Source organism: Dendropsophus ebraccatus, chromosome 14, assembly GCF_027789765.1.
Source record: "Dendropsophus ebraccatus isolate aDenEbr1 chromosome 14, aDenEbr1.pat, whole genome shotgun sequence".
Lineage (NCBI taxonomy): Eukaryota > Metazoa > Chordata > Amphibia > Anura > Hylidae > Dendropsophus > Dendropsophus ebraccatus.
This window is the reverse complement of record NC_091467.1, coordinates 62412580-62556758: the sequence shown is the minus strand read 5'-3', so window position 1 is coordinate 62556758 and position 144179 is coordinate 62412580. Positions and strand designations below refer to the sequence as shown.

At 49.2% G+C, this 144179-nt stretch overlaps 5 protein-coding genes, 1 long non-coding RNA gene and 1 other non-coding gene across 11 annotated transcripts in view; 3 read left to right on the top strand and 4 right to left on the bottom strand.

Annotated features, from left to right (window-relative positions):
* Positions 1 to 446, bottom strand: part of LOC138772557 (sterile alpha motif domain-containing protein 9-like) — a 14120-nt gene extending 13674 nt beyond the window's left edge. Inside the window, exon 1 of the mRNA XM_069953039.1 lies at positions 429 to 446. The gene's annotated coding sequence lies outside the window, so the exon portion shown is untranslated. The remainder of the gene's footprint in view (positions 1 to 428) is intronic.
* A 28659-nt stretch (positions 447 to 29105) lies between these two features.
* Positions 29106 to 40701, bottom strand: ERN1 (endoplasmic reticulum to nucleus signaling 1). 2 transcript variants are annotated; one of them, XM_069952076.1, is made up of 22 exons: positions 40297 to 40701; positions 37939 to 38059; positions 37809 to 37842; positions 37654 to 37726; positions 35948 to 36035; positions 35718 to 35843; positions 35540 to 35641; positions 35131 to 35392; positions 34795 to 34873; positions 34526 to 34691; positions 34303 to 34421; positions 34011 to 34199; positions 33617 to 33872; positions 33454 to 33541; positions 32816 to 33005; positions 32628 to 32727; positions 31206 to 31405; positions 30974 to 31121; positions 30350 to 30477; positions 29946 to 30069; positions 29802 to 29869; positions 29106 to 29666 (listed from the first exon to the last, which is right to left on the bottom strand). In XM_069952076.1, the coding sequence occupies exons 1-22, from the start codon at positions 40357 to 40359 to the stop codon at positions 29451 to 29453; spliced, it is 2940 nt and encodes a 979-aa protein (XP_069808177.1). In that variant the 5' UTR covers positions 40360 to 40701; the 3' UTR covers positions 29106 to 29450. The 2 variants fall into 2 exon arrangements, with proteins under 2 accessions (XP_069808177.1, XP_069808178.1); XM_069952077.1 differs by having other exon boundaries at positions 35948 to 36020; positions 40297 to 40699.
* A 165-nt stretch (positions 40702 to 40866) lies between these two features.
* Positions 40867 to 41759, top strand: LOC138772009 (uncharacterized). The gene is made up of 2 exons (XR_011359694.1): positions 40867 to 41013; positions 41304 to 41759. It is a non-coding gene; the product is annotated as an uncharacterized lncRNA (long non-coding RNA).
* Positions 41760 to 41781: 22 nt separating this feature from the next.
* Positions 41782 to 41916, top strand: LOC138773192 (small nucleolar RNA SNORA50). Its single transcript, XR_011359903.1, has one exon. It is a non-coding gene; the product is annotated as a small nucleolar RNA SNORA50 (small nucleolar RNA).
* A 3009-nt stretch (positions 41917 to 44925) lies between these two features.
* On the bottom strand, positions 44926 to 63706 carry TEX2 (testis expressed 2). The gene is made up of 12 exons (XM_069952142.1): positions 63515 to 63706; positions 54807 to 56364; positions 54474 to 54674; positions 53954 to 54284; positions 53626 to 53873; positions 53392 to 53535; positions 52993 to 53092; positions 52750 to 52882; positions 48399 to 48521; positions 47191 to 47400; positions 46743 to 46863; positions 44926 to 46630 (listed from the first exon to the last, which is right to left on the bottom strand). The coding sequence occupies exons 2-12, from the start codon at positions 56337 to 56339 to the stop codon at positions 46526 to 46528; spliced, it is 3249 nt and encodes a 1082-aa protein (XP_069808243.1). The 5' UTR covers positions 56340 to 56364; positions 63515 to 63706; the 3' UTR covers positions 44926 to 46525.
* Positions 63707 to 78361: 14655 nt separating this feature from the next.
* GNA13 (G protein subunit alpha 13) lies at positions 78362 to 89345 on the bottom strand. The gene is made up of 4 exons (XM_069952805.1): positions 88988 to 89345; positions 84277 to 84503; positions 83726 to 83776; positions 78362 to 83408 (listed from the first exon to the last, which is right to left on the bottom strand). The coding sequence occupies exons 1-4, from the start codon at positions 89268 to 89270 to the stop codon at positions 82836 to 82838; spliced, it is 1134 nt and encodes a 377-aa protein (XP_069808906.1). The 5' UTR covers positions 89271 to 89345; the 3' UTR covers positions 78362 to 82835.
* RGS9 (regulator of G protein signaling 9) lies at positions 88936 to 136551 on the top strand. 4 transcript variants are annotated; one of them, XR_011359766.1, is made up of 21 exons: positions 98333 to 98597; positions 107650 to 107746; positions 109125 to 109175; positions 110428 to 110534; positions 110924 to 110975; positions 111250 to 111308; positions 111443 to 111519; positions 111647 to 111728; positions 112679 to 112741; positions 114380 to 114409; positions 119213 to 119274; positions 120882 to 120995; positions 123893 to 124008; positions 124428 to 124515; positions 124722 to 124860; positions 124950 to 125032; positions 125460 to 125574; positions 126256 to 126408; positions 126509 to 126957; positions 131705 to 131906; positions 134936 to 135014. XR_011359766.1 is itself a non-coding variant. In XM_069952803.1 (20 exons), exons 2-20 carry the CDS (start codon positions 107671 to 107673, stop codon positions 135087 to 135089), a joined length of 2070 nt encoding a protein of 689 aa, XP_069808904.1. In that variant the 5' UTR covers positions 88936 to 89952; positions 107650 to 107670; the 3' UTR covers positions 135090 to 136551. The 4 variants fall into 4 exon arrangements, 3 of the variants coding, with proteins under 3 accessions (XP_069808904.1, XP_069808903.1, XP_069808905.1); XM_069952803.1 differs by lacking the exons at positions 98333 to 98597; positions 131705 to 131906 and adding an exon at positions 88936 to 89952 and having other exon boundaries at positions 134936 to 136551; XM_069952802.1 differs by lacking the exon at positions 131705 to 131906 and having other exon boundaries at positions 98335 to 98597; positions 134936 to 136551.
* The last annotated feature ends 7628 nt before the right edge of the window (positions 136552 to 144179 follow it).

Genomic DNA, 144179 nt, shown 5'->3' with positions numbered 1-144179 from the left:
CTAATATAACTGCCATAGAGTGACCGCCACATGATGACTCTATATACACTATAAACAGACCAATATTACCGCCATAGACTGACCACTGTATAATAACTCTATATACACACTATATACAGACCAATATTACCGCCATAGACTGACCACTGTATAATAACTCTATATACACACACACTATATACAGACCAATATTATGTGGCGGTCACTCTATGGCAGTAATATTGGTCTGTATATAGTGTATATATAGAGTCATTATGTGGTGGTCACTCTATGGCAGTAATATTGGTCTGTATATAGTGTGTATATATAGTCATTATGTGGCAGTCAATCTATGGCAGTAATGACTCTATATATACACTATATACAGACCAATATTACTGCCAAAGAGTGACCACTGCATAATGACTCTATATATGTACTAAATTTACCTTGAAATTCGTATTTCCTTGAGTCCGAGGCAGCACACAAATGGGTTAATGGATTCTCATTGATCCGGAGCAGAAGGGTTAATCTAGCAATAGAAACATAAAAATTAATGCACTGCACCTGGTGATCCCCTATAAGAGGCCTTAGGAAGACACAGACCCTTGTATTGTATGCAGCAATAAATTTATTAGGGGGGTAAGTTGTGCTGCCTCGGACTCAAGGAAATACAAATTTCAAGGTAAATTTAGTACTTCCTGATCGTCCTCGGCAGCACACAAATGGGACATTTAAAGCAATGACAAAACAAAGGGAGGGACAGTTAGGTAATAGCTCCTTGAAGTACGCTCAGACCAAAGGCTGACCCCTCAGATGCTGAAAGATCCAAGCGATAATGCTTCACAAATGTGGATGCAGATGACCAGGTTGCAGCTTTGCAAATTTGATCCAGGGGCACATGGTATCTCTCAGCCCATGAGGTAGCAGTGGATCTTGTAGAGTGGGCTCTCACAGAGATTGGTGACTGCAGACCTTCTGCAGAATAGCAATATTGGATAAGATCTTTAATCCATCTGGCCAATGTTGACTTGCTGGCCTTATTACCTTTATTGGGACCCTGGAACTGTAAAAATAGAGCTTCAGATTTTCTAATTCCAGCTGTTGTTTCAAGGTAAGCAGAAATTGCCCTTTTAATATCCAGAATGTGTAGAGCTGGATCTTGCGATTTATCCACCACCGGAAGGATGATTTCTTGATTTAAGTTCACTGTGGATGGCACTTTTGGCATGAATCCTGGCATTGTCCTGAGAACGACTTTGTCTGGAAGCAATCTTAAATAAGGCTCTTTACAGGAGAGAGCATGGAGCTCACTCACTGTCCTGGCGGAGGTAATAGCTATCAGAAACAAAGTTTTCCACGATAACCATTTCAGATCAGATGAGATTGGCTCGAATGGGCTTTCGGAGAGGCATTTTAGGATGATCGACAGGTCCCATGAAGGCACAGGACTATAGAAGGTAGGTCTTAGCTTGGAAACGGCCCTGAATAATCTAGAGATCAACGGTACTCTATTAAAGATGCCATTTAGATGGGCATTGATTGCGGTCAGATGAACTTTAAGCGTATTAAGCTTCAACCCCTTTTGGAAGCCTTCCTGGAGGAACTGAAGGACAGATGGAACTTGTTTCATATCCATATTATTTTGTTCACACCAGGAGCTATATATGTTCCATACTCTAGAATAGACTTTGAGAGTGGAGGGTTTTCTGGAAGCTAATAGAGTCTGAATGACCTCTGCAGACAAACCTTGACCTTCTAGAAACTGTTGTTCAAATTCCATGCTGTTAGATGTAACTTCAGCAGATTGGGATGATGTATTTCTCCTTGCTGTAGAAGATCCGGGTCTAGGGGAAGTTTCCAGAAGTCCCCGTTCGATAAGCTGGACACGAGCGGAAACCAGGCCCTGCAGGGCCAGTACGGGAGCACCACAATTGCTTTCACTTTCTCGTCCCGGATTTTCTTCAGAACCCTCGGGATTAGAGGGATTGGAGGGAAGGCGTATACAAATGTCTCCTTCCAAGAAATTGAGAGGCCGTCTACTGCTGTCGGATGATCCGACTTGGTGAGTGAACAGAAATTCTTGAGTTTGGTGTTGCGGCGAGTAGCCATCACATCCAGCTCTGGCTGACCCCATTTGTTCACTAGCTGATTGAAGATGGATTGTTTCAGTTCCCATTCCCCTGGGTGAACTGACTACCTGCTCAGCCAATCGGCCTTGGTGTTCAGGGTACCTTTGATGTGTACTGCTGTTAAGGAGAGTAGGTTGTCTTCCGCCCATCTCATGAGACGACCGCATTCTTTCTCTAGGACTGGACTCCGAGTCCCGCCCTGTTTGTTTATATAAAATACTGATGTTAGATTGTCCGACTGAACTTGGACTGCCGTTGATCGGAGGAGGTAGGCAAAGTGTAGTAGGGCCAACCGGACTGCTTTCAACTCCTTTATATTGGAAGAAAGATGGCGATCTGTTGGAAACCATTTCTTCTGGACCCAGTGCTCTTGAACATGAGCACCCCAACCGGAGTTTGAGGCATCCGTGGTGAGGATATTCGTCTGAGGAGAGATTAGACTCCTTCCCATCCGTAGACGAGATGGAGTAAGCCACCACTTTAGGTCTATCTTGAGCTGATGACATATTGGCATGGATGATTCCAACTGCTTCGGTGACTTGTTCCAATGTTTCAAGATTTGGCTCTGGAGAACTCTGATATGAGCTTTGGCCCACAGGCCGGCTTCTATGGAAGAGGTCAGCATTCCCAGGACCCTTATGGCATATCGGATAGAACATATGCGTTTGGAGATTAAGGAGGACACTGCTTTTCTGATGTTTGATACTCTCTCTTCTGTCAGAGAAAGACGCATCTTCTGAGAGTCTATGATAAAGCCTAGGTAAGTGATTTTTGTGGAAGGCTGTAATTTGGACTTCTTTTGGTTTATGATAAACCCATGAGTCTCCAGAGCTTGGACTGACACATTTAGATGTTGAAGAAGGAGAGTCTCTGATGGAGCGGAGATTAGCTAGTCGTCTAAGTAAGGGGTTATACATATCCCTTGTAGTCTGAGATAGGCCGTAAGGGTAACTGCGATCTTCGTAAATACCCGAGGTGCCGATGTTATCCCGAAGGGAAGACATGTGAACTGGAGATGACGTACTTCGTGATGATGTGCAACTGCCACTCGGAGATATTTGCGGTGAGTATCTCTGATGGGAACATGAAGGTACGCATCTTGGAGATCTATTGTAGCCATGTAGTCTCCTTTTTGAATATTCAGGATGGCTGATTGTATTGTCTCCATTTTGAATTTTCTTTTCACGAAGAATTGGTTGAGATAAGTCAAATCGATGATTAATCTCCAGCCTCCCCCTGCCTTGGGTACTGGAAAAACGGGTGAGTATACCCCTGTGCCTCTTTCTTGCTCTGGAACGTTTTCTAGAGCACTCTTGTCGATGAATTCTTGGAGGAGAAGATGAATGACCTGATCTTTGTTTTTGTTTAAAACAAATCGGTCTGGGGGATGTTCTTTTAGCTCCATAGAGTAGCCTCTTAGAATTGTGGAGGTGACCCAGGCGTTCGAGGATGTCTGTGACCAGATAGTGGCAAAATTTTTGAGCCTTGCCCCCACCTGAGGAGGATGAGACCTGACGTCATGCCCGATCTTCTTTGGAATTGGGTTTCTTTCTGGTGTTGGAGCGTGATTGTTGCTTGTTTCCCCTGTATTGTCCTCGTCCTCCTGAGGAACGAAAATTATATCGCCTCTTGGGTGACCTTCGGTTCTTATAAGACTTGTAAGGATATTTCTTCAGAGGGAAAACTGGACCCTTGTTTCCATTTAATTTATTCAGTATCTCATCTAATTTTGGACCAAATAATGAAGATGGATCAAATGGCACAAAATGGTTTTTGGAAGGAACATTACCGCTCCATTGCTTCATCCATAGCATGCGACGGTCAGCATTGGATAGAGCCATAGCCTTAGAGGTAAACCTGAGGTTGTCTAGAGGGCTATCACACTGAAAATCTGCGGCAGACTTCATGACTTCCATGTTGTCAAGCAGCTCTTCTCTTTTGACACCATCCTCAATTGGGGGCTAGGTTCACACTATGTAACTGTGCGGCTGTATTTTTTATGCGGCTGTAAATGTGCGGATGAAACTACGGCCGTGGGAAAAAATAGACATGCGGCTCAAAACATACGGTCATGTACTTGGAAATCTGGTTCAACTAAAAATAACAAATAAAATCTTAAGAAAGTGATGCAAACACCTCTGGATGCATCTGGGAAAGCAGGGAACACAGTTTACATGAATTGCTATTACCGGGGTTTGCGATCCTCTGCACTAATGCCGATGTCTCTCATGGTTAATCTATTAAAATAATAAAACACATTTTCTTTGTAATAAAGTCCCTTTCGTTGTTCAATAATTTAATTCTAACGAATCCATCATTTTGCAATTAAATATACTGTTAAAATAAATAGATATATAAATAAATGTATATTTATATATATATTTATTTTTTGACAGTATATTTAATTGCACAATGATGGATTCGTTAGAATTAAATTATTGAACAACGAAACTGAATTTATTTAATCGAAAATGTGTTTTACTAATTAAATATTAATTAGTACAGGAAGCTCCATAAGCCGTTAATTCATATTGCCGGCAATAGAGCTTTCTGTACTAATCATCACTTTACTTTAATGAAAACATCAAATGTTTCTTCTAATTATGTTATCACAATAGCATTATTAGAAGAAACATTTAGAATTATATGTGCGCTCAGCTGATTGGCTGATCGGCTGAGCGCACATATAAAGAGCCGGTCCGCAGTACAGTGACTTCATTGTGCTGCGGACCAGCGAAGAGGACACATCGGGGTAAGTATAGAGCTCTCCCCACCCCCTCCCCGGCACTGCACCCCTCCCAGCAAGGAAGGGGGGGTCAGTTAACCCCTTCCTTGCTGGGATGGGTCCAGTCTGACATCAGTCTGGCCCCCAAGGGGTTAAGGGGGATGCAATACATCCTCCCTTAACCCCTTGGGGGCCAGACTGTAAGCAGCGATCTGTAAAGATGCTGCATACTGTAAGGTGCACAACACCGCTCACAATGATGGGTGTTGTGCTCCTGTTTGTGTGTTTTTTGTGTGTTTCTCCCTTTTTGTTTTTCAGATATCGGTATCCTGGGGATTACGTCGGATTCCGTGGACTACGTCGATGACCAGCGTTTTTTTAATTTTTTTTTTTAATAAAATGGTCAATGAGGGGTGTGGGGGTGTTTTTATTTGAATAAAAAAAATTTTTAACTTGTGTCTTGTCTTTATTTCTTTACTTTATAGACTTAGTAGTGGAAGCCGTCTAATAGACGGAATCCATTACTAAGTTGGGGCCTAGTGTTAGCCGGTATAAAATGGCTAACACTAACCCCCTATTATTACCCCAGTACCCAATGCCACCAGGGGTACTGGGAAGAGCCGGGTGCCAGTGGTCCCGGAGCGTCAAAATTGGCGCTCCTGGACCGGGCGGCAGCAGGCTGGTAAGATTTAGGCTGGGGAGGGCCTAAACCAATGGCTCTTTCCACCCTGGTGTTACCAGGCTGCTGTCGTTTGGTTTTTAACCCGGCTGGTTATAAAAATAGGGGGGACCCTATGCGGTTTTTTTTTTAAATAAATAAATCATTAATAAATCATTGCCGGCTATTTTTGAAGTACTCCGTACGGACCGCCTGTCAATCCACGTCCGCATGTCCAGCCGCAAACAATGGTCTTGTTCATTTTTTACGGGTCCGTTTACGATCGGGCCGTAGATTCATACATAGTGTGCACTGTGCAGCCGTATATCCTATACTTTCCAGCGTACGCATGAACCACCAAAAATACCGCCGCACAATTACAGCCGCAAATACAGCCGCACAGTTACATAGTCTGAACCTGGCCTCATGATGCAATTGGCGAAGCCACAGACGCAGAGCTCTGGCCACAGGGATAGTAGACATACTGATCTTGGAGGAGGAGGCTGCAGCAGCGGTATACACCTTTTTACACAGGGAATCCGCCCTCCTTTCCATAGGATCAGGGTCTGTGTCTTCCTAAGGCCTCTTATGGGGGATCACCAGGTGCAGTGCATTAATCTTTATGTTTCTATTGCTAGATCAACCCTTCTGCTCCGGGTCAATGAGAATCCATTAACCCATTTGTTTGCTGCCGAGGACGATCAAGAAACACTATATACAGACCAATCTGTATATATATGGTCTGTATATAGTGTGTATATATAGAGTCATTATGTGGTGGTCACTCTATGGCAGTAATATTGGTCTGTATATAGTGTGTATATATAGAGTCATTATGTGATGCTCACTCTATGGCAGTAATATTGGTCTGTATATAGTGTGTATATTTAGTCATTATGTGGCAGTCACTCTATGGCAGTCAGGGGTCTAGCTAATGTCTCCTGGGCCCTGGTGCGAGAGGTCAACTTGCCCCCCCCCCCTTTCACGACCAAGTGATGCTACTGGTAGGTGTATGTGTGTGTATGTATATATATATATATATATATATATATATACACATACACACATATATATATATACACACTCCAAGACAGATATTACCAATAACACCAGCATATAGGAAGTGAAAATATTATCACCATATATATTACCGCCATACTGTTACTGTATACTGAGACCAATATTGCCAATAATACCAGTATACAAGGGGCAAATATTAACACCACACCACAACCACTACCATTACCACCACATTGTTACTGACCAAAACCAGTATACTGAGACCAATAAAACACAGTACTGGATAACAAGTAACAAATATTACCACCACATACTGACTAACACCGCCACATACCGACTAACACCGCCACATACCTACTAACACCGCTACATACTGACTAACACCACCCCTGCTACTGAATAAGATCCGGGGGTGCCCCATCCTATCCCCGGCAGCGCGGCGCATCAGTGAGCTCCCTGTACGCCGGGGCTGGGACTTCTGACACAGGAAGCGTCTCTGACGTGTGCTTCCTGTGCCGGAAGTCAGGGCCCCAGGCAGCTCACTGATGCGCCGCGCTGCCGGGGACACCCCCGGCAGCCGCGCATCAGCCGGGGGCCCGGACGAGCACGCTCTTGTGACCGCAAGCAAATCAATGCTTGCGATCACAAGAGTAATTTAAGGGGGAAGCAGTGCAGTGGCAAGGGGGCCCGCTACGAGGGGGGGCCCGCGAGGGCCCCCAGGGGGGGTAGCTACGCCACTGATGGCAGTAATATTGGTCTGTATATAGTGTGTGTATATATAGAGTCATTATGTGGCGGTCACTCTATGGCAGTAATATTGGTCTGTATATAGTGTTTATATATAGTCATTATGTGGCAGTCAATCTATGGCAGTAATGACTCTATATATACACTATATACAGACCAATATCACTGCCAAAGAGTGACCACCGCATAATGACTCTATATATACAGTAATATTGGTCTGTATATGGTGTATATAGAGTCATTACGTGGCGGTCACTCTATGGCCGAAATATTGGTTTGTATATAGTGTATATATATATAGAGTCATTATGTGGCGGTAACTCTTTGGCGGTAATTACTTTATATATACGCTATATACAGACCAATATTGCCGCCATACAGTGACTGCCGCATAATGACTCTATATACACACTATATACTGACCAATATTACTGCTATAGAGTGACCACCATCTAAAAGACTGAATATCACCTTATTCTTTTCTCAATAAAATACACCGTATTTCCTTAGTGACATCATCATACACTATACCAGTTGTACCAGTACCCCATCAACCCCCCCCCCCCCAGCAGGGCCGGGACAAAGAGTAGGCAGGGGTAGGCGATGGCCTAGGCAGGGGCGTAGCTAAAGGCTGATGGGCCCTGGTGCAAAATGTTAGCTTGGGGCCCCCCATCTCACCCGATCAGGCAAAGTCCTATCTAACGTTATATCCAATTACTCTAATGTTCTAATGCACGGCCACTGCCTCCACCTCATGTACTGCACTACTGCCCCCTATAATTAGTGGACTGTACTGTGTCATTGTCTAATGAACTGCCAGTTGGAAACGATGGGGGTTGTAGTGCTGTAACCTGAAGAGCCACATGCTGCAAAACTACAACTCCCATAATAAACAGTCAGCAGGGCACGATGAAGTTTGAACTTCTGCAACCTGGAGAAGTCACCTGATATCACCTGCAGTCCTATGTAACACCACAGATAACAGTGATATCCCTCTGATTTCAGATAATGTAGTAGTCACCTGCAGTCCTATGTAACACCACAGATAACATAGTAATATCCCTCTGAGTACAGATAATGTAGCTGACACCTGCAGTCCTATGTAACACCACAGATAACACAGTGATATCTCTGAGTACAGATAATGTAGTAGATGTCCCCTGCAGTCCTATGTAACACCAAAGATAACACAGTGATATCTCTGAGTACAGATCATGTAGTAGATGTCCCCTGCAGTCCTATGTAACACCACAGATAACACAGTGATATCTCTGAGTACAGATAATGTAGATGTCACCTGCAGTCCTATGTAACACCACAGATAACACAGTGATATCTCTGAGTACAGATAATGTAGTAGCTGTCACCTCGGGGCGCCCCTACTTAATAATGTTCTACAAAATAAGAAAACCGTCATACAGTGACTCACAGGTGACGTCTTCTTTGATCTGAGGCCTCACTTTCCCTTTTCCTCTCCATCCGGCCCAGTCCTCCATGATGATTCCTTCCAGATATGTTTCATCTTTTCAGAACCTGCGAGACAAACAATTTAGGCTCCGCACATTTCTAGCAACTTCCTTCCCTTTCCCCCTCCTGTAGGCTCCCATAGTAACTGCGCTGTCTGGTGTTATGTGCAGTAAAGCGACTAGAAATGTGCGTTACCCCTGTATGTAGGATCCCCTGCTGTGCCCCCTGTATGTAGGATCCCCTGCTGTGCCCCCATGAACTAATAATGCCCCCAGAGGTGCCCCCATGAGCTAATAATGCCCCCAGAGGTGCCCCCATGAGCTAATAATGCCCCCAGAGGTGCCCCCATGAACTAATAATGCCCCCAGAGGTGCCCCCATATACTAAAAATGCCCCCAGAGGTGCGACCATGAGCTTATAATGCCCCCAGAGGTGGCCCCCATTAGCTAATAATGCCCCCAGAGGTGCCCCCATGAGCTTATAATGCCCCCAGAGGTGCCCCCATATACTAATAATGTCCCCAGAGGTGCCCCCATATACTAATAATGCCCCCAGAGGTGCCCCCATATACTAATAATGCCCCCAGAGGTGCCCCCATACAATAATAATGCTCCCAGAGGTGCCCCCATGAACTAATAATGCCCCCAGAGGTGCCCCCATATACTAATAATGCCCCCAGAGGTGCCCCCCATTAGCTAATAATGCCCCCAGAGGTGCCCCCATATACTAATAATGCCCCCAGAGGTGCCCCCATACACTAATAATGCCCCCAGAGGTGCCCCCATATACTAATAATGCCCCCATACCCTAATAATGCCCCCAGAGGTGCCCCCATACACTAATAATGCCCCCAGAGGTGCCCCCTATGAGCTAATAATGCCCCCAGAGGTGCCCCTAAAAAAAACAAACATCCTACTTACCTAATCCGCACTGTGGCTGCAGGCAGCAGCTCTTCCTCCTCTTCTGGCTCCATCTTGTAAGCTGCAGGGATGGGACCTCCGGCAGGCGTGATGACGTCACATCATCATGCCTGCCGGAGAGGTCACGGCCCGGCCTCCCATAGGCTGCTGGTATGAAGTGCCGCGGCCTATGGGAGGGAATACAGGAGGAGGACGCTGACAGGTCCTGCTCCTGTATCCTGATCGCTTTAATGTTCCGCCCGCTCACTGTGCGGGCGGAACATCAAAGCGATCTGTGCATCCCGAGAAGTTGCGCGGCCGCAGCTTCTTGGGAAGCTCAGAGACAAGTGGCAAGGGGGGCCATGCGGGCCCCCCTAGCGTAGGGGCCCGGTCGCCATGGCGACCTCTGCGACCCCTATAGCTACGCCACTGGCCTAGAGCGCAAAACGATAGTAATGTGTATCTGTCCCACAGTACCGAGCAGGGAGGGAGGGGATAGGTAGTTAGATGAACAGGCACCTCTCTCCCTCCCTGCTTGGTGACCTCCATTTGGGGAACTCACCCCAAAATGACGTAATCAGGAAAGCAATTAATCGTCACTGGTTTATTTTGGAAAGCGACCCAGATCTTAAAGAAATAGCTTCCCGCAAGCCAGGTATCACACACAGGCGTAACAAAACTATCGGAGATATGCTTAGTGACAGCAGTGATTGTAAACAGAATACAAACTGGCTATCTTCTTCACTGCCCAAAGGCAACAAGAAGTGCGGCCAATGCAACTACTGTCAGTTTTTCATGAACACAGCGTATATATGCTTAGGGGGAAAGGAATGTTTCATCACTGATTTTATCACATGTAAAACCACATATGTGGTATATGCGATTGTCTGCCCTCTGGCAGAGATACAAAGAGCACATGTACTCTGTCAGGACAGGGAAGGGCTAGCCTCGCTTAATTAAACATATCAGAGAACAGCACGGGGGAGACACTAGAGGTGTCAAGTTCCTAGGCCTGGAAAGGGTTAACCCACAGAAAGGAGGGGCAGACCGGCGCCAAGTATTACTGAGAAAAGAATCTCTGTGGATAGCTGGTCTTGAGGCAACTGGATCCCTAGGTTTAAATGAAAGAAATGACCTAAGCGTCTTTTTGTAAGTTTGTTTTTATATTACACACAATGTATTTGTTTTTATGCAAATAAGGTCACATGCACCTCCCCGGTCCCTATTTCACATCCCTTCCACCTGCAGGGGGCGTACTGTTAGGCCAGAAGATAGGCTGGTATAGCCTGAAACGGTCGTCACCGCAAGAGGCGCGTTGAGCCCCCTGTTCCATCCCCTCCCCGCTATGTGTAAATTCACACAATAAAGATTTGCCTGATTGCATCGGATCCGGTGAGAACTTGTTTTCTCTTACCTCATCATTTAAAAAAATATGTTTTGGCTGGAGTTGTCTTTTAAACCCCTTAACAACCATGGACGTACAGTTACACCCTCGGCGCCTGAGCTTTAATGCAGGAGGGCATAAATGTTACGGGGGTTAAAGCTATGGAGTGAGCTCGGAAGATATGACCCGCCATTAACCCCTTAAATGCCGCTATCGTGCCACAGTGTTTAAGTGTAGGTGACAGGAGACGCTCCTGTCACTTACTGATCACAGAAGATCACAGATATTTACAAATATAGAACGTATCCAATGATCAACTATTTACAAATATAAGCTACACATACTTTAAGTGGTCTTTTTAAATCACATTTATTTTCAATATTTTAGGAGGGGGGGATAAAATAAAATAAAAAAAAGAAATATATATATATATATATATATATATATATATATATATACCTTTTTATTTTTCTATTTTGGATTTTTGTCCCTACTTTTTTTGTTATTCCTTTTGTTGTGTACACCATACTATTTGGGGAATAATATTTTACCTTTTTGTGTGATTAAATACATATTATTTTTAATATAACTATCGCCCATTTCCTTATCTGTCTTTACTTGAGGAGCTTTAGCTGTACTTCTAACACATTTATTCTCTCTATCCCTTTGGGTATAAGGGACATAAGGGTAACTTTGTAAGATAGCTCATAACAGTAGAGCTCGCATGGCTCATTGATTTGAACTATTGTATGTCTGCATTGTTGTTGATCCTGATAAAATCCTCCAGGATCTATACTTGTCTAGTTCCTCCTCCCCCCTTTTTTTTTTTTCCTCTTTCTTTCTGCTACATTACTTTGAACCTTTTATCAACTATCTGTGACTCAATATTTGGCCGCTGTAAGGGTACTATTACACGGAACGATAATCGGCCGAATTGGCCCGATTCAGCCGATTATCGCTCCGTGTAATAAATGCAACGATCAGCCGATGACAACGATCATCGGCTGATCGTTGATATAGGTTAGACCCTATTTTCGTCGGGTGCCGACCGCGCACTGCTGCGTGTAATAGCGGTGCGTGGCCGGCGACTAACGATATACATTACCCATCCACGTTCCAGGGCTGCTCCTGCGGTCCGCTTCTCCCGGGGTCCCGCGTGCGCTCTAGCTTCACAGAGGCCTGTCAGCTGATAGGCCGCTCAGCCAATCACAGGCCGCGGCGGTCCCGGCCTGTGATTGGCTGAGCGGCCTACCAGCTGACAGGCCGCTGTAAAGCTAGAGCGCGCATGGGACCCCGGGAGAAGCGGACGGCAGGAGCAGCTCTGGAACGTGGATGGGTAATGTATGCCAGTTTAGCAAGGGATGCAAGGACATCGGTAACAATGTCCTTGCAGCTCTTGTCAAACGATTATCGGGCCGTGTAATAGGCCCAGTAAACGAGCAACGATCTAGCAGATCGCTGCTCGTTTACAGGTATTATCGGGCCCTGCTCGGCCCGTGTAATACCATCCTAAGTGTTACTCCCTCGGGAGTCCTTTGATGACTCTTATGGTGCCTTTACACAGAGAGATTTATCAGACAGATCTTTGAAGCCAAAGCCAGGAATGGATTTGAAAAGAGGAAAAATCTCAGTCTTTCCTTTATGCCCTGTTCCCTCGTTATAGTCTGTTCCTGGCTTTGGCTTCAAAAATCTGTCAGATAATTCTCTCTGTGTAAAGGCACCCTTACTCTTCTTACTGCCTTAAACTGCCATCATTAGCCTTTAGACCAGGGGTCTCAAACTCAATTTACCCGGGGGCCGCTGGAGGTAGAGTCTGGGTGAGGCTGGGCCGCATCAGGGTTTCCACAAGAAAAGCTCTTACAAAAACATTCCAATGTCATCAAATGTAATTATTATTATTCAGATTCAAATGTCTGTATTGAGAGTTCCTTAACATTTAACTTTCTGAACATGAAAGTTACATCAGGTGACTCACAGGGGACGTCTTCATTGATCGGAGTTCTTCCCTTTTTATCATCTTCTCATTCTCTCCTGGGCCATTGTGAGAACTTCTTCGAGCCATGAATCTACAGAATCTACCAGAGAAACATATTAGGCTCCTCACACTGGCACCATCCTCATCTCTCTACTAACTGCACATCTGTATTGGCCCCTTTACAGCCTCATTTAGTAGGTAGGCTGACTCTATGTGACCCCCCTTATAGTATTTACCTCCCTCTGTGTAGAGATGGCCCCTTGCTCAGTCTTCCATATAGATGGCCCCATGTGCATCTCCTTGGGAGCCCCTCTCTGTGTAGTCCCCCTATAGTAGATGCCCCCATGTAGTCCTCTCCCTATCTTTCCCCCCCATATAGATGCCTCCTTTATGTTGCCCCCTTATCTCCCCCCATATAGAAGCCTCCTTTATGTTGCCCCCCTTATCCCCCCCATATAAATGCCTCCTTTATGTTGCCCCCCTTATCTCCCCCCATATAGATGCCTTCTTTATGTTGCCCCCCTTATCTCCCCCATATAGATGCCTCCTTTATGTTGCCCCCCTTATCTCCCCCCCATAAAGATGCCTCCTTTATGTTGCCCCCCTTATCTCCCCCCCATAAAGATGCCTCCTTTATGTTGCCCCCTTATCTCCCCCCCCATATAGATGCCTTCTTTATGTTGCCCACCTTATCTCTCCCCCATATAGATGCCTCCTTTATGTTGCCCCCCTTATCTCCCCCCCATATAGATGCCTCCTTTATGCTGCCCCCTTATCTCCCCCATATAGATGCCTCCTTTATGTTGCCCCCCTTATCTCCCCCCATATAGATGCCTCCTTTATGTTGCCCCCCTTATCTCCCCCCCCCCCATATATATGCCTCTTTTATGTTGCCCCCTTCTTAACTTTTTCCCCATATAGATGCCTCCCTTATCTTTCCCCCCAAATAGATGTCTCCCTTATAAATGCCCCCCCCCCCCTCTTTGTAGATGTTGTCCCCATATCTTGTCCCCCGCAGAATAGATAAAGAACAAAACAAAAAAACAACTCACCTAACACCTCGATCCTCCGTCGCAGCTCTCTTCTTACGGACGGACCCCCGGCTGATGCTGCCTCCCTGGGGGTGTCCCCGGGATTCCAGGGCAGCACGCGCACCAGGGAGCTGTGTGCGCCAGGCTGTTACTTCCGGGTCAGCGCTCCCTGACCGGGAAGCAACAGCCGCTGCGCACACAGCTCCCTGGTGCACGTGCTGCCCGGGAATCCCGGGGACACCCCCAGTGAGGCAGCTTCAGCCGGGGGCCGTCCAAAACAAACAGTGTTTTGCTTGCGGTCACAAGAGTGATCGATCAATGGGCCGGGCGGCGGAGGCGGGCCGCTGGGCAGTAAAGTGGTGGGGGCCGCAAACTTGTGTCCCGCGGGCCGCAGTTGGCCCGCGGGCCGCGAGTGTGAGACCCCTGCTTTAGACCCTCACAAATTATAACCTGGTGGGTTCCTTCCCCACGTCTCACTCTAGCACTCACTACTTAGCCTTAAGGATAGTCTGTTTGCTGGCTACTTATGTTGTTGGTATATTTTCCTAGTTTAAGTAGCCCACAATGTGTCAATACGTACGCATTTTTCTTTCTGATACGGCTCTGTAACTTGTTGTTCATGACACAGATGTAATCTTTGTCTTTGTCTCTACATTTTTGTACCTCTTTTATAAAACTCTCAATAAAATACCTCCAGGATCTATTTTATGTCTGCGTGGTGGATCCTGATGACACCCTCTGGGATCTATTGTATGTCTGTGTAGTGGTGGATCCTAATGACATCTTTCCACACAACATCAAAACATTAAAGTGTCACTGTCGTTTACATTTTTTTTTGCAGAAATCAATAGTACAGGTGATTTTAAGAAACTTGGTAATTGAGTTTATTAGCCGAAAAATGCATTTTTATCATGAAAAAGCAGTTTGAAGCTCTCCCCCCGTCTTCATTGTTCTCTATGGAGGGGTGGGGGGGGGGTTGGAGGGAGATGAGGCACCAAAACAGGACAATAGGAGTTAATTTACAGCTACATCACCAGGCTATCTCCTCTGAAGTCAGCACTGACCTCTCTGACCTCTGAATATCTGCTTTAACACAGGTCCCGCTGTGTAATCCTTTGTTCTCTGCTCTCTGCTGCCTCCTTCCTCCTCCCCCTGCATAGAACAGACAGGCCCTGACTGATGTAAAAGAGTCGAGATTTCCTGATAATAAGCATTGAACAAGAGAGAGGAGGGGGGACCTGGGGAAAGTCTTTTTGAATTCAGATAATGGAATATTTGCCTAATAAACCCAATTACAACATTTCTTAAAATCGCCTGGACTATTGATTTCTGTAAAAAAAAAATGAAACGACAGTGACACTTTAAGCCTCTTTGTTGCATATGGTCTGTGAGTGTGTGCAGTTGGAGGATTTCTGGAAATGAGTTTTGAAGGTATTCAAACTGTTTACTCTGCAAGTCTTCCCCTGAACCCTAGAGTATGTATCTTAGGGATTCTAGATTTCCTGGACACGGATAAGCGTAGCCTTATAGCAGTACAGAGACTGCTTTATCAGGCCCGCAAAGTTATAGCAGCACATTGAATACAGTCGAGTCAACCCCGGGTGCGAGAATTTATTAATAAAGTGAACAACATCGTATGGTTAGAACTAGGGAGGTTCGGGTTCGTAAGAACCTGAACTCTCAGCAATGATTCCTGCTGTCTGCTCGCTCCATGGAGAGGGTGGATACAGCGGGAGGACCGCCTGAAAAACTGGGATACAGGCTATGGCTGTATCCCAGTTTTCCAGGCAGTCCTCCCGCTGTATCCACCCTCTCCACGGACCGGGCAGACAGCAGGAATCATTGCCGAGAGTTCAGGTTCGGACCATCCCTAGTTAGAACAATCTGTATGCATTAAATGGAAATGTAGCCACTTGCTAGATGGAAGTGTGACGCCACTACTGTGGTGGATGGGCGAGATACAGCCGGACCTTAGGGTTTTGCCACGTGACGCCAGTGCCTGGTGGGCACACAGGTGTGTTGGCATGCCTGCTTTTAGAGTGTAAGGCTGGTTGTACCCTTTTCCCCTGTGGTCTGTGTCCTGTCAGGTTGCTGCAGGGTCCCTTGAATAATGTAGTCACAGGTGGCCAGAGCGGTGTAATGACCCTCCCAAATAGTGGTAGGACCCACCACCCACAGAAATGGGAAATGTCCCAAGGTTGCGGTGCAAGTGCTGTGCAGGTGGAGGTGAATGATCACAGACAGAGTTGATAACGTTGACTTGTTTTACTACTTGTTAATGTGCAGCAGGGAATACAACGATTCTTGAGTTGACACAGTTCCAATAAATTCACGAACATAGAACCACCAGATCTGTATGATCAGTGCTGAGTACAATGTAGTGTAGTTGATAAGGTTGTACTGAGGTAGCGTAGTAGAGAGGAGGATGCCGTGAGAGTCTCAACCCAAGTAGTAATGTGCTCCGCCTGATTTTGTAGTGTAGACAAGAATATTGTAGAAGAAGAAGAAGAAACAACAACCTATGCCCATCTATTGACCTGTTCCTATAGTCTTCGCACCACCTTATGCCCACTAGCTTCAGCTAAACCATACTAATGGGTGACACAGGCCCCAGACCCTGTTACTTGGGATGAGCGGAATGGTCAGAATTTTCTGGTTGCACCCATGCTGCGAGATAGAGTTCATAGACTTTCCGTAACTTTGCTCTGCCCGGATCAGTTCCTAGCTCTTTGGCTCTTTAGTGGATACTGTCCTGCACTGTAGCTACTCCTAGTCCATAGCGTGGGTTGAGATGATCTATTGGCTAGTCCTCTCCTGAAGGGTTTAGCACTGCAATATGTAGGGTTTAGGTAGTTCAAGAAAGATGCTTGTAAGAGGTGACTGTACTGCGTCCTACCCATGCGGGGCACTGACTAAGACTGCCACTTTTTAGGGGGGACCTGGCAGAGGGCCAGGGCCCAGGCAAAACCACTGTGTAGAGCTATCTGAGCTGCATCCTTTCTCCACAGAATCTCAACTAAGACTCCTCCCTCACCCAAGGCACTAACTTCCTAACCAGCGTGTAAAACGCGCTGTGGTTGGGTGGAAAGAGTGCAATAGAAGAGCAGAAAGGGAAGAGGTGATAGGATAGAAGAAAGTAGAGATCCTACTGGTTCACAGAATCTGGTATACACAAACACAATGACCCTTTGAGACACTTCAGCTGCAATAGGACTACACAAAGTACAGACTTTTACGAAGGGTGTGGATAACAGTAACACCCCTAGTGCGACACCACAGCTAGACTTCCCGGGTCTTTCCTTTAGAACACTATTACAGTGCCGCAGACTCCCGCTTCGTCTACTACGCACCCAGATTGTCAGTTAGCCCCATTCCTTGCTAATGCATATATGTATGAGTTGTCATAAAGATGCTATGAAGTTTTGCTATGAACAACTGTACATGTATAACATTTTGTGATCCTCCTTGTGCATTGTTCTTCTGCTTCGATTTGTAAGATTTCTTTCATTCCTTTTCTTGTTTTTTTTTTTTGTTTTTTTTTCCTTTTTGGCACTGTTTCTAAGTGTTTCAGTGGCAGGGATTCATCAACACCACAGCCTATCCCTAAGGAATACAAATCAATGAATATATCCAAAAAAAGGATTACAACAATAAAAAAAAGTAGAAAGTGAAAATACCCCAAGTCAGAAAAAAAAGTTGGAAAAGACAAAATAGATAAACTTTTCATCATAAATCTGGGTAAAATTCAGTTGACAGATAAGCAGACCTCCCATCCTGATAAAGGACTTAAATCCGCTCCAAGTAAAAAACTGAACAAATAATACTAATAATAATACTAATAATACTTACAAGAAGTGTAAAAATCGGAAAACTAAATACCCCAAACAATAGACCCAGTTTTATCTTCAACAAGTGGGAACCGCTATGGGGGCCAGGTTTGCCCCAAGTTATTAGAATCTATTAATTGAATTTTGGGAGCAGCTTTCCATCACCTCGCTTCTTAGGACAAGCTTGGTCCTCTGGAAAAGATATATACGGTAGGCAATATGATCATAATATAGTGTGACACCAGGAAAACATAAGATGAATTCCGATCTACGATCAACAATAATGAATTCAATCTCTAGCAATGTTAAATTTCTGAATCTACAAATCTCAGTTGTAGACAATAAACTGGAATGTCATCTTAATAGCCAACAGCTAGAAACTGTTATATTTTACATTGCAGCTTACACCTACCACAGTGGCTTTTAAATGTACCTGTCAGGATCCTGACATTTTATTATTTGACTACTAGAGGCCGCCATTTAAAGTTTTAAATAATTGTGCTGTACTTCCACATCTTACCATTGGATGCTGCTGTTTTGCCCTTCTACTTCTTCAAGATGGTAACTGTGTACAGTGTGGAGGCCATCTTGCTTCCGGTTTGGGCCTAATTCTGACCATGTGGCAATGTATATATTGCTTAAACATTGTGGCTTGTTTCAGCCTCCTGCTCCTCAGAACTGTCTTCTCCAGACTGTTCATGAACCTTATTGGATTATCCTTATCTACCTTTAAGCTGCTTGGCTTTGGACCAATATAAGAGAATAAAATGCAAAGGAAGAAAAATTTGAACATTAAGCCAATTAATTTACTAAAAAAGAGAAACAATACCCAGAATGGATACTATCTGAAGCCCCCAATAAAGAGGGATCCTGGCAACATCTTTCAAGATCTATTATATGTGTGGTGGTGGATCCTGCCGACATCTTCCGGCATTCACTGTACATCTGTATGATGATAGATCCTGCCGACATCCTCTGGGATCTACTATATATCTTTGTGGTGGTGGATCCTGACAGCATCTTTTGAGATCCTGTATACATCTGTATGGTGATGGGTAGTGCCGAAAACTTCCAGGGCCCACTGAATATCTGTGTGTTGGTGGATCCTGACAATATCTTCGAGGATCTATTATATGTGTGGTGGTGGATCCTGACGACATCCTATGAACCAGTCCACCAACCAGAAACAAGAATTTCTGGACCTGTATTTACCAAGGATAACACAATTATCAAAACCAGCCTATATCATAAGGAAACAGCCACAAATAGTTTTCTGCACTCCCAGGTTTCACCCAGAACATATGCAAGTTGTGCCATAGTGGTGGGACAATTCCAAAGGCTCAAGCGGATTTGTACAGCTATGGATGATTACAAAACGGAGAGTGATCTCTAGGGCACACCAGAAGGGTCCCATCCTTACTGAGGATGGAGTAACAAGATATTTTTTAAATAAATACAATAACCCCCGTGGAATGAATGAGGAGATACTCGTCACTGCTTTTTATAGGACATGATCATGCTATTGTGGGATTGTACCTATTAATATTTATATAAGATTTCCCAGTCCGGATTGGTAGAATTGTATAGATGTTACCAGGGCAGGCTCTAGGTTTTTGGGGGCCCTTGGGTGAGAGAGCCTCAGCGGGCCCCTCATCCATCCACTATGCAGCCATCATCCACACACTATGCAAAATCACATGCAATTCTTTACGGGGTACAAGATGACTTTTTAACCCCGAAAAATCTTCTCAGAAGTTGGGGGTTGTCTTATACGCCGGGTGTGGTCGCCCCATACGGTAAGGGGGGGGCTCGAAAATGGCTGCATCCCCACCGTATGGCGCGACCACTGTAAAAAAACGCCAAACAGTTAACTCACCTGGAGCACGTTCCCGGCACTGCAGGCAGTGTGACGTACACTGACTGCGGCGGGGATCCCCAAAGCTCTCCCGAGCAGCCGAGCGTCTCATCGGAGAAGCTCGGAGACGTTCGGCTGCCAGGAGACCTTTGGAACAATGACAGAGGCTTCAGGTACTTCCGGATCCCCCGAAGCCTCTGTCATTCTTACAAAGCTCTCCCGGCAGATGAGCGTCTCCGGTGAGACGCTCGGCTGCTCGAAAGAGCTTTGGGGATCCCGGCACAGTCAGTGTAGGTGCGCGGAGGCCGGGAACGAGCCCCAAGTGAGTTAACTGTTTGGTTTTTTTTCATTTAGCTGCAGTTAACATTTTCCGGCATATAGGGTGAACCCCTGACAATTATCTTAAAAGTCAGGGGTCGTTTTATACGCCGGAAAATACGGTATGTAAACATTACATGACATAAACCTTTGGATTATGTGAAGAAATCTGAGACACCACTAACATACACAAACACACATTACTGACACAGACACTGACTGACACTGGCTGACCGACACAGACACTGACTGACACACAGCATTTACAGCTTAGTCTTCTCCCTCCTCCTCTCTGTCAGGCTGACCCCACACTGTAAGGTTAAGGACCTTCGGGTCATGTGATCAGGTCCTTCACCCTTCTCTCTCAATGTGCAGGTCCCGCACCTTCTCTGTCTTCTGATGTTCAGTGCTCACCCTGCACTACAGTGAGCGGGCTGAAAATTAGAACACCGGGCCCCTTTTGCTCTCTGGGCCCCTAGGTGCCCAGGTAAGCCCTGTGCTGACACCAGCCCATGAGGTAAAGTAAAGTATTTTTAAGTGTGATGAGTTTTTTGGGGTGGGAGAACTTTTATGTGGATTATTTTGCATGCTTAAAGAGTTTTACTAATTTTTGGGAGGGTAACTGTGCCCCTAGGGTGGTATGCATGGCATGGAAGGGTACAGACTCCTTGGATAAGATTGATGGATGAAACCTTAATTATGTGAAGAAATCTGCAGAGAATATAGAAAATTCTACTTTGAGTATATAGATTTTACTCCTTAATGTACTTAACATAGCTGGTTTAATATATTGGTGTATTTTTTTTATTTTTGTTATTACTCTGAGAATTTTTTTTTACATTTTTTACAATATATATCCCATTACAATACTTACATAATCTTAAAAAGAAGAAATAGTAACAACAATAATCCAAAAAGACACCAAAATAACCATATCATATTTCTTACCTTCACAAAAATACCACCTTACCCCATCCCACCCCCTCCCCACATTGTCCGCCTAGGGGAAAGCAAAAAGGAAATAGGGGTTAGGAAAGAAAAAGAAAAAAAAAAAAACGAACCCTTTTTAATCAATATCTGAGAATTTTATGGGAGTAATATGTATAAAATTCATTATATATTCTTCATCATTATTGTGAATTATTCTTACTTTATATATATAGAGATTTTTGCCCAGTGGATGTCACTGTTGTTGTTTTTTTAATATATATATATATATATAATTTTTTTTTATTTTAATTAATATTCTCTCTATACATAAATTTAGTATTGTGTTTGTATGTATCAATGTTCTTTCTTAAATTTTTTCATCTTAATTGTGTCATTATATGTAATCACTCTTACAGTATGGAATACGATAATTATGAATAGTAATCTCAGGATATGTTTTAGGTGACACATATATGAGCTTTTAATTTTTACCAGGAATTTCATTTCCCACCAGCAGGGGTCATTACTCTCAAAGGGTATGTGCACACTGAGTAATTTTGACGGAAACTCCGTCGTGGAATTCTCAGCCCGCGCCTGCTCGCGGACTGTGGCGGGCGCGCGCGTCTCCACCCATTTCATAGACTTTATTCTATGCACTTGATCATTCTTTGGATGGATGAAAGAATCTGCATAGAATGGAGTCTATGACACGGGCGGAGACACGCGCGCCCGCCACAGTCCGCGAGCAGGCGCGAGCTGAGAATTCCACGACGGAGTTTCCGTCAAAATTACTCAGTGTGCACATACTCTAAAGGAGGACTACACATGCCTTTTTATTTCTTTTTTTTTTTACTCTGTTGCGGAAAGCATGCCATTAGTTATATATTTTCACCACTAGGGGTCATTGCTACTTAAATAACGACCACATATGCCTATCATAATTCTGTTTCTGGAATATGTATCATTCAGCTATTATGTCACCAGTATGGGGTATTCCTTTGGTTGTTTACATTGTTGCGCCAGCAGAGATGTACTTCACCATTTATGCATTGCGCTTGCATATGGAATGTCTGTGATATGACTGAAAACATGAATCACTGTTCTCACGCAAACGTTTTGGGATATTTATGATAGAATTACCGTACATGGACATTGTCATTTATCAAGAATATTCCTAAAATTGGTTGAGCACATGATTTTTTTGATATACTATTGCCTTTTAGAATAAAATTTATATGCAACTTGGAGGATCTGCGCATGCGCCACATAAAGGCTCCATCTTATTCTATTCCTTGGGAACGTCCTTTAAGTGATGTTTGTGAATCTGTGCATGCGCCCTATGTGGACGCCACTTTACTGTGGTCACTTTGGTATGCTCTTGCTTGGATGCAAGCAGGATCTGTATTTTAATTGTTTTTAAATGTTGATGGTAGTCTTTTAGGAAGCTTCTCCCCTTTCTGATTACTCTTGTTAGTATTTTTTGTGTAGGTATTGTGTGTACACGAGGTGTAGCATGTCCTGTGTGTGTTTTTACATGAGGGCAGCATCTTCCTGTGTACATGAGGAGCAGCGCCATCCTGTGTGTGTTTTTACATGAGGAGCGGCTTTTTCCTGTATACATGAGGAGCAGCGCCATCCTGTGGGTGTTTTTACATGAGGGGCAGCATCTTCCTGTGTACATGAGGAGTGGCGCCATCCTGTGGGTGTTTTTACATGAGGGGCAGCATCTTCCTGTGTACATGAGGAGCAGCGCCATCCTGTGTGTGTTTTTACATGAGGAGCGGCTTTTTCCTCTGTACATGAGGAGCAGCGCCATCCTGTGTGTGTTTTTACATGAGGGGCAGCATCTTCCTGTGTACATGAGGAGCAGCGCCATCCTGTGGGTGTTTTTACATGAGGAGCGGCTTTTTCCTCTGTACATGAGGAGCAGCGCCATCCTGTGTGTGTTTTTACATGAGGGGCAGCATCTTCCTGTGTACATGAGGAGCAGCGCCATCCTGTGTGTGTTTTTACATGAGGAGCGGCTTTTTTCTGTGTATATGAGGAGTGGCGCCATCCTGTGGGTGTTTTTACATGAAGAGTGGCATGTTCCTGTGTACATGAGGAGTGGCGCCATCCTGTGTGTGTTTTTACATGAAGAGTGTCATCTTCCTGTGTACATGAGGAGTGGCGCCATCCTGTGTGTGTGTTTTTACATGAAGAGTGTCATCTTCCTGTGTACATGAGGAGTGGCGCCATCCTGTGGGTGTTTTTACATGAGGAGCGGCTTTTTCCTGTGTATATGAGGAGTGGCGCCATCCTGTGGGTGTTTTTACATGAGGAGCGGCTTTTTCCTGTGTATATGAGGAGTAGCGCCATTCTGTGGGTGTTTTTACATGAGGAGCGGCTTTTTCCTGTGTATATGAGGAGTAGCGCCATACTGTGTGGGGGTTTTTACATGAAGAGTGGCATGTTCCTGTGTACATGAGGAGTGGTGCCATCCTGTGGGGGTTTTTACATGAAGAGTGGCATGTTCCTGTGTACATGAGGAGTGGTGCCATCCTGTGTGTGTGTGTTTGTACGGCATTGTCCCGTGTGTGTACAAGAGAGGAATCCACAAAGAAAGTGTTCCGCCCAGAATCACCTCTGGCAGAATTAAGTGCAAATTAATTAAAAAAAAAAAAAAATTAATTCATTTTTTCCAGTTCCGCGAGCATTCCGGACGGAATCCACGCTGATTCAGCGCTGAAAAATTTCAGAGCAGAAACTCACTGCTCAATTCATTTCAATGGGATTCTTCCAGATGTGGCCTAACAAATGACTCTGCTTAGCCAGAGATGAGCAACTACTTCAACCATAACTTTTGTTAATATACAGGGTGGGGGCAGATGCAATGCCGACTGGTATGTGATGGATGTGAAATGTGAGTGATGGAAAATCTTAGGTGTCTGATGGTCCTTGAGAATTGAAATGTGTGAGTAGGCATCTTTGAGGACTGTCGTAGCTAACGTGGCCCCTTTTTGGAACGAGAGTCATGGCAGATTTTTGGGTCTCTATCTTGAACCTCTTGTAAATGATAACCTGATTTAGAGGTTTCACATTTATAATGGTCAGTTTTAGGAACATCCTGGAAATAATGCCCTGAAACAAAGGAGTTGGTTTAGTGTCTGACCCAAGATTAGTAGTACACAATTTAAAGGGAAGGAGACTTGAAAATTCTATTCTATAACCCTTCTCTAAGGTTTCTAAACCTAAGGCCCTATTCACACGTCCCATAAAATTGTATGACAATTTTAGGGCCCATTAAATCCTGTGTGTGTATTCATACCATCCGTGCCGTGATCCTTGCCGCAAAAAAATGGGACAGGTCATAGTGCGGATGGCAGCACGGATGCCTCCCGCTGCTTTTGTCACCTGCTCCCGTCTCTCCTCGCTCCCGCCTTTCTGTGCTCCCATCTCTCACCGCTCTGACCAGCACCAGAGGAGTAGGTGAGTAGTGGTCAGATGCAATGACAGGAGTTCACATTATGCGCTCCTGTCATGTCGGGTGGCAGGAGGGCTGCACTCCTCTTGGGGGATCTGTGCCACAATCCTCCTCTGGCGCGGATCGCGGCATGGAACGTGTGAAGGAGGCCTTAGGGATTGATTTTTTGTGACCTTTTTCCTGCAAAAATGGCAGTCTCCCTCCTACTGGAATGGTGTCACTGTTTTTTATCAAAGGGATTGGGATTGAGCAGGAACTCTCCCCCTTTTCCTTCTTTGAGGTAGCTCCATCTACCAGATTTCCCCTCCCCCTTAAAATCTTTAGACTTTTGTCTGGAGGGGTGAAAACTCTTTTACCTCTAGGGCTCTTTACCTTAGGAAACTCTTTCTTTTTATCGGCCACCTGCTCTAGGATAGTATCTAGTACATGACCGAGCACCAGGTTACCCTGAAAGGGAATAGCACAAAGTTTATTTTGGACACTGTATCACCCTGCCAAATTTTAACCATAGAGTCTGCCTAACCTAGTAATAACTTCTGATTTAGCTATAAAGCTAACAGACTCTGCAAAAACACCTACTAGGAAAGCGATGGCCAATTTTAGCATGGGAATGTATGACAAAATCTTTTCCTAGGAAAAGATAGTCTTACGAAGAGGGACCTAACCACACTATGGTAGTTGGAGCAATATTGGGGGTTAAAAGAGGCCGACGTGGCATCCCAGGCTGTACGTAGTAACCCATCCATCTTCCTATCCATCAGGTGGTACATCCTCTTGAATTTAACACACAGATAGATCGGCGCCATCATGGGGAATTCTTTCCCCTCTATGACGCGACTCCATTAGAATCAATGGAGCCGCATCATAGAGGGGAGGGAATTCCCTCCCACTGGGGGCGGGCTGGCCGACCTCCAGTGGTTCAGCACGGCCCGCTGCATAGAACGGCGCCGTGCACAGGAACCGGGCTGCGGTCCGTTTTTTGAACCGCAGCCTGGTTCCCCATGATGGCGCCAATCTATCGGTGTGTTAAATTCAAGAGGATGTATGTACCTGGTGGTACATCCTCTTTAAAAGGAAAGAAAGTCTTTTTGACTGCTTTGGCTTCCTGTACATCTGTTTTAGGTGGCTCTGTCCAGAGTTTATTATCATCCTTATTAAATTGCTTATCATCCTTATTATTGCTCTAAACTCCTTGACATTTTGTATTTTTTTTTCAGGGTCCTGCCATTTCTCATGGATGAGGGTTTTTTTACATCGTCATGCACAGGGAGGACACGTTTCTACCTAGGTCTAAAGCCTGCAAACATCTCATCTTGCTTGTTTGAGAGTTCCTGAACATCTTTTATATCCATGGTGCTTCTGATAGCAACCAATAATCTATCAGTACCTTCCAAGGATGACAGGATATTGTAGACACCGAAGCCTGGCCCTCTTAAAGGTTATGTCTGGTGAAAATTTTTATTAAAGTTTTGTATTGCCCCCCAAAAGTTTGCCCCTACAAATTACCAGTATACACTTAAGGAAATGCACATAAAGTGTTTTTTTTTCCCTGCACTTACTACCGCATCATCCTCTCTAGCAGCCACAGCCGCACAGCTCTGGGAGTTGGGTCGTGACATCACCATTTTATCCAGGAAGTGACATCACCATGTTATCCAGGAAGTGAAGCCTTGATGCAATAGTAAGTGCAGGGAAAAAAAGCACTTTATAAGCATTTCCCGTAATAAGTGTATATTGGGGATTTGTATAACTTTTTGGGGGAACTACAATACTTTAATAAACATTTTCACTGGACTTCTCCTTTAAATTACCTTATGCAAGTCATCAATTTAGGATGGGGACTCCTGTTGCACTGGTTTAGCTGTACAAGATTTCCATCATGGCTTGGTATATTCCTCAGGCAGCTTAACCTTTTTAATCCTTTTCTGGGCCTCCTTGTCACATTAGGAGGAGAGAAGGAAGACACATAAGAAGGAAATAACACACAGTAAGGGTCCATTTACACAGAAAGATTATCTGACAGATTATCTGCCAAAGATTTTAAGCCAAAGCCAGAAACAGACTATAAACAGAGATCAGGTCATAAAGGAAAGTCTGAGATCTCTCCTCTTTTCAAATCCATTCCTGGCTTTGGCTTCAAATCTTTGGCAGATAATCTGATTAATGCACTCCACAAAGGGCCAGATACTCACTGGGCTGATGGTGGAGCCTTGCTCTGCAGAGTCCGTTCAGGTAACAGGTGTACATGTACCTGACACACCTCCAGTACCCCCACACTCTTTCTACCTTAGTGGTAGGTGGTGTGCATATGGATAGTGCAACCTGTTGTATGTACCAGGGGAACATTTGTCTTTATGCACTGGCTCTGACCATTGTCCTGCCCAATAGCCCTAGAGGACCTAAGGCAGTTGTGTCTGATGTAGGTGGGCCTTCATTATGGTGCAACCCCCCACAGAGGCATGCCTTCCTTCATACAAATATCCACTGTAGACCCATATGCCACTTATCTAAAGGGTCCCATGGTGTTGACTATTTAACAGTGCTGCTTCCCTTCATCGCACAAGCTGATCACTGCAAAGACAGGTTCCCTCTCCAGTCTTCACTATATGGTTTACGGTGACCGCAGAAAATTTCAAGTTAGAAAAATGCTCAGATATCGGCCAAAATTTACTAGCACGAGCCTAAGTATAATATGTAAAAAAAAAAATCAACAAATCTCAGAATTGTATGGATAAGTTAAAATGGCACCAAGATATAACCACCTAAAGTGAGACAAGTCAGAATAGAAAAATCAACCCCGGTCCTTAAAGGGGTATTCCCCCTAAAATAATTTTTGCATCAATAAGTTGCCCCACCCATAGCTTTCCATAGTTCCAATATCAATTTATTATGGATTCTGCCCAGTATTGCTGTGATCAAGGTGCATTCACCCCCACCAAACGCATAGAACGCATAGCTTTTCCACAGGCTCACTATTGGCCTGGAGTTTTGCTGATAATCGGCCCATGTAAAAGTGACAGTGATCAGCTGAGATCGGAAAACATCAGATTCTCTGCTGATGGTGTCTTTAGAGCTTCAAACGCTATGATTATCGTCCGCACTACTTCCTTTGTAAGAAATGTGACAGTAATAAAGGGAAGCTTTACAGATGATCACAAGCAGCAGTGTATACCTGCCATTCATGCTACTTTTGATCTGGCATCCGGCTCTCCAGTTCACCTCCTCCAGAATGATTGACAGCCAGAAGAGGCGGGGCCTGAACATACAGCCAGAGGACAGGAAAGCCGGATGCCAGATCACAAACAGAGCAGGTGGTTAGTATACACTGCTGCTTGTGATCTGGAAACTGACAGCACAGACATATAGATATCCCAGACCCCAATATATACATCTCTATGCTGTCAGGTTCCAGGGACGATACCAGAATCCTTTGTGCAGCCCTGCCGCTCGATTTGCCGTGCTGTGTAAAGGCACTGCTGCCCGTGGCCGACAAATTGCTTAGTGTAAAAGGATCCCAAGACTGGATAAAACCTTTAAACATGCAGCATGAGTTACTTTTACCTGTACTCAACACAGGGGCAATACTGGTGACATAGTGAAGACATAAATGACACACCAGTGACATAGCAATGGCACACCTGATGACAGCAGCGATCTCTCCACTCTTCAATCCGTCCCCTAGATCAGTATGAAGGCCAAGCTCCAGACCAGGGGCCATCTTGGAGGACTCAGCCTCTAATGCTGCTGAGAGGACACCCGCCTCCTCTCAGCTGCAGCATTTTCACAATCAGAATGGACATCCTGTCCGTCCCGTGGCTACGTCCTTGGAGTGTGTATGTTTGTGATCTGATGCCACCGACGCTTATTATCCACTATTGAAACGGGGTCTCAGATCCTCTGAATCTACACTGCTGCATACTACAACTCCCAGTATGCCCCAGTAACACCAGATGGGTGCTCACTAATTCGCCCACTTATTCTTGGGGGGTTTGCTGATACATTGTAATAAACAGGGCAGAAAACCTTACGCTGATGATGTGTTTTTAGGGCAATCATCTACACCAGCTTTAGTTTTGGCTGTCCAGGCATGATGGGAATTGTAGTTTTGTAGCAGCTGCAGGGCCTGTTTTTGACACCTGTGATCTAAACTGATATAGTGTAACAAAGTGTCCAGGAGGCGGGGCTGAGCTGCAGAAGACCCATCTCCACCAATCCAAGCAGTGTGGTTGAGAGAAGAGGGGTGTCTCTTGTAGGCGTGTCTCAGTATCGGAGCTACTCCACCCAGAGACCTCTACCAGATTAAAGGGGGAATCAAGTGGAGGAAAACTAATCCTTTCCCTTACTCCTGGTAGTCCATTTCAACCCCAGTGCCAGGGGGCAATACTGGCAACATGCCACCACTGGACACATCCGGATCTAGCAATGAGCTGTGGGTCAGACGGCAGAGTTGTGTTTGTTTTCTGACCGTTCTCCTCTACCAGTCTCCAGAAAACATTTGGGATATTGCGGGAAATGAGATCCATGGACTCAAGATAAAAACTGAATTTAATCCCACATCAGATGAGATGACAGTTCAACAGTTTTCACATTTTCTATATAAAAAGCATAAAAAAAAAATCACCAAACCGTTCTGGGATCCTGCACTCCCCACCCCTGCACCGCCCAGCCCCCGCCCTGTGTAGCCCCGCCCTCACCCTGTGCAGCCCCACCCCCTGCTACATCCAGTTTTAAAAATATAAAAAGAAACATAAAATAAGTTAATGCTCCAGAAACTTCATGTAGTAACAGCGACCGCTTATAGCGCCACCTGCAGGCTGATCCGCGGCATGGCAGGGGACAGGATCCCGAATACTGAGCTCAGTCCATAAATAAAACCCTTCACTTTGATAAAAAATAAAATCTGTAGAGGATCGTCCAGCGGTCAGCACTGAAGAGTCCATAGTGCAACAGGACACGGCACTGCTACATCCACCCTCCCGTGTAGCAGAGTAGACAGCAGTGTAAGGCACTGTGTGTATGTGCAGTCTCCTCCTCATGGGCTTAGGCCTCAGCCGGCGGTACAGCACTGGGGGAGGGCTCTGTGGGCTCCTGGATGTAATATGGCTGGAAGAGTCTCTCGCGGCTGCACAGCTGCATCGCCAGATACGTGTGCAAGAGAAGAGCCGGAAACCGGGACGTGAAGTAACCAACAAACTCATCAGGGACGCTGCCCAGAGTCTCCTGCACCTCCTCCGGCAGCTCCCGGTAATGGTGCTTCTGTGGAGAGAGGAGGCAGAGACTGAGGACAACAACCCACAGCCGGCAACACTGCAACCCCCACTGTGCACAAGAAGAACGAGACTGAAGGAGTCTGTGACAGACGGACATACAACGTACAGGTTGGTTCCTCACCTTATTCCTGAGCGCTCGCAGTAGATCTCTTACAGACTTCCCTTTGTAACTACGGAACTTCCTTAGATCTGTAACACAATGAACAATGTGATTAATTCCTAGTGATAAGCAGGATCAGCCAGTGACATCACACACAGGGCGTACCTGTCTGCAGCGGCACAGTGATGTGTTCTCTCCAGTCCAGCTTCACCACATCTCGGCCTCCCCTCTCCAGCCTTTTAACAATTGGACCATCCAAAGGCTCCTTCTCTATCCGATCACTGACGTCCTGTAAGGCACAAGCCACATGTACATCCTGTATTATACTCCAGAGCTGTACTCACTATTCTGCTGGTGAGGTCACTGTGTACATACATTACTTCACCTGTAGTGATCCTGAGTTATACATCCTGTATTATACTCCAGAGCTGCACTCACTATTCTGCTGGTGGGATCACTGTGTACATACATTACTTATCCTGTAGTGATCCTGAGTTATACATCCTGTATTATACTCCACAGCTGCACTCACTATTCTGCTGGTGGGGTTTATTGTACATGATAGTGACCTGGAAGAACTGCAGTTGTTTCTCCAGACTCCAGAAGAATGGATGTGTTAGTACAGCTGGTGCTGACGGTCGCCTTTGCGGATCCTTGTCGATCATCTGTTCGATCAGGTGATGTGCAATCAGATCCTCTGTAACAGTAAGAGGCAGGGGCGGATCAGAGCGGGGAGGCAAGACCGTAAGAAAAATCAAACAGCAGAGGAGGCTGGACAGCAGGGGAGGATCAGAGCAAGGAGGCTGGACAGCGGGGGGAAGGGGGGCGACGGGGGGAATCACAGCAAACAGGCTGGACAGCGGGGGAGGATTAGAGCAAGGAGGCTGGACAGCGGGGGGGTTGTGTATCAGAGCAAGGAGGCTGGACAGCGGGGGGTGGAATCAGAGCAAGGAGGCTGGACAGTGGGGGGCGGGATCAGAGCTAGGAGGGTGGAGCAGCGCGGGGGGGGGAGATCAGAGCAAAGAGGCTGGACAGCAGGGGGTGGGTGGAATCAGAGCAAGGAGGCTGGACAGTGGGGGGGGGGCGGGATCAGAGCAAGGAGGGTGGAGCGCGCGGGGGGGGGGGGGGGGTGGGGGGGGGGGAGATCAGAGCAAAGAGGCTGTACAGCAGGCTTCACAGCACCCCCTCCTCACCGTGGCGCTCCTGGCTCACACAGTCCAGGCTGTACTCTCCTAGCAGAATGTTGGCTTGCCGCTGCAGGGACTTGCCAAACGGATGCCTCCCCTCCGACACCACATAATAGAAGAGGCAGCCGGCAGAGAAGATGTCCACGCTGTAGGTCTGGAAGACAAGAGGCTGTCAGTCCGCTGCCTACGGCGCCCCCTTCCCTCGACACCTGTAACATAGGCTCTCTTCATCTCTTACAGGGTTCTCTTTAAAATCTTCACTTAGCATTTCTGGGGCAATCCAGCCTTCTGTACCCGGGACCCCTGACCGCCGGCTGAAGCTGTGCCTGCCCACTGCCAGCTTCTTACACAAACCAAAGTCAGAGATCATGGCCTTCACCCGCCCGTGGGCGTTGGGCATCGAGATCAGGATGTTATGAGGCTTCAGGTCCCTGTGAACTGAGAAAACATCACACATAATCCCGGTCTGTTTGACAGGACAGGGGGGTAGGGTTCTCTTCAGTAAGAGTAGTCACAGCAAAAAGAAGGGGGTTCCCTACAGTAAGGGCCCTATTCCACCGGACGATTATCGTTTGCATAATCGTTAACGATTAACGATCTCAAACGACCGCTATTGCGAAAGACCTGAAAACGTTCACTCATTTCCATTGAACGATAATCGTTACTTATGATCGTAATTGCGATCGTTTTTTCTCCACTATTTATTCACTAATGCGTTCGCATCTATTGCGGACGACTGAACAATGTCTTAGGGCCCTATTCCACCGGACGATTATCGTTCAGATTATCGTTAAATCGTTTGAATCTAAACGATAATCGTTCGCTTGAAATGCAGTTAACGATTAACGACCGAACGAGAAATCGTTGATCGCTTTATAAGACCTGGACCTATTTTTATCGTTGCTCGTTCGCAAAACGTTCGCAAATCGTTCGCATTGAATAAGACATCGTTCGGTCGTCCGCAATACATACGGAACGCAATAGGAATAGCGAATAAAAACAATCGCAATTACGATCATAAGAGACTATTGTTCCATGGAAATGAGTGAACGTTTTCAGGTCTTTCGCAATAGCGGTCGTTTGAGATCGTTAACTAATATGCAAACGATAATCGTCTGGTGGAATAGGGCCCTTATTCAATGCGAACGTTTTGCGAACGAGCATTGATAAAAATAGGTCTAGGTCTTATAAAGCGATCAACGATTTCTCGTTCGGTCGTTAATCGTTAACTGCATTTCAACCGAACGATTATAGTTTAGATTCGAACAATTTAACGATAATCTGAACGATAATCGTCCGGTGGAATAGGGCCCTAAGGGTAGTCACAGCAGGGAGGGGTTTCCTACAGTAAGAGCAGTCACAGATGGAGTCACAATCATTTTTTTGGTATTTTTCTACCATATTTACAGTCAGAGCAGGGGACAGGGTTCTCTACAGGAAGAGCATTGACAGAAGGAAAGGAAGAGGGAGGTTTTCTTTTTTTACAGTAAGAGTGGTTACACTGTAATGCAATTGCCAAATCAGGGATGAGACCTGGTTCCATTACCTCCTATTAGAGTGCGTGGACTACCGAGGAGCCCCCTCTATAGAAAAAAGTGAGGGTGATTGCTGTAGACACAAAGTAACCTCAGTATACTCCAGAGAAAAGACGTCCACTTACCAATACTGAGAGAGTGCAGATACGCCAGCCCTGACATGGTCTGCTCCAGGAGGGCAATGGGCTCCAGGCCGTGACGGTCAAAGTCCTTCTCCTCCACATACTGTCAAACACAAGAGGTGCCAAGTGAGACGGCATGCTGCCCTGTCCCCAGGCACACAAGCCCCGCTGCCCCCTTCCTGACCCCTGACCTCTTGCAGTGTGGCCATACACAGCTCGATGGCGATGTACTGGAACTGCCGGTCCCTCTCCGTGCAGAAGTAGCGAATGACATTGGGGTTTTCATCGGATTCTCTCAGTAGCTGAACCTCCCGATCCGCAAAACTGAAGCATTCTGGGAGAATCCTCTTCACCGCGACATCACGATTGTCAAAGCGCCCCCTGCAGGGAGGAAAAGCAACTACATAGAAGAACCGCCCAAAGTGGACACCCACCAACTGCAACACAGGAAGTAGAAACCTACAGGACCTGCCCACGAGGACTCGACTACAGGGGCTAGGGGATATCATGTGACCAACCGAAACACACACTCACATTAACACTACTGTTACCATCAAGATACTCGTTTCTCTGTACACTACTGCCCCCACCAGGTTACACAACGGCCTCAGTTGCTTACAGGCTCCTTATGCGCTGCATTGGCCGGGCAGGTGTGGGACTGTCGGCCATGGCCACAAAAGGGACCACTGCTGGACTGTGGCCAGGTAAGTATGCAACACCTGTACACTACTATCACCAGCAAGACACACACTTCCCTTTACACTATTATACCCCCCATGTTACATACCCATTTACTATTGTATTGACATATTACACATTCACCACTCACCTGTACACTATTGTCCCCTCTGCACCGTGGCCCAGAACATCCCGGGGGTTGAATGAGATCTTCCCCACCGTCACTATCATCTCTTCATCTATGAGGGGAAAACCGTGATCAGAGACAATAACGGGTGCGGGGCAGCAGAGTGGCAGAAACGTTGGGGCGTTACCTGGGTCTTCCTGCTCGGTGGAGACCACACTGCCGACCTCAGAGGTGGAGAGGTTAGAGTGCACAGAGTGGTTGGAGGCTCGTGGAGACATGTTTGGGGTGCTGTTGGCAGAGCTCTCCCCCCGCAGGTCCTCAACATCTGCAGTGACCTCTATTGGGGGCTGAAAGGTGACGTGCTGCATCTGCAGGAGCTGAATCTTCTCCTCCAGCTGCTTCTGAAACTGCTGGTGCTGGAGCTGCTGCTGCTGGTGCACTGTCTGGAGAGAGGAGAGCAGCAGGGAGTGCCAGGCAGTGACCTCCACATCTACCAGAAAGTGCCAGGCAGCGACCACATCTGCCAGGGAGTGCCCGGCAGTGATCACATCTGCCAGGGACTTGGGGAATGGGTCTCTTACCTTTGGGTAGGTGATAACAAAAGCCACCCATCCCGCCAGGAGGAAGGTGCTGAGGATGATGGTGGCCAGGTCTTTCAGCATGGAGTCCACAGGCGCCTCAGGCTTGGGTAGGAACGGGCGGGAGATGTCGGCGATGTCCTTAGAGGACGGTAGCTCTGTGGATGGCTCCTCTGGCATCTCTATAACCTCCTGCAGGGGGCGAGATCAGGGTGTTACTAAGACGGCGTCCCATTCAGGCTGCACACAACATAAACTGCATATGAACAGTGGGCTTCTCACTGCACGTACGCACCTCCGGGAACAGTGTCTTGTCTGCACCACCTTCTATGACATTCTCTTTTCCCCGTGGCAGTGTGGGGGGGAAGGTGTCAAGGATCTTGGTGGGGGCGGACAGTGGGATCTCGTGGTGGCCTGCGGAGAAAAGCAGAAACTGGCACCTCCTCAGTGCTAAACCTCGTGCCTCAGGCGTAAACACTATGGTGATCCCCAGGCGTAAAACACTAGGGCGGCCTTACCTATCAACAGCCACTGATTCTTCCAGTAATTTAGCTTGTCCTTCCCCTTTAAGCCAGTCGGGATCTTCAGATCTGTGCTGGGGGTAAACTCACATTCCCCATTCTCCTCAATCGTCACCCTGTCCGCCCTGGGGCCATCCAGCAGCGGCATTGCCTTCCCTCGCGGCTATGGAACAAACACAGTAAATACAGCGGAACCAATGCAGGTGTACTGGTGATCACTGTTAATGTCACGTGACACCAACACCAAAATAACGAATGGCACTCACCACCACTGCGACACCCTCGTGAACCAGGGAGGAGGAGGCGTAGAGACTGGTCGAATATTTGCCTACGTAGAGTGTCGGCCTGAAGACAAGACCAGAGGGTCACATGACTGTGTCAACCACCAATGAATGCAGGCAGCAGTGAGGCCTCATTCACCAGGAGGTAATATGACATCTTCTCTACAAAGCTTTCCACCGGAGGATCACATGACACCACCCCAGTATCTCACGTGGCTATTTGTGAGGATCACATGACACAACCCTGTTATCGGACGTGGCTGTGGCTGACACAGCCCCGAAACTGGACGTGGCTATTTGTGAGGATCACATGACACTTACATCAGTTTGCTCTTGGTCTCCGGCTCCTTGGGGAAGGGATACTTCCACTTGGTGATGTGGCCGACCTCCCCAGACATGAAGGTGAGGTAGCGCAGAGTCTCCACCCCCACATTAGTGTGCAGCACCTTCCTCAGGCCTTCCCTCTGCCAGATGTACAGCGCCACCACCGGGGAGCCATAATTCTGAATCCACAGGACGTCCCCAGAGTCGCTGTCCACCGTCACCACCAGACCGTCCCCATTGGACACAAAGTGAGACATTTCTTGAAGAAGAGCAAGATGGTCAGACCTCACCAGGACTACGAACTGCCCACCTCAATACAACCCCTACCCTCCTCCACACAACCAACCTCAACCCCCCCCCCCCCCCAACTACAACCTCCACCCTCCTCTGCACAACCCCCACTCACTGTACTCCGTGCCCTCCTCCGGCAGGGTGGCAGCATAGTCGTAGTAGGTGGCGTTCCAGCGCAGCTCCTTGTTCTTGGTGTCGTACATGGTGATTGTATATTCTGTAAGACAAGAAGAGTCATGTGACGGTGTTGAGGTTGGAGGGGCAATTATGAAGAGCACCAGGAGGGGGCGCACCTGTCCTGCCCAGGTAGAGCAGAGAAGTGGAGGGGCACAGACTGTCTGCGGAGGAGGAAGAGGTGAGGGTCTGCTGCTTCTCCCCGGTCACCAGGTCCACGACGTACCACACGTCCTGCTTCTTCCCTGCCGAGAGAAGCCAGACATGAAGGGAAAAAAAACGTGTGTGGCCACTGGGGGCACTATACCCACATAACCAGCCTACAAGCAGCCTGTGATCACCTACGTACCCATATATAAGATGCCGTCTGAGCTACGACACGGCGACGACGCCACCAGCTCCGGGATGGTAAACGGGAGTTTCTGCAAAACAAAAACCTTAGTGATATGATGAGCAGCAGCGCCCCCTGTGGTCACATAGTCATATTTTCAGTTATATGATAAACAGCAGCGCCCCCCGTGGTCAAATAGTCATGTCCTCAGTGATTTGATGAGCAGCTCTCCCCCGTGGTCACAGTCATGTCTCAGTGATATGATGAGCAGCAGCGCCCCCTGTGGTCACATAGTCATGTCCTCAGTGATTTGATGAGCAGCAGCTCCCCCTGTGGTCACAGTCAGGTCCTCAGTGATATGATGAGCAGCAGCTCCCCCCGTGGTCACATAGTTATGTCCTCAGTGATATGATGAGCAGCAGCGCCCCCTGTGGTCACATAGTCAGGTCTTCAGTGATATGATGAGCAGCAGCGCCCCCTGTGGTCACAGTCAGGTCCTCAGTGATATGATGAGCAGCAGCGCCCCCTGTGGTCACAGTCAGGTCCTCAGTGATATGATGAGCAGCAGCGCCCCCTGTAGTCACATAGTCAGGTCCTCAGTGATATGATAAGCAGCAGCGCCCCTAGTAGTCACATAGTCAGGTCCTCAGTGATATGATGAGCAGCAGCGCCCCCTGTAGTCACATAGTCATGTCCTCAGTAATATGATGAGCAGCAGCGCCCCCTGTGGTCACAGTCAGGTCCTCAGTGATATGATGAGCAGTAGCGCCCCCTGTGGTCACAGTCATGTCTCAGTGATATGATGAGCAGCAGCGCCCCCTGTAGTCACATAGTCAGGTTCTCAGTGATATGATAAGCAGCAGCGCCCCCTGTGGTCACAGTCAGGTCCTCAGTGATATGATAAGCAGCAGCGCCCCCTGTGGTCACAGTCAGGTCCTCAGTGATATGATGAGCAGCAGCGCCCCCTGTAGTCACATAGTCAGGTCCTCAGTGATATGATGAGCAGCAGCGCCCCCTGTGGTCACATAGTTATGTCCTCAGTGATATGATGAGCAGCAGCGCCCCCTGTAGTCACATAGTCAGGTCCTCAGTGATATGATAAGCAGCAGCGCCCCCTGTAGTCACATAGTCAGGTCCTCAGTGATATGATAAGCAGCAGCGCCCCTTGTAGTCACATAGTCAGGTCCTCAGTGATATGATAAGCAGCAGCGCCCCTTGTAGTCACATAGTCAGGTCCTCAGTGATATGATAAGCAGCAGCGCCCCCTGTGGTCACAGTCAGGTCCTCAGTGATATGATGAGCAGCAGCGCCCCCTGTAGTCACATAGTCAGGTCCTCAGTGATATGATGAGCAGCAGCGCCCCCTGTGGTCACATAGTCAGGTCCTCAGTGATATGATAAGCAGCAGCGCCCCCTGTGGTCACATAGTCAGGTCCTCAGTGATATGATGAGCAGGACCCCCTGTAGTCACATAGTCAGGTCCTCAGTGATATGATAAGCAGCAGCGCCCCCTGTGGTCACATAGTCAGGTCCTCAGTGATATGATGAGCAGGACCCCCTGTAGTCACATAGTCAGGTCCTCAGTGATATGATAAGCAGCAGCGCCCCCTGTAGTCACATAGTCAGGTCCTCAGTGATATGATGAGCAGCAGCGCCCCCTGTAGTCACATAGTCAGGTCCTCAGTGATATGATAAGCAGCAGCGCCCCCTATGGTTTCCTCTTACCGTCAGCCCCTCGCTGTGTTTACTGCCCAGCGTGTACAGGCTGCCGTCATTGGGATCAGGGAGAAAGGCCGGCCTGCGGAGAGAACAGACAACATCAGACAAAGACCCATGTCGGCCTGGGGAGGGATCTCATGGGGGATTCCACCAGGACTTACTCTTCCACATGAGTCGGGACCTGAAGAACGGGATCTGCCAAAAGAAAACCCACAAATGAGTTTGCCTGTCATCGCTGCCATCACCCCCTGCCTCTTCCGCCACTGTCACAGGATGGAAAAAAATATTCACCTTCTTTTAACATCCACTTGATGGCGCCGGTCTTCTTGCTGACAGCGTGGAGGCCTCCGTCCAGGGTGGAGACGAACAGCAGCGACTCCGGCAGTGCAACGCTGCTCCCCTGACCGCCGGCCTGGGAAAAGAGCAAAAACGATAGATCACAGGGGCACAAACATAGATCACTCCCATCATCCCTGACCCAGCTCTTCCGTATACGCAGCGTCTCCTCCCCTGTATACTTCTCCTCCCCTGTGTACTCTGCATCTCCTCTCTTGTATAAATCTCCTCCCCTGTACACATCTCCTTCCCAGTATACACTGCGTCTCCTCCTCTGTATACATCTACACCTCCTCCCCAGTATACACTGCTTCTCCTCCCCTGTATACACCATGAGGGACATTCATGAAGACCGGCATATGAGTACGCCAGTCTTAAATAAATCCCTGCCCCCTTTTTCCTGGCGTACCCCTCTTTGTAAACCCGCCGGCCCTGCGCAACAAATCTACACCTGCTTCCAGCAGGAATATATCATGAGGCGAGGGAGAAGGCCACACCTCCCCCCCCCCAATCGGGCGAGAAGGGGATACGGCAGGTGTATGCCCGTCTCCTCTCCTGTATACACTGCATCTCCTCTCCTATATCTCATCATCTGTATACCTGACATCTCCTCTCCTTTCCTGTTTACATATCTCATGATCTGTATACACAGTTCCTCCTCTCCTGTATACACCCCATGATCTGTATACACAGCGTCTCCTCCCCTGTATACACCTCATGATCTGTATACACAGCGTCTTGTCTCTTGTATACTCTGCATCTCCTCCCCTGTACATAGAGCTTCTCCTCTCCTTTATACTCATGATCTGTATACACGGCGTCTCCTCTCCTCCCCTACTGTATACACGGCGTCTCCTCTCCTCCCCTACTGTATACACGGCGTCTCCTCTCCTCCCCTACTGTATACACGGCGTCTCCTCTCCTCCCCTACTGTATACACGGCGTCTCCTCTCCTCCCCTACTGTATACACGGCGTCTCCTCTCCTCCCCTACTGTATACACGGCGTCTCCTCTCCTCCCCTACTGTATACACGGCGTCTCCTCTCCTCCCCTACTGTATACACGGCGTCTCCTCTCCTCCCCTACTGTATACACGGCGTCTCCTCTCCTCCCCTACTGTATACACGGCGTCTCCTCTCCTCCCCTACTGTATACACGGCGTCTCCTCTCCTCCCCTACTGTATACACGGCATCTCCTCTCCTCCCCTACTGTATACACGGCGTCTCCTCTCCTCCCCTACTGTATACACGGCGTCTCCTCTCCTCCCCTACTGTATACACGGCGTCTCCTCTCCTCCCCTACTGTATACATCTCTTCCCCTGTACACACAGGGTCTCCTCCTCTCCTGTATACATCTCTTCCCCTGTACACACAGGGTCTCCTCCTCTCCTGTATACATCTCTTCCCCTGTACACACAGGGTCTCCTCCTCTCCTGTATACATCTCTTCCCCTGTGCCTCCTCTCCTGCTTTCATCTCCCCTCCTGTATACACCACATCTTGTCCCTGTATACATATCTCCTGTATACACCGCGTCTCCTCTCCTGTATGCACCGCGTCTCCTCCCCTGTATGCACCGCGTCTCCTCTCCTGTATGCACCGCGTCTCCTCTCCTGTATACATTGCATCTCCTCCCCTGCATACATCTCCTCCCCTGTATACATTGCGTCTCCTCCCCTGCATACATCTCCTCTCCTGTATACATCTCCTCCCCTGCATACATTGCGTCTCCTCTCCTGCATACATTGCGTCTCCTCTCCTGTATACATTGCGTCTCCTCTCCTGTATACATTGCGTCTCCTCTCCTGTATACATTGCATCTCCTACCCTGTATACATCTCCTCTCCTGTATACATTGCGTCTCCTCTCCTGTATACATTGCGTCTCCTCCCCTGCATACATTGCGTCTCCTCTCCTGTATACATTGCATCTCCTCCCCTGTATACATCTCCTCTCCTGTATACATTGCATCTCCTCCCCTGTATACATCTCCTCTCCTGTATACATTGCATCTCCTCCCCTGTATACATCTCCTCTTCTGTATACATCTCCTCCCCTGCATACATCTCCTCCCCTGTATACATCTCCTCCCCTGTATACATTACGTCTCCTCTCCTGTATACATCTCCTCCCCTGTATACATCTCCTCCCCTGTATACATTACGTCTCCTCTCCTGCATACATCTCCTCTCCAGTATACATTGCGTCTCCTCTATATACACGCAGTAAGGTGAGAGCAGGTGCCCAGGTGTCACACACGCTCCGGTGTTGCGGTACCGCTCGGTGAGGCAGCAGCTGGCAGCCATCACTCACCATCTGGCACAGCAGCACTGTCACTATGAGGCTCCACAGGAGGCTCCGCCGTGTCCCCCCCATGTCTGCTCCTGCGGATGAGTGTGGACCCTGGCCTGTGCCCCGTGCAGTCACGAGCTTCGGTACCGGACCGTCTCCTCCATTACCGACCAATGTGTCCGTCGTACCAGCTTCTTCCTGTAGGAGGAGTCTAATACCACGCCCCCACACACACACCTGACGTCACGGCCCAGGGGAGAATCATCAACACGTGGGGGAGAGAGGTGAGTGAATAGCGGAGCCAATCAGATCGCTGCTACTCTGTGATAGGCGGACACGGAATGAAAGCAGCCACTTGATTGGTTGATATGTGCAGAAGCTCCCGAACGATTCTGCTACATTGTATCCAGTTCTATGGGCGATTATAACAATGTATCAGTCGGGTACCAGCTGGTATCTACCCTCACTCTCCTTATATGTTACACTTGTCCTCGCGGTCTACTGAAGCCCCGCCCCTTCTATTTAACACGCCCCCTCTACATCGCATCAGCGCTGACCGCACATCGACCTCCCGACCACTAGGAGGCAGCCTAAGACGCTGATAATGCAAGGACGGAGCATGCGCAGTTGGTTTCTACTTTCCACGGGCACGCCCCCATTACCGGAAATACGTCAACCGCACTCCCAGCATATAAGAGCACGCAGCGGCGTCCACAGTCTCTTCCAACTCCGGACGCGGTGAGTGTGGGTAGTGGTTGTGGGGCTGATTACTGCGGAGTGATACCTGCCTGTCGTTATAGACGGGGGCTGAAGGGTTACACCAATATTTATTGCTTACAGTAGTTAATGCGATTATTGAAAATTCCTTTAAGTATTGGGCGGGGCTGCAGCAGTGCTGATGATTATGACGCGTTAGACTTCTGAGAGTAATGAAGTTACACTGTGATCTGATGCTGCAATGTGACTGGATGCAGCTTGTGGCCACCATGTTTGAATGACTCTTATATAATTTTTTTTTTTCTTTCCAGGTTATGGCATGGACTCGGCAGTGGTGATGGCGGTCACGGCGTGGGCTCGGCGGTGGATGTAATGTGGCGGGCTCGGCTGTGGATGTAATGTGGCGGTCACGGCGTGGGCTCGGCTGTGGATGTAATGTTTTGGTGGCCACGGCGGTGGATGTAATGTGGCGGGCTCGGCGGTGGATGTGATGTGGCGGTCACGGCGTGGGCTCGGCGGTGGATGTGATGTGGCGGCGTGGGCTCGGAGGTGGATGTGATGTGGCGGCGTGGGCTCGGCGGTGGATGTGATGTGGCGGCGTGGGCTCGGCGGTGGATGTGATGTGGCGGCGTGGGCTCGGCGGTGGATGTGATGTGGCGGCGTGGGCTCGGCGGTGGATGTGATGTGGCGGCGTGGGCTCGGCGGTAACACTTGTGGATTTGTACTTGTCTGTCATGTTGTATATAAATAAAGCTTTATTGATCTGACCCGCCTCTGTCGTCTGTTCCTTGGCACTGGCTTTGAACCGGTGAATGGCCTGTCCGTGGCGTCATCGGCCAGGCTCCAGTGCGACAGTGACTGCTTGTTATAACTGGCGCTGCTTGGCTCTGCCCCATGTTGCGCTTTTAAAACAAAGCTACATGTCTTGGGTCCTGTGTGCTGTAGAGCCCTGTACACACTGCTTCCTCTGCTTAACCCCTTCAGGACCAGAGCACACTTTTTAAAAAAAATCCAACCTGTCTTACTTTGTGGTTGTAGCTATGTGATGTGATGCTATAACTTCTTTCTGACTTTTTTTTTTTTTGCGTCATATTGTACTTTAGGGTATTGGTTAACTGTGGCCGATATGCAAAAATTTTTTAATTTTTTTTTCATAAAAATACTTAATCTCATTTAAAAAAAAAAATTCCCAACACATAATTATATTGGGGGCTATGGGGATTATCATCACTGCAATGTGTCTGTAATAGGCAAATTTGGTTGGATTTGGCAGTAGACTGAGCCTGATCAGCCACTGTAGCTGAGCCACCAGGAGGCTTTGGGGAGGTCTTCTGATGTCACAGTAGCCATTGGGGCTGTGCGATCGGACAGTCCTAATGGGGAACAAAGGGAGAGTTCTTCTCCCTTCATGTAACACTAGAGGTGCTGTGATTGCACTGACTTAGCCGGATCTTGGCAGGAGCCTGGCTATCGCTGACAGCTAGGTTTCCCGTAGATGACACAGGTGCAGCTCCTGCCCTCTTGTCACATCCATCTACCGGAGCGGTATGTAGAATTAGATGTGTCTCTATGTGGTGGGAAAGGGTTTGTTTTCATGTTAACGGTTGCCAGGAGTTTGTAATTACTTATCAGCTGCTGTATATCCTGCATGAAGTGTATTCTTTCCAATCTGAAGAGCAAAAGAGGTTTTCTATGGGGATTTGCTACTGGTCTGTACAGTCCTTGATGGGCACAGAGGTGGCAGCAGAGAGCACTGTCAGACTGGAGAGAATACACCACTTCCTGCAGTACATACAGCAGCTGATAACTACTAGAATACTGAAGATTCTTTTTAAAGAAGTGAATTACAAATCTCTGGCACTAGTTGATTTGAAAGAATATTTTTTTTGATAAACAATCCCTTTAAAGGACTTTCCTACGGATATATAGTGTCTCCTACTTTCTTCCTGTGCTGTATAGTAACCACAGCCAGGATTAGTGATGTGGCTCAGGTACTGTATTTGGGAAAAGGAACAATAGTACCAACTCTGTCCCTAGGTTGTGTGGTGTAGTACAATTCAGGAATTATCCGTGACTGGATTCAGCTTTTTCAGGTACCCAGGGTGGAATGGTACAGATTAAAGGCAGCAGATGTACGCTGACTCCGAGCAAACTAAGTAATTTGCTTTGTAATGTAAACTCGCTCGGCTCTAGTTACGGCTCATTCACTTGTTCAGTAATGATTTTTTTTTTGATTTTTTTTTTTTAAGTACTTTATAAAGTCTGCAATGTGCAAAATAGTAGCCCATGGTGCGGCTGTAGTATTCACTTGTCCTGAATGAATATCTTAGCTTGGTGTAGTGTATATATGCTACCTGGGTATAGCACTGTTTATATTTATACTGTTAAAAAAAAAGTATAACTAATGAAGGATTGTTAAAGGGGTTGTCCAGGGAAAAAATATTTCAGCTGGTGTTAGAAAGATTTGTAATTTACTTCTATTTAAAAGGAACCTGTCACTCTCCCCCCCCCCCCCTTGTCAGAAGCCTAAAAAGGGTCATTATGTCTCACTCCATCCACAATGGCACATTGCATCACAGACTGTACAGTTGTTGGTGGATGTTTTAAAGGGGTAGTGCGGCGTTTCAAAATTATACACTAAATAACACACATTATAAAGTTATATTACTTTGTAATGTATGTTATGTTAGTGAATGGCCCCCTTCTCTGTGTTCCCCCCCACGCTCCACGCTAGAACTGGAAGTGTGATGCACCTGATTCGTGTTGACCCCATCCGCCATCTTGGGACAATGATGTCATCTTTGGGAGGCCGGCCGAACTACTCCAGCCGCCCCCCCCCCCCCCTAATGCCGCGTCATCAGCTGCGATTGGCTGAGCATAACTGCTCAGCTAATCGCGTCTGAGCAGCTGATAATGTGGGAGAGAGGGGCCGGCTTGAGTGAATAATTTGAAAGGCCGCACTACTCTTTTAAAGCAGGGAACCTTCGGCCCTCCAGCTGTTGCAAAACTACACTTCCCATCATGCCTGGACAGCCAAAGCTATTGTAGTTTTGCAACAGCTGGCAGGCTGAAGGTTCCCCACCCCTGGTTTACAGGGAACCTGCTGCTATCTCCCTGTAGCTGCTTACCTCCCCTTTCCAGCACCGCTTTTGTTACAAGTTTCTTGTCCCACCATTTTTATGAAATTTCATCTGAAAGAAATGTTAATTATCTCCTTTGGGGCACTGGAAGCGTTCTTCTTTGAGGGCGAGTCCTGGGAAACATCACCATACTGTCATTCATGGTCATCACTAGAGCTCAAACAGTGGAAAACCTTATGTTCTAGGTTCCATGGGGAAGGAGGAGGCAGCCCGGGTACAGCCTGGAATTTCAGGATACAGCCTATTACCTAGGCGGCACCCGGGCTGTCTCCTCCTTCCCCACGGACCGGGAAGGCATCAGGAATCAAATGCGGAAGGTTCGACAAGGTTCAAGTTCTATAGAACCTAAGATTTTCCGCTGTTCGATCATGTCTAGTCATCACTTGTCCCCCTCCCAACCTTACTGTGATAGTCTGGGGTATGGAGCTTCCAGTCTCTAGGTCAGCATTATACTTCTGGAGCCGAGGAAAATCAAGCACTGAGCATTCGGGGGGTCAGACCTCCTGCGATCAGACGATTGTTCCGTGAGGGTTAGTTGGGGGAGACATGGACCCCAGTTGTCAGACCTCCTGTGATCAGACGATTGTTCCATGAGGGTTAGTTGTGGGGGGAAACGTGAACCCCAGCAGTCAAACCTATAATCAGGTGATTGTCTCACGTTGCCTAATTGGGGTGGCCTGGCAGTGCTGACACTACCAGCCACCACAGCACGAGCACCCAGCCTTACACAGAGAAGCTGGGAGTCTTCCCTGATCCTGACAATATATATGCCCCCCCTTCAAGAGACATGCAATGTGGCAGAAAGAAAATTTTTGTTTATTTAATAAAACATTGAGCGGTTCTGATCACAAATCTGACCAAGTGTAGCGCGAACACAGCAGAGCCGGGAGTGCGGGCCGTGATGGTGCAGGCATTAACCCTGGCACTTCCTGCAGTCACCTGCATGTCACCATGTAATGCAGGCACCTGCATACTGTGACCTGCCAGACACTACCGATTGAGAGTCACCCATAATGCATCTGTATAGCCATTATAGGTGGTCTGCTACCCATGATGCATCTGTATATCCAGTCATTATAGAGAAGTCCTATAATATTGATGCACCAGTACGTCCAGTCATTATAGGCTGGAGGGGACCCTATACCCATGCTGCACCTGTATGTACAGTCATTAGAGAAGTCCTCATGATGCATCTGTATGGCCTGTCATTATAAAAGGATCCTCTACCCATGCTGCACCAGTGCATCCAGTCATTATGGGAGGGAAGGGGGGTTCTCTACCCATCATGCACCTGTATGGCCTGTCATTATAGGAGCGTCCTCTACCCAAGATGCATCTGTATGTGCTGTCACAAGTGGGGATGGTCACATGAGCCCCCCAGCCAATCAGGAGCTGGGAGTCATCGGGCAGGCACAGATGTACAGGTCACAGTAAGCAGCGGGGACAAGGCCACGTTCACACAGTGCAGCTGCATCCCCTCTAAAACTACTGTAAAGATACCGCACTGTGTGACCACAGCCTGGTCCCTGGTGGCGCAGTGGGTGGAAACATTCATTGCACACAGAAGACGAACAAGACGTAGGACATAAAACAAAGGAAAAAAATCATCGGCTGTAAACAAAGGAAACTTGGCAAATGACCAGAACTCAAAAAATAAAATCTAAGCAGAATACGGCAGAGGCGTCATGGCGGCCATCTTACCGCTGTTGTGTGTATAGCCGTGGCACTGCTAAAACCCAGCACTCTGACAGGCAGATCAGTCAGAGGGACGGGAGACTCTCCGATTGTACGTCACGATATAAAGCATCATCTGCTCCTTCACACAAATATATAGCGTCATAAATAAATAAACCTCCAGGGGGCAGCAGCAGGGGCAATTATTCCTTCATGGACACAAAGCGCTAATCTTTTACAGGACTGGAATGTAGTGTAGTGTAATACCCCTTGCTGCCAGCAGGGGAGGTGGTTGGTCAGGGAATGCCCCATGCTGGCAGAGCACCGGTACTGCGTGGTTATGGCTCCTTCATTCCACTAATGATGGCGCTTGCGCTAAGGGGCAGAGCTTCATCTCTAACGTTCCTAATACATAAAAAGTGCTCATCCTGTATGTAGTGCCGGTGTGAACATTGGTCCTCAGACTGCGGGATCAGCGCAGCCCCTCCCCCAATCACATCCTTCCAATCAGCTTTGGTTTGACAGCATCCGACTAGTGCTGGGGGCTGTGGCGCTGCACACTGAGGAGAACCCTGCAGTCAGCAGGTCATGTGACCTGTTAGAGCTAGAGATGGGTGGGCTGTGCAGTCAGAATGGCACGGTGCTTGCTCGCCCAGGGCGGCCCCCAGATGGCGCAGCAGCCGTGATAAGTCTAACACTGTACGGAGCCAGATCCGCGATTACTGAGGCTCCGCCTCCTCCGCCTCTCTGCTGGATCGGTGGTCCATGGCCGAGTGCATGATGGTCACGTATACGTCATCCATGTTTGGCATGACAAAGATTTTCTGTAGGGGAGAGAAAAGAGAAGACGTTACATACACAGCGACAAGTCTGCTAAGCTGATGGGGCAGAGACAATAGACTGTATCTCCTCATGCAGGGATCATGTTTGTCGCACCTGAAATTCCTGCTCCAGCTTCTTCTCAATCCACTCTGTGACATGTGCGAGAGTTACTTCCCGCTCCCCCAGCTTAGGCCGTGCCTTAAGCTCCAGATGGGGAGGGGTCCTGAAGCCATACCTGCAAAGTGTGGGAAAACTGTGACAAAGAGTACAAGATCGAGGCACCTGGGGGTGACTCCAAGGATAGTACAGGACTGAGCAGTCGGGGGAGGGAGGGCTCCATTTGTCCCCTAGACTAGTGATGTGAACCACCTGCAGAGGGCTCTGCATGCTACAGGTGCCCTCTAGACTGGTGATCTGACCTGCCTGCAGATTGTGCTGTGTGCACTAGAGCAAAAAAAAATAAATGCACAGACAAGCCAGGCCAAAGCACAGGACAGGAGAAGGGACAACAGGACGCACGGCCCAGGACAGCAGAGCACAACACAGCACCCCGCTCACTCACCAGATGCGGTCGGTCGGGGGAGGTGGGATGTTGATGGCCAGCGTTCCTCTGCACTCCTGGACCTCCACACTCAGCAGTAGGGGGGTGTTTGACACTTCCTCAATCTTCTTCTTTATAAACTCTGTTTCTGTAGCTTTCTGAAAATATTTGGACTTGGTGATTTTATCCACAAATCTCATGATTTTGCTTGTTCGATGGGGACCCATGTACCTGCAAGAGAGAGACGAACCAAGGTTGTCAGTCCTGTGGCCCCCGCCCCTTAGCAGAGACCACAGCTGTCAGTCCTGTCTGTAACCCCACCACTGAGCAGACCACAGCTGTCAGTCCTGTCTGTGACCCCGCCCCTGAGCAGAGACCATGACTGTCAGTCCTGTGACCCCCGCCCCTGAGCAGAGACCACAGCTGTCAGTCCTGTCTGTAACCCCACCACTGAGCAGACCACAGCTGTCAGTCCTGTCTGTGACCCTGCCCCTGAGCAGAGACCATGACTGTCAGTCCTGTGACCCCCGCCCCTGAGCAGAGACCACAGCTGTCAGTCCTGTCTGTAACCCCACCACTGAGCAGACCACAGCTGTCAGTCCTGTCTGTGACCCTGCCCCTGAGCAGAGACCATGACTGTCAGTCCTGTGACCCCCGCCCCTGAGCAGAGACCACAGCTGTCAGTCCTGTCTGTGACCCCTGTCTGTGACCCCGCCCCTGAGCAGAGACCATGGCTGTCAGTCCTGTGACCCCAGCCCCTGAGCAGAGACCACAGCTGTCAGTCCTGTCTATAACCCCACCGCTGAGCAGAGACCACAGCTGTCAGTCCTGTCTGTGACCCCGCCCCTGAGCAGACCACAGCTGTCAGTCCCGTCTGTGACCCCGCCCCTAAGCAGAGACCATGACTGTCAGTCCTGTCTGTGACCCCACCCCTGAGCATTGACCACAGCTCCCACCCCTGAGCAGAGACCATGGCTGTCAGTCCTGTCTGTTACCCTATGCAGTGACCACAGCTGTCAGTCCTGTCTATGCCCCAGTCCCTTAGCAGAGACCACAGCTGTCAGTCCTGTCTGTGACCCCACCCCTGAGCAGAGACCACGGCTGTCAGTCCTGTCTGTGCCCCAGTCCCTTAGCAGAGACCACAGCTGTCAGTCCTGTCTGTGACCCCACCCCTGAGCACAGAGCACAGCTGTCAGTTCTGCCTGTGACCCACTCCTAAGGTAACTTACCCCTCAGCTCCAGGCGCCTGTTGACGATCCCCGGTTATCTCTGCTGCGTCTTCTTCATCAGATGATCCGGCACTGGATGACTCCTCATCGCTGTCAGCTAGGTAATAAGCTCTTGGCCTGGTGCTGACAGATACAACAAAGAGTTATGAGCATCACACAGCCTCCAACCTCACTGTGAAGTCTGGTCAAAAGACAAAACCACAAGTAGGGGTATACAATAATTACACAGGGGTTGGGGGAGGGGGGAGGACTACTACACAGGGGTCAGGGAAGGGAGGGGTTGGAAGACTGTATAATATCCTGGAAACACTGACACCAGGAGTGGATAATCACCCACAGCACAGGTGGAGTGTCACTCGGAGGCATTGCACTCACCCATCAGAGATCCAGGGGGGCAGGAAGAGAGAAAGAGACGAAGACACTCATTAATACCCCAACTACCCCGTATCATCCCCTCCACCAGTCATCCCCCACTCTTCCCCCCCATATCATCCCCTCCACCAGTCATCCCCCACTCTTCCCCCCCATGTCATCCCCTCCACCAGTCATCCCCCACTCTTCCCCCCCATATCATCCCCTCCACCAGTCATCCCCCACTCTTCCCCCCCATATCATCCCCTACTCTTCCCCCCCATATCATCCCCTCCACCAGTCATCCCCCACTCTTCCCCCCCATGTCATCCCCCACTCTTCCCCCCCATGTCATCCCCCACTCTTCCCCCCCCATGTCATCCCCCACTCTTCCCCCCCATGTCATCCCCTCCACCAGTCATCCCCCACTCTTCCCCCCCATATCATCCCCTCCACCAGTCATCCCCCACTCTTCCCCCCCATATCATCCCCTCCACCAGTCATCCTCCACTCTTCCCCCCCATGTCATCCCCTCCACCAGTCATCCCCCACTCTTCCCCCCCATGTCATCCCCTCCACCAGTCATCCCCCACTCTTCCCCCCTATGTCATCCCCCACTCTTCCCCCCATATCATCCCCTCCACCAGTCATCCCCCACTCTTCCCCCCCCATATCATCCCCTCCACCAGTCATCCCCCACTCTTCCCCCCCATATCATCCCCTCCACCAGTCATCCCCCACTCTTCCCCCCCATGTCATCCCCCACTCTTCCCCCCCATGTCATCCCCTCCAGTCATCCCCCACTCTTTCCCCCCATATCATCCCCCCCACCAGTCATCCCCCACTCTTCCCCCCATGTCATCCCCCACTCTTCCCCCCCATATCATCCCCTCCACCAGTCATCCCCCACTCTTCCCCCCCCATATCATCCCCTCCACCAGTCATCCCCCACTCTTCCCCCCCATATCATCCCCTCCACCAGTCATCCCCCACTCTTCCCCCCTATGTCATCCCCCACTCTTCCCCCCCATATCATCCCCCACTCTTCCCCCCCATATCATCCCCCACTCTTCCCCCCCATATCATCCCCCACTCTTCCCCCCCATATCATCCCCTCCACCAGTCATCCCCCACTCTTCCCCCCCATATCATCCCCTCCACCAGTCATCCCCCACTCTTCCCCCCCATATCATCCCCTCCACCAGTCCATCCCCCACTCTTCCCCCCCATATCATCCCCTCCACCAGTCATCCCCCACTCTTCCCCCCCATGTCATCCCCCACTCTTCCCCCCCATATCATCCCCTCCACCAGTCATCCCCCACTCTTCCCCCCCATGTCATCCCCCACTCTTCCCCCCCATATCATCCCCTCCACCAGTCATCCCCCACTCTTCCCCCCCATATCATCCTCTCCACCAGTCATCCCCCACTCTTCCCCCTCCATATCATCCCCTCCACCAGTCATCCCCCACTCTTCCCCCCCATATCATCCCCTCCACCAGTCATCCCCCACTCTTCCCCCCTATGTCATCCCCCACTCTTCCCCCCCATATCATCCCCCACTCTTCCCCCCCATATCATCCCCTCCACCAGTCATCCCCCACTCTTCCCCCCCATATCATCCCCTCCACCAGTCATCCCCCACTCTTCCCCCCCATATCATCCCCTCCACCAGTCATCCCCCACTCTTCCCCCCCATGTCATCCCCTCCAGTCATCCCCCACTCTTTCCCCCCATATCATCCCCTCCACCAGTCATCCCCCACTCTTCCCCCCCATATCATCCCCTCCACCAGTCATCCCCCACTCTTCCCCCCCCATATCATCCCCTCCACCAGTCATCCCCCACTCTTCCCCCCCCATATCATCCCCTCCACCAGTCATCCCCCACTCTTCCCCCCCATATCATCCCCTCCACCAGTCATCCCCCACTCTTCCCCCCCATATCATCCCCCTCCACCAGTCATCCCCCACTCTCCCCCCCCCATATCATCCCCTCCACCAGTCATCCTCCACTCCCCCCATATCATCCCCTCCACCAGTCATCCTCCACTCCCCCCATATCATCCCCTCCACCAGTCATCCTCCACTCCCCCCATATCATCCCCTCCACCAGTCATCCTCCACTCCCCTCTCCTCCACCAGTCATCCTCCACTCCCCCCATATCATCCCCTCCACCAGTCATCCCCCACTCCCCCCATATCATCCCCTCCACCAGTCATCCTCCACTCCCCCCATATCATCCCCCATTCCCCTCTCCTCCACCAGTCATCCTCCACTCCCCTCTCCTCCACCAGTCATCCTCCACTCCCCTCTCCTCCACCAGTCATCCTCCACTCCCCCCATATCATCCTCCACTCCCCTCTCCTCCACCAGTCATCCTCCACTCCCCTCTCCTCCACCAGTCATCCTCCACTCCCCTCTCCTCCACCAGTCATCCTCCACTCTTCCCCCCCATATCATCCCCTCCACCAGTCATCCCCCACTCTTTCCCCCCATATCATCCCCCCCACCAGTCATCCCCCACTCTTCCCCCCCATATCATCCCCTCCACCAGTCATCCCCCACTCTTCCCCCCCATATCATCCCCTCCACCAGTCATCCCCCACTCTTCCCCCCCATATCATCCCCTCCACCAGTCATCCCCCACTCTTCCCCCCCATATCATCCCCTCCACCAGTCATCCCCCACTCTTCCCCCCCTGTCATCCCCCACTCTTCCCCCCCATGTCATCCCCTCCAGTCATCCCCCACTCTTTCCCCCCATATCATCCCCCCCACCAGTCATCCCCCACTCTTCCCCCCATATCATCCCCCCCACCAGTCATCCCCCACTCTTCCCCCCCATATCATCCCCCCCACCAGTCATCCCCCACTCTTCCCCTCCACCAGTCATCCCCCACTCTTCCCCCCCATATCATCCCCTCCACCAGTCATCCCCCACTCTTCCCCCCCCATATCATCCCCTCCACCAGTCATCCCCCACTCTTCCCCCCCATATCATCCCCTCCACCAGTCATCCCCCACTCTTCCCCCCCCATATCATCCCCTCCACCAGTCATCCCCCACTCTTCCCCCCCCATATCATCCCCTCCACCAGTCATCCCCCACTCTTCCCCCCCATATCATCCCCTCCACCAGTCATCCCCCACTCTTCCCCCCATATCATCCCCTCCACCAGTCATCCCCCACTCTTCCCCCCCATATCATCCCCTCCACCAGTCATCCCCCACTCTCCCCCCCCCCCCCCATATCATCCCCTCCACCAGTCATCCTCCACTCCCCCCATATCATCCCCTCCACCAGTCATCCTCCACTCCCCCCATATCATCCCCTCCACCAGTCATCCTCCACTCCCCCCATATCATCCCCTCCACCAGTCATCCTCCACTCCCCCCATATCATCCCCTCCACCAGTCATCCCCCACTCCCCCCATATCATCCCCTCCACCAGTCATCCTCCACTCCCCCCATATCATCCCCCATTCCCCTCTCCTCCACCAGTCATCCTCCACTCCCCTCTCCTCCACCAGTCATCCTCCACTCCCCTCTCCTCCACCAGTCATCCTCCACTCCCCTCTCCTCCACCAGTCATCCCCCATTCCCCTCTCCTCCACCAGTCATCCTCCACCAGTCATCCCCCATTCCCCTCTCCTCCACCAGTCATCCTCCACTCCCCTCTCCTCCACCAGTCATCCTCCACTCCCCTCTCCTCCACCAGTCATCCTCCACTCCCCTCTCCTCCACCAGTCATCCTCCACTCCCCCCCATATCATGTCCTCCCCCCTCCATATTATCTCCTCTACCAGTCATCCTCCACATCATATCTTCCACTCCCCCCTCCATATCATATACTCCACCAGTCATCCTCCACTACCCCCCCCCCCCCTCCATATCATCTCCTCCACCCCACACCCCCATCCTTTTCTTCCCCAATATCATCTCCACCCACATCCTTTTCTTCCCCAATATCATCCACTCCACCCAGCAGCTCGCTCACCCCTCCTTTCCGGGCTCTCCCATCTTCAAGGCCTCGGCAAGTGGCTCCTTCCCCAGTCTTGTCAGGTTCATTTTAGTTTCTAAAGTCATAAGAAAAGATCCAGTGTAGGAAATCTCCAGATCCGTCCAGAGCCCTGAAACCAACCATAAGAAATTAGACACTCTCCCTCAGCAACTGAACCGCTCCTCCACAACATAGCGCTCCTCCATCCTCAGCTATCAGGAGGACAGGTCCTATGGTTACCTCTGTGGTCGATGGTTGGCTGGAAGGCTTGCAGTATTTTCGGCACAGACACCCCCATATCCAGTTCGGTCAGCGTCAGTTCATTCATGAAGTATGGCAGCTGCAGAGACACAGAGTGATGAGAGCCCTGGCCCCCCCAGGAACCTATCGAGTTACACTGAACAAGGGGCCCCATAAACAGACAAGAAGGGATTGCTCAGGCCTGAAAGTCTCCATGAGCCACATGCTGATGAGGTCTGTAGTGTCTCTCCTCACCCCACCATCCCGCGGCATCTAATAGAATGCTAATGAAGATGTTTCGGATGATGAGGTCTGTAGTGTCTGTACACCCTCCACTATTCCAGGTGTCTTTTAAAATGCCGATGAGGCCTGTAGTTTCCCCCCTTACATGTAACTAACCTTAATCTTGCTGAGCTTCATCTGAATCTTCTTGGACACCAGGTCAGACCAGTACTTCTCCCCCAGGAAGTCCCAGAACATTCTTCCCAGTAGAGCATTGACCCAGGCCTGCTGCTCCAGAACTGTCTGCTCCACCACCGTCACCTGTCCAGAGACACACGTTAACTATGGCCCCTCTCCCCGATCCAGGCACCTTCCCCTGATTCAGTAACATTCCCACCCCCTACCCCTCACCTTCTTGGCTGCGGTGGGACTGCTGTTAGCACTGGCGACGGGGCTCTCAGCAGGGCTCTTCTCTCTGGCCGGGATACACTGGGCCATGTACACACTGTACTCCAGCAGCATCTTCTGTCTGACACCAGCGGGCAGCTCCTTGGCGCGGGGCTGGCACATCACCTCCTCCATGCTGCCCTTACTGCTACTGCGGCTATGGGTCAGGATGCCAGACTGGCTTCCCTGTCTGCTGTGTGTCAGCAGGTGTCCTGAGGAGGCAGAACCACACGTGTGAGGACACCGGGGGTGCTGTAATACCTGCAGATATGTGGGCTGTCATGTGTCATACCCGACTTAAGGGCAGCCGCTCCACCAGCTTTCTTCATGTCAGTCTTCATCTTGGAGGCAAGAAGAAACCTGTGGAACCATTCTTCCTTCTCTCGGCCCGTTCTCCCAAACAGATAAAGCACTTGGTCTTTGCCCCCCGAAACCCTGCCGCCATCTTGCTGGAGGGCACTCTTTTTACCATCCTCGGCTGGGGTCTCCCCTTTCTCTTCGGTGCTCTCTTTATCCCCATGAGCTTTTGACATGAAGTCTTCCTGGTGGGCAAGCTCCAGACAGATGGGGTACTTCTTATTCCACAGACGCTTCCGAGCCAGGCTCTGGGGGACGAGATAAACCTGGGAGGGGGGGGGGGGGGGGGGGGGGGGGTAGGGTGAAGGTGAAAAAACATCAACAGACCATATGATAACAGCGGCTAACTGAGACATCTATGACATCTCCTCATTGTGGTATACTATAGGGCTCCTTATACATCTATGACATCACCACCCCATTCCCATACAATATGGCGGCAGTGAGGATCTTACCTTGCTGTCCACCAGGTCATAGATCTTCTGGCTGATGTAGGTGACGTCTGGTTTGGCCTCATTGTATATCGCTCTGCGGGAAATGTTCTTGTTCGGTTTTGAGAGACGCACCATGGAACCTTCCAGACGCACGAACACAGACTGGGTGAGGGTGGCGTGATACGTCTCTGGGTCGTAGTTCTGGATCTCATTCATCCAACCCTAGAAGGCCAGAGAGTAAGGTGAACTGATGCTGCTCAGTGATCTTAACTCGCTAATCGTGTCATTCATCTAGGACACGATAGGGGTGATTATATACGGTGGTGTGTGTGGGGCAGCCACATAGTGACTTACCTTCCATATGTCCGGCTCATTGATGTGCAGCGGCTCCACCAGGGTCTCTTGTTGGTGCAGGCGTCCACGCTGAGAGCGAGGAGAAGCAAAAAGCCAAATGATGGCAATGGCAGCCATGAAACCGAAGGCCATTCCAAGACAGAGTCCTTCCAGGTAACTGGGGAGAGGGAGTAGGAAATATCCATAGACGAACAGCACAAGGAGATACAGAGGCAGAACCGGCACCTCACAAGGTTCTACATACACATGGCCTTCTTCTTCATAGGTGGCCTGGTCCCCAGGCCCCTCTTCAGGAGCCTCTGCTGAACCATCCTCCTCATCTTCAAAGTCAAAGTCTTCAGAGTAGAGCTCCGTGAACTCATCGTCTTCCCTGCTGGCCAAAGCGGACAGGGAGCATTTCTCCAGCACCAGGGTGGAGGAAGACTTAACCGACGGAGATGGGTCCTTACGGAGTTCTCCTGGTGTCTTCTCCTCTCTTGGGGTACTGAACTCGGGGGTATAATAGCCGTTCTCGGCGTCTCCTTCCTCCTCCTTAATGCTGTAATTGTTATTGGTCTCCATGTGGCCATTGAGGCTGGACAGACTAGAGAGCTCCGAAGCGCTAGAAGATAAGGCTTTGGACCTGTAGCTTGAAGACTCATCACCCATAATTTTACTGAGCAGCTGAAAGGGCTCGTATATGACCTCCGAGAAGCGTCTCTTAGTGTCCTCAATCTTGGCCTCCACTTCCGTGACCTTAAAGAAGGATCGGCCATCAGATGGGGAGGTGATAGGAGAAGACGGAGCCGTCTTGGAGTCTCCGCCAGCCATTCGTGGTTGAGTAAACTGCTTGAATAGGTGCAGGTTGAGTTTGGAGTCTGGAGGCCGTTGTGTGCCGCCCTCTGCCTCCTGCTTCGAGGTGTCCGTGGACAAAGACTTCACCAAGGATTTCATTAAGTGTCTGTGCCTAATAGGTGCAGAGGACTCTTTAGGTTCCACCTCTGTAGACAGGGACTTGACTAAGCTGAGGAAAGGCTTTGAAGTGGAGGCGGTGGTGGATGCCATGGATGCAGCAAGCACTTTGGATGGTGAGGAGAGCAGCGATGGCTTCTGTTCTGCAGGAGGAGACACGCTGGGGGACTCTAGACTATAGTGAGATGTGGACAGGGGTAATGGCACAGTGCTGAAGGACTTGGATTGTTTAAGAGCGTCAGAGGATGTGACAGTGGATGCAGCCGGCTTGGCCGCAGGCAGCAGTGTTGGCAATGAGGATTCTACCATAGCGTCGGTGGGGGAGGTAGCATCGCTACATATCACGTGTGTACCGGTGTCGAAGAAGAGGTCCTCACTGGCCTCTACTGCAGTTACAATGTTCTGGTCATCCAGCTCCTCACTGAGAGTCTCTTCCTCTTCTTCTTCCTCCTCCCCCATGGCTGAGAAGCGGATAGTGATGGTCTCTCGGGACACAGAACGCTGGACTTCCACTTTGGGGGCGGTTGGCTTGGCAGAGGCTTGGCGTTTCTTCTCTCCATGGCTGCCGTCCAAACTGGTCATTGCCCTCTCACAAGAGTGTCAGAACCTACAAGAGAGCAGAAGATTGAAGAGTTTTTATCAGGCATCGTAACCACCCCCCATCTACCATAGCAGGAGCCTGCCAGGCCGCAGAAGCACCCCAGAGTATAATGTGACACCGGCTCCAGCCTCGTGATGGTGAAAAGGAGGAGGAGGGTGATGATGATGAAACGTCTCATCACATTGTGAAATCCTCAACTCATACCAAGGAAATGTCTACTGCAACACAGGACGTGACCCCGGGCTATGACTCCCTTCACATGTATGCATGTGTACATATATGTATGAATGTAACATATAAACATGTGTGTGTCATGTATATATACACACACACACACACACGTATACCTGCATCTCCATGTTTGCACATGCGAGTGGCTACTTCTAGAGGTCAGTCTCTGGATGACATATACAGTATATGTGGAATTATAGCATACAGGGGCTGTCACTAGTGGGTACAGGAGTGCACAGAGAGGTGATATCTATACAGTGGTGTATAAGGGGTGACACTGGTCCATATAATAGTGCATGATGGAGTGACACCATATAATAGTGATCTAACACTATGCATCTCCGGTGTCAATTATTAATGTGCGCTCTGCTGTGTGTAATGTGACACGGAGCGTTACAGCGATTACAGGTAATTACCGCCGCCGTCCTTCATGAATGTGTAATGTTACCAGGTGAGGAGAAAGGAGAACAAATAGCGTGTAAGTGACACCGGGAAATGTAAGCGACAGAAGGGGCTGGAGCAGAGGAGACGGTCACACTTGAATACTAATTGTAGGGACCTCCTTACCCACAATTCTCTGCTGGGGGACGACATCAGATGAAATTTGCACAGTGCGAGGACAGAGAGGTGCACCCAACCTGCTCTGCTATATACACGCCAGATAGTGATCAACAACAAAACAGCAGGGGGCGCCGAAAACATACTATAACAAAGTCCGTACAACACCCAGCATGCATCTGGTTAATGGTCATAGAGCTCAGTCACATGTTGCCAGATGGGTGACCACACCGAGAACAATGGAGTCTGTGTGTACAGAACTGGGAACCAATCACTTGGCACACTCCAGAGTGACAAACTCACCACAGCTATAACAGACCAGTATACAGCCAACTCCTCCTCCCGATGTCCTCACCACAGCTATAACAGACCAGTATACAGCCAACTCTTCCTCCCGGTGTCCTCACCACAGCATACAGCCAACTCTTCCTCCCGGTGTCCTCACCACAGCATACAGCCAACTCTTCCTCCCGGTGTCCTCACCACAGCCCGCTCCCAGCCCAGCATCCTCACCACAGCTATAACAGACCAGTACAGGGCCCGCTCCCCGCCCAGTATCCTCACCACAGCTATAACAGACCAGTACAGGGCCCGCTCCCAGCCCCGCATCCTCACCACAGCTATAACAGACCAGTACAGTACAGGGCCCGCTCCCAGCCCAGCATCCTCACCACAGCTGTAACAGACCAGTAGAGGGCCCGCTCCCAGCCCAGCATCCTCACCACAGCTGTAACAGACCAGTACAGGGCCCGCTCCCAGCCCAGCATCCTCACCACAGCTGTAACAGACCAGTACAGGGCCCGTTCCCCGCCCCGCATCCTCACCACAGCTATAACAGACCAGTACAGTACAGTACAGGGCCCGCTCCCAGCCCCGCATCCTCACCACAGCTGTAACAGACCAGTACAGGGCCCGCTCCCAGCCCAGCATCCTCACCACAGCTATAACAGACCAGTACAGGGCCCGCTCCCAGCCCAGCATCCTCACCACAGCTATAACAGACCAGTACAGGGCCCGCTCCCCGCCCCGCATCCTCACCACAGCTGTAACAGACCAGTACAGGGCCCGCTCCCGGCCCAGTATCCTCACCACAGCTATAACAGACCAGTACAGGGCCCGCTCCCCGCCCCGCATCCTCACAACAGCTGTAACAGACCAGTACAGGGCCCGCTCCCGGCCCAGCATCCTCACCACAGCTGTAACAGACCAGTACAGGGCCCGCTCCCAGCCCAGCATCCTCACCACAGCTATAACAGACCAGTACAGGGCCCGCTCCCCGCCCCGCATCCTCACCACAGCTGTAACAGACCAGTAGAGGGCCCGCTCCCGGCCCAGCATCCTCACCACAGCTGTAACAGACCAGTAGAGGGCCCGCTCCCAGCCCAGCATCCTCACCACAGCTGTAACAGACCAGTACAGGGCCCGCTCCCAGCCCAGCATCCTCACCACAGCTATAACAGACCAGTACAGGGCCCGCTCCCGGCCCAGCATCCTCACCACAGCTGTAACAGACCAGTACAGGGCCCGCTCCCCGCCCAGCATCCTCACCACAGCTATAACAGACCAATACAATACAGGGCCCGCTCCCGGCCCAGCATCCTCACCACAGCTGTAACAGACCAGTACAGGGCCCGCTCCCAGCCCAGCATCCTCACCACAGCTGTAACAGACCAGTACAGGGCCCGCTCCCGGCCCAGCATCCTCACCACAGCTGTAACAGACCAGTACAGGGCCCGCTCCCGGCCCAGCATCCTCACCACAGCTGTAACAGACCAGTACAGGGCCCGCTCCCCGCCCAGCATCCTCACCACAGCTGTAACAGACCAGTACAGGGCCCGCTCCCGGCCCAGCATCCTCACCACAGCTATAACAGACCAATACAGTACAGGGCCCGCTCCCAGCCCAGCATCCTCACCACAGCTGTAACAGACCAGTACAGGGCCCGCTTCCAGCCCAGCATCCTCACCACAGCTATAACAGACCAGTACAGGGCCCGTTCCCCGACCAGCATCCTCACCACAGCTATAACAGACCAGTACAGGGCCCGTTCCCCACCCAGCATCCTCACCACAGCTGTAACAGACCAGTACAGGGCCCGCTTCCAGCCCAGCATCCTCACCACAGCTATAACAGACCAGTACAGGGCCCACTCCCCATCCTGGCATCCTCACCACAGCTATAACAGACCAGTACACAGCCAGCTCCACCTCCCTGCATCCTCCCCACACCTATAACAGACCAATACAGTACAGGGCCCGCTCCCTGCCCAGAATCCTCACCACAGATATAACAAACCCCCTCCCCGCCCTGGCATCCTCACCACAACTATAACAGACCAGTATACTGCCAGCTCCCCCTCCCTGCATCCTCACCACAGCTATAACAGACCAGTATACTGCCAGCTCCCCCTCCCTGCATCCTCACCACAGCTATAACAGACCAGTAAAGTACAGGGCCCGCTCCCCGCCCTGGCATCCTCACCACAACTATATCAGAACAGTACAGGGTCCTCTTCCCGCTCTGGTGTCCTTACCACAGCTATAACAGACCAGTATACTGCCAGCTCCCCCTCCCTGCATCCTCACCACAGCTATAACAGACCAGTAAAGTACAGGGCCCGCTCCCCGCCCTGGCATCCTCAACACAGATATAACAGGCCAGTACAGGGCCCACTAACCTCGCAGAATCCTCACCACAGATATAACAAACCCCCTCCCTGCCCTGGCGTCCTCACCACACCTATAACAGACCAGCATACAGCCAGCTCCCCCTCCCTGCGTCATCACCACAGATGTAACAGACCAGTACATTACAGGGCCCGCTCCCCACCTGACATCCTTACCACAGCTATAACAAACCAGTATGCAGACAGCTCCCCCTCCCTGCGTCATCACCACAGATATAACAGACCAGTACAGGTATTTCAAACAACCAACTTCGCACTTAATGGGATAACAATCCAACGCCACACAATCCGGACTCCACAAATCCGTATAGTCAATAATCCAGTATACAAAGAGAATGTGTGGTATACTTAGTAGTACATTCTACCAGACGATATTACCTTATTCTTGCAGCAGTTCCACTTTGACATAGTGCCCCTATGATGCCAGAAAGGTATATCGCAGTAAATGCTCACAGGCTGAGTAATTCATAAACACATGCCAAACACTCTGGCCTCCCGCCGAACGTTTCGGAGGACGGGACTCCTCCTTCCTCATGCGTGGGGAAACGTTCGGCGGGAGGCCAGAGTGTTTGGCATGTGTTTATGAATTACTCAGCCTGTGAGCATTTACTGCGATATACCTTTCTGGCATCATAGGGGCACTATGTCAAAGTGGAACTGCTGCAAGAATAAGGTAATATCGTCTGGTAGAATGTACTGCTAAGTATACCACACATTCTCTTTGTATACTAGACAGTACAGGGCCCGCTCCCCTCCTGGAATCCTCACCATAGCTAGAACACATGTTCATGCATGTATGAGCTGTAACACTGGGGATGATGGAAGATGATGAGAGTGATAGTCTCTGTTGTGTCTTATGTAACAGGTCCTATTGTGCACTCCCTGAGGCAGCCATGCCATGTATACTCAGTCTACACCCCCACCCCACCGCTGAGAGATTACAGGAAGCCTTCAGGATTAATGGCTAACGCTGTAATCTGTCTGTATGGCGGGAGGGGAACCAGATAAGAGACCACAGTCCTGACTGATGGAGCAGCCTCTGCTGTGACCCAACCACCCCAGGCCCACAGCCGGATGGATCCTGACCATCCCATCAGATTCTTGATGTCACAACTACACAGAGACCCAGTTATTACAGCCTCATCTACCCCTGGGGGGCACCTGAACCCCATATATTCATGGAGGAGAGGGAGGATGCACCTGACTGAACCCCATATATACCCCTATGGGGGGGGGGGGAAGCACCTGAACCCCATATATACTCCTGGGGGGGGGGGGGGGAATCTACACACCTAAGGCCCCTGTGTCCTACATTTCTTCTCTGCTGAGCAGGTCGGACCAGTTACATCTCCGGTCACAGACCTGAACACTGCACTAGGGAAGGCAGGAGGTACAGGCCAGAGAATTAAGAGGTCAGAAAACTGAGGGTAGTAATTTGCAGCGTCGTCACAGTCTGACACCCATTGTCCCAGTCTCATCCCTGTACCCAAGAGCTGACAATTTAAAAGTTATCCAGACTTAGGAACAGCGCCTCTCCTGTCCTCAGATTTCTAACTGTAATACCACACACAACCCGAGAACAAGGGTGGCGCCATTTTAGAAAGAAAGAAGCTCTGTTACATTTTTAATCTTGGATAATCCCTTTAATCTCCTATAAAAAGAAAATATGCAGACCCCAGCAGGACCCCCAGGAGAGCAGGAGCACTGAGTACCCGGAACAATGCTGCCCTGAGCCCTGAGGCATCGTGGGTAAGGCTTGCATCACAGGAGGGTAACGTCTAGGAGAGGCATCAGCTGTGGACTGTGACCGGTGACTGGTTATACATTACAGATCTACAGGACGTTATCAGGTTATTACAACCCCCCCCCCCCCCCCCCCTTATCTCACAACTGAGTCACAGGTAAATAGTCTCAACTTGATTAAGTGAACACTGTACCTTACTCCGAAACATCCCGACCGACCCCTCAACAATAACACTCCCCCCCAAAATCCCAATACTGTCTCCTTATCACACACCCCCCCCTTCCCCCCCCAAACAACCCTGATACTGTTCAACACCACACCAACCAGGTGCCCCACACAGGAGGGGGAGGAGGTGGTGACAGGTGAGGGATAACACACAGGAGGAGGAGGAGGAGGAGGTGGTGACAGGCGAGGGATAACACACAGGAGGAGGAGGAGGGAGGAGGTGGTGACAGGCGAGGGATAACACACAGGAGGAGGAGGAGGGGGGAGGTGGTGACAGGCAAGGGATAACACACAGGAGGAGGAGGAGGGGGGAGGTGGTGACAGGCGAGGGATAACACACAGGAGGAGGAGGAGGAGGAGATGGTGACAGGCGAGGGATAACACACAGGAGGAGGAGGAGGAGGAGATGGTGACAGGTGAGGGATAACACACAGGAGGAGGAGGAGATGGTGACAGGCGAGGGATAACACACAAGAGGAGGGGGAGGTGACAGGTGAAGGATAACACACAGGAGGAGGAGGAGGGGGGGAGGTGACAGGTGAGGGATAACACACAGGAGGAGGAGGAGGGGAGGTGACAGGCGAGGGATAACACACAGGAGGAGGTGACAGGTGAGGCATAACACACAGGAGGAGGGGGGGGGGGGGTGGTGACAGGTGAGGGATAACACACAGGAGGAAGAGGAGGGAGGAGGTGGTGACAGGCGAGGGATAACACACAAGAGGAGGGGGAGGTGACAGGTGAAGGATAACACACAGGAGGAGGAGGAGGGGGGGAGGTGACAGGTGAGGGATAACACACAGGAGGAGGAGGGGGGGAGGTGACAGGCGAGGGATAACACACAGGAGGAGGTGACAGGTGAGGCATAACACACAGGAGGAGGGGGGGGGGGGGTGGTGACAGGTGAGGGATAACACACAGGAGGAAGAGGTGACAGGTGAGGGATAACACACAGGAGGAAGAGGAGAAGGTGGTGGCAGGTGAGGGATAACACACAGGAGCAGGAGGAAGAGGGGGAGGTGGTGACAGGTGAGGGATAACACACAGGAGGAAGAGGGGGAGGTGGTGACAGGTGAGGGATAACACACAGGAGGAAGAGGGGGAGGTGGTGACAGGTGAGGGATAACACACAGGAGGAAGAGGGGGAGGAGGTGACAGGTGAGGGATAACACACAGGAGGAAGAGGGGGAGGTGGTGACAGGTGAGGGATAACACACAGGAGGAAGAGGGGGAGGAGGTGACAGGTGAGGAATAACACACAGGAGGAGGAGGAGGAGGAGATGTATATACTCTAGGGACACCTGTCCAAATGTCCCGGCTATTACAGTAGTAGGTCTCTGATATACAGCTATGGTTATAATGTCCCGGCTATTACAGTAGTAGGTCTGATATACAGCTATTACAGTAGTAGGTCTCTGATATTGCACTCTGTACATGTGGAGTCTATTATACAGGCGTAGTATAATACACAGATATGGATATAACATACAGGTTATTACAGTTATCTCTGATGTATAGCTATAGTTATAATGTACAGGTTATTACAGTTACCTCTGATGTATAGCTATGGTTATAATGTACAGGTTATTACAGTTATCTCTGATGTATAGCTATGGTTATAATGTACAGGTTATTACAGTTATCTCTGATGTATAGCTATGGTTATAATGTACAGGTTATTACAGTCGCCTGATACCCAGGATACCACTCACCGCCTCCGTGTCTCATGTCCCCTCCTCCACCCCGGTGTCTCCGGTCTCTGCCCTGGGCCGCCCGACCAGCACCAGGAGCCCGGACCAATCTTTCCCCGATCCGTAGATCTTCCCGCTCGGCTGTGGATTGAGGCGCCTGGATGTCACGTGTGCGGCCCGCGCCTCGATCTCGGGCAGATCTTACTGCCAGGCGCCCTGCCAGACTTCGTTTTCATCTGCTTTTATAGGACTTCCTGGTAGACGGTCACACGGGGTGATCACTGATTGGCTGAAAATCACTTCTAATCCTTCCCACGTGATGACCTAATGCTACATATAAACAACACCACGTAATATACACAACACAACACAATACATCTACACATCACTATACATAATATACATCTACAACCTCATCTACACATCACTATACATAATATACATCTACAACCTCATCTACACATCACTATACATAATATACATCTACAACCTCATCTACACATCACTATACATAATATACATCTACAACCTCATCTACACATCACTACACATAATATACATCTACAACCTCATCTACACAACACTACACATAATATACATCTACAACCTCATCTACACAACACTATACATAATATACATCTACAACCTCATCTACACAACACTATACATAATATACATAATCTACAACCTCATCTACAACCTCATCTACACAACACTACACATAATATACATCTACAACCTCATCTACACAACACTATACATAATATACATCTACAACCTCATCTACACATCACTATACATAATATACATCTACAACCTCATCTACACATCACTATACATAATATACATCTACAACCTCATACACATCACTATACATAATATACATCTACAACCTCATCTACACATCACTATACATAATATACATCTACACCCTCATCTACACAACACTATACATAATATACATCTACAACCTCATCTACACATCACTATACATAATATACATCTACAACCTCATCTACACATCACTATACATAATATACATCTACAACCTCATCTACACAACACTATACATAATATACATCTACACCCTCATCTACACATCACTATACATAATATACATCTACAACCTCATCTACACATCACTATACATAATATACATCTACAACCTCATCTACACATCACTATACATAATATACATCTACAACCTCATCTACACAACACTATACATAATATACATCTACACCCTCATCTACACAACACTATACATAATATACATCTACAACCTCATCTACACAACACTATACATAATATACATCTACACCCTCATCTACACAACACTATACATAATATACATCTACAACCTCATCTACACAACACTATACATAATATACATCTACAACCTCATCTACACAACACTATACATAATATACATCTACAACCTCATCTACACATCACTATACATAATATACATGTACATGTACAACCTCATCTACACATCACTATACATAATATACATCTACAACCTCATCTACACATCACTATACATAATATACATCTACAACCTCATCTACACATCACTATACATAATATACATCTACAACCTCATCTACACATCACTATACATAATATACATGTACATGTACAACCTCATCTACACATCACTATACATAATATACATCTACAACCTCATCTACACATCACTATACATAATATACATCTACAACCTCATCTACACATCACTATACATAATATACATCTACAACCTCATCTACACATCACTATACATAATATACATCTACAACCTCATCTACACATCACTATACATAATATACATCTACAACCTCATCTACACATCACTATACATAATATACATCTACAACCTCATCTACACAACACTATACATAATATACATGTACAACCTCATCTACACAACACTATACATAATATACATGTACAACCTCATCTACACAACACTATACATAATATACATCTACAACCTCATCTACACATCACTATACATAATATACATCTACAACCTCATCTACACATCACTATACATAATATACATCTACAACCTCATCTACACATCACTATACATAATATACATCTACAACCTCATCTACACAACACTATACATAATATACATCTACAACCTCATCTACACAACACTATACATAATATACATCTACAACCTCATCTACACAACACTATACATAATATACATCTACAACCTCATCTACACATCACTATACATAATATACATCTACAACCTCATCTACACATCACTATACATAATATACATCTACAACCTCATCTACACATCACTATACATAATTCACATCTACAACCTCATCTACACATCACTATACATAATATACATCCTCACATAGACAACACTATACATAATATACACAACCTCATATATATAACACTATATAATATACAACCTCATATACATAGCACTATACATAATATACATCTACAGCCTCATATACTCAACACTGGGGCATACTAAAAAGAATGAAGAAAACAAATTATCATGATTACCAATAAAAGATGTAAAATAAAGATTTAATGAGCTTTATGAGTTTCTTAAAGTGACAGTTCCATGTAATTCTTAGGCACAAGTTCAGACACAGCAGTTCACACTGGAGACTGAATGCCAGTGGTCCTCTTGAATATTAGTGATAGCTTTAAAGGGGTTATCCAGTGCTTCAAAAACATGGCCACTTTCTTCCAGAGACAACATGACTCTTGTCTCCAGGTCAGGTGTGGTTTGCAATTATGCTCCATTCACTTCAATGGAAATGAGCAGCAAAACCCCGCCCAAGCAGGGGACAAGAGCGGGGCTGTCTCTGAAAGAAAGTGGCCATGGTTTTGTAGCGCTGGATAACCCCTTTAAGTAGGTAGTTTAGACTTTAGATAAGATACTGTAGTGGCAAAGTCTCTTTAAGGAGAAGTCTAGCCTATCGGATTATAAAAGCCATCAGGGGCAGGAGAGAGATTGATTACAAGTACAGACTTACCTCTCCCTGTACCCCCATTGAATGCCGGGATCGGCATCAGGACCCCCTCTGGGATTTCCGGAGCTGTCACGACCCAGCTGATGGACTGGCCGCTCAGCCAGTCACTGACTAGGGTGGGACGCTGCTCCAGGTACCCCCCCGAGTCGTGACGTCATCACAATTCAGGAGGAAATGCCTTTTGGTGGGGGTCCCGAAGCCGATCCCGCTGCTCACCGCAGGCATGGGGAGAGGTAAATTCCTACTTTTAATAAATTTCCCCCCATCCCTGCCTGCTGCTGTATATTATAATCCGCTGGACTTCTCCTTTAAGTAGTTTTAGTAGGTTGACTTGTCGTTAGGGATGACCAAACTTGAACTGCAAAGTTTGAGTTCATTCCCAAATCCATGTGTTCGAGTAATGACCATGAGGGCCACTCCGCAGTGCAGGTGTTACTAGCAGGCAGGAACCGGGGCAGCTGCAGGGTATAGAGTTGTCACGGTACTGGCATGAGGGTGGCACAGCTGTAGGCCGGTCTGCGGTTCTATGCGGGATACTGGGCATGCGATTCTTCGCTGTACCTAGTCGGGGCATCAGATAAGGGACACCAATGCCAAGGTTCAGTAACAGCGGTGGTTACAAGTTTATTGTAACTGAGGTAACTGATAGCAACAGTCTCTTCCGGATGCAACCGGGTATATAGCAGGTTTAAACAGACAGAGCAAAGGTGGTGCTGCATAGGCTGAGGTGAAGCGTGCCGGATGATGGGAGTAGTAGTGATAGAGGAATAGAGAGGCTGGGTGGATTATAATACTTGCGGTGAATATCTTGAGTTGATGAGGAGATTGAGAACAGGAACGACACCCAGATGAGAGGATACTCCAGGCACTTGAGCAGGCGGACAGCCAGGAACTGTTACAGCAGAGCACCAGCCACTCTTCTAAAGGTGAAGAGGGCCGCAGGAACACATCTGTCCTCCCTGAGGTAGAGGGCAGAACTCACACAAACATCCTATCCCCTTTGTGGCAGGGAATAGACTTGCAAGAGGAAGTCACATGGTAACCCCTGGCCAAAGCTCGACGGCCATTGGAGGAACCATGGTTACGGGGCACGGTCACGTGATCACCAGCCTTTGCATACCACTGCACAGAGTTATGCACACAAGATATACACATGAACCTGAGAGTAATAGGGATTACACAGTAAACAGTTGCAGTGCATATAGTTTCCAGGACAGGCATGGCTATAGCAATAAAAGTAACTTAAAGTGAGAAACTGACAGCATGTTCTGGGACACTGCAAACGCACAGCCGAACAGTCGCACGTGTGTTCATTGTTCCTCAATAAAGTTTGTTGAAAAGCTGCTAAGCTAAGGGCTCAGCAGCCAATCAGCAAGCTTGTAGGCATCACTGTTGTCCTGGGGCTTGGCTAGGATTGGTCAGGCAGGACATGTGACCCTGGTGTATAATAACGCTGGTCTGTGCTGAGGAGCTGCTGGCTGTCAAAACATCAGTGAAACAGGAGGAGAGGGCAAAAAAACCGCCGCTTTAGATTCACTCGTCTGTTCACACTAGGGACTGAGGCAGGGATAGAAAGCCCGGAAAAAGTTCACAAAAAAAATTGGGAGAAGCTGGTGTCAGATCATCAGTGATACAGGAGGAGGGGGGCAAAGTCTTTAAAGGGAATGTACCAGCGGTACAACGCTTTTCTGTTTTTACCATGAGTAGACCAGCACCATTACGGGGATGCCAGCGCCACGGTCCTTTCTTTGAATTGCGTCCCGGTTCCTGCGCATGGCGCTGGTCTATTACTTAAAACCAGCCCGGACTGAAGCCCCCAGTAGGAGAAAACACCCTCTATGACATGGCTCCATTGATTCTAATGGAGCTGCATCATAGAGGGGTTTTCCCCCTACTGCGGGCAGTGACTGGAAATAGAGCGGCGTCATGCGAGGGTACCAGGCCGTGTGCAGGAACCAGGTCATGGCCATACTGTAAAGTGGTGTAATACACATAATATCCACACTACATTATTACTAAGTTTTTTTTTTCTTTTTTACTAGACCCATATGTAGCACAAGGCCCCAAAATGTAGTCATCTCGGCTGCATTGACAGGTGTCTATTTCTGGGGTCTGGCAAAAGAAGAATTTGGGTGTTAGGCAAAAAAATGTTGGGCATAAATGTTAGTTTGAAGGAGAAATAATTTTTAATATGTTATTACATAAGCAAAGTTAGACAACATACACACCTATATCCACTAATTATGGGAGATGCACATATACTGCTATTTCCCTCAATTTAATAGATCAGACAGGCTTCATTTTCTCAAAAAAAAAAAAAAAGTGATATCACGACCCCTGTGTATATACCTAATGTGTCTAGCAATATAGTGTAGAAATTACATGTAAAAATACAAGGGAGCAGGGGATGGTGGCATATCAAAAACATTTATGGCTGGAAAGGTGCTGGAGGGACATGGGGGACCTTCGGGGATGCTTCCGGGCAGGGATGGGTTAACACAGCAGGAGCAGACAGAGAACGCACCATGCTAGCGGCACCTCCTGCAGCAACTCCTGGCGCTCTATGCCGGTCCCGATCCACCTTCTGCAGGTGACGGTGTACAGGGGCTCCTGCCGGGTGACTCCCTTGCTGCTTAGGCTCTGGCTCCCCTAATGGACTCTCCACTAGTAGATCCCTGGATAGGAGACTCTGTGCTTGCTCCTGCTGCATTACCCCTCCCTGTCCAGCAGCATCACCAAATGTCCCCCATGTCCCTCCAGCAATCTCCAGCCTTAAATGTATGTATTTGATATGCCGCCATACCCTGATTTTTTTTTTTTTTTTTTTAGAAAATTAGGCCTGTCTGATCTGCTAAATTGAGGGAAAAAGCACTATATGTGCATTTCCCATAGTTAGTGTATATTAGGGATTTGTCTAACTTTGCTTATATAATAACATAAATAAAATTATATTTTGGTCGGAGTTCTCCTTTAAGCCAACATCAAATTTATGAAATTAAAAAATATTTTGAGAAAATCTATTTCTGTGATGCTAGTGGGGTCAAATTGGATTCCTGAGCGGCCGACAAACTCAGGTATCTGTGGCTCAAAGTTTGCAGGGATTGGGGTCCAGGTGGGGTCATTTGAGGGGGCTTGTGGCGCTTCCTGGGGCATTGTCCTGGGGTGGTGCCTTGGGGGCTTATCATAAGCAGATGATGAGGAAGAGGAAAGAAGGAGGAACAAGGAATCTCCCTCCCTCACTGGCTGCCTTAGGGTCCGATCAACGATGTAAACGAGCGCCGTTCTGCTAGATCGGCCTTGGTTTACTGGGCCTATTCCACGGCCCGACAATCGTTAGCGAGGGCTGCAGGGAACTCGTTACCGATGTCCTTGCAGCCCTTGCAGAAGGGACGTGGCTGTCATGCCGCCGCTGCTGTTGTAGAGAGCGGACAGGGAAGATCTGTCTTTGGTGCAAGCAAGTGGCACGGATTATAGCGTAACTTTCTAGGCCCCAATATCGGCTGGTGAATGGTCAGTCAAGATCTAGTGGAAGGTTTAGTTGACTACATGGCACAGAGTGGCTCTAGTTTGATGGGGTTATCTTCCACCCTCTTCTCTGCCACTGAAACCATCGAACCCTCTGCTTCACCCCCTTGCAAATCTTCTAAAGGCTATGAACCCCAGGTTATAGAGCAATCGCTAATGCTCTTCAAGGATTCTGCTTCTGTAAATTTAGTGGTCTTTCCCTCTGATTCAGTTGAACACCTGCAATGCACTGATGCCCAACCACTGATGATGGAGGATGAGGACATGGGAAGGGTGGTGCAAATGGGCAGGGGAGCGGCACCTGATGTGTCAGATGAAGATTAAACACAATAGATGACACTTTTAAGCTGTGTGGAAACCTGCATCCTACATTCAAACTCCATTACCCCAGTGATCCGTGCTGCAAGAAAACGGTCCACATTACAACATGTCCGTTTCTTTGCAGCACGGATCGCGGCTCCGTATACACGTACGGACGTGTGAACAGGGCCATTGGATGACATTGGTTTCATGCACTGTCCGCAATTTTGGACAGAACATCGGATGTGTGAATTAGGCCTTAGTGTGAATCCACATGGGAAAAAACAGTGATTAGAGCAACACGTATTCAGGCCTAGCTGGGTCAGGAGCTCACTTTTCTAAGCAGTCAGATGTTTTTTAGTGGCTTCCTGTTCCTAGTGTCAAATCATTTGTCTCTAGTGTAGGAGCTCCATCTAGTGGGACATATTAGTAATGAAGTTGGTGTGTTGTGGAGCACCCTCTAGTGTTGGATTGCACTAAGGCAGCTATTATAATTCAAATTTTCTTAGTAAAATTTCTTCTGTGATTCCCAAGGCAGCACACAAAGGGTTAATCTATTTTCTTTATCCTACTGACGGAAGAACACACTAGCAAAAAATAAGCAATTAACATTCAAGAAACCGGAGAGAACAATGAAGTATGCAGCAATTACATTTATTAAGCGCGGGTAATTTGTGCGGACTCATGGAAGGAAGACATTTCGTTAAGTTTGAACTTTCCATGTCGACCCTCGGCAGCACACAGGGAGAGGGTTAACTATAAAGTCACAAGTTCCAGCATATGCCTGCCGAAGGACACCTCTCTGTTAGGAATGACGTCCAGCCTTTAGGGCCTGATGAATGTCACTGGTGAAGACTAGAAAACTGCTCTGCAGATCTGGACAGGCGAAACTTAAGCTAGATCTGCCCAAGATGTAGATGTTGATCTAGTCAAATGGGCCCTGAAGCCTTCAGGAGGTGCATGATCTGCATACGTGTAGCACTGCACGATGGTGTCCTTGAGCCACTTAGTCAATGTAACCTTAGCTTAGATTGAACTTTATCAAGTGGGTCAGGGCAGGAGTCTAATGCTGGGTTTACACGGAACGATTATCGTGCGAATTCGCACGATAACGAATTCGAACGATAATCGTACGTGTAAACGGAGCGAACGACGAGCGAGAAATCGTTCATTTTGATCTTTTAACAGGTTCTTAAATCATCGTTCGTCTTTCACAAAAAACACTGGCAGATTTATCTGCCCAATTTTGGAAGCCAATGTCAGGAATGGACTTGAAAAGACAGGGAATCTCAGTCTTTCCTTTATGACCTGCACCCTGTTTATAGTCTGTTCCTGGCTTTGGCTTCAAAAATCTGTCAGATAAATCTCTCTGTGTAAACGCACCATTAGAGACAAATCTCCTAAATGTTGTTGAACACAGAGGGCACTTTAGGTAGAAACGAGGACCGTATTGGCAGAATTAGGCAGTCCTGTAGAATCCTGAGAAATGGTTCCTTAGAGGAGAGGGCTTAAATTTACTCTCTTTGCTGAAGTGATGGCTATGGGGAAAAGAGCTTTCCACCATACAAACTTGATGTTTACAGAGGATAAAGCTTCCATCACAACAGGAAAGATTCCACTTTTTACTCCTCACAGACTCTTTGGAAAATGAGAGGTGGAATCTGAATGGATTCTAGGGGCAACTGAGCCAGTTTGACTTTGCACCATGTTTGATAAATCTCTGTGGGTGGCTGACAGAATTTAGATAGGATCTTCCAATAACTCCTGAGACCTGAAAGCTAAGCTGAGATCGCTGGCCAGTGACAACGCAAGAGGGAACCAGGCTTGACTCAGCCAATACAGGATTACTGCTACTGCTGGCGCTTCTTCCTCCTTGATTGTGACTAGAACTCTCATGATCAGAGGAAAAGGGGGCTTGGGTTACCATGAAGTTGATCTCTGGAGTCCCAAATCTTGAGATTATCTGCCTGAACACCTTTGGATAAAGGCTCCATTCTGCTGGGCTACGCTGTTCCTTGCTCATAAAATCCACCTGGATATTGAGGGACCTTTCTTATGTGGACCACATGTAGGTCAAGAAGATGATCTTCTGCCCCAGGACATCAGCAGCTTGCATTCTTCCATCAGCTGGGATGACCTTGTCCCACCCTGTTTGTTCACATAGAAGACAGCTGGAAGATTGTCGGACTAAACCAAGATGCTGCGGTGCTAGCCCTGAGAGAGAAAATGACATAGGGCTAGGGGTATTACACACAGTGCCCTGTGGTTGGACAAGAATGAGGCTTCTACTCTGGACCCACTGAATTCAGGCAGATGATGTTCAGAGGAAAATCAACCATAAATTCAGAGTCCATCTTCAAGTTAGGCGTATATTTATTCCCCAAGATTTATTCTTTGGTACCTCTTCCTTAAGAGAGCTGGGTCAGCCAGACCCCAAGTGCTCTGCCAATCAACACGGAGGCAAAAGAGGCCTTAACAGCCTAAGCAGGTATACTTATGCTTCCCGAAACGCCACTGTTAGGAAGCAACAGGCCCCAGAACACCTGCAGTCAGAGCCGGGAGTGATTTAACCCCTACAGCTAGAACCAGTAACACGATCAGCAGAAGGGGTGGCTGAGCCAAAACTCCCCTGGGGAAAGTAGACGTTCTCCTAGTAGAAGAGGACAAAAACCAAAAGGTTCTCTTCTTTCTGCTGGTTTCTTGGCTGTTTATATATCTGGAGGGGACTGTGCTTGGGTTAATTAGTAACTTAATTGAATGTTAATTGCTTATTTATTGCTGGTTTGTTCTTTTGTCAGTAGGAAAAAGAAAATAGTTTAACCCTCTGTGTGCTGCAAAGGGACGACAAGGAAAGCTTCATTAGGAAAAGAAATAGAGAATAAAAGGAACAGAACACTTAAAGCTGCACTATCACCAGGTTCTGCCCAATGAACCTGCTGATATGCCACACAAGCTCTTTACCTTCTAACTTTATCACTGTTAATAATAACTCTTTTCTTCTCCACCACATTGCTTATGAGCATTTGGGGTGTCGCCTATTGTCTCTGACCAGACGTCTTCCCTGCACAGGAGCAGTAAATAGAGGCCTCTATGCATATATGAATATGCATAGTGGTAGGGATTTTCAGAAAATCACAATGTATAATTAAATAAAATAATTTGTATTTTATTGCACGAAATAAGGATTCGATCACCTACAAACAAGCAAGAATTCTTACAGACCTGTAAGGGCCTATTCCCACATTTTGTATAACATGTAACCTATAAATGGGGAAGGCCTGTAGTGGACACTTTCTCCGCCCCGCCTTATGTATCACAATGATGCCAAGATTTAAAGTGTTTGAATCTTTGCAGCACTGTAATGACACAGCCGGGCAGCTGTTTTTTTTTACAGTGGGAATAAGCCTGAAGTTTTTTTTTAAGAAGCTCCCCCTACTCTGCACTTATTATTGGTGGGTGGGAGAGATTCACGTCATGGGAACATAACCATCAGATCAGGAGTAAGCTGTGTTTATATGCAATGGGTCTACCCCAGCTACTTCCTTCTCAAAAAAAAACAGGTAGTAGCATGAAAACATTGTTTCAATTTGGTTTTGCGAGCTGCTGCAGATACACAGAACAGCATCTTCTTATCCCGCACTAGTCGTATGGAGGAGTCATCTGTGAGGATACGGAAAAGACACCACTGAGGTGTGCGGATGCACCTAAGGTGGAGATGAGTGGAGAGGAAGGTTTTGATCTGGTTCCAGAATGTTTGGATATGTTGGCAGGACTACAGGCAGTGAAGGAGGTCGATGTGAGGGGCACCACATTAGGGGCAGGTATGATCCATGGTGTTGCCTATAAACGAGCCTCTGTGTGGGGATATGTAAGCTCTATGAGCTATTTTGTATGACATCTCTCAGTAAAGGGAGGTATTTGTTTGCAGTTTGGAGGGCTTTCACGATGTCGTCCACTGTGACGTTGGGTACCACCGAAGTCCAGTATGAAAATGAAATATTTAAGGGGTCAGCCACCGGTAGCATTTGGTAATCTGCTTGTCTTCTAACTGCGTGGTGGTGTTCAGGTTTAATAAAGGGTCTGACCAGTCTTTGTCTGAGAAACTCTGTAAGGTTTTGTTGATAATAGCTGTAGGCTAGAAGGTAGTGGAAGGGAAGGGGGCCCACCACATCATGTTGCTGCTTGAGTTCATTGAAGGTGTATGGGCGCTTGCTGGTTGTGCTGACCATGGTTTCCAGTCGTTTTATTCCCCCACTCTGCCATCTACAGAAAATTGGGGGCGGCTTGTTTTGGTGAACGTTGGGGTTGTTTGTCAGTGTTAGTAACAGTGAGTGCTGGGGGTCTAAGTTCTCCACGCTGTATGGAGGAGCGGGTTTTGCTTTGCTTCCAAGGGAAGTTCAGAATGAGAGGAGTGAAGAAGATTCGAGAGGGAAATGTCCGAGCGGAGTTGTGGGCCAAGTGTGAAGTCTGTATAGACCACATTTTGGGTTATCCAGTCCCCTGTTATTCTTAATTGTGCTGCTAGCTTATATAGCAAGATAATGGGGAAGTTGATGCCGACTTGTGACTTGTGTTGTTGGAGTATATGAAGTCCTATCCTGGGTCTTTTGCAGTTCCATATAAATGAGCGGAAGCGAGCGTTAATGATTAGAGATGAGCGAACCTGGAGCATGCTAGAGTCCATCCCAACCCGATCGTTTGGCATTTGCTTAGCGGTGGCTGCTGAACTTGGATAAAGCCCTAAGGCTATGTGGAAAACATGGATATAGTCATTGGCTGTATCCATGTTTTCCAGACAACCTTAGAGCTTTATCCAACTTCAGCAGCCACCGCTAATCAAATGCCGAACGATCGGGTTGGGATGGACTCTAGCATGCTCGAGGTACGCTCATCTCTATTAATGATGTTCATATCTTTAGGTCGAAGAAGCAGTGGGAGAGATTGTAGGATATATAGTAATTTAGGGAATATTACTAGCTTAATTAAGTTGGCTCTACCCATGAAGGAGAGGGTGACGTATATTTTGGATGTAAAGCTGGGATGGTTTTCTGGTGATTGTTACTCCTAGATAGGGTATAGAGGTTGTGCACCACTGAAAGTCGTACTGCATTGTCCATGATGGTTTTGTGGGTCCTTTTAACAGGAGGGCTAGTGTTTATGGTAAAGCCCGGTAGAGGTCCATAGACAGACAGGTCCAACATGATAGCAGGCAGGGAGGTTTGAGGATCTGAGATGAACAAAAGAATGTCATCTGCAAAGGCAGATAATTTTTCCCAAGGGATTTCCCAATGCTAATTCCAGTGTAGTGGGTGTTCGAATGAAGATGCCGTAGTAAAGGGGGCAATAGATAGTCTCAAAGATTACAGTTCGTACACACTGCACCGTCTGGGAGCTGTATGGCACTATTTGATCACCGGGTGCACTAGTTATACTGAATGACACCATCTCACCACGAGCTGCACTATTGATCTAGGCACTGTATGACACCATCTTACCACAAGCTGCATTATTGATCCAGGTACTATATGGGATTATCCGGTCAGTATGTACACCACTGGCCACTAGGGGGCACTGTATATGGAAGTATACAGCATGTAGCAATCACTGGGGCATTTTATAGCTCTACTCGCTGGTTGTAGGAGCAGGTTCAGGGGGAGCACATTAGGGTCCCATAGTCCCAGGCCTGTACAACATACGGTGTAGAAGGATGGTGCAGGGGGTATTCAATCATCAATGTCTGGTATATACAGAGAGAAGATGGGTCCTCTACCTTTTCTACCACCTGATGAAGAGGCAGCAACCCTAAAACACATAATACTGAAACTATCTTTTTTATAACATTCACCTGTACGTGGATCCCAGCACTGCAACGATAATAGTGGAGTGGTAGAGATCCTGGGGGGAGGTGCAGGCCTAAGCCGCTCATCATCAGGCGGCTCTGGCATTCTCATCCTATACTTTATCTTCATTCACAGGAACTTCGTTTCCACCCTGCCAGGAAACAGTGAGGAGGTAGGAGACTCCTGGAGCAATTCTATGTATCTCCCAGTGCTCCAGCACACACATAGAGTCTTCTCTTGGACTAATTGAGATATTCAGGGACACATCTCCTGGCATCCCATAAGCTCTTGATTATAAGGATTATTACAAGAAAGGAGTACTAGCAGACATGGATCTTTCTTTAGAAAAGCTGGGTCTTTTCAAAGTACGTTTAATACCTGCATATAGAGTTTGGCACTAGACAAGAAACCAATTATACCAATTCCACAGGCCACCATCCAAGGATCAGAGGGATATGGAATCAATCTGTTTGTCCTCACTGGTGAGAGATCCCAGGAAGGTGGCTTCAGAGCTTTCCTGACAGAGAGCCATGAATGGGCATCTGGTTATTGGGTTGAATCTCATTCCTAGCATGGCTACGTGAACTTGACAAGATATTAGGATTTTTAAGATCTACATTTGGGTGGTGTCCAAAGTCCAGGTAACACCTCTAGATCCTGAAATTAATCTTAGATGTGATTGTCTCCGTGCTAGGAGAGAAGACATCACACTTAATCCTCCTTTCCTGCTAAAAATTAGCAGGCAGCCACGTGAAGTCCTATGGCCTGTGACTAAACAACAGGACCTTGTGAGAGAACATCTGGTGGGACCCATGGATCTGGTGGACCCAGGGCTCTCAGGCAGGAAAGCCAAGCTCTGCAAGGCCAAAAAGGTGAGATGAGGATGGCCAAAAAAAAACTTGGGATCAGAGCCAGAGGTAGAAGCTAGAGGTGTCTGTATGCTGTAAAGAATACAAACTTCAAACCCGACAATTCTTGCTTTAGTCTCTATTCCCTGGTGTGATTTGTGGTCACTGGGGTGGTCTGTCTGCTGCTGACAGGGATGAAGGCCATATCTGAAAGGTTAGAGACATTAGGGCCACACTCCCTAGTTCCTTGCCTGTTTGTCATGGCTGCCACTGTGGCGCTGCCTGATAGGATCCTGGCATCTTCCCCCTGCAGCTGCCGTAACGTCTAATGCACTGACAATTCCAAGAGATCAGAGAATTCTCAACTCTCATACAAGGCCCCAGAGCTGTTGCAAGACCCAGGAGAGACCCTTCTGGATACTTAACCTGGGATGACACAGAATCTCCCAATTCCTGTTTTTGCCTTGGGTAAAGAGAGGACTTCTCCCAAGTTACCAAACCAATCAGTTAGGAAGGGTCAGACAGAAAACTCTTTAAAAACTTTTGAGCAGATTTCTCTTCCAGTCCCTCGCTTCTGGCTCCACAGAGTCATTGAGGACACTTTCTTAGAGGGGATCTGAAGGCTGGTTAAACACTTAGACAATTAGATTTCATATGTCCATATATCCACAAGGAGTCTCTTGATAACTTATGTGCAATGTTGCTGCATAATGTGAAACTGATTTACTTCTGTACATCTGTCCTTTGGCCTTGTAAAGTGCAATACACAGTGCAGCATGCTTTGCACAACTGTAGGAGGTTGGTGCTGGCACTATCTGTATACAGTAAAGAACAGTGTTCTATGCACCACCGATTACTGTATGGCCCACGGGTGGCGCTACCACACCACCACTTAAAAGTGTCACTGTCATAACTTTAAAAATCTAAAATAATAGATGTAAATTGCAAACTTGCTTTTATTCACTTTTATCATGGAAATCCCACTTCTTGTGTTCTGGCTTTTTTTTCCCCAAAGAGACTAAACACAGGAAGTCCCATATTTCCCAGGTCATCTGAGCAATCACAGAAAAGGCAGTCATGTGATTGACAAATTGAGCCGTGACACTCTGTACTGGTCAGACTTCATCCTTATAGTCCATGGGCTGGGCACTCTACCAGAATCCAAAATGGCCATAAAATCGGAAACAAATGTGACGTGCCTGAGGTTCCCTACCTCATTCCCAGGTAGACAAGAGACTCATGGGCCGTAACCAGGTTTATATACGGACCCTCCCCTTTTCGGCCAACCTCTAAGGCCCCCCCCCACCTTCCCAGGCAGACAGGAGACTCACAGGCTGTAACCAGGTTTATTTAAGGTCAGTAACTATCAGATTTACAAGGCAAATAATGGAAAAGGCAAAAAACAAAACACTGGGATTATGTACAGAATGTACAAGAGTTACAAGAGGCGTCTGACAACGGGAGAAGGTTCTGCTCCAAAATAACTTATCACTATAACCAGAAACCAAAGAAAATGTACAACACAGTTCTATTGCCGAGGTGTGGGGCCCATTACCATCCAGGGCTACACAAACACACACAAGATGGCTGACTGAAAAGCTTAACATTAAGTTGGGTCTCATCTATGAAGAAGGGGTTGGAGAGTGTAAGCAGGGATTTTGGGGGTGGTGGGTGAAGTAGTCAAGGAGTCTGGACAACCTGGGTCACACATGGGGATGGAAAGTGTAGTCAGGAAGGTGGTGGAAAGCATAGGCAAGGAGGGGGTGATGGAGGTCTGGAATTTAACCAGCACAACAGTGCAGAGAGATGCAGACCCAGCAGTAACCATGCCGGCTATCTTATGTCCATGTGCGATTACAGATGATCAATGACTGGGGATGGCTCCACAGACGCTCAGGGATAAGGCAGAATATTCTGAAGCAGCCAATGCCTGACCCAGGACTAGTGGTAGCAAAGAGGCACATTGTGCCCGATGGCTCAATAAAGCTGCTAGTCCCTTATGACTAGAGGTGGCGAGTTATCAGCTGCAGGCACTTCTGTGGTTACTGGCTCCTATATATCCAGCACTTAGGATCTCTACAATGAATAAAGTCTAATCCAGCACAAGGGAGGGGGGCACCTACTTATGGGACATACTAATGGTGCATTTACACAGGCAGATTTATCTGACAGATTTTTGAAGCCAAAGCCAGGAACAGACCATAAACAGGGAACGGGTCATAAAGGAAAGACTGAGCTTTCTCCTTTTTTCAAATCCATTCCTGCGTTTAGCTTCCAAAATCTGTCAGATATATCTGCCTGTGTAAACGCACCATAAGTTACCTGCTGCTTCATAGCAATAGAAAGTCAGCCGTGTACAGAGAGAAGGCACTAGAGGGAGATTAAGGAGTTGTGTCAGAGTTGAGTTTTACTTTCAGAACCTGAGACTGCCCCCTACAGGCTGGCTATAATGCTGTAGGAAGACTGAATAGAGAAGCAGAGGCTAAGCCCAGGGGCTTATATTACACCAATCTTGTCACTACCCACAAGGCTCCTACCTGTTCCCACTTATTGCTGCGCTCCGGGGTATGCTGGGGGCAGTAGTACATATCTTTAGTTTGATGCTGGCATCCCAGTCACCGAAGTGGTTTAGGTTACTAACTGGTTATGGCGCTGGAGCCATCACTGCTAAAGGAGCAAGCCGCAGGGCAACTCAATGACATTGTGCTGCAGTACCACTTCCATGCCAGCAGGGGTGCTTAAAGTGAATGTACCATCAGGCCTGGCCAGGGCTAAGGACTGGAGGCAGGCAAACCCACTCCTCTGATACGGCTCCATTGATTCTAATGGAGCTGCGTCATAGAAGGGCAGGGGTTTCCTCCCACTGGGGGTGGGTCGGTCAGCCTCCAGTGCTTCAGCCCGGGCCTGATGGTACATTCACTTTAACCTGGTCAAGAACACCAGCAGATCCACAGCTTGAAGTCCCAGGCGCAGGAATCGCCTACATCCAGTGTAAACCGGTGTGACTGGGAGGGGTCACCAGGGTGAAAATATAACAACCCCTATGAAAAGCAGGGTCAGAGTTGCCTCAACCACCAGTGCTGTAGCCACAGGCTCCTCCCACACTAGGGCAGGATCTGATTACATTATGGCAGCTTTTGGTACAGTAGACACTCCAGGGATCAGGCCCTGTATAGGAGAAAAGCTTTATAACCCACCCACAGCACTACCCCTCTATATAACACAAGACCAGAGACCCCCAAACACTACCTAATAGAGACAACTCTCTGAACCACCAACCCCTGTCCCACCACAGAGACCGCCAACAGACAACGCCTCTGCCCACCCACACAGACTACCTAGGCCGTGCTACATAACTTTACCACCATGAGACCCTGTGATAAGCGCCACCCACACCCAACAAGTGACAGCAGTGAAGCCCCTTCAGTAACATCAGTGACAGGTGGCTCCCACAAATCACACAGGGGCAACAGGACCCCCAAACAGTCCTATATGAAAGATAGAGGCACCAAGGTGTACAGGAAAGGCAGAAAAGGTGAAAGGTGAACAGAGCAAGAGCGGCAGCAGCTAGGGTCACCCCAGGGGGAAGAGACACACATTGCCCCCGCTACCCGCACAGAACATTCACCTGGTGAACTATTTGGCACAATCAATATAATCCCCAATATTTCCCTTCCCCCCCCCCCCCGGTGATGGGAGACGTAAAAAAAAGATTCACATTGAGTCTAAAAATATACTATATAGCGTAAAAATATACAAGGAGCCGCCACCGCGGCAATAACTCTGCTTCATCCACAAAAGCCCTGTATAAAGTGGAGAGGAGAGCGCCACTCTGAGGAGGCCTGGTAACAGCTATGCACCCTCAGGCAACTTAAACATGCTGGCTTCTGCTCTGTATACAGATCATACAGTGCAGGGAGAAGAGTGCTACATACAACCACCACACTAAGCACCCTCAAGCGACTAATGTGGTGGCTTCTGTTCTGTATTATACAGTACATACACTGTAGGGGGGGGACTGGAACACAGTACTGAGCAGAGTCAGGCGACTTTAATATGTTGGCCTTAGCCCATCCCCCTCTTCTCTATCATACACACTGAAGGGAACAAGAGGAGCTGGTAACAAGGCACTAAGCACCCACAGGCAACTAATGTGCCCTGACCATTTTAATAACCTTGACACTTGAGGTTTTGACTGCGGGTTCTGCGCCTCACTCCCTGGGTCACTGCATGAGACGCACTTTACAGACTAGAGCAGAGCTCGCCCCCTGCTGCGAGCCGAGGAGTGAAGCACATAAACGAGCGCTTCTTCCTGATTGCTTTAGAGACTGATGGAATCTGAATACTCAGCCGGACAAAACTTCTGACATGTATCTGTGACACCCGGAAACTTTATCAAATGACGGACAATTAAAAGGCCAGATCATGTACACCCCCTACTGTCTATAACATGTAGAGGTAAATGTCACTGTGCACCCTCAGACAACTTTAACATGTAGGCCCCTGTTGTGTGGCACCTGTAGATCATACATAAGAATTGCAAATGTGTCAAAGTGACCTGAAAGTGGAGAGCCCTTTATCAGATGGGGACATTTGGAAGGTTAACTACAGGACCCATACCACTGAACATCAGGATTTGCCCTCCTTGAAGGCAACTGCGGCATATAATGTCCCAAACCTAGACCAAGTTATAAAAGGGGAGCACAATTCGAGCATGCTCAAATCTGATCATTCGGCATTCAAACATCGGATGCAACCCTAGGGAGTCTGGGAAAACATAGAACCATAGGCTGCCTACATGTTTTCCAGGCAGCATCCAACTTCTTCGGTATTCTAATGACGAACGGTGGGACCGGGCATGATCTCTATAAAAGATGCAACTGCACAAGAAAAGATTTTCCAAATCATGTCGTTAAATCAACTCCCTGTCCTGAGGTGGGCGGAGCCTAGAGCCACGACAGTAGTACAATCTCATACAGGACAACCCGCCCGCTGATCAGACCCCCAATAACTCGGAACCCAAATGACAGCCATTACTAGTGGTGTCCACCCCATGCTGAATGCCCCCTCCCCTGGATAAACTCTATCACGCCCCTACAGGCATCAGTGTCAACTGCAGCTGTAATTCAGTTCCTATAAAGTGACACGGACCAGATGGGTCACAGTGGTGATCAGCAGAAATATCAGGTGGAAATCTCTTTTGGCGCTCTGAAGCCTACAAAGTGCGTGCAGAATCCTTGTGTGGTTATTACAGGGGAGCGCCAGATAAAGGGGTGCAGGCGCCACTGATCAGCCAAGTCCAGTCCTCATTAATAGGTTAAAGGTAATACTACAATATAAAACTAGATATTCTGTGCTGGAGGGGCAGGAGACCACCATCATCTTTATCGCCTGCCCCCAAGAAATGGCTAAAACTTTAGGAAACTTAAAAACGGATATTTTAAAAAAAATTTGGCGAAAAAATGTAAAATACAAAATTTGTGCTCGTTAGTTATAAAACACACAGATAAGGCAAATCCAGGGGTCACCATCCTCCTCAATAAGGCAGCCTCTGATTGGCTGGGAAGTGAGGCCATAGAGCTACAACGCTACAAAAAAATAAAATACAGAATGGAGGAGTTCAGGTGATCACTGCAGCATCGGCCGCTCGAGGTTGGCATGAAGAACCGCGTCTTACACGTCGCAGAAGACCAGGCGAATGTTCTTGCATCGCTAAAACCTCAGAAAATCAGATTTAAAAAAAAATAATAAAATCAAAAACAGGATAAATTCTGTAAAAACAAGAAAACCAGAGGAGTTCAGGCGATCACTGCAGCATCAGCTGCTTGAGGTTGTCGTGAAGAATCGTATCTTTCACATCGCGGAAAACCAGTCGAATGTTCTCTGTGTTTATGGCGGTGGTGAAGTGGTGGTAGAGCGGCTTCTGCTGCTGGTCCCGGCGCTTGTTACGGAAACAATCCACCAGGAACTTCTGCACGTCAGAGAGGCAGTGCGGGTCACCCTCAAACTCTGGGAAGTAGTCCTTTATGCTGACGATTTTCACCTTCTCCTCCAGCAAGTCCGTCTTGTTCAGGAACAGGATGATGGAGACGTTGCTGAACACGCGGTTGTTGACTATGGTTTCGAAGATGTTGAGGGACTCAGTCAGGCGGTTGGTCTGGCGGTCCTCCATAAGGACCTGGTCGTACTCGCTAGACGACACCAAGAACAGGATGGAGGTGACACTATCAAAGCATTCAAACCATCGCTTCCGCTCAGACCTCTGGCCGCCCACATCCACCATCTTGAAAGGCACATTTTTTATTTCAAAGTCGTACTCGTGAATCCCCTTGGTGGGCCGGCGGGCAAGGAGGATGTCCTGCTGAGAAGGGAGGTAGTCCTGCGAGGAGAAGATTGTGGTTAGTGGCAAAATTCAATACCCCAGGCTCAATACCCCCACTTTCTAACCCTCTGTTCAAAGAGGACTGTCCCTTTAAGTGGCAATCGGCTGGTACACGAGAATGTCTGTAAATCACAGCAAGACATGTACTGCTCCAGCTGGGAGGCAGGGTTAAAAAAAAAAAAAAAAAAAAAAAAAAAAAGGGAAGGTGGAACGCAGCAGACACAGGGCAGGTCACGTGATGAGCCCACCACCCGTACCATGAATATGAGGAAATGAGATGTTAAGGAGTAAGGATAGGCCTCTGGGACACTCACCGGTTCTCCCAGCTTGTCCAAATTGTCTAGAAAATACTTCACCGACTCCCCCTGCAAAAAAGGAAAACCAAAGTCACCAGCGGAAACAGTGGAAAAGTGTCCAGCCACACCCAGAGGAGCACTCAAGTCTGCACACCAAGCTGAGTGACCAGTGAGACCAATATCCACTGCCTGAGAAAACTGACTGCAGCTCTGGAGGTGACTGGAGGATAAGACATGATGTAACAGCAGAGTACTAAATGCAGCTCTGGAGGTGACTGGAGGATATGACATGATTTTACAGCAGAATAGTGAGCGCAGCTCTGGAGGTGACTAGAGAATATGATAACCAGAACATTTTTCTGTTCCAGGCACCACAGATAATTTTTAATGGTGTTTGAGGCAGCAACTATATTGCTTCACACAGTAACAGGGTAGACACAGTAGACAAGCAGCCCTGGATGTGACTGAGGCAATACAGGCGCTATGAGTGCAGCTCTGGATGTATGAAGTGCTGAGACATGGTACCCCCCCCCCCCACACACACACACAGGATAAGGATGTCCTCTTACCAGCTGGAATTCGCGGCGGCGGTCATAGGCATGCTGAATGCCGCTGTCTGCCCATAACGCCTTTATGGATGCCAAGTGTAAGAGGAAGACCTGTGTCTCCACCATCCCCTGCGCCACCATGGCAGAGCGCGTATCAAACGCCATCATCACCTCTCCATGCTTCTGATTGGTCGGATCTCCCCAGGGGATGTGCAGTTTCTCCCGTGCATCCACCAGCACCCGGATACCTGGAAGAGAAGACATCGGTCATGAACGCAACACCAGCAAACACACAGTCTCCAGCCAGTGGACTACAAGCCCCGGAATGCACACAGGAGTGGTGCACTAAGCCCGCAGAATAGTGAGTGCAGCTCTGGGAATATAATACAGGATGCAACTCAGGATCAGTAATGTACGTACACAGTGACCCCACCAGCAGAATAGTGAGTGCAGCTCTGGAGTATAATACAGGATGCAACTCAGGATCAGTAATGTATGTACACAGTGACCCCGCCAGCAGAATAGGGAGTGCAACTCTGGAGTATAATACAGAATGTAACACAGGGCTCAGTACAGGATAACTAATGTAATGTATGTATACAGTGACCCCACCAGCAGAATAGTGAGTGCAGCTCTGGGGTATAATGCAGCATGTAACTCAGAATCAGTACAGGATAAGTAATGTTAGTACACAGTGACACCACCAGCAGAAAAGTGAGTGCAGCTCTGGAGCATAATACAGGTACAGACATTTCTGCAGGCAGATAGGTGTGCTGTACATGTAGCTGGGAGGGCAGTGGATAGATCAGATAGTCCTCACCTAATATCAGTCCTGCAGAGCAGAGACGTTGGGATTTCTGCATGGACTGTATATACCTGGTGCTGGGACTATGTATAGGGAAGATGCTGCAGACACTGAACAAGTAGGTGGATTCCAGCAACCATACAGTATCAGTGCAGCAGACCATGGCGTACAGTGAGCAGCCGCCACCACACACACCTGGACATACAGCACCCCATAGGGGACCTCGCTGCTGCCCCTGGCCGCCATATTGTGTACAGTGGGATGTCCAGTCATAGGTACATGGACTTCGAGCACCAGTAAGCAACACTGCAAAAAGCCAGGCGGGACCTACATGTGTATACAGAACCAGGGTATATACCACATCCAGATGCAGGTAATATATGAAGCAAGATGCCTGAGAATACAGCCAAAAATCAGCCAGCCCCCTGCCCCAGAACCCCACCTTAACCAACTATATACCACATCCATCCAGATACAGGCATATATACTGCCAGAAATCAGCCAGCCCCCCATATCCAACTATATACCACATCCAAGAACAGGCATATATACAGCCAGAGGCCTGAGAAAACACTCAGATCAGCCAGCCCCACAACCCCACCATAACTATATACCACTTCCACCCAGATACAGGCATATATACAGCCACCATAACAACCTATATACCACATTCATATAAACTGACTGGCAAAACACTCAGAAATCAGCCAGCCGCCCCATCACAACACAAACTATATACCACTGCACACATGCTGAGCCCAGGCAAATATATAACCAACATGTACTACGCCACAACAGGACCATCAACCCCATCATCCAGAAGCAGCAGACAAGGGCCAGGGTCTCCCTGCAGCGCCCATCCTCCTGTGCAGGATGAGGACCCAGGCATCACATACAGATCCCCAGCCCAGGGTCTCCCTGACAAGTTCATACAGGAGTCGGGGCCCGAACCACAGCACAGGAATGTAGGGGGGCGGAGCCAAGGACAGTCATGTGACATGTAACATATGTAGTGCACTGTATACAGCAGTGCTCCCCATCCCCACTGTACAGAAGTCACGTGATCATATATACCGTATATAGTGCACAGTATACAGCACACCTCCCCATCACCTAGCAGAGAGGAGTACAGGAGTCATGTGATCATATATACCGTATATAGTGCACAGTATACCTGATGAGTATAATTCTATCACCTGTGAAATACTAAGGAAATCCTCAAAACATGACCTGTTAGTGACCATGAGCACTGGGAGGCACTGATATATACTGCACAGTATACAGCACAACCCCCTATCAGTATGTGCAGGAGTCGTGATCATATATACCATGTATAGTGCACAGTACTGCTCCCCATCACCTAGTATAGAGGAGTCATGTGATCATATATACCATGTATAGTGCACAGTATACAGCACCCATCACCTAGTATAGAGGAGTCATGTGATCATATATACCATGTATAGTGCACAGTATACAGCACCCATCACCTAGTATAGAGGAGTCATGTGATCATATATACCATGTATAGTGCACAGTACTGCTCCCCGTCACCTAGTATAGAGGAGTCATGTGATCATATATACCATGTATAGTGCACAGTACTGCTCCCCATCACCTAGTATAGAGGAGTAGGGATGGTCCGAACCTGGTTCGGACGAACCCGAACCCTCAGTAATGATTCCCGCTGTCTGCCTGCTCCGTGCAGCGGGCGGAACGCCTGGAAAACTGGGATACAGCCATAGCCATAGGCTGTATCCCAGTTTTCCAGGCGTTCCTCCCGCTGCACGGAGCGGGCAGACAGCGAGAATCCGCTGCCGAGCGTTCGGGTTCAGCCGAACCCGAACCTCGGCGGGTTCGGACCATCCCTATAGAGTCATGTGATCATACAAACCATAAATAGTGCACAGTATACAGCACCCATCACCTAGTATAGAGGAGCCAGGAGTCATGTGATCATATATACCATGTATAGTGCACAGTATACAGCACCCATCACCTAGTATAGAGGAGTCATGTGATCACATATACCATGTATAGTGCACAGTACTGCTCCCCATCACCTAGTATAGAGGAGTCATGTGATCATATATACCATGTATAGTGCACAGTATACAGTATACAGCACCCATCAGCTAGTATAGAGTATTAATGTGATCATATATACCATGTATAGTGCACAGTATACAGCACCCATCACCTAGTATAGAGGAGCCAGGAGTCATGTGATCATATATACCATGTATAGTGCACAGTACTGCTCCCCATCACCTAGTATAGAGGAGTCATGTGATCATATATACCATGTATAGTGCACAGTACTGCTCCCCATCACCTAGTATAGAGGAGTCATGTGATCATATATACCATGTATAGTGCACAGTACTGCTCCCCATCACCTAGTATAGAGGAGTCATGTGATCATATATACCATGTATAGTGCACAGTACTGCTCCCCATCACCTAGTATAGAGGAGTCATGTGATCATATATACCATGTATAGTGCACAGTATACAGTATACAGCACCCATCAGCTAGTATAGAGTATTAATGTGATCATATATACCACGTATAGTGCACAGTATACAGCACCCATCACCTAGTATAGAGGAGCCAGAAGTCATGTGATCATATATACCATGTATAGTGCACAGTACTGCTCCCCATCACCTCTATACCCCTTGGTGACTGTACAGGGGAATGTGGGGGTCTCCCCTCAGAAACCATATGTAGGCAAACATATATAGGAGGATATGGGGGATGGAACCCCTTGACGACCATGTATAGGGGGAATGTGGGGTGACCATGTATAAGGGGATGAGGAACCTGGCCCCCCTCATGATCCCCATGTAAAAAGGGCTCTTGTAGCCCCCCCCCCCCCCCGGATACCATGTATAGGGGGATTTTGTAGCCCCACCCCCAGTAACCATGTATAGGGGGATTGTGGGGTGACCATGTATAGAAGGATCATGTAGCCCCCCCCCCCTCCTTGGTGACCATGTATAGTGGTATCATGTAGCCCCTCCTCCTTGGTGACCATGTATAGTGGTATCATGTAGCCCCTCCCCCTTGGTGACCATGTATAGAGGGGATGTAGGGGCCCCCCTTGGTGACCATGTATAGAGGGGATGTAGGGGCCCCCCTTGGTGACCATGTATAGAGGGGATGTAGGGGCCCCCCTTGGTGACCATGTATAGAGGGGATGTAGGGGCCCCCCTTGGTGACCATGTATAGAGGGGATGTAGGGGCCCCCCTTGGTGACCATGTATAGAGGGGATGTAGGGGCCCCCTTGGTGACCATGTATAGAGGGGATGTAGGGGCCCCCCTTGGTGACCATGTATAGAGGGGATGTAGGGGCCCCCCTTGGTGACCATGTATAGAGGGGATGTAGGGGCCCCCCTTGGTGACCATGTATAGAGGGGATGTAGGGGCCCCCCTTGGTGACCATGTATAGAGGGGATGTAGGGGCCCCCCTTGGTGACCATGTATAGAGGGGATGTAGGGGCCCCCCTTGGTGACCATGTATAGAGGGGATGTAGGGGCCCCCCTTGGTGACCATGTATAGAGGGGATGTAGGGGCCCCCCTTGGTGACCATGTATAGAGGGGATGTAGGGGCCCCCCTTGGTGACCATGTATAGAGGGGCCCCCCTTGGGGACCACGTATAGAGGGCCCCCCCTGGTGACCACATATAGGGGGATGGGGGTCCCCTCATGTCCCTAAATAGACGGCCCCTCCCTCCCCCTTAGTGACCATATACAGGGGTGCTCTCCCCTCTCAGCCTACATACAGCGCCCCCTAGTGATCACATGCATGTTTTCTGCCTCCTCCCCGGTGGGCACACACGGGGCCCCCCTGTCCTTCCTCCAGGGGGCGCAGCTCAGGGGCGGGGCCCTCCTCCCTCACGCCCGGGGTCCCGCTCTCACCCTTGATGACGTTACTGTAGATGGTGGCTCGGAATTCCTGCTTGGCCCTCACGTCGAAGTCCTGCCCGTGGATGATGCGCATCTGCTTCAGGAAGGTGGATTTGCCGCTCTCGCCGGCGCCCAGCAGCAGGATCTTCACCAGCCGCTTGACGTACGTCTTCTCCCGGGAGATGCAGCGGTCGATCTCCTTGGACTTGCGCTGCTGCTCGGCCTCCCGGCTGTTTAGCACACAGTTAGGGAAGCAGACGGAGAGCACGGAGCGGGACGGCAGGAAGTCCGCCATCTTACACACTACATGAACACCGAGCCCAGGGAGGAGGCCGGCGCGCCGCCGCGTCACGACGTCACCACGTCACTGACTGCGTGCGCGAGCTCGCCGACAAAAGAGCGCGCAGCCCCGCCCGACGCGTTACGGCGCGCATGCCTCATTTGTCACTTGAGCTCGGCCGTTACTGAGTGGCGGTCGCCATTGTTCCGGAGTCCCATCACACTGTTATTCTACATAAAAAACCACGGAAAATGGCGCCTTACGTGGAGACAAAACTAAACTGAAAAGACGCTACGTCCTGAAGCCCGGAGAAGTAAGGGCAGCGGCATGTGAGCGCACAGAGAGGAGAGAGGTGTGTGCCCCCAGCCTCCGGGGCCCCTCCCCAACGACACCAGTCACCTGTCACAGAGACGCATTGTAAACAAGGCAAGCCGCCGGAAACCCACACAAACCGCTGCCTGTCAGTGAATAGAAACCTTAATGAGCACGAAGCCTGTTCCAAGCTGAGGATTCGTCACAGTGTATCAGACTCGTGATTGTAGTTCCTGAATGATGCATTATACACGAACTGATACATAGTAATAAAGTAACATCAAAGGAAGGTTTTTATAGAGCACTAATGTCCTCAAGAACCACTACTCCCATCATGAAGCTTTACAGGAAACTGGAGGATGAGACATGATGTAACAGCAGAATAGTGAGTGCAGCTCTGGAGGATGAGACTTGATGTAACAGCAGAATAGTGAGTGCAGCTCTGGAGGATTAGACGTGATGTAACAGCAGAATAGTGAGTGCAGCTCTGGAGGATGAGACGTGATGTAACAGCAGAATAGTGAGTGCAGCTCTGGAGGATGAGACTTGATGTAACAGCAGAATAGTGAGTGCAGCTCTGGAGGATTAGACGTGATGTAACAGCAGAATAGTGAGTGCAGCTCTGGAGGATGAGACGTGATGTAACGGCAGAATAGTGAGTGCAGCTCTGGAGGATGAGACGTGATATAACGGCAGAATAGTGAGTGCAGCTCTGGAGGATTAGACGTGATGTAACAGCAGAATAGTGAGTGCAGCTCTGGAGGATGAGACGTGATGTAACAGCAGAATAGTGAGTGCAGCTCTGGAGGATGAGACTTGATGTAACAGCAGAATAGTGAGTGCAGCTCTGGAGGATGAGACATGATGTTACAGCAGAATAGTGAGTGCAGCTCTGGGGGGTGACTGTAGCATAAGACATCGTGTAACAGCAGAATAGTGAGTGCAGCTCTGGAGGTGACAGGAGCATAAGACATCATGTAACAGCAGAATAGTGAGTGCAGCTCTGTAGGTGACTGGAGGATAAGACATCATGTAAGGGCAGAATAGTGAGTGCAGCTCTGTAGGTGACTGGAGGATAAGACATCATGTAAGGGCAGAATAGTGAGTGCAGCTCTGGAGGTGACTGGAGAATGAGACATGATGTAACAGCAGAATAGTGAGTGCAGCTCTGGAGGTGACTGGAGGATGAGCTATGATGTTACCCTTTGAGGAGAGCATAGGTTAGTGGCAGAGAAGCTGAAGAGAATGATGTATCACCCACATCTTTCTGTGAAGCAGTTCTGGAAATATCCTACTGAATAACAGGGACTGTCCAAGTCCTCTCAATTATGTGGGTGTGCTCAGTAGTCCTCAATATTTATGAGCACCAGCTCCCCCTGCATGCTGACTGGTCACTGACAGTTGTGTATATATAGGGGGAGATTTATCACAGGGTGCAAATATACACTGGCTGCCCATAGCAGCCAATCACAGTGCAGCTCACAGCTCTGGTAAAATGAAAGCTGAGCTGTGATTGGTTGCTGTGGATACTTTACACCCTGTGATAAGTCTGGGCCACAGGTGTCACTCAGCAGGCGGAGGTAGTGCTGCAGCTGAGAGCTGCTGGATATACTGGGACCAGGACAGCATGGAGCAAGGAGTGCAGCGTCTGTCACACACCATGATGACTGTCAGATGATTAAGGAAGCCCTCAGGCCTCCGAAACACGTTGGTTTCATGCTGTGATTTACAATAAAGAATTCAATTTTATAGTACAGTATATATATATATATATATATATATATATATATATATCAGGCAGTGATCATACACCAGTAATAATCAGTGTCAGGATCGGTGGCGCCTGTCTGAACTGTGGTGCAGGAAATGGCGTCTTTCTTCTCTCACAGACGTGGGTCGCACGGAAGTGAGAGCGCCATTGGGGTTGACGTGGTTAACCATTCTGCTGCTGGTCGGGGGCAGGGGATGTCATTAGTGTTTAAGGAGATTCCCCTTCGTGTGTGATTGGCCCTGGAGGCTGAGCGGTGTCCCCTGCTGCTGCTTTGGATGTTAAGCCATGTCCCCTGCTGCTGCTGCTGCCCTGATGGCAGAGCCATGTCCCCTGCTGCTGCTCTAGAGGCTAAGCCATGTCCCCTGCTGCTGCTGTTCTGGAGCTGAGCCATGTCCCCTGCTGCTGCTCTGGAGGCTGAGCAGTGTCCCCTGCTGCTGCTCTGGAGGCTGAGCCATGTCCCCTGCTGCTGCTGCTCTGGAGGCTGAGCCGTGTCCCCTGCTGCTGCTCTGGAGGCTGAGCAGTGTCCCCTGGCCCTGGAGGCTGAGCAGTGTCCCCTGCTGCTGCTCTGGAGGCTGAACCATGTTCACTGCTGCTGCTCTGGAGGCTGAGCCATGTCCCCTGCTGCTGCTGCTCTGGAGGCTGAGCCATGTCCCCTGCTGCTGCTGCTCTGGAGGCTGAGCCATGTCCCCTGCTGCTGCTGCTCTGGAGCTGAGCCATGTCCCCTGCAGCTGCTCTGGAGGCTGAACCATGTTCACTGCTGCTGCTCTGGAGGCTGAGCCATGTCCCCTGCTGCTGCTGCTCTGGAGGCTGAGCCATGTCCCCTGCTGCTGCTGCTCTGGAGGCTGAGTGGCATCCCCTGCTGCTTCTCTGGAGGCTGAGCCATGTCCCCTGCTGCTGCTCTTCTGGAGCTGAGCCATGTCCCCTGCTGCTGCTCTGGAGCTGAGCCATGTCCCCTGCTGCTGCTGCTGCTGCTCTGGAGCTGAGCCATGTCCCCTGCTGCTGCTGTTCTGGAGCTGAGCCATGTCCCCTGCTGCTGCTCTGGAGCTGAGCCATGTCCCCTGCTGCTGCTGCTCTGGAGCTGAGCCATGTCCTCTGCAGCTGCTGCTCTGGAGCTGAGCCATGTCCCCTGCTGCTGCTGCTCTGGAGCTGAGCCATGTCCCCTGCTGCTGCTCTGGAGCTGAGCCATGTCCCCTGCTGCTGCTCTGGAGCTGAGCCATGTCCCCTGCTGCTGCTGCTCTGGAGCTGAGCCATGTCCCCTGCTGCTGCTGCTCTGGAGCTGAGCCATGTCCCCTGCTGCTGCTCTGGAGGCTGAGCGGTGTCCCCTGCTGCTGCTGCTCTGGAGCTGAGCCATGTCCTCTGCTGCTGCTGTTCTGGAGCTGAGCCATGTCCTCTGCTGCTGCTGCTGCTCTGGAGCTGAGCCATGTCCTCTGCTGCTGCTCTGGAGGCTGAGCCCTGCCCCCTGCTGCTGCTCTGGAGGCTGATCGGTGTGCCCTGGAGGCTGAGCTGTGTCCTCTGATGCTGCTCTGGAGGCTGAGTGGCGTTCCTGGCCCTGGAGGCTGAGCAGTTTCCTCTGTATAAGAGGGTTAGCACTGTTTCCCGGCCCCGGAGGCTGAGCGGTGTCCTTTGCATTCGAGGCTAAGCTGTGTTCCCTGGTCCTGGAGGCTGAGCAGTGTCCCCTGGTCCTGGAGGCTGAGCAGTGTCCCCTGGCCCTGGAGGCTGAGCAGTGCCCCCTGGTCCTGGAGGCTGAGCAGTGTCCCCTGGTCCTGGAGGCTGAGCAGTGTCCCCTGGTCCTGGAGGCTGAGCAGTGTCCCCTGGCCCAGGAGGCTGAGCAGTGTCCCCTGGTCCTGGAGGCTGAGCAGTGTCCCCTGGACCTGGAGGCTGAGAAGTGTCCCCTGGTTCTGGAGGCTGAGCAGTGTCCCCTGGCCCTGGAGGCTGAGCGGTGTCCCCTGGCCCTGGAGGCTGAGCGGTGTCCTCTGCATTAGAGGCTAAGCTGTGTCCCCTGGCCCTGGAGGCTGAGCGGTGTCCCCTGGCCCTGGAGGCTGAGCAGTGTCCCCTGGCCCTGGAGGCTGAGCAGTGTCCCCTGGCCCTGGAGGCTGAGCAGTGTCCCCTGGCCCTGGAGGCTGAGCAGTGTCCCCTGGCCCTGGAGGCTGAGTGGTGTCCCCTGGCCCTGGAGGCTGAGCGGTGTCCTCTGCCGCTGCTCTGGAGGTGTCCTCTGCTCTGTAGCCTGAGCGGTATCTCCAGTCCTGGAGGCTGAGTAGTGTCATCACTGTGTGTATTATCCCTGTACTGTGACATCACTGTGTGTAATATCCCTGTACTGTGACATCACTGTGTGTATTATCCCTGTACTGTGACATCACTGTGTAATATCCCTGTACTGTGACATCACTGTGTGTATAATCCCTGTACTGTGGCATCATTGTGTGTATTATACCTGTACTGTGACATCACTGTGTGTATTACCCCTGTACTGTGACATCACTGTGTGTATTATACCTGTACTGTGACATCACTGTGTGTATTATCCCTGTACTGTGACATCACTGTGTGTATTATCCCTGTACTGTGACATCACTGTGTGTATTACCCCTGTACTGTGACATCACTGTGTGTATTATACCTGTACTGTGACATCACTGTGTGTATTATACTTGTACTGTGACATCACTGTGTGTATTATACCTGTACTGTGACATCACTGTATGTATTATCCCTGTACTGTGGCATCATTGTGTGTATTATCCCTGTACTGTGACATCACTGTGTGTATTACCCCTGTACTGTGACATCACTGTGTATTATCCCTGTACTGTGACATCACTGTGTATTATCCCTGTACGGTGACATCACAGTGCATTATCCCTGTACTGTGACATCACTGTGTATTATCCCTGTACTGTGACATCACTGTGTGTATTATCCCTGTACTGTGACATCACTGTGTGTATTATCCCTGTACTGTGACATCACTGTGTATTATCCCTGTACTGTGACATCACTGTGTATTATCCCTGCACTGTGACATCACTGTGTGTATTATCCCTGTACTGTGACATCACTGCGTGTATTATCCCTGTACTGTGACATCACTGCGTGCATTATCCCTGTACTGTGACATCACTGTGTATTATCCCTGTACTGTGACATCACTGCGTGTATTATCCCTGTACTGTGACATCACTGTGTATTATCTCTGTACTGTGACATCACTGTGTATTATCCCTGTACTGTGACATCACTGCGTGTATTATCTCTGTACTGTGACATCACTGTGTGTTATCTCTGTACTGTGACATCACTGTGTATTATCCCTGTACTGTGACATCACTGTGTGTATTATCCTTGTACTGTGACATCACTGTGTGTATTATCCCTGTGCTGTGACATCACTGTGTGTATTATCCCTGCACTGTGACATCACTGCGTGTATTATCCCTGTACTGTGACATCACTGTTTGTATTATCCCTGTACTGTGACATCACTGTGTATTATCCCTGTACTGTGACATCATTGTTTGTATTATCCCTGTACTGTGACATTTTTATTAATGATCTTGTAGAGGGGCTACAGAGTAGAATCTCCATTTTTGCAGATGATACTACACTGGGTAAAGTAATCAGTACAGAGGAGGATAATATCATATTACAGAGGGATTTGGAGAAGCTAGAGGCTTGGGCGGAGAAATGGCAAATGAAGTTTAATGTGGATAAATGTAAGGTTATGCATTTGGGACATAGAAATAATAAGTACAGTTATGTGCTAAATAATAAAACACTGGGTAAAACTACTTCCGAAAAGGACCTGGGGGTATTGGTGGACAGTAAACTCAACTTTAGTGATCAGTGCCAGGCAGCGGCTGCCAAGGCTAATAAAATAATGGGGTGCATCAAAAGAGGTATAGATGCTAAAGATGAGAACATAGTTTTGCCTCTTTATAAATCACTGGTCAGACCACATATGGAATACTGTGTACAGTTTTGGGCACCGGTATATAAGAAGGACACAGCTGAACTAGAGCGGGTGCAGAGGAGGGCAACAAAGGTCATTGAGGGAATGGGTGGGTTACAGTACCAGGACAGGTTATCAAGCTTGGGGTTATTTACGCTAGAAAAAAGACGTCTTAGGGACGATCTGATCACAATGTACAAATATATGAATGGACAGTACAGAGATTTTTGTAGTGGTCTTTTTACTCCTAGGTCTGTAACAATGACAAGGGGGCATCCTCTACGTCTAGAGGAAAGAAGATTTCATCATCAGCATCGACGCGGGTTCTTTACTGTACAAGCGGTAAGACTGTGGAACTCTCTGCCACATGAGGCTGTCATGGCCGATTCATTAAATAAGTTCAAGGGAGGCCTTGATACTTTTCTTGAACAATATAATATTACAAGTTATGGGCATTAGATTTCTGGTGATACGTTGATCCGGGGATTGTTCTGGTTGCCATTGCAGTCGGGGGGGGGGGGGGGGGGGGGGGGGGGGGGGGGGGGAGGTTTCTCCCTGTGGTGGGGCGGTTGTCTTCTGCCCCATGGGGGTTTTTCGCCTTCCTGGATCAACACAGTGGGATTCTCCTGGGTTGAACCTGATGGACTCTTGTCTTCTTTCAACCTTATTTACTATGTTACTATGTATGTATTACTGTGTGTATTATCCCTGCACTGTGACATCCCTGTGTGTATTATCCCTGTACTGTGACATCACTGCGTGTATTATCCCTGTACTGTGACATCACTGCGTGTATTATCCCTGTACTGTGACATCACTGTGTATTATCCCTGCACTGTGACATCACTGTGTATTATCCCTGCACTGTGACATCACTGTGTGTATTATCCCTGCACTGTGACATCACTGCGTGTATTATCCATGTACTGTGACATCACTGCGTGTATTACCCCTGTACTGTGACATCACTGTGTATTATCCCTGTACTGTGACATCACTGTGTATTATCCCTGTACTGTGACATCACTGTGTGTATTATCCCTGTACTGTGACATCACTGCGTGTATTATCCCTGTACTGTGACATCACTGCGTGTATTATCCCTGTACTGTGATATCACTGTGTGTATTATCCCTGTACTGTGACATCACTGTGTATTATCCCTGTACTGTGACATCACTGTGTGTATCATCCCTGTACTGTGACATCACTGTGTGTATCATCTCTGTACTGTGACATCACTGCGTGTATTATCCCTGTACTGTGACATCACTGCGTGTATTATCCCTGTACTGTGACATCACTGCGTGTATTATCCCTGTACTGTGATATCACTGTGTGTATTATCCCTGTACTGTGACATCACTGTGTATTATCCCTGTACTGTGACATCACTGTGTGTATCATCCCTGTACTGTGACATCACTGTGTGTATCATCTCTGTACTGTGACATCACTGTGTGTATTATCCCTGTACTTTGACATCACTGCGTGTATTATACCTGTACTGTGACATCACTGTGTGTATCATCCCTGTACTGTGACATCACTGTGTGTATCATCCCTGTACTGTGACATCACTGTGTGTAATATCCCTGTACTGTGACATCACTGCGTGTATTATCCCTGTACTGTGACATCACTGCGTGTATTATCCCTGTACTGTGACATCACTGTGTATTATCCCTGTACTGTGACATCACTGTGTGTATCATACCTGTACTGTGACATCACTGTGTGTATCATCCCTGTACTGTGACATCACTGTGTGTATCATCCCTGTACTGTGACATCACTGTGTGTAATATCCCTGTACTGTGACATCACTGCGTGTATTATCCCTGTACTGTGACATCACTGCGTGTATTATCCCTGTACTGTGACATCACTGTGTATTATCCCTGTACTGTGACATCACTGTGTATTATCCCTGTACTGTGACATCACTGTGTGTATTATCCCTGTACTGTGACATCACTGCGTGTATTACCCCCCTGTACTGTGACATCACTGTGAGTATTATCCCTGTACTGTGACATCACTGTGTATTATCCCTGTACTGTGACATTACTGTGTGTATTATCCCTGCACTGTGACATCACTGTGTGTATTATCCCTGCACTGTGACATCACTGCGTGTATCATCCCTGTACTGTGACATCACTGCGTGTATTATCCCTGTACTGTGACATCACTGCGTGTATTATCCCTGCACTGTGACATCACTGTGTGTATCATCCCTGTACTGTGACATCACTGTGTGTATAATCCCTGTACTGTGACATCACTGTGTGTATTATCCCTGTACTGTGACATCACTGTGTGTATAATCCCTGTACTGTGACATCACTGTGTGTATTATCCCTGTACTGTGACATCACTGTGTGTATATCCCTGTACTGTGACATCACTGTGTGTATTATCCCTGTACTGTGACATCACTGTGTGTATAATCCCTGTACTGTGACATCACTGTGTGTATTATCCCTGTACTGTGACATCACTGTGTGTATAATCCCTGTACTGTGACATCACTGTGTGTATTATCCCTGTACTGTGACATCACTGTGTGTATAATCCCTGTACTGTGACATCACTGTGTGTATTATCCCTGCACTGGGACATCACTGTGTGTATTATCCCTGTACTGTGACATCACTGTGTATTATCCCTGTACTGTGACATCACTGTGTATTATCCCTGTACTGTGACATCACTGTGTGCATTGGGGAACATTCGGTGGATTATGCTCTGTTGCAAGTTTTAAGCCCCCTTGTTATTTATAACGCACCTACATGATGGCCTTAGATACAGATGCCCAGGAGACTGTATCACACAGGCTAGGTTTAGATACAGCAGTTTAGCAGGCAGTATAATCTATGATAATAGAGCACATATTACACATACAGCAACTTATAAGATTCCTTGGAGGATCCTTTCTTCTTCCTGCTATATCTACAGAAACCGAACAAAAACTGCCACAAAACGCAGCGTGTGAACCTGCTGATACTGTAATATTGGCCATGTAGACGGTCACGTGATCACCCGAGTTGCTAGGGGCAGCGGCTTCTCCCTCTAGAGGCGCTTTGCAGTACTGCCCGAATGTCAATAGGCACGGTGTCAGGCGGCTGCTGATTGGCTGGAGCTGTAACTGGCAGCTCTGAGAGGGGCGGGGCCTGTGCAGCTAGAACAACCTGGGTCTCCCGCTGCCGCTGCCTGTGTCGGGATCGTCTGATCGGCTGCAAACATGACGGTGAAGCATCTGGACCAGGGCCAGCACTACCGGCCGAGGATGGCCTTCCTCAAGAAGGTAGCGCAGAGCTGTGTGTGTATATGTGTGCACTGCAGAGCTGTGTGTGATGAGCCCGGGGCTGTGCACTTGTTGTCATCCAGGTGTCATTACAATAGCAGGTGTCACTGAATGCTGCTCCATCTGTGTACATGGGGGTCTCCTCCTCTCCTGGACCCCTGTGTTACTGAATGCTGCTCCATCTGTGTACATGGGGGTCTCCTTCTCTCCTGGACCCCTGTGTTACTGAATGCTGCTCCATCTGTGTACATGGGGTCTCCTTCTCTCCTGGACCCCTGTGTCACTGAATGCTGCTCCATCTGTGTACATGGGGGTCTCCTCCTCTCCTGGACCCCTGTGTTACTGAATGCTGCTCCATCTGTGTACATGGGGTCTCCTCCTCTCCTGGACCCCTGTGTTACTGAATGCTGCTCCATCTGTGTACATGGGGGTCTCCTTCTCTCCTGGACCCCTGTGTTACTGAATGCTGCTCCATCTGTGTACATGGGGTCTCCTTCTCTCCTGGACCCCTGTGTCACTGAATGCTGCTCCATCTGTGTACATGGGGTCTCCTTCTCTCCTGGACCCCTGTGTCACTGAATGCTGCTCCATCTGTGTACATGGGGTCTCCTTCTCTCCTGGACCCCTGTGTCACTGAATGCTGCTCCATCTGTGCACATGGGGGTCTCCTCTTCTCCTGGACCCCTGTGTCACTGTATGCTGCTCCATCTGTGTACATGGGGTCTCCTACTCTCCTGGACCCATGTGTCACTGAATGCTGCTCCATCTGTGTACATGGGGTCTCCTCTTCTCCTGGACCCCTGTGTCACTGTATGCTGCTCCATCTGTGTACATGGGGGTCTCCTCCTCTTCTCCTGGACCCCTGTGTCACTGTATGCTGCTCCATCTGTGTACATGGGGGTCCTCCTCTTCTCCTGGACCCCTGTGTCACTGTATGCTGCTCCATCTGTGTACATGGGGGTCTCCTCTTCTCCTGGACCCCTGTGTCACTGTATGCTGCTCCATCTGTGCACATGGGGGTCTCCTTCTCTCCTGGACCCCTGTGTTACTGACTGCTGCTCCATCTGTGTACATGGGGGTCTCCTCCTCTCCTGGACCCCTGTGTTACTGAATGCTGCTCCATCCGTGTACATGGGGGTCTCCTCCTCTCCTGGACCCCTGTGTTACTGTATGCTGCTCCATCTGTGTACATGGAGGTCTCCACCTATCCTAGACTCCTGTGTCACTGAATGCTGCTCCATCTGTGTACATGGGGGTCTCCACCTCCCCTGGACCCCTGTGTTACTGAATGCTGCTCCATCTGTGTACATGGGGTCTTCTTCTCTCCTGGACCCTTGTGTCACTGAATGCTGCTCCATCTGTGTACATGGGGGTCTCCTCTCCTGGACCCCTGTGTTACTGAATGCTGCTCCATCTGTGTACATGGGGGTCTCCTCCTCTCCTGGACCCCTGTGTCCCTGAATGCTGCTCCATCTGTGTACATGGGGCCTCCTCCTCTCCTGGACCCTTGTGTCACTGAATGCTGCTCCATCTGTGTACATGGGGGTCTCCACCTATCCTAGACCCCTGTGTTACTGAATGCTGCTCCATCTGTGTACATGGGGTCTCCTTCTCTCCTGGACCCATGTGTCACTGAATGCTGCTCCATCTGTGTACATGGGGGTCTCCTCTTCTCCTGGACCCCTGTGTCACTGAATGCTTCTCCATCTGTGTACATGGGAGTCTCCACTTCTCCTGTACCCCTGTTTTACTGAATGCTTCTCCATATGTGTACATGGGGGTCTCCTCCTCTCCTGGACAGCTATGTCACTGAATGCTGCTCCATCTGTGTTCATGGGGGTCTCCTCCTCTCCTGGACCCCTTTGTTACTGAATGCTGCTCCATCTGTGCACATGGGGGTATCCTCTTCTCGACAGCTATGTCACTGAATGCTGCTCCATCTGTGTACATGGGGGTGTCCTCCTCTTCTGGACCCGTGTCCCCCTGAGCATCATTAAATGCTGCTCCATCTGTGTACATGGGGGTCTCCTCCTCTCCTGGACCCCTGTGTTACTGAATGCTGCTCCATCTGTGCACAGGGGGTCTCCTACTCTCCTGGACCCATGTGTTACTGAATGCTGCTTCATCTGTGCACATGGGGGTCTCCTACTCTCCTGGACCCCTGTGTTACTGAATGCTGCTCCATCTGTGTACATGGGGTCTCCTTCTCTCCTGGACCCCTGTGTCACTGAATGCTGCTCCATCTGTGTACATGGGGGTCTCCTCTTCTCCTGGACCCCTGTGTCACTGAATGCTGCTCCATCTGTGTACATGGGGGTCTCCTCTTCTCCTGGACCCCTGTGTCACTGAATGTTGCTCCATCTGTGTACATGGGGTCTCATTCTCTCTTGGACCCCTGTGTCACTGAATGCTGCTCCATCTGTGTACATGGGGGTCTCCTCTTCTCCTGGACCCCTGTGTCACTGAATGCTGCTCCATCTGTGTACATGGGGTCTCCTTCTCTCTTGGACCCCTGTGTCACTGAATGCTGCTCCATCTGTGTACATGGGGGTCTCCTCTTCTCCTGGACCCGTGTCACTGAATGCTGCTCCATCTGTGTACATGGGGGTCTCCTCCTTTCCTGGACCCCTGTGTCCCCCTGAGCATCACTGAATTGTGCTCCATCTGTGTTCATGGGGGTCTCCTCCTCTCCTGGACCCCTGTGTTACTGAATGCTGCTCCATCTGTGTACATGGGGGTCTCCTCCTCTCCTGGATAACTATGTCACTGAATGCTGCTTCATCTGTGTACATGGGGGTCTCCTCCTCTCCTGGACCCCTGTGTCACTGAATGCTGCTCCATCTGTGTACATGGGGTCTCCTTCTCTCCTGGACCCCTGTGTCACTGAATGCTGCTCCATCTGTGTACATGGCGGTCCTTTCCTCTCCTGGACCCCTGTGTCCTTCTGAGTGTCACTGAATGCTGCTCCATCTGTGTACATGGGGGTCTCCTCCTTTCCTGGACCCCTGTGTCCCCCTGAGCATCACTGAATTGTGCTCCATCTGTGTTCATGGGGGTCTCCTCCTCTCCTGGACCCCTGTGTTACTGAATGCTGCTCCATCTGTGTACATGGGGGTCTCCTCCTCTCCTGGATAACTATGTCACTGAATGCTGCTTCATCTGTGTACATGGGGGTCTCCTCCTCTCCTGGACCCCTGTGTCACTGAATGCTGCTCCATCTGTGTACATGGGGTCTCCTTCTCTCCTGGACCCCTGTGTCACTGAATGCTGCTCCATCTGTGTTCATGGCGGTCCTTTCCTCTCCTGGACCCCTGTGTCCTTCTGAGTGTCACTGAATGCTGCTCCATCTGTGCACATAGGGGTCTCCTCCTCTCCTGGACCCCTGTGTTCCCCTGAGCATTACTGAATGCTACTTCACCTGTGTACATTGGGGTCTCCTCTTTTCTGGACCCCTGTGCCCTACTAAGAGTCACTGAATGCTGCTCCATCAGTGCTATGATCTTGTACCGGGGGAAGCTGTATGGCATGCTGGGAGATGTAGTGGTCACAGGCAGCCAGTGGCAGAGATGTAGTGCTGGCACCCCTCTGGTTGGGGACATCCCTGGGGAGTCACGGTATAATCTGGAAGTTATATTTGTCAGTCTGTGATGTCATCACATTTCTTGCGCCCGGGATAACATCTTCTTGGGTCTAATTTTCTGCGTTGTGATGTCATCGCTGTACGGATGATGTCACTGCCTGGAGGGTGGAGAGCAGATTATTTCAGGTTGTAATCCCTGTTATCCGTGACTCCTGCGTCCTCGGATTACACAGCTGATGAGGGTTACAGATATTCCTTGTGACAGGAGCAGCTGCTCACCTCCCAGTGTCCTGATACCTAAACAGTGGTGTGGAGGTCAAAGGTCACCGGGCTGTGGGGACCAGTAATGTATGTCCACCAGCAGAATAGTGAGTGCAGCTCTGGAGTATAATACAGGATGTAACTCAGTACAGGATCAGTGATGTAATGTACTGTATGTACACAGTGACTCCACTAGCAGAATAGTGATTGCAGCTCTGGAGTGTATTGAGCTGCAATCACTATTCTGCTTTTAAATCAACTCCAGAGCTGCACTCACTGTTCTGTTACCTTAGGTAATGTAGTCACTTGTACAGTAACACAACAGATCAGCCTGTGCTCACTACTTCTCCGGTAATGCACTGCAGCAGAGCTCGCCCTGTGGTCACTCGGGAGCAGCCGGCAGCATTGTCACCTGTATTGCTGATCTGGCGCAGAGCGATCAGTGAGGTTTATATAACAGTCTCTGTATACTGTGTGTGCTCCTCCTGTATATAACATCAGCATCTCTAGATAGTGTAAAGAATCGGGACTCTGCGCTGTCACTGACTGTGCTGACACTGAGCAGAGTCCACTGTGCGCTCACTGCTACCCCTTATAAGGACAAGCTGCCGGCTGTCACCCTGCCCTGTAATATCAGGATAATAGTACCCCCCCCTATCACCTATATATCACATATACATCCTATGTGACTGATATCAGTGACTCCTCTTATAATGCTCCAGAACTGATATAACCTCCAGAGACATTACATCCTATGTGACTGATATCAGTGACTCCTCTTATAATGCTCCAGAACTGATATAACCTCCAGAGACATTACATCCTATGTGACTGATATCAGCGACTCCTCTTATAATGCTCCAGCACTGATATAACCTCCAGAGACATTACATCCTATGTGACTGATATCAGCGACTCCTCTTATAATGCTCCAGCACTGATATAACCTCCAGAGACATTACATCCTATGTGACCGATATCAGCGACTCCTCTTATAATGCTCCAGCACTGATATAACCTCCAGAGACATTACATCCTATGTGACTGATATAAGCCGCACCTCTTATAACGCTCCAGCACTGATATAACCTCCAGAGACATTACATCATGTGTGACTGATATCAGCGACTCCTCCTATAACGCTCCAGCACACATATAACCTCCAGAGACATTACATCCTATGTGACTGATATCAGCGACTCCTCCTATAACGCTCCAGCACACATATAACCTCCAGAGACATTACATCCTATGTGACTGATATAAGCCACACCTCTTATAACGCTCCAGCACTGATATAACCTCCAGAGACATTACATCATGTGTGACTGATATAAGCCACACCTCTTATAACGCTCCAGCACTGATATAACCTCCAGAGACATTACATCCTATGTGACTGATATCAGCGACTCCTATAACGCTCCAGCACTGATATAACCTGCAGATATTACATCCTATGTGACTGATATCAGCGACTCCTATAATGCTCCAGTACTGATATAACCTGCAGATATTACATCCTATGTGACTGATATTAGCCGCACCTCTTATAACGCTCCAGCACTGATATAACCTCCAGAGACGTTACATCATGTGATTGATATCAGCCGCTCGTCTTATAACGCTCCAGCACTGATATAACCTCCAGAGACATTACATCATGTGACTGATATCACCCTCTTATAACGCTCCAGCACTGATAGAACCTCCAGAGAGATTACATCATATGTGACTGATATCAGCCACAATATGATGGGTGGAGAGGCATATATATATCTGTAAGGTTAGGGAGGCAGCCATGTTGGAGTCACTCCGGTGTGTTATACTTGCAGTGACGGCCAGGACTTGTAGGAGCGGACGGACTGTGTCTCTATTATCCTCTCATGTATATTTCAGTCGTTTCCTGTTCTGTCTGGAGACATTTATTCCGCTTCCTGAACTTTCATCCAAAAATAATTTCACCTGAGCAGAAACCCCGAGAGAGACGTCCTACATAATGTGCCCTGCAGGGGGAGCCACCTGACCTGAATCCACACAGCGCAAAAGGAGAAGCTGCACTGCTGATCTCTTGTGATGGATAGGCTGTATTCTCATTGATGTCACTGCTGATCAGTGATGTCACAAATCCATTCACTAGAGATCAGCGGTGACATCACTGAGAATACAGCCTATCAATCACTAGAGATCAGCGGTGACGTCACAGAGAATACAGCCTATCCATCACTAGAGATCAGCAGTGACATCACTGAGTATACAGCCTATCCATCACTAGAGATCAGCAGTGAAATCACTGAGAATACAGCCTATCCATCACTAGAGATCAGCAGTGGCATCACTGAGAATACAGCCTATCCATCACTAGAGATCAGCAGTGACATCACTGAGAATACAGCCTATCCATCACTAGAGATCAGCGGTGACATCACTGAGAATACAGCCTATCCATCACTAGAGATCAGCAGTGGCATCACTGAGAATACAGCCTATCCATCACTAGAGATCAGCAGTGACATCACTGAGTATACAGCCTATCCATCACTAGAGATCAGCAGTGAAATCACTGAGAATACAGCCTATCCATCACTAGAGATCAGCAGTGACATCACTGAGAATACAGCCTATCCATCACTAGAGATCAGCAGTGACATCACTGAGTATACAGCCTATTCATCACTAGAGATCAGCAGTGATATCACTGAGAATACAGCCTATCCATCACTAGAGATCAGCAGTGACATCACTGAGAATACAGCCTATCCATCACTAGAGATCCGCGGTGACATCACTGAGAATACAGCCTATCCATCACTAGAGATCAAAGGTGACATCACTGAGAATACAGCCTATCCATCACTAGAGATCAGCGGTGACATCACTGAGAATACAGCCTATCCATCACTAGAGATCAGCAGTGACATCACTGAGAATACAGCCTATCCATCACTAGAGATCAGCGGTGACATCACTGAGAATACAGCCTATCCATCACTAGAGATCAGCGGTGACATCACTGAGAATACAGCCCATCCATCACTAGAGATCAGCGGTGACATCACTGAGAATACAGCCTATCCATCACTAGAGATCAGCGGTGACATCACTGAGAATACAGCCTATCCATCACTAGAGATCAGCGGTGACATCACTGAGAATACAGCCTATCCATCACTAGAGATCAGCGGTGACATCACTGAGAATACAGCCTATCCATCACAAGAGATCAGCGGTGCAGCTTCTCCTTTTGCGCTGTGTGGATTCAGGTCAGGTGGCTCCCCCTGCAGGGCACATTAAGTAGGACGTCTCTCTCGGGTCTTCTGCTCAGGTGAAATTATTTTGGTTCAGGAAGCGGAATAAATGTCTCCAGACAGAACAGGAAACGGTTGAAATATACATGAGAGGATAATAGTACAGACACAGTCCGTCCGCTCCTACACGTCATGGCTGTATTCTCAGTGATGTCACTGCTGATCTCTAGTGATGGATAGGCTGTATTCTCAGTGATGTCACTGCTGATCTCTAGTGATGGATAGGCTGTATTCTCAGTGATGTCACCGCTGATTTCTAGTGATGGATAGGCTGTATTCTCAGTGATGTCACCGCTGATCTCTAGTGATGGATAGGCTGTATTCTCAGTGATGTCACTGCTGATCTCTAGTGATGGATAGGCTGTATTCTCAGTGATGTCACCGCTGATCTCTAGTGATGGATAGGCTGTATTCTCAGTGATGTCACTGCTGATCTCTAGTGATGGATAGGCTGTATTCTCAGTGATGTTACCGCTGATCTCTAGTGATGGATAGGCTGTATTCTCAGTGATGTCACTGCTGATCTCTAGTGATGGATAGGCTGTATTCTCAGTGATATTACCGCTGATCTCTAGTGATGGATAGGCTGTATTCTCAGTGATGTCACTGCTGATCTCTAGTGATGGATTGGCTGTATTCTCAGTGATGTCACCGCTGATCTCTAGTGATGGATAGGCTGTATTCTCAGTGATGTCACCGCTGATCTCTAGTGATGGATAGGCTGTATTCTCAGTGATGTCACCGCTGATCTCTAGTGATGGATAGGCTGTATTCTCAGTGATGTCACTGCTGTATTCTCAGTGATGTCACCGCTGATCTCTAGTGATGGATAGGCTGTATTCTCAGTGATGTCACTGCTGATCTCTAGTGATGGATAGGCTGTATTCTCAGTGATGTCACTGCTGATCTCTAGTGATGGATAGGCTGTATTCTCAGTGATGTCACTGCTGATCTCTAGTGATGGATGGGCTGTATTCTCAGTGATGTCACCGCTGATCTCTAGTGATGGATAGGCTGTATTCTCAGTGATGTCACCGCTGATCTCTAGTGATGGATTGGCTGTATTCTCACTGATGCCACCACTGATTTATTCTTCCTTTCCTGATGTGGTGGCTGTTCTCTGGTGATTGGCGGGGTCATTATACGGTTCTCCTCCGCTGTGACCTTATTGTTACTTCTTCTTCTTTTTCGTTAATTACCTCACGCAGCGCTGAGAGTCTGGGGGGGAGGGGGATTCTGTCTATTAACACAGATGACGGCAGATTCTACCCAATCACTGGGGGCCCTCGTCTCTCCAGATCCTTCTAATCCTGCTCAGATCTGAATTGCAGATGTTTTGCCCTTTTCCGAAGATTCCGCCCCCGCAGTGGCGCTCGGTGGTCTCCACTCTAGTGAGAAGCGGTTTAAGTGTATCGAGAGCGAGGGGCATCAATTATACATCACCCCCTGAGCAGCCGCCTCCTCCAACCTGAGCTTCTCTGCCTAAGTTCATATCATCATCATCCTCAGGATTATACAAGGAGACACACCTGTAACCTATATCAGCAGCTCCGCCCCCCGGATGACATCACTGATATAATGACATGATCCACACACCTTATACTACAGGAAGAGCTATTCATCTACTAGCCTGTATATCATGTGTGAGAGGTAGTCACAGCCCCGCCCCCTGGATGACATCACTGATATAATGATGTGATCCACACATCTTTATACTACAGGAAGAGCTATTGATCTATTACTGCTGACAACCAGCCTGTATATCACGTGTGAGAAGTAGTCACAGCCCCCCCTAGTGGATGACATCACTGATATGATGACATGTGATGTGATGGGGGTTCGGCACAGTGCGGACCCTCTCTTCTATCCTCTGGCTGTGACTGGTGGTCTCTCTGTGTTGTAGATTGAGGCGCTGTTGCTGGAGATGCAGGATGTGGAGACCGGCATAAAGATGCACACACAGAGACTGATGATCACCACCATCCCTCACGCCATCACAGGTACCTGTCACCAGGTTACAGAGCTCTACCCCTGTATGATGATAAGAGGATTGGGCAGCAGCAGCCTGGTAGTAGCCACCGCAGCTGGAGGGGCGCTGGTCACACAGGCCTCTTGTTATAGGGGGTTAAATAAAGTTGTGGCTGGGAGCACTGTATGGGTCTCTATACCTTCAGACCGCCCCCCCCCCCCCCTTTGTTATTTTACTGAAAGAGTAGTCAATGCCCGGAGAAAGCTCCCAGCAGATGTGATTGTTAAATCCATAGTAAGTGACTGCAACCTGTGTGGGATAGTATGAGGACAGAATGGAGGGACCAGGGGCTTATTCTGCTTGAAGATCTCTGTTTCACCTCTAGACTCTCTGTCCCCTTTCTCCTACAGACCTCTCCTCTGTCCTCGTATTCCCTCTAGACCTCTCCTCTGTCCTTCTCGCCAGGCTTCTCCTCTGTCCTCGTATTCCCTCTAGACCTCTCCTCTGTCCTTCTCGCCAGGCTTCTCCTCTGTCCTACTCTTCCCTCCAGATTCCTCCTCTGTCCTACTATTCCCTCCAGACTTCTCCTCTGTCCTACTCTTCCATCCAGATTCCTCCTCTGTCCTACTCTTCCCTCCAGATTCCTCCTCTGTCCTACTCTTCCCTCCAGACTCCTTCTCTGTCCTCCTCCTCCTTTCTCCAGACTCCTCCTTTGTCCTCCTCCCTCCAGATTCCTCCTCTGTCCTACTCTTCCCTCCATAATTCTCCTCTGTCCTACTCTTCCCTCCAGATTCCTCCTCTGTCCTACTCTTCCCTCCACACTCCTTCTCCGTCCTCCTCCTCCTCCCTCCGTCCTCCTCCTCTGTCCTACTCTTCCCTCCAGACTCCTTTTCTGTCCTCCTTCTCCTTTCTCCAGACTCATCCTCTGTCCTCCTATTTCTACAGACTCCTCCTTTGTCCTCCTCCCTCCAGATTCCTCCTCTGTCCTCATATTCCTCTACTCCTCTTCCCTCCTGCCCCCTCCTCTTCCTCTGCACTTCTCTTCCCTACAGACTCCACCTCTGTCCTCCTTCCTCCAGACCCCTCCACTGTTGTCCCCCTCTTACCTCCAGACTCCTCCACATTCCAGACCCCCCCCCCCCGTTTTCCTCCTCCCTCCTCTTCCTCCAAACTTCTCTTCCCTCCAGACTCCTCCTCTATCCTCCAGACCCCTCCTCTGTCATTCACCTCTTTCCTCCATACTCCTCCTCTTTCCAGACCCGTCTTCTGTCCTCCGGTGCCCTTCCCTGCACTCCAGACCCCTCTTATCCCTCCGCCTGACTGTCTTGTCCCGCACGGTTAGTCACAGAAGCTCTTTGGTATGGTGTATCAGGTACTGGTGCAGGTGACTTTGTTGTGCTTGTCCCCAGGACACGATATTTTGGAGTGGATTATACAGCGACTACAGATTACAGATGAAGGTAGGTGGCCGTCATTAGTGACCCTGTGAATCTGGTGGCAAAGATATATTAGGACAAGTGACCAGTCTGTTCTATGTAAGCTGGAAAATGACTGTGACCGTAGACATTGGGGGTGGAGCATCTCCACAGTGGGCAGTCCTTTGGGGTCCCCAGTATGTAGTGGTCATTACCAACCAATAGCGTCTGAAGAACAACTGGGACAAGGACATGGGGGCCCATGGGAGAATAACCGGGAAAAGGTCAAGGTCATGGGGGCCAAAGAAGAATAAGCAGGGACTGGGGAAAAGGTCATGGAGGCCTAGGAAGGGGGAACCAGAAATAGGGGCCAAGGAAAGATGACCAGGGACAGAGACATGGGGACCAAGGAAGAATAACCGGAGACAGGGGGGTCAAAGAAAAAAAATTGTGGAAAAGGGACATGGGGACTCAAGGAAAGATGACTAGGGACTGGAAAAAGGGTCCCAAGGAAAGATGACCAGGGACACGGGGTCCAAGGAAAGATGACCAGGGACACGGGGGTCCAAGGAAAGATGACCAGGGACACGGGGGCCCAAGGAAAGATTACTAGGGACACGGGGGCCCAAGGAAAGATGACCAGGGACACGGGGGCCCAAGGAAAGATGACCAGGGACATGGGGGCCCAAGGAAAGATGACCAGGGACACGGAGGCCCAAGGGATGATGATCAGGGACATGGGGGCCCAAGGAAAGATGACCAGGGACATGGGGGCACAAGGAAAGATGACCAGGGACATGGGGGCACAAGGAAAGATGACCAGGGACATGGGGGCCCAAGGAAAGATGACCAGGGACATGGGGGCCCAAGGAAAGATGACCAGGCACATGGGGGCCCAAGGAAAGATGATCAGGGACATGGAGGCCCAATGAAAGATGACCAGGGACATAGGGGCCCAAGCAAAGATGACCAGGGACACGGAGGCCCAAAGAAAGATGATCAGGGACATGGCGGCCGTGAAAGAATAAGCAGGGACAGGGACATGGGGGCCCAAGGAAAGGTAACCCAAGAGAGATACATGGGGGTCCAAGGAAAGCTAACCAGGGACATGCGGGCCTCAGTAAAGGTTACACGGGACAGGGACATTTGGGCCCAAGTAAGGACGACTGGGACAGTGTCATGGTGGCCAAGGACAACCAAGAAGCAGGGACAGGGTCATGGGAGAGGGGGCACAGATGGGGCAGCAGTATTGGTGTACAGGCCTCCCTCTTCCTGTTAACATTTTCCTTTTCCACAGAGGGGCAACACCTGGGAAATCTGATGGTGAAGTGCGGATACATCTACCCCCTGCAGGAGCCCAACAACCTCATCCTAAGGCCTGACAGCAGCCTCTACAGGTTCCAGGTGGGGGAGGAGAGAAGAAACCAGGGGTAACACGGGGCAGGACGCAGCTGATAGGGCAGGAGTGTAAAATGGGGGTCAGAATTAAGGTGATGGGGCAGGAGTGTAATTGGGAGGGGGAGGGGGGGGGTTACAGGTAATGGGACGGGAGTGTAATATGGGGGTGGGGGTTTGCAGGTGATAGGGCAGAAGTGTAACATGGGGGGAGGGGTCAGGAGTGTAATAGGGGGATGCAGGTGATGGGACAGGAGTGTAATATTGAGAGGGTGGATTATCCGGTTGATGGTGTCTTCTGCCCCCTGAATGTATAATGGGGTACAGGTGGGTCACATAAGGGAGTTTTTGGCATCACTATAAATCTCTTTCATCACATTTTCCTGTTTCCATCACAGACGCCCTATTTTTGGCCAACACAACAATGGCCGGCAGAGGATACAGACTATGGTGAGTAAAATATATATATTTATATGGAGGTATTTAAATGAGTGGGAGGAGTCAGTTCAGCAGATGGTGGTAGATAAGATGGCAAGTAAGTATGTAAATCAGGAAGGAGTCAGGATCAGCAGGTCTTGTGGTAGACAAGATGGCAGGTAAGTATGTAAATGAGTGGGAGGAGTCTGGATCAACAGGTGTTCTGGTAGAGAAGATGATGGGTAATTATGTAAATGAGGGGGATATATTTCTTTTCTGTTAATATTTTTAAACATTTTCCTTTCAGCAATTTACTTGGCAAAAAAAAATATCCGTAAAAAGGGAATTCTTGAGGAATATGAGAAGGTGAGTGTCCGGCGGCACCACAGTCATGTAATCTCCAAGGTCATACCCCCTCCCCTTGTAGTCCCCACCATTGCTGTATGCCCCCACTCTTCTCCCCTCGTTGTCTTCTCAGACACTTCCTCTTTCCATTCCAGGAAAACTACAGCAACCTGAACAAGAAGATCAACCACAAATGGGACTTTGTTGTCATGCAGGCGAAGGAGCAGTACAAGTGAGTGCACCTCCACCAATTAACACCAATTAACACCTGACAGTCATGTGACCACCAACTCTGCTCATCCTGGGCTGCCTGATTCATGAACTGAACTTATTTGTGTATGATTCATATTATGTTTTAGGGCGGGCAAAGAGCGGAAGAAGTCCGACCGGGTGGTGTTGGACTGTCAGGAGAAGGCATACTGGCTGGTGCACCGCCCACCGGTGAGTAGAGGAGTGCCATAGAGGCCGGACCCCATTACAATGTCCTACAGTCACCTCCCCCCAGCCTGACATGGCTGATACAGAGAATAATAGATTGTATATACCTGTCCTACAGTCACCTCTCCCCAGCCTGACATGGCTGATACCAGAGAGCAATAGATTGTATATACCTGTCCTACAGTCACCTCTCCCCAGCCTGAGATGGCTGATACCAGAGAGTAATAGATGTATATACCTGTCCTACAGTCACCCTGACATGGCTGATACCAGAGAGTAATAGATTGTATATACCTGTCCTACAGTCACCTCTCCCCCAGCCTGACTTGGCTGATACCAGAAAGTAATAGATGTATATACCTCTCCTACAGTCACCTCTCCCCAGCCTGACATGGCTGATACCAAAGAGTAATAGATTGTATATACCTGTCCTACAGTCACCCCTCCCCAGCCTGAGATGGCTGATACCAGAGAATAATAGATTGTATATACCTGTCCTACAGTCACCTCTCCCCAGCCTGACATGGCTGATACCAGAGAGTAATAGATGTATATACCTGTCCTACAGTCACCTCTCCCCAGCCTGACATGGCTGATACCAGAGAATAATAGATTGTATATACCTGTCCTACAGTCACCTCTCCCCAGCCTGACATGGCTGATAACAGAGAGTAATAGATTCTATATACCTGTCCTACAGTCACCTCTCCCCAGCCTGACATGGCTGATACCAAAGAGTAATAGATTGTATATACCTGTCCTACAGTCACCTCTCTTCAGCCTGACATGGCTGATACCAGAGAGTAATAGATTGTATATACCTGTCCTACAGTTACCTCTCCCGTGTCTGACATGGCTGATACCAGAGAGTAATAGATTGTCCTTCAGTTAGAGGTGAGATTTAGGGGACGACATTTGGGGGTGCACTCCCTCATAATATTACTGTGTTACAGCCAGGGATGCTGGATGTTCTGGATTACGGGATGGATCGGGCCAGTGATCCCAATGTTGTCAAGGTAACAGGTGAGGTGTCCTGTGGTTTCTGGATGTTGCACTGCAGGTGGTGTGTGTGTGTGTGTGGGGGGGATGGGGAATGGGGAGTCACGTGACTAGTCCATGGTTTTGGGAGGGATCTCTCCCCACCTTGGACCCCAATCCTCCTGCGTCGCTGCGTTGGATGCCATTCGTCCTGTCACATACATGACAGCAGCTGTAAGCTCATAGACGTAGGGTCTAGTGGTTACCATGGTGACGGCAGGGGTCGGGGATGTTCCGCTGTGTGGACTTTAATGAGCTCTCTGGGGAGGAGGCGTTACATTGTGTCAGATGACCTGTGACCCCACCGCAGATCCATGAGGAGGCGCACTGTACCCCACACCTCAGTGCTGATCCCTATACATGGCGATGTCTCTGTTGCTTCTCCCTATGTATCCTGTGTGTGTGTGGGGGGGGGGGGGGGGGGGATAGCAGTGGTGATCAATGGCTAAGCCTGTGCTGTGGGTGCCGTGCCACCCTTTGGGTGCCATGTGTTGTGACGCGCTCTGGGTGCTATGTGTGGTGAGCATGATGAGACTTGTAGTTCTTCCGCATGTCACTGACTCTTCCCTCTTCTCTCCGCAGAATCTATGTATGTTAGGCATCTGGTGCAGGGCGGAGGACCCAAGTAAACCTGAACCCTCCCACAGGATAACTATGAGCCTTCAAGGAGGACAGGAGTGCAGCTCTGGGAGACATCAGTGTACTATGGGGGGAAGAGTTATAGAAAAATCTGCTGGTAAAGCTGTGTGGCGCGGCGCCTCTGGAGGGCGCTGTGCCGGGGCTCTATACACCAGGGTCTCCCCTACCCCCTCTAATCATGAATCAGTACAGGGCGTGGAGGGACTCTGATTCCATAGAGACCCCAACGGGAGGTGCCATGTTTACATTCTGAACCTCTACTGTATTCTGTCTGATCTCCTGCCATCACACGGCCAGACTCGCCTCCAGAGCTGCACTCACTATTCTGCTGTTACACCTTGTCTTAACCTTCAGTCACCACTAGAGCTGCACTCACTATTCTGCTGTTACACCTTGTCTTATCCTTCAATCACCTCCAAAGCTGCCCTCACTATTTCGCTGTTACACCTTGTCTTATCCTTCAGTCACCTCCAGAGCTGCACTCACTACTCTGCTGTTACACCTTGTCTTATCCTTCAGTAACCTCCAGAGCTGCACTCACTACTCTGCTGTTACACCTTGTCTTATCCTTCAGTCACCTCCAGAGCTGCACTCACTACTCTGCTGTTACACCTTGTCTTATCCTTCAGTCACCTCCAGAGCTGCACTCACTATTCTGCAGTTACACCTTGTCTTATCCTTCAGTCACCTCGAGAGCTGCACTCACTACTCTGCTGTTACACCTTGTCTTATCCTTCAGTCACCTCCAGAGCTGCACTCGCTATTCTGCTGTTACACCTTGTCTTATCCTTCAGTCACCTCCAGAGCTGCACTCACTATTCTGCTGTTACACCTTGTCTTATGTCTCACCTATGTGTAGATGTCATCTCTGTAGTTGTGGTGGGGATGGGTACTTGAGATATATATATATATATATATATATATAAAATTTTATTTATTTTTTTATAATTTTTTTTCTTGTTGTTTCATCTCTGCAGAAAAAGACAGTGGATTTCTACAGGAGAGAAGTAAGTGATAGCTGAGATCTATCTATCTATCTATCTATCTATCTATCTATCTATCTATCTATCTATCTATCAATTCAGTGGGGGAAATATGTATTTGATATGCTGCTGATTTTGCAAGTTTTTCCTACTAAGTTTCACCTACAAAGATCGAACTTTTATTTGAGTTTACCAAAAACTTGTATCCTAAGATAACAATATAAGGGGAGGGGAGGTAACAGTGAAGGGAATAAAACAGGTCTGGGGAACAGACCAAGAGTTCATAGCAAATCCAAGAGTCCAAGATGTACCCCATCCATGATGGACTTATGTTTTTTGGATTGAACAAAGAATGGTCTTTCCAAGCTGAGAATAGTTTTACAGTCCACTGCAGCAAACTTTATATGAAACTTATGATGGCAAAGGTGTATGCTATTTAATGATTGCCATTTAAGTGCTGGAAAAAAAACCCTCCCCCAAAAAAGTTGAGATCCCTCCCTTTCCCATTTTATATTTAAAACACATAGAATTAAATAAACATATTATATATTGTAGCGTGCGTAACTGTCCGATATAATAAAATATAACAAGGGTGTTTTTGTAGGTAAACGGCGTAAACAAAAAAAAAGCAAAAATCGCCAGTATTTTTTTTTTCTTTTTGTTACATTATATACCAGGAAAAAATAATGTCCCGTCACCACAAATATGGCGCCAATGAAAACTTAACATTGTGGCACAAAAAATAAGACCCCAAACAGCGTGGACCTTATGGCTCACTTGGGGGCTAACACCTGATACTGATGTCTTGCTGATGACTGGGTGGTGCAGAATGATACCAGAAAACAATTAAAGAAGGTGGGAGGCGATGCATCAATTATTGACTGAAAAGCTGCCAACATAGGCACTTACACACTCCAGTCCATCTCCAGTCCTTTATGATGGCTGGCAGAATAAGATGTGTGGTTTCTGTGTGTGTGGAGAGGTGTTTGTAGTCGCCTGCAACAAAGAGCCTAAAAACACTTCCCTCTTGAACCTTAGTTAGTCCTGTAACATATAATAAGGTTTCCATCATGTCCTCCCTTTCCCTTCTTCCCCCTGTAACATATAATAAGGTTTCCATCATGTCCTCCCTTTCCCTTCTTCCCCCTGTAACATATAATAAGGTTTCCATCATGTCCTCCCTTTCCCTTCTTCCTCCTGTAACATAAAATAAGGTTTCCATCATGTCCTCCTTTCCCTTCTTCCTCCTATAACATATATAAAGGTTTCCATCATGTGCTCCCTTTCCCTTCTTCCTCTTATAACATATATAAAGGTTTACATCATGTGCTCCCTTTCCCTTCTTCCTCTTATAACATATATAAAGGTTTACATCATGTGCTCCCTTTCCCTTCTTCCTCTTATAACATATATAAAGATTTCTATTATGTGCTCCCTTTACCTTCTTCCTCTTATAACATATATAAAGGTTTCCATCATGTGCTCCCTTTCCCATATCCTTCCTGTAACTTAAATAAAGGTTTCCATCATGTCCTTCCTTTCCCTTCTTCCTCCTGTAACATATATAAAACTTTCCAACACGTCCTCCCTTCCCTTCTTCTCTCCTGTAACATATACAAAGGTTTCCATTTTGTCCCCCTTTTCCCTTCTTCCTCCTGTAACATATATAAAGGTTTCCATCATGTCCTCCTTTCCCTCCTTCCCTCCTGTAACATATATACACTACCGTTCAAAAGTTTGGTCACATTGAAATGTCCTTATTTTTGAAGGAAAAGGCAGTGTACTTTTCAATGAAGATAACTTTAAACTAGTCCTAACTTTAAACAAATACACTCTATACATAGCTAATGTGGTAAATGACTATTCTAGCTGCAAATGTCTGGTTTTTGGTGCAATATCTACATAGGTGTAAAGAGGCCCATTTCCAGCAACTATCACTCCAGTGTTCTAATGGTACAATGTGTTTGTTCATTGGCTCAGAAGGCTAATTGATGATTAGAAAACCCTTGTGCAATCATGTTGACACATCTGAAAACAGTCTAGCTCGTTGAAGAAGCTACAAAACTGACCTTCCTTTGATCAGATTGTGTTTCTGGAGCATCACATTTGTGATGTGTACTACTCCCTTCAGAGGACAGCACAAACAGGCTCTAACCAGAGTAGAAAAAGAAGTGGGAGGCCGCGTTGCACAACTAAGCAAGAAGATAAGCACATTAGAGTCTCTAGTTTGAGAAACAGACGCCTCACAGGTCCCCAACTGGCATCTTCATTAAATAGTACCCGCAAAACACCTGTGTCAACATCTACAGTGAAGAGGCGGCTGCGGAATTTTGGGCTTCAGGGCAGAGTGGCAAAGAAAAAGCCATATCTGAGACTGGCCAATAAAAGAAAAGATTAAGATGGGCAAAAGAACACAGACATTGGACAGAGAAAGACTGGAAAAAAGTGTTGTGGACGGATGAATCCAAGTTTGAGGTGTTTGGATCACGAAGAAGAACGTTTGTGAGACGCAGAACAAATGAAAAGATGCTGGAAGAATGTCTGACGCCATCTGTTAAGCATGGTGGAGGTAATGTGATGGTCTGGGGTTGGTGCTGGTAAGGTGGGAGATTTGTACAGGGTAAAAGGGATTCTGAATAAGGAAGGCTATCACTCTGCACCGCCATGCCATACCCAGTGGACAGCGCTTGGAGCCAATTTCATCCTACAACAGGACAATGACCCTAAACACACCTCCAAACTGTGCAAGAACTATTTACAGCAGAAGCAGCAGCTGGTATTCTATCATAGGTAATGGAGTGGCCAGCGCAGTCACCAGATCGGAACCCCATTGAGCTGTTGTGGGAGCAGCTTGACCGTATGGTACGCCAGAAGTGCCCATCCAACCAATCCAACTTGTGGGAGCTGCTTCTAGAAGCGTGGGGGGCAATTTCTCCAGCTTACCTCAACAGATTAATAGCTAGAATGCCAAAGGTGTGCAATGCTGGAATTGCTGCAAAAGGAGGATTCTTTGACGAAAGTAATGTAAGAACAATGTTATTTCAAATACAAATCAATATTTCTAACCTTGTCAATGTCTTGACTCTATTTTCTATTCATTTCACAACGTATGGTGGTGAAGAAGTGTGACTTTTCATGGAAAACACAAAGTTGTTTGGGTGACCCCAAACTTTTGAACGGTAGTGTATATATATATATATATATATATATATATATATATATATATCTTTGTTTCCATCATGCCCTCCCATTACCTTCTGTAATCGGTTTCTTAGTCAGAGAAGGCTATAAATACACATAATTATATAAAAATAAGATTTCATACATGGAATGATACTTAGCTGCAGTTACAGATGAATAGTTGTTCCACAATGATACGGGAGCCCCATTGTATGTTATGCTCTCATATACACCCATCTACTTCACTGATGACAAAAAGGGTCCTGAGCACCTTCCATTCATGGTCCCAGCTGAGGCTGACTATAAGCTATGTACCACAGGATTTTGTATTAATTAAGATTGGGTCATAATGGGCTCCCAGAATTTAGATAACTGGTGATCATGAATGGTAGTGAGGTAAAGTTTCCCAGGACATATTTATCAAGCACAATGGGTATGTGGTTTCACAAAAATGGCTACATGCTTTTGGACAGCTGGACACAACTGTATCCTCCAATGGTGACACTATTGCGGAGGGTTATGGCTGAACTTCTGACATATCTGTAAGATTGGACACTGACAAATTGACAAACTAGATTGATTCCAAGCTATACCAAGCTTGCATATATATAAATTCAAACAATTGAGACATAAAATAATAAATACCGGCCTACCGCATCAACAGGACACATTCGCTCATGTTCCCCATTCCCCTTCTTTCCTCCAGATTACACATATTTAGATCCCCAAGTCTTTCCTGATAAGTTTTTATGCCTCACACCCTCAACCATTTTTGTAGCCATCTTTGGACCTGTTCTATTTTATCAATATGTTTCTGTAGGTGAGGTCTCCAGAACTGGACACAGTATTCCAGATGTGATGTCACTAGAGCTCTTTATAGCAGGATCATAATCTCCTCTTCCTACTGGTTATACCTCTAGCTATACAATCCAGCATACCATATATATATGTCTACAGCCCAGAAAACCATTACATATATATATATATATATATATATATATATATATATATATATACAGCCCAGCATACCATTATATATATACAGCCCAGCATACCATTATATATGTACAGCCCAGCATACCATTATATATACAGCCCAGCATTTGCTTTCCCTACTGCCTGGATGCACTGGTGACTCATTTTAATGCTGTCATAAATTACTTCTCCTAAAGCCTTCTTGATGACGCACAAGGCGGCAGTGTGCGCGTATCCTTCCTATAGATTGATGTGGCGCTAAATAAATAAGCAAATCTACTTGGTTAGTGTCTGGTTTTTCTCTACACATTTTTAATGAAGGAATACACCCAAGAAACTGCAGGGGGCACTGTTGGCTAACAGCTAAGTGTAGGTGTGTGTAAGTGTATCTGCTATCAGAGAATACACACAACACATCAGTACATCCTATTGCATTCAATAAATTGGCTTTAAACCAATAGGCAGGTTCCATCCTAGTGTCAGCCGCACAGACCACACTCTGGTATACTGCATAATCACCAGCATACAGAGGACAGTCATAGGGAGCATATATATGTATGTTGGGGATGGGGTACACACATGTATATGATGGCGACGGGGTACACACAGAAAATGAAGGGACTATACACATGTCATATGGGGGCAGTGATCGGTTTCCTCTCTCTATTACAGATCATGTATTATCAGCAGTCACTGATGAGATCCACAGTCAAGTCCTCGGTGTCTCTAGCTGGGTGAGTGTCAGTGTACAGTGTACAGTAGTGTCATCAGTGTACAGTGTTGTGTATAGTAATGTCATCAGTGTATAGTGTGATGTGTATAGTAGTGTCATCAGTGTACAGTGTGATGTGTATAGTAGTGTCATCAGTGTACAGTGTGATGTGTATAGTAGTGTCATCAGCGTGCAGTGTGATGTGTATAGTAGTGTCATCAGCGTGCAGTGTACAGTAGTGTCATCAGTGTACGGTATTATGTGTATAGTAGTGTCATCAGTGTGATGTGTATAGTAATGTCATCAGTGTACAGTGTGATGTGTATAGTAGTGTCATCCGTGTACAGTGTGATGTGTATAGTACTGTCATCAGTGTGCAGTGTGATGTGTATAGTACTGTCATCAGTGTACAGTGTACAGTAGTGTCATCAGTGTACTGTGTTATGTGTATAGTACTGTCATCAGTGTACAGTAGTGTCATCAGTGTAAAGTGTTGTGTATAGTAGTGTCATCAATGTACAGTGTGATGTGTATAGAAGTGTCATCAGTGTACAGTGTGATGTGTATAGTAGTGTCATCAGTGAACAGTGTGATGTGTATAGTAGTGTCATCAGTGTACAGTGTGATGTGTATAGTAGTGTCATCAGTGAACAGTGTGATGTGTATAGTAGTGTTGTCCGTGTACACTGTGGTGTGTATAGTAGTGTTGTCTGTGTACAGTGTGATGTGTATAGTAGTTTCATCAGTGTATAGTGAATGTGATGTGTATAGTAGTGTCATCAGCGTATAGTGTGATGTGTATAGTAGTGTCGTCTGTGTACACTGTGGTGTGTATAGTAGTGTCGTCCGTGTACAGTGTGATGAGTATAGTAGTGTCATCAGTGTATAGTGTGATGTGTATAGTAGTGTCATAAAGGTACAGTGTGATGTGTATAGTAGTGTCATCAGTGTATAGTAGTGTCATAAAGGTACAGTGTGATGTGTATAGTAGTGTCATCAGTGTATAGTAGTGTTATTAACGTACAGTGTGATCTGTATAGTAGTGTCGTTCGTGTACAGTGTGATGTGTATAGTAGTGTCATCAGTGTATAGTGTGATGTGTATAGTAGTGTCGTCCGTGTACAGTGTGATGTGTATAGTAGTGTCATCAGTGTACAGTTTGATGTGTATAGTAGTGTCGTCTGTGTACACTGTGGTGTGTGTATAGTAGTGTCGTCCGTGTACAGTGTGATGTGTATAGTAGTGTCATCAGTGTATAGTAGTGTCATCAACGTACAGTGTGATGTTTATAGTAGTGTCGTCTGTGTACAATGTGATGTGTATAGTAGTGTCGTCCGTGTACAGTGTGATGTGTATAGTAGTGTCATCAGTGTACAGTTTGATGTGTATAGTAGTGTCGTCCGTGTACACTGTGGTGTGTGTATAGTAGTGTCGTCCGTGTACAGTGTGATGTGTATAGTAGTGTCATCAACGTAGTGTGATGTTTATTGTAGTGTCGTCTGTGAACAGTGTGATGTGTATAGTAGTGTCGTCCGTGTATAGTGAGTGTGATGTCTATAGTTGTCATCAGTGTATAGTGTGATGTGTAAGTAGTTGACAGTTCTCACAGTGTAAGTTAACCCTTTGCAGGATCCTGAAGTACAGTGAGCAGTATTACTCTCATGACCCCATCATGTCTGGCTGCCTCCCCAGTAACCCCTGGATCACAGATGACGCCATGTTCTGGGAGCTAAATGCCAAATTGTAAGTTACTAAAAACAGGTCTCTATAAACCCTCTCTAGAGTGTGTCCTGCACCCTTGTGGAGGGCTGTGGTGTGTGCTGCACCCTGGTGGAGGGCTGTGGTATCTGCTGCACCCTGGTGGAGGGCTGTGGTGTTAGCTGCACCCTGGTGGAGGGCTTTGGTGTGTGCTGCACCCTTGTGGAGGGCTGTGGTGTGTGCTGCTCCCTGGTGGAGGGCTGTGGTGTGTGCTGCCCCCTGGTGGAGGGCTGTGGTGTGTGCTGCCCCCTTGTAGAGGGCTGTGGTGTGTGCTGCACCCAGGCGGAGGGCTATCGTGTGTGCTGCACCCTGGCGGAGGGCTGTGGTGTGTCCTGCTCCCTGGTGGAGGGTTGTGGTGTGTGCTTCACCCTGGTGGAGGGCTGTGGTGTGTGCTGCCCCCTGGTAGAGGGCTGTGGTGTGTGCTGCCCCCTGGTAGAGGGCTGTCGTGTGTGCTGCACCCTTGTGGAGGGCTGTGGTGTGTCCTGCTCCCTGGTGGAGGGCTGTGGTGTGTGCTGCCCCCTGGTGGAGGGCTGTGGTGTGTGCTGCCCCCTGGTGGAGGGTTGTGGTGTGTGCTTGCACCCTGGTGGAGGGCTGTGGTGTGTGCTTGCACCCTGGTGAAGGGCTGTGGTGTGTGCTTGCACCCTGGTGGAGGGCTGTGGTGTGTGCTTCACCCTGGTGGAGGGCTGTGGTGTGTGCTTGCACCCTGGTGGAGGGCTGTGGTGTGTGCTTGCACCCTGGTGGAGGGCTGTGGTGTGTGCTTGCACCCTGGTGGAGGGCTGTGGTGTGGCTGTGGTATGGCTTCTTTCAATACAGCGGTTGCTACTGATCCCCAATTATAGGAAATACAGAAGCGAAGATGGGAGGTACACAGCTGAAGGTTTGTTACTTTGTATCGGTGCAGTTAATGCCCTTTTTGCTGATGCCAGCATTAGAACTTCCTGTCCTGGACTCAAAGGCTCGGCTCTGCTCTGTACTGACACGTTCCACAAGCTGGCGGTCAGGCGGGTGTCCTCATTCACTGACTGCATGCAGAAATGAGCCACAGAGCCTTACTGGCATCCATCACATCTGTAGTAAGTCCCTCCAAACCATGCTCCCTTCCACCGATGCCGAACAGCTATTCGATAGGGTCAGTTGGCCTTTTCTCACAGCCACACTTCGCCAACTTGGCCTGGGCCCTAGCATGATGACCTAGATTAGCTCTCCCTATTCGCACCCAGCTGCACAGGTCTCTGTCAACGGTCTCCTTTCTACGCCATTCGCCATCTTCAACGGCAGAACCCTGATATCTCTGGAGTCCATATTGGTAGTGATGATTATAAGGTCGCAGCCTATGCGGATGATCTCCTTTTTCCATTTCGGAGGCACTCAACGTATCTCTTACTTCTTCGGTTGTTTCCACCCTGAAGATCTTGTTCCCTTTCCGCTGGTTGCGGACGTCACTGTCCTACATGGGTGTGCAGCTCAAGCCCACTGTTTCAGACATCTTTTGGATGCCTTCACACATAACAGATCTCACCACAGCGGATTTCACGCTGCAGATCTAGTGCCATCCATCCCTATGAGATTGACATCCTGCTGTAAGTATGTAAGTTAACCCCCCGCAGCCCACCGCCGAGAGCATACCTTACCTGCTCGGCGCCGCGGCTGCATGTGAGGCTCCCGGCTCCGGTCCCGCTCAGCCAATCAGTGCACAGCAGCATGCAGCCGCGGCGCCAAGCAGGTAATGTATGCTCTCGGTGGTGGGGGTCAATCCCGCTGCGAGTATGTGTTCTCATAGGGATGAATGGCACTGGATCCACAGCGTGAAATCCACTGCGGATCCGTTACATGTGAAGGCACCCTCAAGGTGAATTTTCCTCCATGTTGAAGACCATGGAGGCTGATCTGCAGAGGTGACATAGAGGCACCTAGAGGATTTTTTTTTTATGAATGTCCTCCCGAGACTATATCTTTTTCAGGCCCTACCAGTTGCCGTGCCACCATACTACTTCCTCCAACTCTCCTCGCTCTTGACTAAGTTCATCGGGCACACAAACAGCCTCGTTTGTCGAAATTGGTCTTATATAGGCCTAAGGCCCGAGGTGGTGTGGGTCACCCTCACTACGTATCAGCACACCTTTCCAGGGTCTTGGATTGGCACTGACACTCCTCCACCAAGCTCTGGGTGGGCTTGGAAATGGCCCTTTCCCCCTTCCTATTACTTGCAGCCCCTTGGCTCCCTACCTCTGCTCGCCTTTATCTTCCCACCCGACCATTGCCCCAACTCTGAAAATCTGCCATAAACACCTCTCCTTTTGGATTTCTCACCCCTTACCTTTGTTCCTGGTCTTCGGTAATGCACCCTTCCCCCCGGGGACTGAAGACCCTGTTTTCCGTGCATGGCTTAGGGCAAGCTGCTCTAGGGCGATAAACTTTCTCAGCAGTTGCTCCTGGTTTTCCCTCTCAGGCCTCAAGGATCACTCGGGTCAAGGACACCAAACTTATGGAAGATCTCACGGTTGCACGACCGATCCACTCGCTTCTCCCGCACCTGGTTATACTGGGATCAATTCACCAACACGGACGAATATAAATGTGATGTGGCAGGGTCCCCCCCTCTTTTTTTTCCCCCTTTTCCTTTCTTCTTCTCACCCCCCAGTTTCATGTGGCTCTGGGCACTGTTTGCTCCCTGTGCCTTTATCCTGATGTCAATGTCGTTTTGGGGAGTCTTATGGTGCTTCCTTTTTCTCTCTGCTATGTGTTGTGCCTTTGGTATTGTACCTATGTTTAATACCTTAACAATGTAATTTTCACTTTCTGTGTCGATTGTTTTTGCGCCCGACTGAAATGAGACCACCAGAGAGTGTCAGGTCCTCACACTGTGATGTCTTTCCCTTTAGGGTGGAGATCCCAACCAAACTGCGGGTAGAGCGCTGGGCGTTCAACTTCAGTGAGCTGATCCGAGACCCCAAAGGGAGACAGAGCTTCCAGCAGTTCCTGAAGAAGGAGTTCAGCGGTGAGGACCCCGACCCCAGAGCTGGAGAGACTACACTGGTTACCTGTCTATATTCAGCGGGCAATAGATTGCATATACCTGTCCTACAGTCACCTCACCCCAGCCTGACATGGCTGATACCAGAGAGTAATAGATTGTATATACCTGTCCTACAGTCACCTCCCCCCAGCCTAACATGGCTGATACCAGAGAGTAATAGATTGTATATACCTGTCCTACAGTCACCTCTCCCCAGCCTGACATGGCTGATACCAGAGAGTAATAGATGTATATACCTGTCCTACATTCACCTCCCCCTAAGCCTGACATGGCTGATACCAGAGAGTAATAGATGTATATACCTGTCCTACAGTCACCTCTTCCCCCCCAGCCTGACATGGCTGATACCAGAAAGTAATAGTAATGTCTGGTCTGTGCAGGGGAGAACATGAGCTTCTGGGAGGCCTGTGAGGATCTGAAATATGGGGATCAGTCCAAGGTGAAGGAGAAGGCGGAGGAGATCTACAAGTGAGTGACATCGGGTGGAGGGTCTTCTCCTGATCACAGATGTGGGAGTCTCTTACAACCAGAGGCTGCAGACCCCTCACACAGCTGATGGTTTGTTACAGTGTGTCAGTATAGGGTGGTGTAAGCCGGAGCGCTTATAAAGTATTACTGATACACTATAACAATCCCCCAGCTGTCGTAGGTCATGTGACTCTTGTCTCCTCCAGGCTGTTCCTTGCTCCGGGTGCCAGACGCTGGATTAATATTGATGGTAAAACCATGGATATTACAGTGAAGGGGCTGAAGCACCCGCACCGCTACGTGCTGGACGCTGCGCAGACCCACATCTACATGCTGATGAAAAAGGTCAGTGGGGGTCACATGACAGGACGCACTACCCACCACGACCTCCACCCACCACACACTATCTGCCATCTCCTTCTTTCTCTCAGTAGGATTCATATGCTCGGTACCTGAAGTCTCCCATCTACAAGGAGATGCTGAACAAGGCGGTGGTCCCACAGGAGACCAAGAAGGGGTGAGTACCCCGGGAGTGCCCTACCCATCAAATACATGGTACCCCACACTGATGATGGTGGGCATCTGAAAACTTCTGGCAGCTCTAGGATATTTCCTGGATGTTGCTGCCCCCTAGTGGTGTTACCTATGTATAACTGCCATTCTCAGCAGTATTGCTCAGTGATTTGTGAACACCACAGAATAGTGAGTGCAGCTCTGGAGGATGAGACATGATGTAACAGCAGAATAGTGAATGTAGCTCTGGAGGATGAGACATGATGTAACAGCAGAATAGTGAGAGCAGCTCTGGAGGATAAGACATGATGTAAGAGGGGGTGTTTAGGGGGATTGATTCCCTCATTTCTGTCAGAGAAGTTATATAGCGCCCTCAGCAGGCAGATCTCTTTCTCTGTATGACTGCAATCTTTCTCTTTTTCCCCCCGCAGTAATTTTCCGTTCATGCGGCGTCATCGGCGATCGAGCCCCAGTCCGGTGATCCTGCGCCAGTTGGAGGAGGAGGCGAAAGCAAGAGAAGCTGCCAACACTGTGGATATCACACAGGTTATGAGCAAGCTAGACCGCAGAGCACAGCTCAAACAGGAGGCAGCCAAAGCACCCTAGAGCGGACTTCGAGGTCCCTGCCAGAATCGTACCAGTCATAGGATCAGCTGCAGCTCCATTCACAGCCACTAGATGTCTCCGCTGCTCTGCATTTTGGGTCTCTTAGTAAGATAGGAGGAATGATGATGATAGTAAGAGTTATAGGGCCTGGTAGTGGGAGTGAGTAGAAAGGGGTGCGGCAGTACCAGACAGTATGGGGGAGGTTCCCTCCAGCCTTGTCATGCATCAGATTCCCCTCTGCCACTGCTCTGGGGCACCCTGGTGTAGCTATGGGCCCCGACCAGATGAGAAGTAGAGGAAGTTCTGCAGCCTCTAAACATTTGCAAGATCTCTACTTGCTGTCAGTGAATAGAAACAATAGTACACTGTAATAAACCTATAGCTGTGAGAACCATGAGACCAGAGCAGGGATTCCAGTTTTTATTTTTTACAGCTGAGGGTTTGTAACAGTGTGTCAGTGGTGGGCAGGAGCCAGTAAGCAGAGCAGGTAGGGGTAGCGGGAGTGGCGGCTGATTAGAGTGTTAGCTCCTGTAGACAGGGCGCGTCTCATCTCATAATAAATGTTACATCTCCAGTCTGGCGTCCATTTCTTCCATCTTTACCCTCATCGTTATTTCCCAGTGCTCCATGAGAATTCCAGGAAACTATGACCCCTCAACCAGCTGGTGCTGTACAGATGATATCCTGCCTATTTGTTGCTGTATGACTTTGCAGCCACTAGGTGGCGAGGTATTGCATAGAAAAGGCTGGATGAGCCCCTGCAGGCTGGATGAGGTAGTGCACCTGTACATTTTCCTGGCATCCTTTGGGGGCCCTGGGCTCCATGTTATGTGTTGTAGTGCAGCTCCTAACCTCCCTCTGATCTCTCCCGCAGCTGTGCCATTACACCGCTCCGATCCCTCACCTGACCGTGTACACGGGTACCTGTGTGCCCCCTTCCCCCAGTGAGCCCTCCCCTGGACACATCGCTCTGCCAAACTGTGCTGCCTGCCCTTCTCCTATTAGTGTAGCGATAGAGAGTACGCCGGGCATGGAGCGGAAGTGGGAACCGGGCGACCACCGCCTCCCCTCCCCCTCCGATAACACCGAAGTCTCCTTCACATCCGAATCCGGCGGGAACTACCTGTCCGTCCCCATGGAGATCAAGATGGCGCCAAAATCCAAGGTGACCCTGTCGTTCAGCAAGCTCCTGAAGCGGGGATGCTCTAACTCACCAGTGTTTGCCACCCTCTCCCCTAAGTGCCCAGCGGTGAATCACGGCAAAGTGCAACCGCTGAACGAGCTGGATCAGCAACTGCAGCAGACAAACAAGAAAGTGACCAAGTAAGTGATGGAAGGGGGCGGGGTCATAGTGGAGCTCCTCCTATATCTGATGATTGCCACGGAGATCAAAGTGGAGCTCCTCTTATATCTTATGATTGCCACGGAGATCAAAGTGGAGCTCCTACTATATCTGATGATGGGTGTGGGGTCACAGTGGAGCTCCTCCTATATCTGATGATGGGCGGGGGTCACAGTGGAGCTCCTATATCTGATGATTGCCACAGAGATCAAAGTGGAGCTCCTCTTATATCTTATGATTGCCACGGAGATCAAAGTGGAGCTCCTACTATATCTGATGATAGGCGGGGGTCACAGTGGAGCTCCTCCTATATCTGATGATGGGTGTGGGGTCACAGTGGAGCTCCTCCTATATCTGATGATTGCCACGGAGATCAAAGTGGAGCTCCTCTTATATCTTATGATTGCCACGGAGATCAAAGTGGAGCTCCTACTATATCTGATGATGGGCGGGGGTCACAGTGGAGCTCCTCCTATATCTGATGATTGCCACGGAGATCAAAGTGGAGCTCCTCTTATATCTTATGATTGCCACGGAGATCAAAGTGGAGCTCCTACTATATCTGATGATGGGCGGGGGTCACAGTGGAGCTCCTCCTATATCTGATGATGGGCGTGGGGTCACAGTGGAGCTCCTCCTATATCTGATGATGGGCAGGGATCACAGTGGAGCTCCTCCTATATCTGATGATGGGCGGGGGTCACAGTGGAGCTCCTCCTATATCTGATGATGGGCGGGGTCACAGTGGAGCTCTTCCCATATCTGATGATAGGTGTGGGGTTACAGTGGAGCTCCTCCTATATCTGATGATGTGCGGGGGTCACAGTGGAGCTCCTACTATATCTGATGATGGGGGGGGGGGGGTCACAGTGGAGCACCTACTATATCTGATTATGGGGGGGGGGGTTTACAGTGGAGCTCCTCCTATATCTGTTAATGGGCGTGGGGTTACAGTGGAGCTCCTCCTATATCTTATAATGGGCGTGGGGTCACAGTGGAGCTCCTCCTATATCTGATGGGCGTGGGGTTACAGTGGAGCTCCTCCTATATCTGATGATGGGCGGGGGTCACAGTGGAGCTCCTCCTATGTCTGATGGGCGGGGTCGCAGTAGAGCTCCTCCTATATCTGATGATGGGCGGGGTCACAGTGGAGCTCCTCCTATATCTGATGATAGGCGTGGGGTTACAGTGGAGCTCCTCCTATATCTGATGATGGGCGTGGAGTTACAGTGGAGTTCCTCATATCTGATTATGGGGGGTCACAGTGGAGCTCCCCCTATATCTGATGATAAGCGTGGGGTTACAGTGGAGCTCCTCCTATATCTGATGATGGGCGTGGGGTCACAGTGGAGATCCTCCTATATCTGATGATGGGCGTGGGGTCACAGTGGAGCTCCTCCTATATCTGATGATGGGGGGGTTACAGTGGAGCTCCTCCTATGTCTGATGTTGGGGGTGTCACATAGGAGCTCCTCCTATATCTGATGATGAGCGGGGGTCACAGAAGTGCTCCTCCTATATCTGATGATGGGCGTGCGGTCATAGTGGAGCTCCTCCTATATCTGATGATAACCGTGGGATCACAGTGGAGCGCCTCCTATATCTGATGATGGGTCGGGGGTCACAGTGGAGCTCCTCCTATATATGATGTAGGCGTGGGGTCACAGTGGAGCTCCTATATCTGATTATGGGTGGGGGTCACAGTGGAGCGCTTCCTATATCTGATGATGGGTGGGGGTCATAGTGGAGCTCCTCCTATATCTGATGATGGGCGGGGGGTCATAGTGGAGCTCCTCCTATATCTGATGATGGGCGTGGGGTCACAGTAGAGCTCCTCCTATATCTGATGATGGGTGGGGGTCACAGTAGAGCTCCTCCTATATCTGATGATCGGCATGGGGTCACAGTGGAGCGCTTTCTATATCTGATGATGGGTGGGGGTCACAGTAGAGCTCCTCCTATATCTGATGATGGGCAGGGGTCACAGTGGAGCGCTTCCTATATCTGATGATGGGTGGGGGTCACAGTAGAGCTCCTCCTATATCTGATGATGGGCATGGGGTCACAGTGGAGCTCCTCCTATATCTGATGATGGGTGGGGGTCACAGTGGAGCGCTTCCTATATCTGATGATGGGTGGGGGTCATAGTGGAGCGCCTCCTATATCTGATGATGAGCAGGGGTCACAGTAGAGCTCCTCCTATATCTGATGATGGGCGTGGGGTCACAGTGGAGCTCCTCCTATATCTGATGATGGGTGGGGGGTCACAGTGGAGCGCCTCCTATATCTGATGATGAGTGTGGAGTTAAAGTGAAGCTTCTCCTATATCTGATGATGGGCGTGGGGTCACAGTGGAGCTCCTCCTATATCTGATGATGGGCGTGGGGTCACAGTGGAGCTCCTCCTATATCTGATGATGGGTGGGGGTCATAGTGGAGCTCCTCCTATATCTGATAATGGGCGTGGAGTCACAGTGGAGCTCCTCCTATATATGATGTAGGCGTGGGGTCACAGTGGAGCTCCTCCTATATCTGATTATGGGTGGGGGTCACAGTGGAGCGCTTCCTATATCTGATGATGGGTGGGGGTCATAGTGGAGCTCCTCCTATATCTGATGATGGGCGGGGGGTCATAGTGGAGCTCCTCCTATATCTGATGATGGGCGTGGGGTCACAGTAGAGCTCCTCCTATATCTGATGATGGGCGGGGGGTCATAGTGGAGCTCCTCCTATATCTGATGATGGGCGGGGGGGTCACAGTAGAGCTCCTCCTATATCTGATGATGGGCGTGGGGTCACAGTAGAGCTCCTCCTATATCTGATGATGGGTGGGGGTCACAGTAGAGCTCCTCCTATATCTGATGATCGGCGTGGGGTCACAGTGGAGCGCTTTCTATATCTGATGATGGGTGGGGGTCACAGTAGAGCTCCTCCTATATCTGATGATGGGCAGGGGTCACAGTGGAGCGCTTCCTATATCTGATGATGGGTGGGGGTCACAGTAGAGCTCCTCCTATATCTGATGATGGGCGTGGGGTCACAGTGGAGCTCCTCCTATATCTGATGATGGGTGGGGGTCATAGTGGAGCGCCTCCTATATCTGATGATGGGTGGGGGTCATAGTGGAGCGCCTCCTATATCTGATGATGGGTGGGGGTCACAGTGGAGCTCTTCCTATATCTGATGATGGGTGGGGGTCATAGTGGAGCGCCTCCTATATGTGATGATGAGCAGGGGTCACAGTAGAGCTCCTCCTATATCTGATGATGGGCGTGGGGTCACAGTGGAGCTCCTCCTATATCTGATGATGGGTGGGGGGTCACAATGGAGCGCCTCCTATATCTGATGATGAGTGTGGAGTTAAAGTGAAGCTTCTCCTATATCTGATGATGGGCGTGGGGGTCACAGTGGAGCTCCTCCTATATCTGATGATGGGCGTGGGGTCACAGTGGAGCTCCTCCTATATCTGATGATGGGTGGGGGTCATAGTGGAGCTCCTCCTATATCTGATAATGGGCGTGGAGTCACAGTGGAGCTCCTCCTATATCTGATGATGGGCGTGGGGTCACAGTGGAGCTTCTCCTATATCTGATGATGGGTGGGGGTCACAGTGGAGCTCCTCCTATATCTGATGATGGGCGTGGGGTCACAGTGGAGCTCCTCCTATATCTGATGATGGGTGGGGGTCACAGTGGAACTCCTCCTATATCTGATGATGGGCGTGGGGTCACAGTGGAGCTCCTCCTATATCTGATGATGGGCGTGGGGTCACAGTTGAGCTCCTCCTATATCTGATGATGGGTGGGGGTCATAGTGGAGCTCCTCCTATATCTGATGATGGGCGTGGGTTCACAGTGGAGCACCTCCTATATCTGATGATGAGTATGGAGTTAAAGTGGAGCTTCTGCTATATCTGATGATGGGCGTGGGGGTCACAGTAGAGCTCCTCCTATATCTGATGATGGATGGGGGTCACAGTAGAGCTCCTCCTATATCTGATGATTGGTGTGGAGTTAAAGTGGAGCTCCTCCTATATCTGATGATAGGTGTGGGGTCACAGTGGAGCACCTCCTATATCTGATGATGGGTGGGTGTCATAGTGGAGCTCCTCCTATATCTGATGATGGGCGTGGGGTCACAGTGGAGCGCCTCCTATATCTGATGATGAGTGTGGAGTTAAAGTGGAGCTTCTCTTATATCTGATGATGGGCGGGGGTCACAGTGGAGCTCCTCCTATATCTGATGATGGATGGGGGTCACAGTGGAGCTCCTCCTATATCTGATGAAGGACATGGGGTCACAGCTAAGCTCCTACGTCTGATAAAGGAGGCGGGGTCAGCAGAACCGATGGTGATGGGAGGGTTATGGTAACATGGACCTCCTACATCTAATGGAAGTGGGCGGGTCACACCTAAGCTTCTCCTACATCTGCTGGTAGTGGGAGGGGCCACAGCGGAGCCCTTTTTACATCCAATGTTGGGAGGGGGCAGAGTCACACCATAGCTCCTCCTACATGGGGGTGGGTTCATATCTAAGCCCCTCCTACATTTGATGTTTGATGGGGTTGGGGTCACATACCTAAGCTCCTCCTCAATTCCATGTTGGTGTAACGTCACAGTGGTTCTTCCACCCATCTTGGCCACCCATCTTGTTCCTGTCTGGTAAATGTGCCGCCAGTACCCTGTCTCGCTTGCCGCACGCTGTTACTTTCTGTGTTTCGCTCCTCCAGTGTCCTGCATGGAGCATGCGTGTGTACAGCCGTCCCCATCCACATTCTGCTTGTTAACCATTCAGCTCCCAGTCATCGCAATGTCGCTGCATGAATCACAGGACGTGAACCGCAACGTGCGGGATCAGGAGACAGAAACATCAAATCCATCTCTTAAAGGGAAAGTGTAAAAAAATAATGATGGAAAAGAAAGTTTAGAGGGGTAAGTTAAGCGGACAAGACCTGAGCCCCCCAAAAAACGCCTCTGGGACCTTATAGTCACACATCCTCAGCTACACCAGACATTACAAGTGGCTTCCAGAGCAGTTCCTGAGTACACATAGTTGCACATTATCTACTACACCAGACATTGCTAGTGGCTTCTTCAAGAGGACTCCCTAGGGACACACATTCACACATCTTTAGCTACACCAGACACTACTAGTGGGCTTATCAGGACCTGGGAACAAATAGTCACATGTTCTCCACTGCACTAGACATTACCAGTGGCTTCTTCAGGAGGAATCCCTTGGGAACACAGCTACACCAGACATGACCACTTTATTTGTCAGGAGGGGACACACATCCTCCGCTACACCAGACAATATTAGTGGCTTCTTCAGGAAGAGTCCCTGGCAGGGGCGTAGCTAGGGGTTCAGCCTAGGGGGGCGAGTGAGTCTGAGTGGGCCCCCAACCAACCTTACCCATAGGGAACCTCAGCAGGTGACAAGGCTTTTTGAATAATAAAGGGAATATTCTTCTACATTACTCATAGTGGATAAGGATAAAGAGCAGTGTAAGAGGCTTCTGTACATTTCACATATAGAACCACAAAAAAATTTAAAGTGCTTAAGATTAGAAAAATATAGCTGCCTTCTTCCACAGACAGCACCACTCTTGTCCTCAGTTTGTGTGGTATTCGACTGAAGTGAATAGTGCCAAGTTGTAATACCACACACAACCTAAGAGCAGGGTGGTGCTGTTTTGGAAGAAAGCAACTATGTTTTTTTTTTCTTAATTCTGGAGAACCCTTTTAACCAGATTATCTTTGCCTAAAAATAATAGTGGTATAGGTAATAAGTTTTTAGACATTAAGGCTATGTTCACACTGCGTATGAGTCCGGCCGCATTTCGTACGCCGGCGTACATGTGCGGCTGAAACTACGGGCGTGGGAAAAATCTACATGCGGCCGGATGCGTACGAACCGCGAATATACGCTGTAGTACAGTTATGCTTCCCTAGCTTGTTTCGAAGCGATCTTCGCCCAGCCCCGTAAACCACACAGAACCTTTTGGCTGAAATAAGTACTTTGTACGGGACCGCATAGAAATCCACGGCCATGAGTTTCAACATTTCCGTCCTCAAACAATGGTCTTGTTAATTTTTCACGGCGCCGCATACGATCCGGCCGTAAGCTCATACGTAGTGTGCACTGTGCGGGCGTATATCGTATACTTTCAAGCGAACGCATCAACCTCAAAACTACGTGCGTATATTCACGGTTCGCACTACGGCCGGAAACATACGCAGTGTGAACATAGCCTCAAAGGGGTGAGCTGGTTATGATCATACATGTACAATCCAAGATATGTGATGAGCTGCTAAATATCCATTATCTATCTATCTATCTATCTATCTATCTATCTATCTATCTATCTATCTATCTATCTATCTATCTATCGTATCTATCTATCTATCTATCTATCTATCTATCTATCTATCTATCTATCTATCTATCTGTCACATTACAGGAGGAGATATAAGAGGACAATAATCACATGTCCTTCATGCACCAGCGTCTTCTGCCGTTCTCAGCCCCACCCCCTCATGACATCACCACAGGTCCTTCATCCACAAGTATCCTCTCCAGTTCTCAGCCCCGCCCCCTTATGATGTCACCACAGGTCCTTCCTCATCGCTCTGCAGGCTTTCTGCAAAAGAAATAGCTTTTGCAGACAGCATTTAAGGGGTGCTCCAGCAGGGGGGGGGGCACTTTTTTGGGGGAACTGGGGAGGAGGTGGCTGAAATAAAAGATGTCCACTTACCTTCCCGGTTCCAGCGGCGGGTCCTGCATCACGGCGCTCCGGTGCCCGGCCGCTTCCGGGTGTCTGACGCCGCCCAAAACGCTATGTCTCAGGGCCGCTCAGCCACTCATTGAAGGAGGGGGGATCCGAGCGGACTTCAAACGGATCCCGCCTCCTTCACTGAGTGGCTGAGCAGACCTGAGACGTCACGTCTTGGGCCCGCGGCAGACACCCGGAAGCGGCCGGGAACCGGGCACCGGAGCGGCGTGATGCGGGACCCGCAGCTGGAACCGGGGAGGTAAGTGGACGTCTTTTATTTCAGCCACCTCCTCCCCGGTCCCCCCAAAAAAGTGCTCCCCCCGCCGGAGCACCCCTTTAAGCCTCTGAGACCTCAGTGGGCCCCTGCCAGTGTGGGCCCAGGAGCCACTGCCGACATGCCCCCCCCCCCCCCCCTAATTTCACTTATGGTCCCTGGGGACACACATCCTCCACTACATCAGACAATACTAGTGGCTTCTTCAGGAACAGTCCCTGGGGACACACATCCTCTGCTACACCAGACATTACAAGTGGCTTCTTTAGGAGGAGTCCCTGGGAACACAGTCACTCACCTTTCACTACACCAGACATTACTAGTGTCTTCTTCAGGAGGGTCTCTGGGAACACAGTCACTCACCCTTCACTACACCAGACATTACTAGTGGCTTCTTCAGGAGGGTCTCTGGGAACACAGTCACTCACCCTTCACTACACCAGACATTACTAGTGGCTTCTTTAGCAGGAGTCCCTGTGAATATAGTCACACACCCTTCACTACACCAGACATTACTAGTGGCTTCTTTAGGATGAGTCCCTAGGAATATAGTCACACACCCTTCACTACACCAGACATTACTAGTGGCTTCTTTAGGATGAGTCCCTAGGAATATAGTCACACACCCTTCACTACACCAGGCATTACTAGTGGCTTCTTCAGCAGGATTCCCTGGGAACACAGTCACTCACCCTTCACTACACCAGACATTACTACTGGCTTCTTCAGGAGGGGTTTCTGGGACCCCATAGTCACACATGCTCTGCGACACCAGGCATTACTAGTGGCATTAGATTAAGAATCTCTGATCCCTAACTTGTATTGTTAGGGAAATACACTTGTTGACCCTCTGCAGGCAGCTGTTGTGTGGGGCCCCCAGAATCCCCCTCCCTAACTTGTGTACCCGGTTGCAGCTTCTTCCAGATTAAGGTGGACATTCCTGCGGAGTGCCGGATTTACCCCATCGACTCTGAGGAGGAGGAGGACAGCCAGCTGGCGTGTAAGGACTCCATCCAGGAGGTGATCTGCCCCTGGGAGAACATCATAGAGGAGGGGAAAGCGGGATAAGCGGCACCCGGGACAGACCACGCCATGGACTGCAGCCTCCGGGATAATAAAGTGCATTAGGACCCAACGATCGCCTTCACCATTAACCAGTTCACTGCCAGCGGGGGAGGCCAAGCCCCTCCATCACTGAAGCACAGCAGTATTAGCCAAATATAGCCACAACCTGCCCCTCATGCCCGAGTGCTGCTCTGGGGGGGTCTGGGCTCAGCATTGTGTAGCCTGTTCGTGACTTCTCTGTTCACTGTCACTTGTGTCTCATCGGGGGCCTGGATGATATTGGGGTGGGTGTCACCTCACTATGGACGATATCAGAGGAGATGAGATTGGACATTGAATTTGCAGATCCCGCATCATCTACCTCCTACATATGGTCCCTGTGGGTCCCCGCTCCAGAACCTCCCCCAAGCAACTGAGGAGGAAAAGAGCAACAACAAAGTCCTGACTACCCCCGAGCCACAGAGTGCTGTATACTCACCTCCACAGCCGTGCTCCCTGGTATAAGAGATGGCCTAACAGCAGAATAGTAACTGCAGCTGTGGAGCATAAGACATGATGTTAGAGCAGAATAGTGAGTGCAGCTCTGGAGGATAAGACATTATATAAAGAGCAGAATAGTGAGTGCAGCTCTGGAGGATAAGACATTATATAAAGAGCAGAATAGTGAGTGCAGCTCAGGATAAGATATTCAAGTGTTTAGGCCTCATGCACTGTATTTGCAGGCGTCTGTACTATAGGGGGTTCTGTACTTGAGATCTTCATACAGAGTCTGTACTGTACAGCTGTGTACGGGGGTTATGTACTGTAGAGAGGTATACGGAGGTATGTACTGTATAGGTGTATAAGGGGGTCTGTATGCAGGGGTACAATATAAGAGGCGTAATACAGGGTCTTAGTAGTGGCCAGTAGACTTGTATTGGTGCAGGGGAGCCCTGTAGGGAGCTCTGTTCAACCCTTAAATTTGTATTGGTATTGGGGGGGGGTAGACCTGTAATGGTACAGAGGGGACCCATGAACTTGAATTGGTGCAGGCAGGGCCCATAGACTTGCATTGGTGCAGGGAGGTGTAGACTTGTATTGGAACAGGAGAGCCCCTGTAGACTTGTTTGGGTACGGGGGGACTTGAGACCTTGTATTGGAACGGAGGGGCCCCTTAGACTTCTGCTGCATTTTTCTGATGTGCCTTCCAATTTAATTCCTTCTCCACTTTCTTCCTCCTCTCTCTTCCCTCTTCCCCTTTCTCTTCTTCTCTTCCCCCTTCCTTGTCTTCCATTACTACTTTCCCTTCATTTTCTCACCTACCCTTCCCTTTTCCTCTCTTCTTCCTACTAATTCTTTTTCCTCTTTGTTTCTTCCTTCCTGCCCTTCCTTTTTAATTTCTCCTCCCTCTTCTTCCATTGTATCTTTCCGTTCCTGTCTCCCTTCCTATCTCTACTGCTTCTCTTCCCTCTCTTTATTTCTCACTCTCTTCCTTCATCCCCGTTTTCTTCTCCCTCTCTCTTCCTCCCTTCCTCTCTTCTCCTCCCTCTCTCTTCATTCTTTCTCTTCCTTTCTCTCTTCCTTCGTACACCTCTTCTCCCTCTCCTTCTTCCTCCCCCTCGCTCTTCCTTCCTTCACTACTTTTCCTACCTCTCTTCCTTCCTCCTCCTCTTCCTTCCTACACCTCTTTGTCTCTTTCTTTCCTCCTTCTCTTCCCTCTTCCTTCCTACACCTCTTCTGTCTTTCTTCCTTTCTATCCCTCTTCTTCTCCATCACTTTTCTTTCCCCCTCTCTCTTCCTTTCTGCCCCTCTTCCCCTCTCTCTCTTCCTTCCTATCCCTCTTCTCATCCCCTCTTCCTTCCTATCACTCTTCTCCTCCTTCTCCTCTCTCTCTTCCTTCCTATCCCTCTTTTCCTCTCTCTCTCTCTCTTCCTATCCATCTTCTCCTCCTCTCTCTTCCTTCCTATCTCTCTTATCCTCCTCCTCTCTTTCTTCTTTCCTATCCCTCTTCTCCTCCTCTCTCCCTTCCTTCCTATCCCTCTTCTCCCCCCCCCTCTCTCTCTCCCTTCCTGTCCCTCTTCTCCTCTCTCTTCCTTCCTATCCCTCTTCTCCTCCTCCTCCTTCTCTCTCTCTCTCTCTCCTTCCTCCTATCCCTCTTCTCCTCTCTCTCTTCCTTTCTATCCCTCTTCTCCTCCTCTTTCTTTCTTCCTACCCCTTTTCTCCTCCTCTCTCTCTTCCTTCCTATCCCTCTTCTCCTCCTCTCTCTTTCTTCCTATCCCTCTTCTCCTCCCCCTCCTCTCTCTCTCTCTTCCTTCCTATCCCTCTTCTCCTCCCCCTCCTCTCTCTCTCTCTTCCTTCCTATCCCTCTTCTCTCTTCCTTCCTATCCCTCTTCTTCTTCTGTCTCTCTTCCTTCCTATCCCTCTTCTCCTCCTCTCTTCCTTCATATCCCTCTTCTCCTCTTCTCTCTCTTCCTTCCTATCCCTCTTCTCCTCCCTCTCTCTTCCTTCCTATCCCTCTTCTCCTCCTCCCTCTCTCTCTCTTCCTTCCTATCCCTCTTCTCCTCCTCCCTCTCTTCCTTCCTATCCCTCTTCTCTGTCTCTCTTCCTTCCTATCTCTCTTCCCCTCTCTCTCTTCCTTCCTATCCCTCTTCTCATCCCCTCTCTCCCTCTTCCTTCCTATCACTCTTCTCCTCCTTCTCCTCTCTCTCTTCCTTCCTATCCTTTTTTTTCCTCTCTCTCTCTCTCTCTTCCTATCCCTCTTCTCCTCCTCTCTCTTCCTTCCTATCTCTCTTATCCTCCTCCTCTATTTCTTCTTTCCTATCCCTCTTCTCCTCCTCTCTCCCTTCCTTCCTATCCCTCTTCTCCCCCCCTCTCTCTCTCCCTTCCTGTCCCTCTTCTCCTCTCTCTTCCTTCCTATCCCTCTTCTCCTCCTCTCTCTCTTCCTATCCCTCTTCTCCTCCTCCTTCTCTCTCTCTCTCCTTCCTCCTATCCCTCTTCTCCTCTCTCTCTTCCTTTCTATCCCTCTTCTCCTCCTCTTTCTTCCTTCCTACCCCTTTTCTCCTCCTCTCTCTCTTCCTTCCTATCCCTCTTCTCCTCTCTCTTCCTTCCTATCCCTCTTCTCCTCCCCCTCCTCTCTCTCTCTTCCTTCCTATCCCTCTTCTCCTCCTCTCTTCCTTCATATCCCTCTTCTCCTCCTCTCTCTCTTCCTTCCTATCCCTCTTCTCCTACCTCTCTCTCTTCCTTCCTATCCCTCTTCTCCTCCTCTCTCTCTCTTCCTTCCTATCCCTCTTCTCCTCCTCCCTCTCTTCCTTCCTATCCCTCTTCTCTGTCTCTCTTCCTTCCTATCTCTTCTCTCTCTCTCTTCCTTCCTATCCCTCTTCTCTGTCTCTCTTCCTTCCTATCTCTCTTCTCTCTTCCTTCCTATCCCTCTTCTCTGTCTCCCTCTCTCCCTTCCTTCCTATCCCTCTTCTCTCTCTCTTCCTTCCTATCCCTCTTCTCTCTCTCCCTTTCTCTTCCTTCCTATCCCTCTTCTCCTCTCTCTTCCTCTCTTCTTCTTCCTATCCCTCTTCTCCACCCTCTCTTCCTGTCTCTTTCCCTTCTGTTTTCATCTCTCATTGTGATGTGCTACAGAGGGAGGCCCCTTCTGCTGTAATGTGCAGCACAGTTGCTCTAGGTAGGAGTTGCGTTATAAGGTTATTATTGATGAGGGTATTAGTCATTATCAGCCACAAATGTAGCAGGTCCCAGGGCAGGGCGGTCCCTGGAGGGGGCAAGGGTCCACATGGCTGGGGTCCTCACTATGGCAGCTGAGACCCTGGTCACCTGGAGACGCTTTGCAGATCTACCAATCAGCAGCGAGAGGATTACAGCCTGTTGCATCATTATAAGCCTGATGTGAGAGCGTAATAACCTCTGTCTGATGCCTTATTGTAACATCTCCAATAAAGATGGATGCTCACTGCTGCCGTGTCCTCACTGTGTGTGACCTACAGCCTATAATCCCTGACCTCTGCAGAACATTACTGCCCATACCTCCTTACAGTGATATATTCTGCACATTATTACACCCCTGACCTCGAAACAGATCTGCAGAACATTGCTCTGTCCTCTATACCTCCTTACATATACATAGTGATATATCCTGCAGATTATTACACCCCTTGCCTCTACAGATCTGTAGAACATCACTCTGTCCTCTCTACCTCCTGATAGTGATATATCCTGCAGATTATTACACCCTTGCCTCTATAGATGTGAAACATGATCACTCTGTCCTGTCTACCTCTTAACATACTGTATATAGTGATATATCCAGCAGATTATTACACTAATGACCTCTATACAAATCTGCAGAACATCGCTCTGTCCTCTCTACTTCCTCTGCAGAACATTACTGTCCCTATTTCCTGACAGTGATATATCCTGCAGATTATTACGACACTGACCTCTATACAGATCTGCAGAGGATTGCTCTCTCCTCTCTCTCTCCTGACGGATACATAGTAATATATCCTGCAGATTATTACACCACTGACCTCTCTACAGATCTGGAGAACACAGTTCTGTCCTCAGTACCTCCTAACTGAATAGTGATATATCCTGCAGATTATCACACCCTGACCTCTATACAGATCTGCAAAGGATTGCACTCTCCCTTCTTCCTCCTGACAGAAACATATATCCTGCAGATTATTACACCACTGACCTCTCTACAGATCTGTAGAACATCGCTCTGTCCTCTTTACCTTCTTACATACATAGTGATATAGCCTGCAGATTATTACACCACTGACCTCTCTACAGATCTGTAGAACATCGCTCTGTCCTCTCTACCTCCTGACTGATACAAAGTGATGTATCCTGCAGATTATTACACCACTGACATCTGCAGAACATTACTGTCCCTATTTCCTGACAGTGATATTTCCTGCAGACTATTACACCCGTGACCTCCACATCTGCAGCTCTGTCTATTGCCCAGTCCTGCATACTATTTCACCAGTAGGCTCCCTGAAGCTCTGCAGACGGTTACGGGGTTAATCGCCTGCGTTATCGCCTCGCCGTACTCCTGCTCATTCCTCCGTTTTTTACCCAGAAGCCTTCGGTGCGCTGTGTATCACGCCGTGCACCTCTTTGAAGGCGAATGAACAAAGCCGGGAGCGGCAGACAGATCCGTCTTCAATCCCTCTTTGTCTGCGATCAATGGGGCGCATTTGTTGGTTTGTTTACCGGATCCGTCCTCCGGCAGCATCAAGGCTCGGCTATATCGGGAGGAGCGGCGGGGGAGCCGCACACATCCCCTCCCCCGCTCTTGCCTTGACATTTGACAATCTCCTCTATTCAGGAGACTAGATGAAAGGAAGCGCGGGGCTGCGTCTTCTGCCTTCAGTCGCTCGTGCTGCGCCGCATCCACCTGTACGGAGCCGCCCGCCGAGGAGTGCGCCGAAATACAATGCGCCCATATAATGCACGGGGACGGCGGAGGTTAACGATGGGGAAAGTGAACTCTCCTGCCGGGCGCTTCAAGAACCGGAGGAAAAAGTCTCCCGCTGATCTGGAAGAGGAACAAAGAGTTGTATGGAAAAGGAGCAGCCGCAACCTTCAACCTCCGGCAAGCGGGACTCCGGCACCAGTCTCTGAGAGAAGAGACTTCTGAGAGAACTGCCACAGCCAGGGCAACTAGTGCCGCTTATCTGCCCCACTGCCTGCTCTCTGCGGAGTGCAACAAAACGCCTTACACGGGATGGAGAGTAAGGCAGAAATCCATGGGGCACAGGTTTTTCAGAAAGCAAAGGATTCTGGGTAACACCAGGCTATGCTGCTGAAAGCACAGGATTCTGGGTAACATGAGGCAGAAAGCACAGTATTATGGGTAACGCGCGGCTATGTTGCTAAAAGCACAGGATCATGATGCTATGCTGCAGAAAGCACAGGATTCTGAGTAATGGAGGGCCATGAGGCAGAAAGCAAAGGATTTAGAGTGAGGCCATCAGGGCCGCCGATAGGGCAGTACAACCGGTACTGCCGTATGGGGCCCGGACCCTTAAGAGACATGGGGGGGGCCCGGCGGGCCCGCCGGCCGCCGCCTCCCGCCTCCCGCCCGACCGCTACCCCCCCACCCCGACCGCTACGCTCCCACCCCGACCGCTACGCTAGGGGGGCCCGCACGGCCCCCCTTGCCACCTGGGGGGGGGGGGGGGGTTGTGCCGCTTCGGTCCGGTGAGCTTCCGGCACACGCTGCCTCTATCACTGGCCGGAAGCTCACAGCTGCAGCCCTGCGGTCCTTCTCTCCTGCTCGGCAGCGGCGCACGTGACGTCATCGCGCCCAGCAGGAGAGAAGTTCCTGGACCGCGGGGCTGCAGCTGTGAGCTTCCGGCCAGTGATAGAGGCAGCGTGTGCCGGAAGCTCACCGGACCAACGCAGCATGGGAAGGGGGGACCTGCCTCACCTGCCTCTGCTCCCTCACCTGCCTCTGCTCCCCTGGCTTCCCCGGCCGCTCCCTCTTCCCCCAGCCTCTCTTCCTGTACCCCCCCCCTCCAGCCTCTCTTCCTGTACCCCCCCTCCAGCCTCTCTTCCTGTACCCCCCCCTCCAGCCTCTCCTCCTGTACCCCCCCTCCTGTACCCCCCCTCCTGTACCCCCCCTCCAGCCTCTCCTCCTGTACCCCCCCTCCAGCCTCTCCTCCTGTACCCCCCCTCCAGCCTCTCCTCCTGTACCCCCCCTCCAGCCTCTCCTCATGTACCCCCCCTCCAGCCTCTCCTCCTGTACCCCCCCTCCAGCCTCTCCTCTTGTACCCCCCCTCCAGCCTCTCCTCTTGTACCCCCCCTCCAGCCTCTCCTCTTGTACCCCCCCTCCAGCCTCTCCTCTTGTACCCCCCCTCCAGCCTCTCCTCTTGTACCCCCCCTCCAGCCTCTCCTCCTGCACCCCCCAGCCTCTCCTCCTGCACCCCCCAGCCTCTCCTCCTGCAACCCCCAGCCTCTCCTCCTGCACCCCCCAGCCTCTCCCCCAGCCTCTCCTCCTGCACCCCCCAGCCTCTCCCCCAGCCTCTCCTCCTGCACCCCCCAGCCTCTCCTCCTGCACCCCCAGCCTCTCCTCCTGCACCCCACAGCCTCTCCCCCAGCCTCTTCTCCTGCACCCCCCAGCCTCTCCTCCTGCACCCCACAGCCTCACCCAGCCTCTTCTCCTGCACCCCTCAGCCTCTCCTCCTGCACCCCCAGCCTCTCCTCCAGCCTCTCCTCCTGCACCCCACAGCCTCTCCCACAGCCTCTTCTCCTGCACCCCCCAGCCTCTTCTCCTGCACCCCCAGCCTCTCCTCCAGCCTCTCCTCCTGCACCCCACAACCTCTCCCCCTAGCCTACCCTCCTGCACCCCCAGCCTCTCCCCCAGCCTTTCCGTCAGCACCCCCCCAGCCTCTCTGTCAGCACCCCCCAGCCTCTCTGTCAGCACCCCCCAGCCTCTCTGTCAGCACCCCCCAGCCTCTCCACCAGCACCTCCAGCTGCTCTCCCTGCCCCCCAGCTGCTCCTCCTGCCCCCCATCTTCTCCCCCTGCCCCATCTGCTCCTCCGCCTGTCCCCCATCTTCTCCCCCTGCCACTCCAGCTGCCCAATCTTCTCCCTGCCACCCTAGCTGCCACCTATCTGCTCCCCCTGCCTGCCACCCCAGCTGCTCCTCCTGCCCCCCATCTACTCCCCCTGCCACCCCAGCTGCTGCCCCCGAGCTGATCCCTCTGCCCCACATTGCTCCCTCTGCCCCCCAGCTGCTCCCCCTGCCCCCATCTACTACCCCTGCCCCTCTCACCCCAGCTGCTCCCCCTGCCCCCCATCTGCTCCTCCTCCTGCCCCCATCTACTCCCCCTGCCCCCAGCTGCTCCCTCTGCCTCCCCAGATTCTCCCCCTGCCACCCCTAGCTGCTCCCCGTCACCCCAGCTGCTCTCCTTCCCCCTGTCACCCCAGCTTCTCCCCTTCACCCCAGCGGCTTCCCCTGGCACACCCAGCTGCCTCCCTTCCCCAGTCACCCCCAGCTGCCTGCTTGCAGACTAGTTGTGGTCGGAGAAGTCTTCTTGATTGCTGCGCCAGATGGAGAAGAAAGCAAGAAGCGACGGCAATCGGAGAAGACGTCACCGGTGAGTCATTAGTAACTGCACTGTAATCACTTCTATAGTGTGCAGAGCCTGTGTACCATTGGGGTCTAAATGGGTCAGTGTATTGTTTGCAGTAGTGTACTGACACAGCCCCGCAGTCACTACAGTACACAAGCGCAAACTTTTAAACTAGGACCCAACTACAACAGCCGCAGGCACTACAACTCCCAGCATATGCTGAGGGCTGCAGACTGTCAGTAAATGCTGGGAGTTGTAGTGCCTGCAGCTGTTGTAGTTGGGTCCTAGGTACATTATACACTGGATGCTTTGTAGCATATAAGAATACATAGATCTGTGGGGGCTCAGTGCGGTGAAGTGACCCCAGAACATCACTAATAGGGGATAGTGGTAGATGTTTTTGTTCTATCCCCTATTAGTGATGTTCTGGGGTCACCTCCCTGCACTGAGCCCCCACAGATCTTTGTATTCTTATATGCCACAAAGCATCCAGTGTATAGGACCCAACTACAACAGCTGCAGGCACTACAACTCCCAGCATGTACTGACAGTCTGCAGCCCTCAGAGTATGCTGGGAGTTGTAGTACAGTGTAGACAGATGTATTGCTGGACCTTCAGGGCTAATGGTTGTCACCCACAGATTGCAGCCACCAGGAGCCTCTGCACACAGTGATTTATTACAGGGTTGTCCTCTCAGAGACTACAACTCCCAGCATACCCTGAGAGCTGTATAAATGTAGGGATTTGTCACAGATACAGATGAATTCAGGAAAGGAGCGGGTCAGCATGTCGTGTCTCACTGGTTCTATATTGGTGGCCCCAGGTGCCCCAGTCCGACACTGGACAGAAGCGGCCCCCAAACTAAGACGTCCCCGGCCTCCTTCCTTCCTCCATCACATTTGTTTGATGAGAATAGCGGGCATCAAGCAGAGCGACACCCAAGTGCCAGGGTATATACCATGCATGTACAGTAATGGGGGGGGGGCACCTCAGCGTGCAAAGTGCCTAGGGCAGCATA

What these genes read in the sequence shown, in the direction of transcription:
- GNA13 (XM_069952805.1), bottom strand. Translation starts at nt 89,270, where the DNA reads ATGGCGGACTTCCTGCCGTCCCGCTCCGTGCTCTCCGTCTGCTTCCCT. An exon ending in GCCGCCGCGAATTCCAGCTG is followed by an intron (nt 83,777 to 84,276) that starts GTAAGAGGACAT and finishes CCTTTTTTGCAG; the next exon opens with GGGGAGTCGGTGAAGTATTT. An exon ending in TGGACAAGCTGGGAGAACCG is followed by an intron (nt 83,409 to 83,725) that starts GTGAGTGTCCCA and finishes TTCTCCTCGCAG; the next exon opens with GACTACCTCCCTTCTCAGCA.
- ERN1 (XM_069952076.1), bottom strand. Translation starts at nt 40,359, where the DNA reads ATGGGGGGGACACGGCGGAGCCTCCTGTGGAGCCTCATAGTGACAGTG. An exon ending in GCTCTACCTGGGCAGGACAG is followed by an intron (nt 35,642 to 35,717) that starts GTGCGCCCCCTC and finishes CTTGTCTTACAG; the next exon opens with AATATACAATCACCATGTAC. An exon ending in GGAGGAGGGCACGGAGTACA is followed by an intron (nt 35,393 to 35,539) that starts GTGAGTGGGGGT and finishes CTCTTCTTCAAG; the next exon opens with AAATGTCTCACTTTGTGTCC.
- RGS9 (XM_069952802.1), top strand. Translation starts at nt 98,535, where the DNA reads ATGACGGTGAAGCATCTGGACCAGGGCCAGCACTACCGGCCGAGGATG. An exon ending in TCCTCGGTGTCTCTAGCTGG is followed by an intron (nt 119,275 to 120,881) that starts GTGAGTGTCAGT and finishes AACCCTTTGCAG; the next exon opens with GATCCTGAAGTACAGTGAGC. An exon ending in GCCCCTGCAGGCTGGATGAG is followed by an intron (nt 126,409 to 126,508) that starts GTAGTGCACCTG and finishes TCTCTCCCGCAG; the next exon opens with CTGTGCCATTACACCGCTCC.
- TEX2 (XM_069952142.1), bottom strand. Translation starts at nt 56,339, where the DNA reads ATGACCAGTTTGGACGGCAGCCATGGAGAGAAGAAACGCCAAGCCTCT. An exon ending in TGAAGCTCAGCAAGATTAAG is followed by an intron (nt 53,093 to 53,391) that starts GTTAGTTACATG and finishes GTGTCTCTGCAG; the next exon opens with CTGCCATACTTCATGAATGA. An exon ending in AGCTGGAGCAGGAATTTCAG is followed by an intron (nt 46,631 to 46,742) that starts GTGCGACAAACA and finishes TCTCCCCTACAG; the next exon opens with AAAATCTTTGTCATGCCAAA.